The sequence below is a fragment of the Neospora caninum genome, chromosome XII (assembly GCF_000208865.1).
Source record: "Neospora caninum Liverpool complete genome, chromosome XII".
In the NCBI taxonomy this organism is placed as follows: Eukaryota; Apicomplexa; class Conoidasida; order Eucoccidiorida; family Sarcocystidae; genus Neospora; species Neospora caninum.
In genome coordinates, this window is record NC_018398.1 from 5,542,565 (window position 1) to 5,680,686 (window position 138,122).

At 53.9% G+C, this 138,122-nt stretch overlaps 19 protein-coding genes across 19 annotated transcripts in view; 10 read left to right on the forward strand and 9 right to left on the reverse strand.

Moving 5' to 3' along the window:
• NCLIV_067340 (hypothetical protein) overlaps positions 1-1,265 on the reverse strand; it is a gene marked incomplete at both ends in the record, with an annotated part of 5,046 nt that extends 3,781 nt beyond the window's left edge. Inside the window, one exon of the mRNA XM_003886285.1 lies at positions 1-1,265. This exon is cut by the window's left edge and continues 1,407 nt beyond it. Within this exon, the coding sequence (XP_003886334.1) occupies positions 1-1,265 (1,265 nt within the window).
• A 4,762-nt stretch (positions 1,266-6,027) lies between these two features.
• NCLIV_067350 (putative P-type Ca(2+)-ATPase) lies at positions 6,028-15,863 on the forward strand (the record flags this gene model as incomplete). Its single annotated transcript, XM_003886286.1, has 14 exons — positions 6,028-6,597; positions 7,670-7,946; positions 8,409-8,938; positions 9,418-9,765; positions 10,237-10,441; positions 10,852-11,105; positions 11,450-11,692; positions 11,972-12,243; positions 12,604-13,045; positions 13,304-13,501; positions 14,098-14,197; positions 14,503-14,807; positions 15,353-15,595; positions 15,825-15,863. The coding sequence occupies 14 exons, from the start codon at positions 6,028-6,030 to the stop codon at positions 15,861-15,863; spliced, it is 4,026 nt and encodes a 1,341-aa protein (XP_003886335.1).
• Positions 15,864-20,071: 4,208 nt separating this feature from the next.
• On the reverse strand, positions 20,072-29,927 carry NCLIV_067360 (the record flags this gene model as incomplete). Its single annotated transcript, XM_003886287.1, has 14 exons — positions 20,072-22,941; positions 23,233-23,658; positions 24,032-24,331; positions 24,933-24,987; positions 25,206-25,322; positions 25,710-25,929; positions 26,235-26,413; positions 26,728-26,850; positions 27,071-27,130; positions 27,373-27,552; positions 27,996-28,085; positions 28,497-28,891; positions 29,426-29,661; positions 29,911-29,927. 14 exons carry the CDS (start codon positions 29,925-29,927, stop codon positions 20,072-20,074), a joined length of 5,268 nt encoding a protein of 1,755 aa, XP_003886336.1.
• A 7,292-nt stretch (positions 29,928-37,219) lies between these two features.
• On the reverse strand, positions 37,220-38,863 carry NCLIV_067370 (hypothetical protein; the record flags this gene model as incomplete). Its single annotated transcript, XM_003886288.1, has 4 exons — positions 37,220-37,342; positions 37,898-38,019; positions 38,272-38,378; positions 38,841-38,863. The coding sequence occupies 4 exons, from the start codon at positions 38,861-38,863 to the stop codon at positions 37,220-37,222; spliced, it is 375 nt and encodes a 124-aa protein (XP_003886337.1).
• An 89-nt stretch (positions 38,864-38,952) lies between these two features.
• On the reverse strand, positions 38,953-42,524 carry NCLIV_067380 (conserved hypothetical protein; the record flags this gene model as incomplete). The annotated part of the gene is made up of 4 exons (XM_003886289.1): positions 38,953-39,021; positions 39,548-39,611; positions 39,959-41,432; positions 41,990-42,524. The coding sequence occupies 4 exons, from the start codon at positions 42,522-42,524 to the stop codon at positions 38,953-38,955; spliced, it is 2,142 nt and encodes a 713-aa protein (XP_003886338.1).
• Positions 42,525-44,610: 2,086 nt separating this feature from the next.
• Positions 44,611-45,187, forward strand: NCLIV_067390 (hypothetical protein; the record flags this gene model as incomplete). The annotated part of the gene is made up of 2 exons (XM_003886290.1): positions 44,611-45,069; positions 45,131-45,187. The coding sequence occupies 2 exons, from the start codon at positions 44,611-44,613 to the stop codon at positions 45,185-45,187; spliced, it is 516 nt and encodes a 171-aa protein (XP_003886339.1).
• An 8,265-nt stretch (positions 45,188-53,452) lies between these two features.
• NCLIV_067400 (conserved hypothetical protein) lies at positions 53,453-54,112 on the forward strand (the record flags this gene model as incomplete). The annotated part of the gene is made up of 1 exon (XM_003886291.1): positions 53,453-54,112. The coding sequence occupies one exon, from the start codon at positions 53,453-53,455 to the stop codon at positions 54,110-54,112; it is 660 nt and encodes a 219-aa protein (XP_003886340.1).
• A 557-nt stretch (positions 54,113-54,669) lies between these two features.
• On the forward strand, positions 54,670-59,071 carry NCLIV_067410 (conserved hypothetical protein; the record flags this gene model as incomplete). The annotated part of the gene is made up of 4 exons (XM_003886292.1): positions 54,670-55,053; positions 55,370-57,199; positions 57,658-58,646; positions 59,011-59,071. 4 exons carry the CDS (start codon positions 54,670-54,672, stop codon positions 59,069-59,071), a joined length of 3,264 nt encoding a protein of 1,087 aa, XP_003886341.1.
• Positions 59,072-61,497: 2,426 nt separating this feature from the next.
• Positions 61,498-62,463, reverse strand: NCLIV_067420 (hypothetical protein; the record flags this gene model as incomplete). Its single annotated transcript, XM_003886293.1, has 2 exons — positions 61,498-61,526; positions 62,397-62,463. The coding sequence occupies 2 exons, from the start codon at positions 62,461-62,463 to the stop codon at positions 61,498-61,500; spliced, it is 96 nt and encodes a 31-aa protein (XP_003886342.1).
• Positions 62,464-65,571: 3,108 nt separating this feature from the next.
• Positions 65,572-67,350, reverse strand: NCLIV_067430 (conserved hypothetical protein; the record flags this gene model as incomplete). Its single annotated transcript, XM_003886294.1, has 1 exon — positions 65,572-67,350. The coding sequence occupies one exon, from the start codon at positions 67,348-67,350 to the stop codon at positions 65,572-65,574; it is 1,779 nt and encodes a 592-aa protein (XP_003886343.1).
• A 4,100-nt stretch (positions 67,351-71,450) lies between these two features.
• On the forward strand, positions 71,451-72,130 carry NCLIV_067440 (conserved hypothetical protein; the record flags this gene model as incomplete). The annotated part of the gene is made up of 4 exons (XM_003886295.1): positions 71,451-71,543; positions 71,606-71,800; positions 71,853-71,920; positions 71,980-72,130. The coding sequence occupies 4 exons, from the start codon at positions 71,451-71,453 to the stop codon at positions 72,128-72,130; spliced, it is 507 nt and encodes a 168-aa protein (XP_003886344.1).
• Positions 72,131-73,039: 909 nt separating this feature from the next.
• Positions 73,040-84,611, reverse strand: NCLIV_067450 (hypothetical protein; the record flags this gene model as incomplete). Its single annotated transcript, XM_003886296.1, has 11 exons — positions 73,040-73,071; positions 73,461-73,548; positions 73,661-73,831; positions 74,159-74,617; positions 74,768-74,926; positions 75,740-75,982; positions 76,381-76,572; positions 76,935-76,995; positions 77,360-77,653; positions 78,333-81,028; positions 81,537-84,611. 11 exons carry the CDS (start codon positions 84,609-84,611, stop codon positions 73,040-73,042), a joined length of 7,470 nt encoding a protein of 2,489 aa, XP_003886345.1.
• Positions 84,612-86,544: 1,933 nt separating this feature from the next.
• On the reverse strand, positions 86,545-87,374 carry NCLIV_067460 (conserved hypothetical protein; the record flags this gene model as incomplete). Its single annotated transcript, XM_003886297.1, has 2 exons — positions 86,545-86,665; positions 87,100-87,374. 2 exons carry the CDS (start codon positions 87,372-87,374, stop codon positions 86,545-86,547), a joined length of 396 nt encoding a protein of 131 aa, XP_003886346.1.
• Positions 87,375-88,909: 1,535 nt separating this feature from the next.
• On the forward strand, positions 88,910-90,876 carry NCLIV_067470 (hypothetical protein; the record flags this gene model as incomplete). Its single annotated transcript, XM_003886298.1, has 4 exons — positions 88,910-89,036; positions 89,965-90,010; positions 90,254-90,422; positions 90,784-90,876. 4 exons carry the CDS (start codon positions 88,910-88,912, stop codon positions 90,874-90,876), a joined length of 435 nt encoding a protein of 144 aa, XP_003886347.1.
• A 1,398-nt stretch (positions 90,877-92,274) lies between these two features.
• NCLIV_067480 (putative UDP-N-acetyl-D-galactosamine:polypeptide N-acetylgalactosaminyltransferase T5) lies at positions 92,275-100,873 on the forward strand (the record flags this gene model as incomplete). Its single annotated transcript, XM_003886299.1, has 11 exons — positions 92,275-92,446; positions 95,649-95,905; positions 96,264-96,355; positions 96,522-96,771; positions 97,094-97,317; positions 97,535-97,675; positions 98,160-98,280; positions 98,798-98,950; positions 99,362-99,597; positions 99,992-100,199; positions 100,589-100,873. 11 exons carry the CDS (start codon positions 92,275-92,277, stop codon positions 100,871-100,873), a joined length of 2,139 nt encoding a protein of 712 aa, XP_003886348.1.
• A 6,754-nt stretch (positions 100,874-107,627) lies between these two features.
• Positions 107,628-110,351, forward strand: NCLIV_067490 (putative protein phosphatase 2C; the record flags this gene model as incomplete). Its single annotated transcript, XM_003886300.1, has 7 exons — positions 107,628-107,760; positions 108,089-108,187; positions 108,297-108,479; positions 108,788-108,972; positions 109,189-109,291; positions 109,590-109,817; positions 110,278-110,351. The coding sequence occupies 7 exons, from the start codon at positions 107,628-107,630 to the stop codon at positions 110,349-110,351; spliced, it is 1,005 nt and encodes a 334-aa protein (XP_003886349.1).
• Positions 110,352-114,507: 4,156 nt separating this feature from the next.
• Positions 114,508-126,214, forward strand: NCLIV_067500 (putative ftsJ-like methyltransferase domain-containing protein; the record flags this gene model as incomplete). The annotated part of the gene is made up of 16 exons (XM_003886301.1): positions 114,508-114,733; positions 114,960-115,189; positions 115,719-115,925; positions 116,309-116,488; positions 117,278-117,354; positions 118,195-118,290; positions 118,929-119,164; positions 119,266-119,343; positions 119,871-119,932; positions 120,402-120,756; positions 121,488-121,580; positions 121,917-122,530; positions 122,981-123,316; positions 123,789-124,180; positions 124,753-125,156; positions 125,877-126,214. The coding sequence occupies 16 exons, from the start codon at positions 114,508-114,510 to the stop codon at positions 126,212-126,214; spliced, it is 3,924 nt and encodes a 1,307-aa protein (XP_003886350.1).
• A 1,035-nt stretch (positions 126,215-127,249) lies between these two features.
• On the reverse strand, positions 127,250-132,421 carry NCLIV_067510 (conserved hypothetical protein; the record flags this gene model as incomplete). Its single annotated transcript, XM_003886302.1, has 9 exons — positions 127,250-127,305; positions 127,620-127,719; positions 128,210-128,291; positions 128,963-129,061; positions 129,435-129,487; positions 130,159-130,221; positions 130,740-130,871; positions 131,254-131,465; positions 132,349-132,421. The coding sequence occupies 9 exons, from the start codon at positions 132,419-132,421 to the stop codon at positions 127,250-127,252; spliced, it is 870 nt and encodes a 289-aa protein (XP_003886351.1).
• Positions 132,422-133,362: 941 nt separating this feature from the next.
• Positions 133,363-137,831, forward strand: NCLIV_067520 (Homology to unknown gene, related; the record flags this gene model as incomplete). The annotated part of the gene is made up of 7 exons (XM_003886303.1): positions 133,363-134,435; positions 134,768-134,947; positions 135,323-135,415; positions 135,822-135,930; positions 136,441-136,595; positions 137,092-137,257; positions 137,709-137,831. The coding sequence occupies 7 exons, from the start codon at positions 133,363-133,365 to the stop codon at positions 137,829-137,831; spliced, it is 1,899 nt and encodes a 632-aa protein (XP_003886352.1).
• Between the last annotated feature and the right edge of the window lie 291 nt (positions 137,832-138,122).

The following is a 138,122-nucleotide window of genomic DNA, read 5'->3' on the forward strand; positions in this document are numbered from 1 at the left end:
ACGCTCTTTTCACTCTTCGGAAAACTGACGAGGGGAGCGCGAGCTCGAAAAGGGTGGGGGAACTCCGCACGGCATGCGCTCTCCTCGGGCGGCAAAAAGTACACGCGCGCAGGCGTGCGCTCTCCGACAGAGAAGATGACCATGTCGCTGTCTCGCCTCTCTCCCCACTCAGAAGCACGTGAAGCACTCATCGAGAGAGCGGAAGAAGCTGACGGGGGAGCAGCTGGGAGGCCAGGCGTAGCGGAGGCAAAAGAGAAAGACCGAGAAGGATCTGACGAAAGAGACACGACGGGAGACGGAGAAGAGCGGTGGCCAAGTGCAGGCGACGCAGCATCATGCCACGCAGAGGAGCGGTCAGAAGTCGAAGAGGAGGAGGAAACGGGAGCGGAGAAAGGAGACGGAGGACAGGAGGAAGCAGGGACACGGCGAGAACGTAGTGGAGAGGCCCACGAGGAAACGGATTCGCTTGTTGCCAGAGAGGAGGAGGAACTGAGGTCATCTCTGCGACTGTCACCCCATCGAGACAGCATCGGGGCCCTACGCCTTGGCAGCGACTGGTCACGGCCTTGAGATGACGCTGGCATGTGGTACCACGCAAAATCTTTGTTGCCTCCGTCGATGTGGGGAGTTGTGGAGTCCGGAGACTTCTCGGATAGTTCTACACTGCAGCCATCCCGTTCAGGTTTTCCTCTGTTCCACGCATCACGGAACTCGAGCGTTTCTGGCCGTTCACTTGGCTGCTCTCGATCCGCTGCGTGCGCCGCATTTCCGTTTCTCTCGTACGCCCAAGTCACCTTCGGCGCTGTAGAAGAGCTGTCGTTCCAAGGCCACACATTCTCCTTTGCTGGAACAACTGCCGCAGCGCATGCTGTCGCACCGCACTGCTGGCGGAAGGAGGAAAAGAAATGCTCGGAGAAACGGAAACGATCTCCAGAAACTTTCGACGGGACAGAAAAAGATGAAGCACTCACAGAGCCTTCTGGAGTGCCCTCAGTACCCTGGTGGCCGTACAGTGGCGTTGCGGCCAAAGAATTGCTGGACGTGAAGCTCGGAGGCTGAAAACCGTCAATGCATCCTCGAATTTCATCCCCCTTCATGAACGCAGCAACTCCGCTTGCCCGGATATCCTGTGCAGTAGTAAAGGCCAGATTGGGGAGCAGCATCTTCTCCGGGGCAACTTTGACGAAGTGATTTTGAGTGGTTGCTTCCTGCTGAAGGGCCGGGCGGCAAGAAGCAGAGGCGAGGACGTGAGGGAGAGGATCCATTGACGCTTCACATAGACGAGGCAAATCAGGTTTCGGGGAAGGATGCAGCGGACAAGAGAAGGAAAAGGAACTCTCCTTAAAACAGCAAGAGGCGGGATGGAGATAGGGGCTGCCAAGCCACCACGCGAAAACTTTAAGAAGCAAAGTCTTGGTCGTAGAACAGAACACACATTGTTAGAACTAACCACTTGAATTTCTTCTGAGGAAGTTCCGAGTGCAAGGCAAAGAGCCGAGCCCCGCGGCTTAAGGCCGTCATCAGTAGCGCTGGAGAGCGGGGTGAAAACGTCCACACAATTTTGTCAATGCCGTACGTTCAGTCGTGGCATACTTTTCATCTTTGTGGAAAGGTACAAAACACAATACGGAGTAGCCTTTGGATTCCCATTTGCGAGCATTGGCTGTACATGCCAGGCCGACAAGCACAGACACCAAGCCTTTTTTGTGAAGCGCGCTATTACGAAGGCCCCACGGTTTCAATCCCTCAAAAATATGTGCATAGGAGAGAATTCACTGACCATAAGTCGGGCCGTGGAACAGGTAAGAAAAACGTGGCCACGAGCGCGGAAAACGCGACTCCACTTCTCGCGGCAAGCTGACTCGACAAAGCGACCTTGCAAGCGGTGTTTCGATACGGAGGAAAAACACAAACTCCATGAATACAGGGAATGGCAGCTAACTCTGTTACTTATGCCCCCCAAAACACAAACGCCCGGAGACGAGTTGATGAAGGCAAAAAACTGGCGTATCCGTCATGGAACGCGATACCGCGTATCTTGCTCTGCGGAAATGTGTCCGTAACGCGTACGCCGTCTGCACTTTCGAGTCCAGAAGCCTTTACACGTGTGCTTGCGAGCAGGTACTTACAACTTCCGGCTTACCGACCCTCTCGATCGTTCCAGATGTGGGAATACTCTTTCAGAGGACGACGCCAGCAGCACGCAAGATCCGGTCCTCGCCACAAGACAAACCGGATAACAGCAAGACAAAAAAAGGAGGCAGGCCACAACGATGGTCTTCGAACGCACAGTTCCAGCAGGACAGACTGAAGGACGTGTCAGCGAGGCGCGTCGGAGCATATCAATTCTTAAGAACCGTGCTTTTGCAATACGGGTACGGAATGGCATCCGTACAACCCTGTTCGGCGGTTGGTATAGGCCGCACAAGAGAATCGACTGAAATCGCTAGCGGAGGCGCCAAACGACTTCGCGTCTCAGCGTCTCGCGTCGCGACGGGAAACTCGATTTGCAGTCCCACATGAAACCTGACGGGGATAAAGAAAGTGACTATCCCGTTTGCATTCTTATCGCAAGACTCCACCCCTTTTTAATTTCCTGATGGAAAACAAAGCGGGCTTGGTTCTTCCTCTGTGCCTCGCTGCATTTCGAGTGTGTCTTGCCGCAACGCTCTGGCCCAGAGAGCCAAGCTGGTATTGTGTAACGCGCGCGACAGCATCGTCATGCCGCTTTTCCCGTTGAGAATTCGGAAGCGAAAAGGTGTCAGGGTGTTTCGCTTCACTTTTAGTTGCTCACTGCAGAGAATGTGGCAAATGAATGATTCCGGTCACTGGAAACAAGAGCTCCTCGTTTACAGACTACGCGCACAATGGCGGCGGAGAGCTATGGCGCCGTTGACAACTCCGGCCGTACTACAAGTTCCAAAGAATAGAAAAATATCCTCCTCTGTGTACAGATATAACACAATGCTTTGGAACAGCACACCAAGAAGTCTTTCCTGAAGGCATTCGCTCATTTCACTCATGGAGCACAACGCTGCGCAGTGTCAGCACTTTTCCACAGCTGCAACTTGGTCTCCTTTGCACAGACACCAGCACAGCCTCAGCTGCAACTTGGTCTCCTTTGCACAGACACCAGCACAGCCTCAGCTGCAACTTGGTCTCCTTTGCACAGACACCAGCACAGCCTCAGCTGCATCTCTCAGACGTATCACTGCTGTCTGATCTGCCTGCACGGCAAGTACACACGTTTGCTCCCCTTTTTCGTGTCAGCCTTTTGTCGGCTACACCATTCTGAGGACATGTGCAGCGAAGTGGTCGGCATGCAGGGGACGGAGGAATGGCTGGGGGAAATCGCGTCGAATACCAGGCGTGGTGACTACGCCATGACAGGTAGCAAATCCGAATGCACTTTGTCTATCTTGTGGTGACAAATGCTTACCCCTCTAGATGAACGAAACGCGACACCATCCGCGATTGGTGGTGCCATGCCAACAAGCATCCCATCAATGTTATCCGGACAAACTGGCACCTGAATGGAGACCGCCCAAGTGGATAACGGGATATGTGTACACAATAAAGCCATCCGTGGTGGATTCGGCGACAGCGAGAGTCCGGTCGTCACTTCTATATCTTTGTCTTGACCATACTAGGATGAATTCTCGCCTTTCTCCTGACTGTTGCCATCCTCACATTCAGCTATACTGCTGCTACACGCTCCTCAACACTGTTCCGATCACTGATGAATACGTCACCCCACTCTGTGGTACCGCAGCTCTTCTTTGGTTGTTCACAGACAACAACACAAGGACGCGGCGACAAAATGCGTCTCATTCCTCTGCATCCCTGCGTACTTTTGACGATGCCGAGTTTCTTCTCTGTTCTGGAGATGCCCTTTTTTCAATCTCCAAAGGAAAGACACAGGCCAGAGCCATTTCATTCCGCATCACTTCCTCGCGTCCAGCCCCCGCAACCTGTGGAGCCCGAACAGCCATCTTTGTAGCCTAGCTAGAGGAAGTGACGGCTCTATTGCAGGGAATCTTTAGCTGCATCACCGTCTCTTCGTTGAAGTGGACTCTTACATGGTAGGTCTCGCTTCGCTAATGAAAAGTTAGTACTACCAAGGCGCGTTCGTGTCAGCCACTGATTCACAAACTCTTTCCAGGGCTTACGTACGCAAACTCTTCTAGGGCTCCAGGTCCCGTGCAGTAACCCGCATGAATTCTTCCAAGGTCGTCTACTCTAACCGAACATTTGTACTGTAGAGATGCTTCGATGTTCAGTACCGCCAGGACACCCAAACGTGGTCACCCCGATAGTGAGACCAGCAGTCTACCGTCGGCGAGAAAATATATGACGTGACTCGAAATGTGTCCGGCGCCCTACTATCGTCAGTGAGGCAAGGGTGGTTGGCATGCGCTGTCGACGCCTACACGCATACTCTCTGCATGCCTTTCTGTATGCCATAATGAGGACGTGTGTGCTTGCCTTTTCCAAAGCGCCCTTCTGTCGATTGTCGACCTTCTATGGGTTTTGGAAAATCAACGAATTCTTTCGGATCTCCTTCGGCGTGTAAACATTCCTGTCCGTCAGTTTGGTAGCCGCCCTCGGCGTTGGCGGCCGCCATTCGGCGGCACTCGTGACTTTCAGCACGATGCCAACAGAGGGACTGAGGGACGTTTACGTAGGCGAACAGACTCTGTCTAGGAAATTGTTTCGCCTCTGGAACGGAATGCCACCGGGGATGCTCTAGCCCGGCTACACCGGATACCTACAAGCTTTCACCCCAACTTAGTTGCTTGCGGATTCACACGGAACGCGCGGAGCGGTAGCCACATTGAAGGACGCAGTTGAAGCCGCTGGTCAAACGAAAGCCTCCTTCAAAACAAAGTGAAATAGAAAAGGCCTCGCGGCATCACTTGCCGCCACCTCTTGCCCGTCGGCCGCAGTCCTCCGGGGCATCGCACCTCAGAAACCGGTTATCGCCCACCATCAGACCAGAAAACAAACACTTGAATCAGTCTTTCCTTTGCTCACCGAGTAGAAGGTCCGAACTTCAACAAGTGAGAGGAGGCAGACGACTGGAACACCACCACTCGGCATCCCAGAGTTGTATTTTGTTACGTATTCAAAGAGCTCTGGAAGGGAACCTGCGCAGGTCGCCGGCGGCGTTCCCGGGGCACATGCCGCGCTGCGAACGCTGTGTCTTTGGCTTTTGTGGCAGTCACACTGCTGTGGGCAGCGCATCTGTGCGGTGTCGGAGCGAGCAAAACAAAGTGCTTTCCCTGTGCGGCACAATAGACGGACCGATTGTGTGTTCGCTTCGGCTGCGTTGTCACTGTACGTGCGATTCTATCATGTTTCAAAACTACCTCTTGCAGAATGTGGGCACTGTAGCAAGGGCTATCGCAATACCGTGGTGGTCGGATTCTCTAATCATTCCTTGAACAGACAGCATCGCCTTGTGTCCAGCGTCTCCCGTTTTCCCAGCTACTATGTCTAAGGACTCTTGGTGCCTGGGCGCCTGCTGCTTTCGTGATTTTTGAACTTTCTACAAATTGTGGGAGTTGCTTCCGAGCCTCCCACACTTCAGGCAGAAATCGTATTGGGTGCTATCTCGACGGTGCTGGTACGCCGTTTTTCCACAGGTTGAGTTCTCCCCGGAAGCGTGGAATTACTTTACGAGAGCTTGACCCTGTCCGCTTTCTTTGTCCCGGCAAATCACTCTATAGTTAAGCGCTTTCGCTCAGCTCTGAAGCGCGGTTGTCGTCGTATCGTCGCGAAGTTCCCGTGTGAATGCAGTTAACTGCTCCCTCACGAGCGTCCACCGGGACCTGCCCTGGCCTTTCGCCTCTATTTTCCAGAAGCTGCTGTCGCGGACGAACGCGAAACCGTCGCGGTTTCTAGCTTTCGGTAGCCACTGGTACCCTCACTCCTAACACGCCAACGACGTAATCGAATCTCTGGCTTTGCACCGCTCCAAGCAATCCCAGCTTCGTTTCGCGGGCTGTCTGTACACCTGGGGCCAGGATGGCGGCCCCAGCACCGGACAACGATGTGCCGTCGTCGGCGGGACAAGATCCGACACCCACTGGTAGTGCAGCTGTGCCGGAAGTCTCCGCTGGCGGAAATGAACATTCTAAATCTGCCGATGGAGCGGTCCGGGAGGACACCCAGGCGGGAAGCGCGGTGGCGGAAGGGACGGCAGCTGGGCAAGATGGCGACTCTCCACACCGCGAGTTCCATCACCATCGGACTGTGAGTCGACGGTTGTCCAGTAAACGCGACTCCGCTTCGGCACCCAACGGGGCGGGACACATGCATTTGGGGAAGTCGATTTCTTCCGTGTCTCAGTGCCATCGAGAAGAGCACGCCCGACTGCTTCCGGTCGGCAGCAGTATGAGCTTGGCTCCAGGCATGGGCTATGAAAATGTGGAAACCGAGGTCATTGATCGCCTGAGTAAGAGCCATGTTAGCCTTAAGGAGCTGGTCGAGACGGCAAGAAAGACCGACCCCGAAGCGTTCAGGATGGCCGTCACTTTGACGGAACAATCCCACCCCACGAGCGGGAAAAATAGGTTCGCTTCACTTTCCATTGAGGTGAGCCATCGCACGATGACTGACGGGGCACGTATGTGTCATGGGCGGGAGACCCAGGGGGGAAAGAACACTTTTTCCAATGATGCTCTTTTCTGAAATTCGGCGGGCTAGGCCAACCCTTTAGAGTCACTGTGGCCAAAGCCCGCCATGTCGGATCGAACAGGGATCCGACGCGTGCTAACCGAGTCAGAAAACGTTTCCGCTCCGGCGGTAGTTCCTGTGAGAACCAAGTACCTTGCGTTAGACCAGTTCCCCGTCACGTGACGCGCGTGCCCCGTGGTTTGCCGCGGCGACGCAGTGTTCAGAGTATTCACCGCGTGAGGAAGGCGCCATGAGTAGCGATCAGAGAAGAAACTGGAGGAAAAAATTGCAAGAAACGCCCTTTCGATTGCAATAGATTGGCAGCCACGTTCCGTGTATCCAAAAACCAGGTATCATTGACCGTTTCGTGTCAGTATCCGTGTTACGAGACAACATGGACGTGTTGTTCCGTACACAGTATCTTTGCAAAGCTTTAAGGTTTCAAACTTGTGAATGCGTTCTTTGCATTTAAATGCTCCATTTTCGGAAGCGATTCAATATGCGAGCGTGATTTAGTTAAGGGATTACAAGATATATCAGAAGGCGTTCACCTCGGTGACGCCATTGAACAGAGCGGGATACAGCGTATCTGAAGCGACGAGTGCAGGCCAGGACAATCCGAAGACTGGGAATACTCGTGCGTGCCAAGGGCGACAGACCCCGGAACGCGGAGGACTGCACTGCTGTATGTACACACGACCATCGGGGCCTCGTCGGAGGAGTGCTTGAACTTTCCGCGTATCCCCGTTTAGGATATTTCCTCTCCTCTCCTTCGTGAAAACGTCCCGTGGGGCCAGGGGCTCTCCGAGGACGCTTGAGTCGGCGCACCAACCGGTGCATCGAGGCGAGAAGAGGGGTTGGCGGAGCGCCTAGTTTCCACTTTGGGTCTGTGCGAATGCATGCGTTGCCCGCCTCTTTTGCTGCCGTCGCTCAGCATCCAGTGGTTCCATCTGTCTGCGGGCCTCGCGTCTGCCGGGCTGCGTGTTCTCAGGAACTGGCCAAGGAATTCGGGTTGAAGGACTTGAACAACGGGCTAACCGAAGAGCAAGTGCAGGAGAACCGGCGGATTTACGGGCCCAACATCCTCGAGAAAGACAAGAGCGAACCGGTGTGGAAGATTTTCATCCAGCAGTTTCTGAGTCCGGTCGTCCTCCTCTTGCTCATCGCGTCCATTGCGTCGCTCGCCCTGCAGGAGTGGGTAGAAGGCGCCGCCATTCTCATCATTGTGACTCTGAACGCTTCTCTCGCCACGTACATGGAGAAATCAGGTTCGTCAACGCCGCGCTTCGATAGCGGCTCGTTTTAGGGGGTGTACGCGTTTACCGGCGCGGCTAGCCATGCTTGTGGCGTTTGCTCTTCTGCTTGAGGAGCGCGTTTTCCAGTCCCCGCACCAGTTCGTGGTCCGTGACGCTCCCGTCGTTCCACCTGCGTTTTGCTTTCGGAGCTCCCGTGCTGGTTGTTCCCCAATCCCCCCCTCCCCCACCCCCCGCGTCGAACGTTGCTTTGTTTTCCGTCTCTTACCAACGAAGTGCGCGTCGTGGCCGAGAGCGATTCGTTCTCGGGAGTCCCATTTTCAGAATCCTAGGTCCACGAACAGGAGAAAAAGATCTGCGGACTGCCCTCGGTTACCGTTCTTCTGTCTTCTCTAGGGGCCCCGTTTGGGGCCCGTCCCCACCATGACACTGCGCCGTTTACCGAGAGAACGGATGCGCCGTCTGTTTTGTGTTCAGCAAGCAACGCGCTCGCAAAGCTGGCGAGCATGGCGGCGCCAGGGTGCGTCGTGGTTCGCGAAGGGAAAGTCCAAACTGTGGGGGCGGTCGACGTGGTCCCCGGCGACGTCGTCGTGCTGGCCACAGGCAACAGCGTCGCGGCGGACATGCGGTGCATTGAGTCTGTGGAGCTGAAGACGAACGAAGCACTTCTCACGGGCGAGAGCGAGGACATTTCCAAGACGTTGCGCGCCAAAGACTACGACACGCCGTTTGCGACCAACCTGTGCTTTGCTTCGACAATCGTGACGAACGGAAGTGGACGGGGCCTCGTCTTCGCGACCGGAATGGAAACACAAGTTGGCCGCATTGCTCAGCAACTGAAGAAAGCGGGCGAAGGCTCGCGATTGACCCCGCTGCAGCGAGGCTTGAATCGCCTCGGAGGCATGATTGGGCTGATCGCCATTTGCGTCCTGATCGTCGTCGTCGTTGTCGCCATTCTGACCGGATACAAAGATCCTGCACACCCTGACGCCGACCCTGTCTTCACGGTGGGTTCGCGCTTCGTGACAAAAACGCGACTGGCGTGCGAAATCCGTCTGGGCGCTTGCTCCCCTCCGTCGCACAGCTAGCTCCGGTCTCCCTTGTCTCAAAAAATCCGACCTGCGAAGGGACAGAAACCCATCCCGTTCGGTCGGTCTCTGCAAAATAGACGTGCTGCGTTTGCACCTATGTACGGACAAAACCGGCACTGCATGCGCATGTCCTTTCTGGCCATGCCTGTGGGAAACGGGAGGGCCGGATTGGCGCCTTCGGGAACTTCTGAGCAGGCAAAGACCGTGCATGCGGGCCCGTCGGCCGCCTCATCGCTTTTCTGGGTTCTTCGGCTCTGTTCCCACGGCCCGGACACTCTCCACGAATGGCCTGTAGGTTCGCGGCTGGGCACCGGAGAGTTCGGGATCCTTCTGCGTTTCTCCACTTTCTCCACACCGTAGGCGGCGCGTTTCCCCCTGTCTCTTTGGTTTCGCAGATCGTCCTGGTCGCCGTCGGCTTTGCGGTCTCCTCGATTCCCGAAGGTTTGCCGATGGTGGTGACGATTTGCTTGTCGCTGGGCGCTCGAGACATGGTGAAGAGAAAGGCGAATGTGCGCAAACTCCCGGCTGTCGAGACACTGGGCTGCTGCTCCGTCATCTGCAGTGACAAGACAGGGACGCTGACCGAAGGCAAAATGACCGCCGTTCGGCTCGTCACTGTGTGCCGACAAGGGAAAGTTGTCAACGCCGACGGCTTCACCAAGAGTTTCGGATTTTACCCCACAAAGGGCTTTGACCCTAACGGGGGCATCTTCGACTTGAACAAGCTCGACGAGAAAACAAAGGTGAGGCTCCGAAAGAACTCGTGCGCTCCAAGACGCGCCCTTTCCTTATCTATAAATATGCAAAAACGTATATATATATATATATGCATATGCATGCGTGTATACGTGCATGCATGTATGTATGCCTTCTTATCTGTTTTGATCTGTATGCACGTCCGAAAAGGCGTGAGCGTCGCGAGGCGGGCGACTTGCCAGTCTCTTTTGAACTTTGCCTCTGCCTGTCGTGAAGGAGGAGTTTTGATTGGTGGGATGGCGCCGAGGTGTTTCGGGCGCACGGCGTTTTTGGGCCCAGACTGAGACTCTTGTCTGTTGCATGCTCCAGCTGCCTCTGCCGCATTCTTGTGTGTGTCGTTCACATGACTCGAGGACTGTAGAATAACTGAAGTTATAGCTGTTTAGCTCCCCCGCTAGGGTGTCCGGTTTGGTTTCCATCCGGGTGTCTCCGGCTCGTGTCTCTTGTTGTCCTTCCAGAACAACCTGATGATCCAGTACCGGGACGGCGCGTTCCAGGACTACGACGCGATCTGCCACAACTACGGCAACCCCGCGAACAAAGACCCGACAACGAAACTCGTGCGCTCGGTCATGCTCTCTGGCTACCTGAACTCGCACGCTACCACCCTCGAACGCGATCCGGACACGAACCGGTGGCTGGCCAAAGGCAACATGAGCGAGGGTGAGTTTCCTTTCTCGAACACCCCCCTCCCCTCCAAGAGATCAAGACAGCTAAAAAAACTGGTACCCCTCTGGAGCCGAGGGTTAGGGCGTCGGCATGCGACGCGCTGCAGTGCCGCACCTCTGCGTGTGCCTACTAGCAGTTGCGGCGAGGAAGCGCCTGCGCAAGGCACGGGGCGCGGGGGGTGGGCGAGGAGAGAGAGGGGGGACAAGGCACTGACTGTCGGGGAAACCGCGCGGGTTCCCTGGAAAGCCAGGGTGCGAAGCAGCCCACACACACACGCGGCCGCGCGGCCGCGCGACCCGGTCTCTCCTTGGCGTCTCCTTTGCGCTGTGAGTTTCCGCTTTCGCCTGGATCTCCCTGGTCAGGAGAGCGTAATCCGCGTCCGGCCTGTCTCTGCTGCGTTCCAGGCGCCATCGTCGTTGGTGCAGCCAAGGCCCGCTTCGGGTCTCCTCTCGCCGGGAAAAGCGAGCGCGCGGGAATGCACGACGCGAAACTGGACTACCCGCGCGTGGCAGACCTGGAGGTCCCCTTCAACTCGTCTCGAAAAATGATGATGACCGTCCACCAGTTGCCGTCTGCGAACTTCTTCGGCGACATTTGCTTGAACAGCGACGGAAACAAGTACACCCACTGCGCGATCGTCAAGGGTGCACCAGATAGGGTACGTCCCCCCCCGCCGCCTTTCTCCCGTGCGCGCATGCACAGCCCCCGGGGATCCGGTTCTGAGGAGACCGCCCCTGCGCAGTCTCTCCCTCGGCAGGCCATCCGCACTCATGCACTCTGGCCGTTCGCTCTTTTTCTGGGTTTCCGGTCCATCCGCGACTTGTTTCGCTGGCGATCGCCCGGCACGCGATCCGTGGGGCGCGTCTCGCGAGTGTGGGTGCCCACCCAAGAGATGCCTCGAAAGTCGCGCACCTCGTCGCGCACCCAGCGAGGGCTCGCGCGCGCGTGAATCTCGGCGCACAAAACAGACACGTTTCGTTGGGCGTCTCGTCTTCCTCGCAGGTTCTTCAGCACGTCCGGTACACCGTGAGGGAAGGGCTGTCCGGCCCCTCCGTGGATTGGGATACCCCGGTGACTCCTGAGGAGATCCAAAGCGTTGAGGCTGTGAATCTCGATCTCTCCCAGCAGGCGCTCCGCGTTCTCGCGCTCACGTTCCGGCCTCTCACTGACGCCGATGTGGCCGCTCTCAGGAAACAAGATGGCGCCGATCTGAGGCTGCGGTTCGCCCTCGGAGAAACCCGAGAGGTAAGGCAGAGACAAGCTGCCGGAGCGCGAGGCTGTGGGAAGGTAAAGCTTGTCACATGTGGGGGCGAAAAAGCGACGTGAACGGCTGTGCGGTGTTTTCCGCGCCGAGACGGGTGCCTAAGCGTGCGTGATGTCCGCCTGGAAGTCGTTTGCCTGCCATGAAGTCTCTCTGTTTTTTGCGAATTTCCCTTCGCTTTCCCTCCCCTCGGGTTTTCTCCCGGCCCCTGGTTCCTCACTCTCCGTCTCGGCGTGACACACTCTCTGCCCTGGCCTCCGTAGGAACTGTGTCTGCTTGGCGTGATCGGCTCAGTGGACCCGCCCCGCCCCGGTGTACGCGAAGCCATCGAACGCTGCGGAGAGGCAGGCATTCGCGTCATCATGATCACTGGGGACCAACGGCCGACTGCCGTCGCAATTGCCAAGGACATTGGACTGCTCACCTCGCACGACGACTCCGAACAGGCGAGCATCCAGTGCTCAGGACTACACATCGACGACGACCCCATGAACGAGCACCTCCCCGAAGCCCAACTCGATGAAATCATCGCCCGGTATGCAGATGTATATATATATATATATATATCTATTCTCGATATCGATGTTGGATCTGAATCAGCTGTTTCTCTCAACAGTCCGCAGTTTAATAATCTGAATAATGTCGCTTTGTAGATGCTCTGTGGAAAGGGTGGCACGAGAGAATCGAAGTGAGAGTTCTTTTCTCGGATCCGTGTCCCTCGAAAGAAGACGAGACGCAGACGGTTTCTCGGGTGTTTGTCGGCTAGCTCAGGCACAACTGATTGGGGGGGGCGGTTCGGCTCTCGGCTGTGGTCACGCCGGAAACCGATTCCCCGTGCGAAGTCATTAAGGAACCGGAAACGTCGCTTCTTTGTGGGGTCTGCATGCGCCTGCAGAGTGAAGGTCTTCTCGCGGGCGCAACCAGAAGACAAGATCGCAATTGTCGAGGCTTTGAAGCGCCAAGGCCACACTGTGGCGATGACGGGCGACGGCGTGAACGACGCACCCGCTCTGAAGGCGGCCGACATCGGCGTGGCGATGGGCATCGCCGGAACAGATGTCGCCAAGGGCGCCAGCGAAATGGTGCTGCTCGATGACAACTTCGTCACCATTGTCGCCGCAGTCGAAGAAGGCCGAAAGATCTACTCGAACATCCAGAAGTTTGTCTGCTTCCTGCTCGGAACAAACATCGGCGAAATCATCTACTTAACCATAGCGATCGCTGCGTCCATGCCGCTGCCGCTCGAAGCCCTCCAAGTCCTCTTCCTCAACCTCATGAGTGATGGATGCCCCGCCGTGGCGCTCGCCAAGGAACCTTCCGACGACGAAAACATGAAGGTGCGTACGGACCCAGTCAGACAAGGAAACATATATATATATATATATATATATATATATAAATGCACTTCCTCATGTGGTCGTGTCTATGGATGCCTGCATATATATATGCATATATATATGCATATATGTATATATATATATATATATATATATATATATATATATATGGCTATGTTGACGGTTGTCGCCCCCTCTTGCGTGTGTTTGGCTGGTGTCGTCCGTGATGCGCTTTCGTTTTTTTTGTGTGCGTCGCAGATTCCCCCGCGTCCTCGTAAGCAGCCGATCATGACTCGGGACTGGTGGCTGTACGGCAACCTCCCGCACACGGTTTTCGAGGCCGGCTGCGTTCTCATGTCTCTCGCGCTGGGTCTGTATCTCTGCACGGGTGTCGTCCAGTTGACCCCCCTGCACGACCAGTGCTCCTACTACACTGCGATAGACGTTTCCAACAACGTAAGCCACAACGTGGGAGTGCGGGAGCACCGAGATATCTTCCCTCAAAACATGCGGAGTGAAACCAGGGACACGGACGGCCTCTGTCTAAGAGCCGCGCTCGCTTCAGTCGTCGCGATGCCGCTGTTCCGTCGCCCGACGCTCCCGTTCGTCCCCAGTGGAGAGAACTTGATACATCCACTGAACATGACACACGCCTCTGCTTCGTTCCGGTGGCAGATACTTCTGATGTCGCCTCTCCCCTACGCGCGGTTGGACAAGGACACATCCACTCCACAGAACGCGTGCGTACAATCACATGTGAATATGCATCTGTAGACCTAGGTTTATATATATATATATATATATCGGAAGACAGAGGTTGACGGAAGGTAAGGATGGAGAAGAGGAGAGAGATGAGGAATCGCGACGCTTCTGTGAGAGATGATATTGGCACGTGATGCCGGGGAGGGACTCGTGTTTCTCCGCCTACATGCAGGGCGTTCTCTCGTCATTGCGAGCAGTCGACACGGCTCCCCAACTCGTGGTATTTGTCAGACAAGAACGCCTACTCTGTTATCTCTGCGCCTTCCTTTTCTGTTCCTGTCGTTTTACAGAAGGAAATTGACTACCGCTATTTCTGCCGGTCGTTCGAGTACCGAGTCACGCAGGATTACACTGGCTGGGTGACGCACATCGACTTCTGGAACCCTGAAAGTAAGAAAGGCATCTTTTCGCGGAGCAACTCGCATGTTGAAAGAGCGGCGTGAGTTTCAGAGTGGACATCACCTGAAAAGGCCAGGTCCACTGGACCGACCTTGCCTTTTCCGCTTTTCGTTGTCTACGGATGTCGCTTGATGCGCTCGGCAGAAACCTCACTCGAGCTCGGGGAAGAGCGTCGCGGAAGTCTGTCGCGGATCTCCCCAGACAGCGTGCCTCGCGTCTCGACCTTCCGCAGTCTTGCGTCCGCCCTGGAGAACGCATGATTGGCACCATTCTTCCGGGCGCGCGTTTGCGTGCAGCGCAAACGATGGAGCAAGTTCTCGGCGCGATCGCGGGAAAGCACCCAGATGTCACTGTCCGTACACCCGGGCTCGCGGAGTACATCACCGAGGCCATGTCCGACGGCTGTCCGTCAGATGTCGCCACAGATCCAAAGACAGGCTTCTGCATGCCCGCGGCCGGCACGACAGTCTCCTCGAGCTCGGAGACTCCCAAGGGGGCTGCGCCGAGGGACTATTTCGACGTCTCGGCGCGCGGCGCAAAGATGGGACGCACATGCTCCTTCATCACCGCCGTCTGGTGTGAAATGCTCAGAGCCTACACGGTAAGCCGGGACCAGGAAAGAGGGAGATGGGGAAAGGAAAGAGATGGCGGGATTGGAGCACACCGTCCGGGCGGAACAGAGAGTGGCTGTCGACTGTTTTGTCTGTCCACCTCGCACGCTTTCTTCCCGAGGTTTCGACACTCTCCCCGGCTCTGGGGACGGTGTACGACGAGTTGGAAACACTGCTGGATCGTGAATGGCCTTTTTCGGTTCCACGTTGTCGTGAGCTTCTCGTGGCCGTTAGGCGTCGGAAGACGCGACTTTTTTGCTGGTCGCAAACCGGCCGCGCTGTCCTTTCGTCCGTCTGGTCGAAGTGATTCCGCGCTTCCGGCTCCCGTGTCGAATGCACGTGTTTCTTCGTTTCGACTGCCACCGTGGCCGCGTAGTGTCCCGGGTGTATCGTCCGCGACGAGGCCGGGGCGGCTTCGGGAACGAGCCTTCTCGTGGCGTTCTGGCGGCCGTCTGCGTCGCCCCTGCTGGTTTTCTTTCGCTGCGCGCGCCCCCGTCCGCCACTCCCGGGGTCGGTTCTTTCCTCGGTCCCGCAGGTTCGCTCCTGGCACTGGTTCTTCCTGGTCTTCAACCGGAACCCGTGGATGCACCTGGCGTGCAGCATTTCCGCGACGCTCACCTCGCTGCTCACGATTGTCCCCGGCATCCAGAGCGCGTTCTCCACGTGTGCGCTGCCGTGGTACCTTTACCTCTTCGCCATCGGCTGCGGGTTCGTCAACCTCATCCTCGACGAGTTGATTCCCAAGCCGCTGTACCGCTGGAAGAACGCTCGGGAGACGGTGAGAAACAACACGGGAGCGCGGACTCCCAATCCGGAAACAAAGGGCGAGACAAAAGCGGCGATTCAAAGAGGTGACACCTGCGACCCAAACAGGGGAGAAGCTCGTGTTTCTCGCCCGCGCAAGCAAAGGATTTTGAACCTGTTTTACGGCGCGGGTCCAACCCCCCCCCCGCCCCTCCTTTACTCCCTGACGAAGCTTTTCCCTCGTTTTTGCGTGTTTTCAACAGAGAGCGGCTCTGGCTTCCAAAGCGTCGGCTGTCGCCTAAAGGAGGCGACCGAAGAAACGGGCGGCGTGAGCATCAACTCCTTCCAGGGCTCTCAGCTCTCCGCGAGGCTGGGCGGGCCAGCACCTGCAGGGAATTCACCTCGCTGCAGGCGCCAGCTCCCTCGGAGGCCGGTCTATGTGGACACGGAAATAGGTGAAGCTTTGAAGCCGCCTCAAGCGTTTGTGCATGCGCCTGCCACGCGCTCTCCCCCCCGCTCTTCTCTGTGTCGATGGCGACGCAGGCTGCGCGCGGCTGAGGGCCACGAAGGCCCACGAAAGCGCTCTTGGTGATTCCGTTCGCAGGTGCCTGACCTCCAGGGGTTTCGGAGGTGATAGAGAAAAGAAAAGAACGCAGAGGACGGACTGCGTGCATGGCCGGAATCCGCTTCGCAGGCTCTGCGCCTCTGAAGTCTGGGTCCCGTCGTTGACGTGCACGCAATCGAGAAAACCCCGAGTCTGGTGATGCAACTGGAGGAGAATGCGTTTCGATTGTGCGTAAGTGCATGTGTGGGTTGCCTGTGTATCTGCGAGGACGTCTTCCACGTCGGGTCTTTGCGGGTCAGGAAAAACGAGATCATGGAGGAAGAGAGATCGGAGGGGAGAAGGCGCGCCGAAGACGGGTTCTGCGCCCTCTTCCGAGCAACAAAACGTGGAGTCGGAGTTGCGGTCTTCTCCAGGGCGGCGCGTCTGTTTGGCCGTCGTGCTTGCCTCCACTCCCGAGCTCAAACTGCAAGTGGGAGGCTCGGGGACACGTGTGCCTGGTGTATGGACACCGCAGCCTGCGTCGGCGCTCGCGTGGTTTCAGTTGCTCACGCCGTTTCGTTTCGACCGCGACCGTGTGTGAATTCACGTCCCTGCGGAACTGCGCGTCTTGTCCGACGGGGGACCGACAAGGGATCTACGCGCTTCTCTTCGTCTTCGTTTTCAGTATCAGCGAAAACTCGTCCCTCCGAATGGTCTCTGCCCCCCCCCCCCCCCCCCAGAGCTGTCCCGCAGAATTTCGTCCCGTCGCCTCCTTTCACTGTCACACGTATTTTGTGGCCAGCATCGATGGTGCGCACAGCAGAAGCGGCGCTCGAAAAAGATGCATCTCTGCTGCTGCGTCTCCCGAGATCACCGGAGCGTCGGTTTGCGGACGGAGGCCGTAAAGGAGCGCAGCTGAAACAAGGCTCGAGGTTCATCTGGGTCCTGCGCGAAAAGGCGCCGGAGCGCTGGCGTCTCGTCGCGTGCGTCTGCTCAGCTGAAGGCTCTTGCATGTTCGCCGGGCGCCGAGGCACGCCCCGAAGAGGTACACGCAGCTCGGCATCCGGGAGGCGACGCTTCGGACTTCTCGCACCGCAGGACGCCGCGTTGGCATTTCTTCCGTGGAGGCTGGTGTCTCTTGAATGCCTCGGCTGTCTCGGTTTCTTCGAGGCGGGTTCCCCACGCAGAAAAACCGCACCCTCCTGCAAGAATACTCGCTGATCTGGTGACGAGCGGCCAAGAGTCCCAGCGAGCAAAAGGCGGGTCGGTGTTTTGTGGGGGAGTCGCGTTTTCTAGCTCCACCTGCAAGAAGAGAGAGTGCAACCCGAGAGACGGGGAGAGTGCATGCGGAGCTTAGAACGAGACGAAGCAGGGCGTGGGAAGCAAGACAGAAGCGTCCATCGTTGCAGAGGGGCGATCTGGGTCAAGTGAAAAGAAGGTGAAAAGAAGTGCGTCGCCTCCACGTCGTGTGGAGCGTCGCGCGAGGCTGACGTGGACGGAGAAAAGACGGAGAGAGAGCGGACTCTGGACTGAGAGTCGGCAGGTCTGGGTGTCGGGGGGGGGTGGGAGGGGGGGGGAGGGGAGTGAAGAGTTTCGTGGCTCCAGCTGTGGGAGTTGCGCAGGTCGTGGATTCTTTTTCAAACCTCAGCGTTGTCTCGTTCAGTTCTCTGTCTCCCTGCCACTGTTGTTAATCCACAGAACCATGTGTTCGCTGGTTGTGGACGGAGTCTCCGTTTGGTGCATAATGTGCAGACGTGCGAACACGTGCGTTGATGCGGGGATCCTGTCACGTGTACCCGTTTTTGTGGGCTTTGTGTCTTGCCTGTTCTCTCCGCGATGACTCTTCTCGCGGGTCGCGCGACACTTCGCGGCCATGCCCTCTCCTAGGCATTGCTCGTGCAGAATTGTGTTGATTGGCAGGGCCACGTGTGCAACTGAAACGTCGGCGCAGGCCGGTTTGTTCTGCGTTCGCCCGCACGCTCAGTCCGACTTTGGACTGAGCGTGGGGGGTGCGGAGGTCTGACTGTTGATGTGCCTTGTGAGAGTGCACGGTGGCTGCTGGGTGGGCCGTTTCCTCGACTCCCGACGCAACCTTGTTTGGACGCCGACCGCACTTCGCCGAGGCGCGTGTACGCCCCGGCGTTCTGCGAAGGGCACGGCGGGGGGAACGGCGGCGCGTTTTGCCACACACACCGCAGCAGAACCGCACGAGGTCGTCGCCGCGTTGCGCGCCATGCTGCCAAGTGCGCGCACTTTGGTCTTTTCGAGGCGCAGAACAGAAGGCTAGGAACGTCGCACTATCTCGCTTTGTCCCAGAACCCACGTCCAAAACCTTCCGTGCAAGCGTCCACGTACAAGTCAATTGTAGTCACCGCTTCCCGTGCAGGTCAGAGGCGGCAGCAACGCAGCCACTGCTGGCCGCGCGTGCCGAAACAAAGGTTCAACAAACACGCGTCGCCTCCCAGCGGCACCGCTCAGCGTCTGGCGACAGAAAATTTTGCAAACAACCCGTAGGCGACCCTCCGAAAACCGCCCTCTCCCCCGCACGTCTCGCGCATACAACATGCAGACATGACATACGAACCTCTCGGGCTGCTTGATCAAAATGGGGAACTACTTGCGTGCGATACGCGAAGCGAGGCGGCGCTGGCTGTTTACCCGTTTACGCCGTCGTTGCACTGGTCCTGTTCAGAACACAAGAGGGGACTTGCAGAGAGAATCTGCCGAACAGATTCCCACGGACTCGTATGACCCGCCGACTCGAAAAAAGCATCTCCACTCTGGCCCCACCTACCCCGCCGAGAAACCCACCTGAAGCTGCATGCATCTCTCTACTTACACACATACACCTATATATATATATATATATATATATATACCTATATACTTATAAATATACCTATATATATGCCTACATATATACCTATATATAGAGAGAGAGAGAGCGAGAGCAGTGATGAGAGAACGGCACCGTCAGTTGAGTTCCATCGGAGACGGATTCTTCTTCCGAGAAGACGCGGTGAGCGACTCTCAGCAGTTTGCGGTCCACGACGAAGAAAGAATCCGTTCTCTGCCTCTCGAGTTCGTGTGCCAGTGCCCGTCGCTTCCGGGTCTCGCCCGGTCAGGCACTGCGTAATGAGGATCAGACCGAAAGAGGTCACTGATAGAAGTTCACTTGAAGTCAAGGCGCAGCCTGCGGACCAAAGTTTTCCTGGGGTTTTTGCAGGCACACTGAGCAGACGGCGCGCCGGCCCACAGTCGCTTGCGGCTCCGAGACTCGGGACTCCCGTGCGGCAGAAGAGATATGACAAGCGCAAAGTACAAGAAAGACGTGGTACTCTCGGCCGAGCTAGAAAAAACTCGCACTGGGTTCTTTGACGACGGTGAACCACCCTCCACGTTTAGGAACTTTCAGGATCTCGCCACCAACAGACGACCTGCAAAAGAGCGAACTGTCCACGCAAGTCCAGCGAACCGAGAAGCAGAAACCCGGGCACTTCTAGTTGATTCTCCACCGGGGTCCGGCAACAGGCGCGAGAAAGCAAACGGGACACAGACGAGGATCCTGGCGCGGGCGGGCGGATCTCTGTCGACACATCTTTATGTGTCGACTTTCTCAGGGCTGCACTGCTGCTTGTTCACGTACACCGCCGCTCTGTTCCACGCAAGACTCCGTTTACCCTGTTTCTGGCCGAAAGGAGGTTAGTCCCACGTGTACACCTGAAGCCCGCAAAAAGTGCTTCCCACCGCGCTTTCTCCTCCTGCCGCCTGGGTGGTCACCCCCTCGTACGACTTTTTGAGCGACTCGATCGAAACCTTCCGTTTTTGGCTCTGTCTTTCGGCCGTCTCAGCCCTTCTCGCTGACGCGGCCTCGGCGTGCTGTCTCCTGCATCGCCGGTCCGCCTTTGTCCACCTCCCCCACGTGCACGCGCACACAGCTGTCTCCTCCCGCTCGACTCGCTCTCCTCACTGGAAGCCGCTCCGAGCTCTGTTCTGGCTTTCTCCCGCCTCCGTTCGCTCTTGCGCGAACGCGAAGTCCTCGCGGCCTCGGAAAAGGCCAGGCGCCATCGACGGCCGAGCCGCCGAGACGGGGAAGGCGCCGAGGGCTGCGGGGGGACTCTGAGGCAGGAAGTGGATCGCGCCTTCCGGACTGTCCCTTCTCAGCTCGGAGTCGCCGCCGGCTGAGAGCTCCGCGGAAGGACTCAAAACCGCGCGTCGGCCTGGCCTCTCGCCGCCTCGCTCTGCCGTTCGAGTCTCCTCTTCTTCGCCGCTGAAGACGCTCGGCTGACCGCCAGCCTGGGCAGGGGCGAAGCGCTCAGTCGCCGAAAAGGCCGGAAGCATCGAAGCTGGAGCTCGGGCGTCGGCACTCAACAGGGCACCGAGCGTCCGCGGGGCCCGTGGAGCTTCGCCCTCGAGGTCCAGAACGGAGTTCAACTCTGGCCAGAACATTTCGCGATCCAGAGACTCAGCGAACAAGGCAGGCGGCTGCCTCTCGCCGAGGTTATCGGGGACGCGCAGACTCGGCGCGGGCTGAGTCGCATCCACGAGCCGCTCGCCAGCAGAGGCACAGTCCGGTCCACTCTGCGCTGGAGCGGGCGGGAAGCCCGAAGGCAGCGAGAAAAAAGGGTTTTCGAAAAAGTCCGAGGCGGAGTACGTCGCTGCCGTCTCCGGGTTCTGCGTGCGAGTCGGGTAAGCGTGGATTCCGGAGACGAGAACGCTCGGGGCATTCTGGCCTTGAGACGCGGCTAGCGCAGGCTGGAGAGACGCGGAACACGGACCGAAGGCGGGGGTAGGCAGGCCGGCACGCGCGGGCGCCGGAGGGGCGAGGCCACAGCCTCCCGAAAGGCCGCCGCGACGTCCTTGGAGCTCTTCAGTCCGAAGTTGCCCATCCAGTTTCTGTCGCTGCAGCCGCTCGCGGTGAAGCTCTTCTTGCTCTTCTTCTTGGGAGTATGCGGGCCCGCCAGCGCCGGAAGCGACGGTCTCCTCTTCGCCCGGCTCCAGTCCCTCGCCCCGACTGCCTTCAGGCCCCGCGTGTGCCGCCCCAGCCGGCGCCAGGAAGGAGGCTCGCGAAGAAGGCGAACCCGGAAGGCTGGCCCCTGAGAAGGAGACACCGCCGGAAGGGACGGGCAGGGCGCCTGCGCGGCTCGAAGACAGAGACGCAGGCGGCGAGGCGTGCGGCCAAACGTCGTGTGACGGCGCAGACGCGCCTGGCGAAGGCGAAGCCGAGCAGGTCGTAGGGCTGGATCGGCCGAACTCGTCTTCTGGACTGGCCGCAGGCTGAGAAGCTCGCACGCTTGGACGCTCGAGTCTCTCCTGTTCATCCGCTGCTCTGGGGGCATGCAGAGAGAGGCCACCTAGATTAGGGCCCCGCGACTGAAGAGCCGGCGCGGGGCCGCCGGCTGAGGTGGGCGCCGGAGACAGAAAAGGAACGGCAGCGGCGTCCGCCACCGGCGGAGACGGCGCGGGGTCTGTGGACCGACGGCCTAGGACGCTGGCTCCGCGAGGCGCGGGAAAAGGCGAAAGTTGAGGGCGGTTTGTGGCCGCATTTTCTTGATCTGAAGCAGCTGGATCGGCTTGCGGAGACGCCCGAGGCGACGGACGCGCCTCGCCAAGACCGGTGGGTTGCGGAGAGCCGCCAAGAGTGTCCGAAGCCGACACACCGGAAAGAGACAACTGACTCGCCACAGCAGTTGATGAAGCGGGGCCCGACGCTTCAGCGTCTGCCTCCCTGTCTCCACCGCGGCCTGCTGGCGGGCGCCTTCCTTCTTCCCCCGACCGCTGCCGCAGTTTCCTGCCTTCGTCTCCTGTCCCGTTCGAGCGCGACAGAAAGAGCGGCGGAGGGACGACTGGGGCGCGTGCGCGCCGGACGCCCGCGACGGGGCGATCCGACGCGCTTCTCGGCCGCTTTCCGCCGTCTGCGTGGCCCTCGCGTTCGCCGTCTCGGCCCCGCCGAGAGGCGCGCGACGCCCCCGAGTCGCCCTCAGGAGGCGCGTCAGAGCCCCACCGCGAGGCCGCCGCATGCGCGGTCTCCCCCCTCGACGGCGGGAAAGACAGCCAGGGCAAATCTTTAGACTGCGCGTCTCGGCCCGTGTTTTCGCCTTCTGGGCTCCACGCGACCGGGAGGGGCGCCGCGCCTCCGGTCAAAGTGGCGGGAGACATGTCCGGCGGTGGCGAGGAAGAAGGCGCAGAGTAAGGGAACACGGGCGCAGAACCCGGAGAGCCGAGAGGCGGCTGCGGCGGCCTCGAGGCAGACAGAGTCTCGGTCTGGGAAGATGAGGGACAAGACGACGAGTCAGACAGAGAGGGAGGCGGGAGCTCGGTTTCGCTCGCCTGTTTGCGCGGGTCTGATGAGGCCTGTTGTTGCGAGTCTGAGCCTCCCTCCTGAGAGTCGGCGCCTTCGCCGTCTTCTCGCCAGGATCCCTCTTCTCCGTCACTCGAGTCCGACACCGAAATCGGGTTGTCCGCCGCCGCTCCGGCCAAAAGGGAGAAATGTGGTGAGGCGAGAGCGGTTTGCATAGGCCGAAGCGGGTCTGTGCGAGGACTCGTGGTGTCAGGACAGCCTGCGGCACAGTTCGGTAAGCCTTGGACGAGAGCGAAGCCAGGAAACTCCGTGCCGCCGGTTGCTGAGTCGTCACGAGAAGCTGCAGACTCGTCACGAGAAGCTGCAGACTGGTCACGAGAAGCTGCAGACTCGTCGCGAGAAGCTGCAGACTCGCCCCCTCCAGGAAACGCTGAGACCGCAGGCAACGCCCCGCTCGAGTCGCCGAGCGCCGCGGCCGTCGCGTTCGCTGACCCAGTGGCCGGCTCAGGCGGCGGGAACTCTTGCTTTTGCTTGACTGCAGAGGACGCGCAGAGACATCCACAGCCTCACGCGACATGAACAAAGAGACAAAGGCTCCAGAACACCCCCCCGAAACGAAGGACCCCGCCGCGCTTCCGGCGCTGCTCGTTGCGCCAGCGCCCCATCGGTTATTCGCGTTCGTTTTGAGTTGTTGACGGTCCGCAGGCAAGCGCACCCCCTCCCCCACCCCCCTCGTGTCCTGAAACTTTAGACTGTCTCAGTCCACGCGAACGCGCCTTCCTGCGGCACAAAGGCCCGCTCCCAACTTCAACAGAAAAACACTCACAGCAAAGAGGGCTCGGCCCGGGAGCCTGGCCGCCGTTCCGCTCGGGTTCTGGACTGCGACCTCCCGCGCCTCTCTTCCTTTCCTCGCCGTGGTTTTCTTTGTCTGCGCCCGCCTGCCCCGGTGAGTCGCCGTCGTCGTCCGAGGAAAGGACAACGAGGATCGCCTGTTCCTCGCGCCGCAGAGGCCCCGGCAGAGTCCGCGAGGGACTCTCGGAGTTCCCCGCCGAGCCTGGCCCAGACGATCCTTCAGACGACGGCTCCGGACTGGCCAGCGCGGCCGTACTGTCGCCCTTTGGAGACGGAGACGGCAGCGACAGATCGGGCGGCGCCGAGGGACACGACCCCGCCGGGTCGGCGAGCGGTGTCGGCGACGAAACTGGCGACACAACCACGCGACGAGAACGCTTCGCAGCCTGCGGCGGAAGGCCTGCTCAAGCGCGCGAAACGCACACACCGATCTCCGAAATAAGAAAGGAATCTGGGCGCGTTTCAAGCAGCCACAAGTGCCTCGCGGATCCCCTGCAACACAAACACTTGTATTGCCACACACACTCTGGTCTCAGTTACACATGCAACAATGAAGGACGCGCCTTACACACAAACAAGGTGTCGGTTGCAAGCAAAGCCAATGTGGGAACACTTCCCGTTATCGTTCAAAGGCAACATGCCCGCACACACATACACACGTGTAGATACACATCGAGGGAATCAAATATATACATATATACATATATATATATATGGAAAAAGAGAGTGAAGAAGATGCGTGTCACGGATCGGGTTTTCATGGCGCGACCTACCGTCGTCATCGTCGAGTCTTGAGCGTTCTCGGATTTTCGACGGAGTCAGCGGCGTAGCAGGCTTCTCCGGTGCCTCGCTCTCGCTCTGCGGGCTACCGTCCGACGCCAGGGAAGGCCCGCTAGCCTCGCTACTCGCCGGTGAGACGCTCGGAGTCTCCGCTCGTTGGGCGCCAACAGACCCCGGCCTGCCCTCGGGCGCGACTGCGGCCGGAAACGATGGAGCCGTGCAGGCGGGCGCCGCGCTGGCATCCCGCGTCGCATTTCCTGAAGCCTCCGCCTCGTCTTCGTCGGAGTCGCTCACTGACACGCAACAAGGAAAGCATTCGGGGAAGAGCGGTGAACAAAAAACGGGGAATCCACAAAGAAAACACCCTTCAGGAATACAAAATCCTCAAGGCACAATCCCCGGAGGAAGCGAAGCAGCAACGTCGACCAGAAAACGAGAGAAAACGAACGTGTTACCCTTGGCTTCTCCAATTTCAGCAGTCATCTTGGGAACCTAACGTAACGGTCCCTCTTTCGACACCGTTCTTACATATATATATATATATATATATATATATATACGTGTACATATGTATATATCTATATATATATATATATACATGTATATATGTATATATATATATATATATATATATACAATCATATGTAGGTGTGCATAGCAGTCGGTCGTTTGTACCTAAGGTAAGCGAATTGAAGTGAAGTCCACACATACCTTGGAGGAAACACACACATTCGCTATGCGTAAGAGTAAACTGACAGACACCACATATACCTATAAATATATATCGACTGGCGCTACAAACGGGGCGCGGTGTAACTGGAGGTAGACGGAGTCTGCGTGACGGGTGATTCTACCGTAGTTCGCGGTTGCCTGATTTTTTGAGAAGGAACTTACGCATTTCGACGACTTCAAAAGCTTTTTTTGCTGGGCCATCTTGAGAAGCCTTGAGCTGCATGCAGCAGTGGCACACGGGGAAAAAACGGCGGATGACGCCCAGCTGGAGCGAGAAGAGTTTCTGAGAAGAATAGCGTGGCAACTGTGACTTTTTCTACCAAAGTGGTGAGGGGGGAGGCGCCTTCGTCCAGGTAACACCGACATTGCTGTCCTTCACAAAGAACGCGAGAAAGTGGAGTCAGCCGTGAGGCTCGGTCAGAAACGAGAGCTTACCTCGCCTTCCGGAGAGCTCCCTCCTGCCTGGCCACCCGAGGCGAGTTGGCGTTGCTTCTCGGCTCGCTTGGACTCCTCCTTTAACTCGTCTTCCGTCACAACCCGGAAAGACGCGTCCTGCGAGACAAAGGAGTCGGAGACACAAAAGGGTCGTTCGCGAACCGTCGACACCTCGGAGAGCGCATGCAGCCACTGTGGAGCGAGACGAAGTCGGGGCCCGAGGCCGACTCGCGGCGAAGCAGGAGGCGCGCAGCTGAAGAGCCGGCAGACCTCTTTTACAGACCCGAGCGAGTTTCCTGTGCGTCTTTCTTGCCACAGGCGCAGACCTCCCTTGTTGCTGAACAAGCGCGGTTGGGAACGGCAGTTCGCCGGATGACTCGACCGACGTAGGTGTACACAGAAGCCATTTAAAACCAGCATAGGCCCGAGAGGAAACAGGCGGCGGGACGACAGAAAGAGACGAAGCGCGAGGCCGCGCCGCCTGGAGAACAGCTGCCTCCTCACCGCCTGGAGCTCGACGACGGTTGCGTCTTCGTCTGTGCCCGACAAGATTTTCTGGACGAAGCCGTCGATGACGAGCTCGTCGGGACGCACGTAGAGATGACACTCCGGGCATTTCCACCGCGTGTTGAAGGCCTTGGTGTTCTTCGTGACGAGGAGGTAGCCCGCCAAGTCGTAGCACTGTAGGTGCATGCACGCTCGGCCGCGACAGGGGACTTCGATCCTGGAAAAAACGCGACAAGCGGCGCGCGAAACGTGGACAAAAAGACGCAGCAAGCAAGAAACATGCCCCAGCCTTCTTGAGGAGACGGCGGAATCAGACGCGCACACACGTGGCAGGCCGTCAAAACCCCACAGCCTGGGGACGCGGGTCATCGAGAAAGGAGACACCAGCGGAGTCTGCTGATTCGCCTCTCGCTGCAGAACGGCAGTGCTGCGGGAGCTGCCAGAATACCTGCGTAGAGCTTGAACGCCCGATCCCCGCGTAAGGAGTTTTCGTCGCCTCCCCATTGGAGGAGAATGCCTCACCGCGTGAACGTCACTGGACAGAGCAGTTTGATGCGGCGAGTCACTTCCAGGCACATGACGTCGTCGTCATCGTCGGAATCGTCAGATTTGCCCGAGTTCCCAGTCCTGTTGTTGATAATGTCCAGCACGCGTTTTTCTGCCTCCGGCTCGTTCAGCTGGCCGCATTGCCAAACTTGCTTCTGCAGAGAAAACAGCCGATTCCTCAATCCACGAAAAACAAGTGGAACCGCCCCCAAACCATGCCGCGACAAAAAACTCCCCCCTCCCGCAGAGTGCGCGCCGACAGACACTTTCAGCCACTGAACGAACTACGCTTTGTGCACACACATGCCTGCATGCTCGTTTTGTGTACATTTATACACATTTTTTACATGCAAAAAAGTATATGCGCTTTAGAGCAATGCGACTGGACGCACATGCCTGCGTCGTTTCGGCTTGTTCACTTTTGCCTCTGCTCGTTGGCCTTTCGCGCGTTCAGTCGCTTTTTGCTCACCGAAAGGGAGTCTGGCGTCCTGGAGTCGCAGAGAAAGACGCCGATGTGGAACACCTGCGGCTCGTCGTAGTTCGTCCAGGTGAATTCGATTCGGTTCCGGCTGTTTTTCAGGTACTGCGTTATCTGCTCACATGCAACGCAAACGATGGCGTGCGAATCAAAAAAGCTTTGAAGCGCTCTGTCCTCCTCACAGTCCGAGTCCGCGCACGCGACGGGCTGAGCGCTAGACAGCATGCAGTGAGCGAGCCGGGAAAAAACCAAAACGTCTACCCTCAAGACGTCGCCCCCCGATCGCGCCAGAAAGAGCGCGCGTCGACTGTCCTCGGCGCGTTTCCGCACTTACTGGAATCGGCATATCTCTTCGCTTATGCTCCCAAGAAGGCGCTGCTACAGTCTCCTCGACCTGCAGAGAAAACGGCGAGAGGGGAAAGAAAACAAGAAACAGCGGGGCTCTCTCACTCACGGCGCCTGCGGGGGAGGCCATGGCGAACCACAGAAGTTCTACCGCAGAAGGGATAAGGCTGATTTTTTCTAGGACACCGCCTCGCCGAAGGAATCTTCTCCACTGCTCAGATTCACGCAGGCAAGACAACGTCTGGGGACGCCCACGCAAAGCGAGACGCTGGGAACCAAAGTGTCGCTTACTCTGCCGTTGACCACGATGTTCATGGTCTTGGGCCACGACTGGTACAGAGGATGGATGTCGACTTGCATGCATCGGACAATCACTTCCTTGCCTTCTGCTCGCCACTTGCGAAGCTGCTGCGTGTTCAGTTCCAAGACGTAGTGGCTCTGCTCCAGTCGCGAGTCCCAGAGGACTTCCGCCTGCGGGGGAGGCAACGGAGACACGGGAGACACCGAGACATACCGTTATCCGCCGAGCTCGCCACGAACGGGATTGGGGCGCCAGAGACAGCAGGAAACACAAAACAAACACGAAAACGGTCACTGCTTGCCGAAGAGCGAGAAAACAAGACCTCCGCACAGCCGACATGAGCTTGTGTGTAGGCAACGCATGCGGAAACGCACGACCCGCAAACGAGCTGCTGCCCGCACAGTCAAAAACGCCCTTTGGCAAACTACACGGACATGCATAAATGCGTGTGATAAAAACCCTGTCTGCGTCTACACGTGTGTATGCATGTGCAGATAAATTGGCATGGATTCAGGTTCGGTGTGTAAACAGCGTTTTGGGCTTCACGACGCCGTCCGCGCGCGCTTCGGTGTGTTTTAGGCCGCCCACGAAACTCCGGCGGGTCGACGCTTACAACCGGGAAGAAAGGATCGAGCCGCTTCATTCGGCACATCGAGCAAACGAAATCTTGCGTATTGTAATCTGCTGGGTAGCATCCTGCATGCTGCAAAACCGACGAGAGGCACAGCACGAGAAGGCCACACGCATGCGGCAGAGCCCTCCACCGCCGAGCGAACAAATTCCGGAGCACGCGCTGCGAAACCCAGACCCAGGAGTCTCTGGCGTGCAAAATGCACGGATCACTCTGCTCTACCCTTGATATCTACATATATATAGGCCTGCATTTGCCGATGTGTGTCAAAATCCACATGGATATATCTAAGGCTTCATCCGCGCCTTGTCGTTTCAAAGGTTTGCCTGTCACGTGCACGAGAACCGATTCGCCTACTGCGAACGCGCAAATCAAATAGCCGTATACACGTAAATCTATCCAGAGATGCAGACACGTTGCGCGTCGGCTGCGAGTCTCAAGACGTCCGGCCGACGGTTTCCGTGTTTCGTCTTCGAGGCGTACATTCCACGCGTTGCAGAGGATGCACTTCAGAGTCGGGGTATGGCCTTTGCGCGGGGCAGACCCGACCGTGCCTCGACACAGGCAACGCCCAAACATTTCATTTCCGGCGCTGGAGGCGACGCCTGCGTTCTGCGCGGCTTTTCCGGCTCCGAATCCGCCGCGATCCCCTGCATGCGGTCCCTCCGACGCTCCCTGGTTCCCGCCGTTCGCCAATGCGCCGCGCGACCTGGCGAGGGGCCCGAGACCGTCGCCCGCAAGCAGCGTCTGGTGGCGACTCGCGGCGTGGACAGCGTGGTAGGCAGAAGCGTGGTGCGGCGCAGCGGGGGGGTACAAATTCACCGCGGAATGCTGGTAGCCTTGCGAGGAGTACGGAGGAATGTACGCGTGCGCCGACGCTGCGACAAGCGATTCGAAGTGGAAGGAGGGAACCAGTCCAACGCGAAGCCGGGGAAAAGAGGGGAAAGGCGCGGAAAACGCGCAAAGAACACACAGACACACAGGTTCGAAGTCCCTTCACATGCCGTGTGTCCAGAAAACTCGCCCTACGGGAAACAACGCGCGCAGGCTCCGCAAGAAAGGGGAAAGACGGGAGAAACAGCGAGGCACTGCGCAGAGAACAACGACCGCGCTCCACGCCGCACGAAACGCAGCGCCTCCCCGCCAGCTCGTGATCAGGAACATGACATGTACAGAAAGATCTATGAATGTGACGGCAGAGAGGCACGAATCTGGGAACGGGCGTGTATACATGTAAGCCGCAGCTCAAAATGCGCGTTGCAAAGTGGAGCCGAAGTGTGTGGGGCCGCCGGCGGTTTCGTCCAATTGCGTATGACGCTGAGCATCCGGCGTCCGCATACACGCGGATGAGGACAACTTTTTTGAGGGAGTGAAGCGCGCGCTGAGTGGACTGCCGAGCACTGTCTCCTTACCGCTTCCTTGTCCGTGTGCAGACGGGGCCTGCATCGCATGCGGGGCGTGTGAGAATCTGGAAGCAGCGTGCGAGGTTCGCCCCGCGAAGCGACTGACTACTTGAGGGGGGATGCCGCCGTTCGAGCGCTGGTAGTCGTAGAGCGCCTGAACGAGGACTTGCTTGCGTCGGCCAGAGTGCGGGAGGCCCAGTTCCCGGCACATGCCCACCAGCTCGGCGCAGGTGTGCGCGTGAAGTCTGGGAAAAGCGCAGAAGCGCAGCGCCACACACACAGACCTGCGTTGGCGCTCCTCACACGACAGACCGTGGAGCGCACGCGACAGGCGAACCAGACTCCCGAGGCAGAGAGATGTGCCGTTAGGTCGAGGGAAGTTTCGTGTGACTCTGCACACGCCGCCAGGGACCCTGAGAGCCTGTTCGCGCTTCAAAGCGCATCTGCATCACTCCCCGAGCTTCCGCGTCACGTTTTTCCCCAGTTTGACTCACTGCTCAATCGACAACATTGTGGCGGCACTGGCGAGGGTGAGTGGAGAGCAGAGAGGCGCCGCCTTGCGAGTTTCCTTCCGCCGTTCGCTGCGCAAGCGAGAGAAAAGAACGGAATCCTCGTCCACCACAGGTCGAGCCCCAGCTCTGAACCGTCACATTGCAGATCTCCCGCGTCGTCCTCCCTGCGTTGTTCTTCCGCTGGACTGTTCCAGCGGGTGCGAGAAAGACGCGTTGCTGCGCAGAACGGCCCTCCAGGATCCGCCCCCTTATTCAAGGCATGCAAAGGCAAAGCGAGGACTCCGGACAGGTCAGCCGTACGGGAGCTCTCCGCCGTGCAAGGCCCCGAGGCAGAGCGCTTGACGCCTTCACTGGTGGCGAGAAGCTTGTGGAGAACAGTCCATTTTTCACTTTCACTCGCTCCACCTTTGGAGAAAAGTCAGCGGTGTGTATCCAGTGCGCTGCAGATCCACCGCCCGAAAAAACGGTGGGAATCCGCGGGAAACAAAGACGAGAGGAAAACGAAGAGAGCGAAGTACCGAAACAAGAGAGGACGACCGGAGAGAGGGAGAAACGAAACACGAAGACGCGTTCTCGGGGTCACCCTCGTAAGATGCGAAGGGGGATACTGAAAGGGAGGTCGGCCACGGGTGAGGTACACGACGACCGTCTGAAGGCGGGTTAACGGAAGACCCGGGAACGGAAACGAAAGTTCGAACTCTGGAGGTGACAGCAAAGAAGAAGCTGGGGGTAGCTGGAGAATAGAGGGAGGTGTCTTTCTGACGGAAACCCAGATACTCTGGGAAGAAAAGAAAGCGAGTCCCACCTCGGCCTTTGCGCTGCCTCGGGCCTTCAGCGCGCGGCGAAGACGACTGGGTACGGATGACAGAGAGAGGAGCCACAGCCGCTGTGAGAAGAGGCGAAAGGCGCAAGACCAGATCTGCGCCGGCTTCTTTTTCCCAAATTCCTGACGTTGCTGTTTCCCCTCCGCTAAACGTCCCCGCTTGAAGGACGAGGCAAGGCTGCCACGTTTGCGCTGGAACCACCAGTTTCTCGGCCCGCTGGTGTGCCTCCGGACAGGACAGGAGGAAAGAAACCATTTAACACTTGCGGGATGGGCCATGAGAAGCTGACACAAGAGGTCGGGAAAAGCGAAAAACCTCGCGGCAGAGACAACGGGCCTCACTGTTTCTTTTTCTGCATTCTGGCACCGGACATCTCGATTCTCCACAACGCTGTGAAAGACCGAACACAAGTCGCCCGCCTGACAGCACACTTCGACTCCCGTCGCCAACGAAAGAACACATTTTCCTGCTAGCCACAGGCTGTTTTCCATATACACCACTCTTACTGTTCCACGGCTGTTCGGGGCACGTTTCGCAAAAGTTGCTGGAGGCATGGGACGAAGAATGAGAAAATCCACAGCTGGGGGGACGATCGGACGGTCCAGAGCGGCCGTTCACGCTTTTCTGCATGCGCGCTCCGGCGAGAGAGTTGCAGCCACGTCCGTCTCGTTCCGGTAAAAACGGATGGCTCTGGGAATTGCCAAAAGAAGAAAAGGGGTTTCTCTCTCCTCACGGAAAACTTTCGTTCGAGACTTTCACGAACGCGAAAGTGGGCGCTGTCCAATCTCGGCAAGCAAATGTCGGCCGGCGGCTTAGACCTCACGCGTGTCTTCTCACGCCGCCTGTCGCTCGATCTGTGCCGCCCATCTGTGCTTGTTTGCCTTTGCTTCGAATCCCGAATCAGATAAAAACGCTCCTTTTGCTCTTCTTAGACCGACCCACTCCACGTTTCCACTTTCGAAACAGCTGTCGATGGCGCTCTCTCGCTGCGGGGCCTCTCTGCGAGGAACCCCTGTGGAGCTCGCCGTTGAAAGCTTTTCTTCCCCGGGCAAGCTTCTTGGAGTCCCGCGTGCACGTCTCTCGTCTGTGCGCGCTTCACAGAACCCTCACGCGTCTGCTGAGCAACCTCTGTGGGACTCTCGAACGCTGCCAAGCCTCCGCCTTGCAGGTAGCCGCGCAGTTCGTCCCTGCCCCGAGGCGCCTGCGGCGCCAACTGCTCTCGGGCGTCACCGCTCCGCCTTTTTTCCTTCGCCTGGCTGCCGTACTTTCTCTTCATCTTCTCCATCGATTGCATCTCCCTGCGCGCACGCTTCTTTCTGGCATTCGCCTGTCGGTCCGTCTTCTGTCCTAGACACGAACTCCCCGTCAACATCCCCCTCCTCGTGCGGGTCTCTTTCTTCTCTTTCACCCGTTTCTCTGTCTGATCCTTTCCCGCTCTGTGGATCCTTCGAACGGAGAGAGAGTGGGTGGATGTTGCCTGACCCCGGAAAACAGCGTTTGTTTTTCTGGCGCTCGCCTTCCGAGGCCGTTCCGCGGATGTGTTTGCAGAAACCGAGGGCGTGGGGGGGAGGCTATCTGGAAAGAGGCGTGGATTTGAAGCTGGAGCCGCAAGGCGAAGGACATTTTCGCGGCGCGTTGCTCACATCACGACGGAAGCAAACGCTCCCGTCACCTGTCGTCCCGTCCGCTTCCAGCGTACATACAGCCTGCGCGGTTCCACTGCGAGCGCCAGGGGTTGAGCTAGCGAAAGAAAGCGGCAGCTGTGACCGGGAAGAAGACGCAGAGAGCAGAGAAATCACCTCGTGGTGGAGATCGGGAGAAATAGGGACGCGAGAACCCTCTGTGGGTGGGCGCGAGGCAGGGGGGAATTGTCTCGAGTGTTCCGATAGGAAACGAAAGATCTTGAATGGGACAGAGTACATTCGCAGGAAGAGCTCACATAGAGGGCGGATTAAGAGAGGCAGTCAAGCACCGGCTTACAAGCGGTGAGGAGGCAGAGGAGCACGGAGGTAGAGTGGGAAAACACGCCCGCGGTGAAGATTAGTCGACGGACACGGGTTGTTGTCGCTAAAGCGCTTGTGGACGTGGAAGCTATGAAAGGCGCATACGCCTTCAACTGCGGACTGGCCAGCTGCTCGGTCACGTGTGTGAAGCGTCGGATGGCGGGTCTGGTTTCGTTAAACGACAAAGAGGAGTAGACTGCCACACTCGGACTTTCCGTGAATGTTACACTCACGAGTAGTGATGCGCAGCCCCTCTTCAGTTTGCAAAGTGCCGTTTCGGTTTCCTTTCAAGGTGCTGGTTTCAACAGACAGAGACTCCCCGGTCGTCGAACTGTTTTTGTTTTAAATCTGTCCTACCTCTCCGTACGCTTGCTCCGTCACACGGATAGAAACTCTCCATTTCTTCTTCTTTGTTCGCCATCTACAACTGGAAAGACGGTAGAACAGTTATGAGAGCCACAAATCGCGTCGTGCTGCATTTGCCAGAGCAGCTGTTCACAGAAAAGGGCAACTCGGATATCGTTGAGGAGGCGTTTTTTCTCGCAGCAAAAAGCCGGTGTAGAAAAGCTGTTTTGTTCTTTTGCGTGACCACGAGTGTTTGGAGAGACTGTGTTTGAGAAAGACAATTCTTTTTAACTTAAGTATCCTGCAACATCCAGGTGAAGTCCCACCAACGGATGCGCTGCACACAAAAAAGGACACACCATGCTTTTTCTTGAGAAGCTTCGCGTGTCTGTATCGCGAGCAGCCAGCAAGCGTCTGTCGTACTCCGGCGCGCTCATCACGTGCGGGAAGTATTCCGTCGCGGCAAAGACGTGCGTCGTCGTCCACTGGATGAGCAGGCGCCTACCTCACGAAACAAAAGCCCACACTCGTGCCACGCTACGTTGCCGCAGGTGTTCACCAGTTTTTGCTCAGCTGAGTGTCGCTGGCCGGAAGAAACGCGTTCACACGGTGCCGCTGCAGTTGGGGGCAGCGTTCAGAAGTAAACAGCATTTTCTAGAACGGACACACGCTTTAGGCCACGTCTGAGTTGCCTGCTAAATGCGCAGTGTGTCACGTCACGGCGATCCAGTTCCTACCAGCATCTACAGTGCGGCAGGCGTCGCTGCTTTGTTGCGTCTCTGGGCGCCACTGGTCTACAAGCACAGCACTGTTCTAGCGCATCGTTAGCTTTCCGGACCGCGCGTGGCGACGTCTCTCCGCAGCCTTGTTTTCCATCGATATCGTTCCACCGACATCGACTCTCCTGTGTTCCTCTGGGTGCCCTCTCTTCTGGGCAGACTAAGTGCTGGAAGAGCTGTGTTTGTCTCCAGCCGCACTTGTGGGCAACAAACTAAAATGTCTACTGTTTTCTGTGTACTGTAGACGACGCCTCCGAAGTCTCTCCGCAGCGAGGCAGTCCACTTCCAGATTCAGAGGAGGAGAGTTCCACTTTTTTGCGGCAGCGAAGCGCCTTCCTCAGGGAAGGCGAACGTGCCGCGCAAGAACATTGTGCGCAGGGAGGATGCGGCAGAAAACCTGGTTTTTTCCTGCCTTTCAAAAGCTGAAAGCCTCCGTAAAAAAAAAACGTTCCTGGTTCCATCCAGGTGCTCACACCAGGCACTTCCTATTCCTCCGCGGTCTAACCGTCCTACAGAGGGCCTTTGTTTTGACCCGCGCCGATCCACACAACAGAGGAACTGAGGAAATGTGGAATGCGACTGCATGCAGCAAGTCAATACAGCTCCTTCCTTACTTCATTTCAAGAGGGGACAGACGAAACGCACATGAAAAATTTACACGTGGTTCACGGTGACTATCTGCAGCAGACCCGTGAGCGCACTCAGCGCTCTATAGCTACAGGCTACGGCTACACATTTGCACGTACAGTTCATACTTGCTGGCATGCTGGCACCAGTGGCAGTCGAACCCCATATCAGGCATCAAGAAACGCCAGATAAAGGAAGGTTAAGCCACACTAAAAACGTCGGATTGTACGGCAGGAAGAGTTGAGAGACAACGCCGAAAAAAAACCTTTCTCGAAGCGCCCTGGAAACGGGAACGTTCCTGGCCCCGCCCCGCCCCCCCATTTTCTGAAGCAACGTTACAGCTCAGAGTGATGCGACGCGTCGGAAAGAGGCGAAGAGGACGGCGACGCAAGTGAAGCGAAGAAATTCGCGCATCCCAGCAGGATTATCACCAACAGGAGAATCGGCTGTACGGAAGCGCACAAACGGAAAGCAAAGGAGTCTTAGTGAGACAGAGAACGCCTCGAGACGACAGAAAGACACTCCGCACTCGATGATCGGGATCGTGCTTCACCAGCCTCGCCGAAAAAACGTGGAACAAAAGGTCCTTCACACACATCTACTCATGCTTACAGCAGAACACGTGCACATTTTTTTTCTCTCTAGATCTATTTATAGACGTTTTCCTATTCGCGCGCAAGCGTCAGTGCCTATAGAAGACTAAACCTAGGCGTCGTATAAATACACTTTTCACTCTATATCCTGTGGCGGATACAAGCACGTACACTGGGTGTTGCAGCAGAAGCTACGGGTGAGCATCAAAACGGAAGCGGGGGAAACCATTCGTGCGCAAAAATCAGCATATTTCCAGCAGCTTGGTTTTCACCCACTGGCAGCCGACTCCTCTCGTCGACTCCGCAGGCCCCGAATCTCTCCCGTCTACCGTCGGCACCAGACGAGGCAGTAGCGCCAAGTATAAGAACAAACGAAAGCACAAACAGACGAGAGAGAAACCGCGACAAGAAGGCCGATTACACGGAAATTGGTGAATCCAGCAATGCGGCCTTAAAGAAAGAGAAGAGAGGCAGAAGTGACGACACAAGGAAGCGTTCTGCGTTTACCAGAACAATGAAGACAATGATTGTGGTGGATTCCAGGAACCCGACATCCTCGCCCATGCTACCTGCGGCACAGAAAAGACAAGAAAAGTCGTGGAATAGTGGGCCTTGAGGCACGCGACCGCCGGCGCGCCCGAGAGAACCGCAGCCCCCCCTGGTTTTTTAGGACAGACCGAGCTACAGAGAACAACACAGCATAGTCGGGCTTCTATGGACATGTCCACCTTCCGTAGACCAACAGAGATCGAGAGCGAGAAAACCTGATGATACGAGACAGAGGCGCTTGCAACCCCCAGGAGCGAGGGGCGTTGCGTCGCAAGAGCGAAAAGTCTACGCATCCCTATCTACTCTCGGGGCAGTCTGCTCAACACAAAACTCGATTGTGGAGCACAAAGTGTTCGGCAAAGCGATGCACGCGCCAGTGTTCGAAACACGTTCACACGTGCGCATATATAAAGACATGTATCTGCATGCAGACACACGTGTGCACGTACACCGCGAAAGCCCTTACCGAGAGAGCGTTTGAATGTTTTGGCGGCAGCGCTGTCTGGATGGGCCTTGATGAATTCTGCGTACGCAGCGATGACTTCCTTTTCCTTTCCAACCTCGCAGAGAGGCAATCCGCAAGTCGCATGCAGAGAGACGCTGTCTGGCGACGACTCACAGCAGAGCTTGAAATGTTCCAGAGCGCGCTGCAGCCAGCAAAGAGAAGCGAGAGATTGCGGATGCAGCAGAAACGCTACTGGAGTGCACCAGCGAAACGCGATACACGTGCGAGGAGCCCAGACAACCTGACAAGAAAACGCCGCACGTCATTTTTGACAGGGTGATACATTGGCCTCGACGAGCCCCGCACGCATGCCTACGCGTGTGCGCGGGAAGGTCTGTAGAGTAAGCAGCGGGTGGACGCGAGGCCTTTCGACAGGTCTTCGCTAAAAGCGCAAACGTGGCACAAGCACTGCTTTGGCGACGAGGCTTCACGCAAAACGGGCGGCGTACCCAAATGCACAGCCCGCCCCTTTCACAAGCTCCCAGAGCATGCACACTGTGTCGTGGGGGAGCGCAGAGCCACGTAGACAGCGATGGAGCTCCGCTCTGCGCGGGGAGGGGAAACGGGAAGACAGAAGCCAAAGCGGGAAGCTAGGAAAAAAGCGAGAACGTGGCGAGGGACCTACCGCAGGTTGATTCGTTTTGCAGAGGAGTTCGCAGATGTGCATGTGAGCTAGTTCATCCTCGGGATTGATTTTAAGAACGCGTTCAAGGAAATGGAGCGCCTTCTCGTGATCGCTCTTTTGCAGCGCCACTTGCCCTACCCAGCCAAACAACCGGACCCCACAGCACGCGAGCAGTCAGCATTTTGTGTCTTTTGCAAACGCATTTCGCTTCCCTCTCCGTGATATTTCGCTTTCGGCGACCCGCCCCCCCCCCACCCCACCCACCCCCTGAATGTCCTTTGCGTCCTCAGGCTTTTGCCTTCTCACAGCGCGTCTCTTTCCAGAGATTTATTTTTAAAATGCAAGAATTTATTTAACATCGGAAACGCCTGGTCGAGTGTTACAGGATCCACGCCGGGCCCCGAGGCCGATCGCTCGCGCGGGACGGCGCTCCGTGGCATTCTACTTCTCAGGCGCGGCCGACTCACCCAGATTGTTCAAGATGTGTGTATCGTCGGGATTCTCTTCCAACAGGGCATGAAGGATTTCCTCAGATCGGTCCCACTCCTCGCGGTACACGTAGACCTGCGCACCGGAAAGTGCAGTTCACACAGAACGAGAGACGCGATGCAAGGGAACGCGGGAAACCGCATCCGAGAGAAGAATCGACAGCCACAGACGAGGCAGGGACATAACCACGCGCGCTACACCGCCCGACACGCCCACGGAGATGTAGACACACAGAGGTATAAACTTCTGAAGCGAGGCTGTCATCCGGATACACAAACTGCGAGTCGATGCAATCGACTGTTTGCGAAAGAAACCGAGGGAAAGAAGCAAGCGAGATGTGGAGAGACTCGAACACCGGGAGGGGTGGACAGGCCACGCATGCACATATGCATGCGACGCTTTTCCGGCCATCGAGAGAAGAGGGACGACGAGAACCTAGGAGAGCCGCGAGGGGGAACGAGTCGTTTCGTAACAACTTGAACTGAAACGGCACGCGGCGAAGGAAGGTGGCAAGAAGAGAGAAGAGAAGACGCGAAGGAAGACAGGGTTCAAGAACATCAAAGCGTAGACACGGGGAAGCGACAACTCAACGTTGGCCACGGCAACGCATGAGCGGTCTCATAATCTCACCTGCGAGAGATGAAGCTTCGCGAGGATATTATTCTCGTCGATGTCGAGACATTTCTGGAGCATGGCGACACAGCGCTCTGTGCCCTCCCTCAACCTCCGGAGTCTCTCTTCTTCACTCGGCACTGCGGGGAGGCAGGCAAAGACAAAGCCATGCGGAGCAGAGTGTGCACCCCGTTTGGAGGCTCGCGTCCGGGCCTGACTCTCTGGCCTGGTGCGCGTCTCTCTTGAAAGAGAGACCGAGCGCTGGACTGCTGGGCCTGCACTCTCTGGCAAGTCAGCAGACTGAAGAGAAAAACAGAGACGAGAGGATCAAAGACGACGTGAGCTCCTCGCGTTTTATACGGAACAAACTGAACAGCGCCTCTCTCGCTTACAGACAGGTTCCTCGCTGCTCTCTTCGATCGCGCGCAGTCGGCCTTCCTCCGCCTCCGCGAACTCATCCATGAGAAGCATCGCCAAAACGCTCAAAGACGTTGCGTCTCTGAAAAGAAGGCGCACACCTGGGAGGGGGGCTGGCGGCTTCAAAGCGCCAGCAACCGAGCGCGAGACAGACGGCCTTGATGCCGAGGAAAACGTCACAAGTCCTCAAGGAACGACGCAGGGAGAGGAACCGGAACAGCCGCAAGATACCCGAAGACCAACCGATGATGCCACGGCACTCTGCTCCTTGTGCGTCGGTCTCCTGTCCCCTCGAAACGCGCGGCGGGCGAACAGGCGAGCAAGAGGTACCAGCCACGAAGCACGCGCACAGGCGACTCCTGCGTGTCGTCGTGACGAATATCTACCGAGGGGAAGCGAACGGTCAGTGCTGGACAGATCGAACAGCCACGTCTTCTTTGTACGAACAACCCGGGAATCTAGACTCACAGTACGCTGCTTAGGTAGCGCTTTATCTACGACGCCGTTTGCTCATTAGCCTCGACATTCGCAACTGCGGTCTCACTGGCTACCAGAGCTCGCTGCCATCTCGAAGACACGGGCCCGGATGCGAAAGCGCCACACAGTTACCGAGACATGCACGCCAGAGACACGAAGCACAGAGAAAACCGCACGGACTAAACGTGCCTGTCGTTCAGTTTGATCGCCTGCTCAAAGGCTGCCGTGGCTTCTTTCATTGCCTCCATCTGCAAAAAACCACCCAAGCAAAAAGGGGCCGAGCTATCTGTGTCCACGAAAGAGCGCCTGTTTGCGACGCAACACTTCTTGGGCAATCCGCAGTGGACGCAAAAACAATTCAAGAGGATCCATGCCCTTGACCGAGAGAAAAACACCCGAGCTCATCACCGCTGCTTCGGACTGGACCTACGCACAAATCCGTTTACAGACTGCAGACAGTTATACTCATAGAGACAGACACATGACGACGCACACCTATTTGTATACAAGAACACCGGTTTTTTGGATTGGCAAACAACGCAGTGTTTCGGCAGTTCAGCAGCAACAAAACGAAGCTTAAACCCCCCGCCACTGACTGAAGCAGAGGTCGACACGATGCCTGCATGCGTTCCTACGCACGCAACCGCTACATATGGGCAGTGTAATTGCTGAGACCCTGGCCTTCCAGTGGAGAGCACTCTCCGCCGGCGCCTTTCATCAGAGGGACACGATTGGGCAAGCCAAAATGCAGCAAACTGCAACGGAAAGTCGAACCTCGTAGTAGGCGAGACCAAGATTGGTGAAAAGCTGGGCGTCCTCCGGGCAGATGTCGATGCACCTGCCAAGAGGCACCACACACAAAACACAGCCACGGGTCTTTAGAAGGCGCCGCATAAGCCGCTCACGCGCAGCTTTGAAGACGGGAGAAAGCAGAGGCTGCATGAGGCACAGCATAGTTTTTCTTTGGAGACTGACGCTTTTAGATTCCCCGCCGTTTGTGCCTTTGGGGTATGGAGGCATCCACTCTTCATTTGAACGGCAGACTCAACAGGCATGACCATTTGGAGACCACCGGAGAAGCTGCTTGAAACTGTGAGAGTTGAGAAAACCTGGTCGGCCGCTGAACGAAAAAATCAGCTTGCCTGATCAGACCAACGAATCGCGACTTTTTCTCCTGCGTCTCACCTCCAATAATGCCGAACGGCATCAGGAAAATTCTCCGCCTCGAACCAGAGATGCCCAAGAAGTTTCTCCAGCTGTAAGTACACCGGAGGCCCCCAGTCCTCGAGGATATCTTTTGCTCTTCGGTTAATTTGGGAGCGACGGTCTAGAATGACATTATACAGCTTCTGGATCGGCGCTGCCTTTCCAATGCGCCAATCCAGTTGTTCCTCCGTTGACTCGCCTTCTGTGTCGACTCTGCCATCTTGTTCTCGTCCACTTTGCTTATTTCTATTGCTGGACAAGGTGTCCGGGATCGTTTCTTCCTTAGACTTTGTTGTTCCTGCCTCGGCGCGTTCAGTTTCCTTCTCGTTTTCCTTGCGTTCGTCTCTGGTGGAAAGCTCCTTGTTGTCCTCGTTGTTCTCTCCACTTTCGCGCGAAGCCCGCTCTTCTCTGGAGTGACCACCGGCCTCTTGACCCTCGCGCGCTCGAACTGCTCCATCCTCTTGACCGTGTTCTGGTGCGTTCAACTGCTTGTCTGCGCGCGCGTCCGCCCCACCACATTCTCTGTCCAAAGATCCAGTGTCGTGTTGAACAGAGTCCTGTGGGCGGCCCTCCATCTTCGGTCTCTTGGGAGCATGTGCGTGGAGAAACTCACTCACAAGTTTAATGGCGTCATCGACTCGACCTGCTCGAAACTTGAGAACGCCTAACTGATAAACAGCCTCTTCGTTTTTGGGGTTGACCGCCAACTCGTCCTCGTATCTCTTTGTTTCCCGAGAGATATCATCCTGTGCAAGAATGCCCTCGTGCTCCGGAAGCGCCTCTCCAATTTTTCCCGCCGTGCCCATCTCCGGCGATGAGGGACCGGGCAGTGTCGAGCCGTCCGAATGCGAAAACGGAGAGACACCGCCAAGAGGTGCGCGAGTGACGCCCGTTTTCTGAGCCTCTCGGCAAAGACTGTCAGCATGCTCACCAGGAACGGACTGCGCGCTGGCTGCCTCGCCATCGGCAACTGCAGCGTCGTGGGTGGAGACGAGTGGGCGCGTTAGGCGCGGAAGCGGGCTATCTAACTCCTGGAGAGGAAGAACTTGGCACGAGGAACCCGGAGAGCTCGTCACCCCATCGACAGGTTTGAGACAGGAATCTGGAGACTGTTGCAGCTCCAGAGAGAGGGGATCAGGAACGTATGGAGGTGGTTCACTCACAGAGGTTGCGACCTGCGGAGACGCCGAAAGCGCGGAAGAGCTCGCGGACCTTAACGGGGCGATAAGGCACGTGTCTTGGAACAAGGCCCGGTTCAGAGAAGGCGAAAACGCTACGATCCTCGGAAGACTATCCGCGGTGGAGTTCAGATGACGAGAAATAGGGACGCGACGTCGCGAACCAGAAGCCCATGCGGAGGCTCGGAAATTCCTTTGCCACGAAGTGTTCACGGAGCGACGGTGGAGAGAGAGGTTGAGATGAGAAGCGAACGGTCCAGAGGGCGAAGCGGATTCTGAAACAGCAAACGCAACAGCAGCAGTCCCCAAGAAATCAAAAGAAACGTGTTAAGGCGGCACAAACAGATGCATTCTCGTACCAATACAAAAGAGCGCTTCCCTTGCAGAAGCGGCAGCGAGCGCTCGCCCCCACAGCGTGGTCGGTAAACGGGTAACGAGGCATGTCTGTACCGATGAAAGTTGAATGCAAGGAAGCAAACACGCGCGTGCCCTATTGTACAAGTGTGCATCTATATGTGTCTAGCGTTGTTGCACGGCGTGCTTTCTCCACGGAAGAATGATGCTTCTGTCTGTACGCTGAATGCCATGGCGGCCACAAGAGACCTGAGAATGACGCAGCACCACCATACCGCGTCTGTACTGTGACGTGAGTCCACAGTACCTGGCCACAGCACAGAAGACGGCAGTAGGACTCACGCTGGGACTCACACAATTGTTCCTGGTGCAATGGCTGTCGGCAGTGTATTTCGTGAAAGCTCAAGCAGTGAGGAAAGGAATGAGCCAGTAGTTGCAAAACCAGAAAAAATTTCCGGCACTCCTCTGCAGTCCTTACCGGGCAGTGGGCAGGCCGTGCGTCTCCTTAGAATGTGGGTACCCACGGGGTCACCAGACGAAATGCCGAGCTTTGGCGGGCGGCGGATTGTGACGCCATCTGGCATGAGCAAGGAACCTACAACTGGTTCCGCAAACATGGGAGTAGAATCCGTCTTCTTCCCTTCTGTGGACGGACTGTAACTTGAAGGCAACTGACCAAAGATGCCTTGCGTGGTGTTGCTTCTGCCCAGCTGCGGTGTGGGTGCTGAACGAGTCGAGGAAGGAGTTCCTCTATGCGCTGAAAAAGATATGGATGCGCCATCGTGCCTGCGATGTGCGTCACTGCCCAAAAGAGAGAACGCAACACTTGGGCGATCGTCCAACGACGAGACGCACGGAGAGATGTCCGGCGGCTGAAGCTTGATGCTGAGCTGCTGCTGGGGCTCAGAGTTGCTAGCAGGTGAGCAACCCGCGGTGGGAGACTCTTTGCAGAGCTGACGAGGCGCATGCCGCCCCGAAGAGGGGACCGTCGGCTGTTCAATTTTACTAGCCATTTGAACTAAGAGTAACACACGCCACCACGAAACGAAAACGAACCATTCCACTGCGACACACGCAGTTCCAGCGAGGAGTCGCTTGCTCCGGGATCCTACGCCTAACCGCAGAATAAGACACCGTGCCCGACAAACGGAAATTCACAATAGCAACCTCACGTGCAATGGATGACCACGAAAAAAAGACTTGCTCGTGGAAAACATGGCGACGACCACCGCCCTGTCTTTATAAACTGTTGTCTTGCTTCAGGCTGGTAGCCGAGCGGTGGCTAGTGCCCAGTGTGATCGATGTTGCTTGACTTCATAATTGTACGCAGTTGGTGCACGTAAAATTACTGTCTTTAGTTCACTCCACAGTGATGACCCGCTCAAAGCTGGCAGGCCACGTGTGCATGGACACTTGCAAGATACCTGACACGAATATCCTCCGAAGTTGATGAGTTGCTTGGCTTCACCGGGGGGCTCCAACTCACAGGGCAGTTCTTCAGGAGACCGCTGGAATACTCAAAAGGTTAATGTTTGTCTAAGACAGGTGCTCGTCAAGCTTTGTAAACACCACTGCGCGCAAACAGCCACACGGAGCTGCACCCCAAAGTTGGCGAAGATGCATGCCTCTACTAGCAGCTGCATGCGCCCTCCCGAGAGTGCATGTCTGGCTTTCCTGTTGTCTCTCGTGCTCTGGCTTGAAGTCCCGCAGGGAACAGGGACCTTCCGGTGTCCTGCCGTTGCAGAAGGGTTTTGCTGAAAGTGAATAGCCCGACAAGTGGAAAACCCTGATAGGTAGAGTCTAGCTGCTTGATGGTTGATGCGCATTCTATCGTCGTGCCGAGATCGAGTGCTCACCGCAGCAATGTGCGTCAGTGTGTGGGCTGGTGGTCGGAGCGACAGCACGCCTGTGTCTCTGAAGGCAACAGCATAGCTCGCGCACAAAAATCTGAATCTGATTCCGCTTCAACGAGAAAAAACAGCGCATTGTCCACTGCAACTTCCGATTTTTGCGAATGATGGCAGACCTTTTCGGCGGATGGCTCAGGAAGTGACTTCTCCGCCGTTATAGATGTCATGACACATCATTTTCCACACGGGCCAGCCGATTCTATACCAAACTCACATGGTCGGTGAGCAAAGTAAAACCTGGTGCCAATGAGTGTGGAGATGAGTGGCACTCTGGCTAAGCCCAGGTGTCTTTGTACTTGGAACTAAGCAATCGAACACCTCACTGTTGGTCTGTATGTACACCGCCTGCAACTGTCGGAGACAATACACCCGATGGGCATCGTTTGAGACTGGTGATGCACAGTTTCTCGGGGTAAACGGTGAAACCCTCTAGGAGCACGTTGCAGGATTTCAATGACAAGGATATTTCGGGTCGCTTTCGCGGCCTTCTCTGTACTGGCGACGCTCGCCAGTGCACATTTTGAGTTCGAAAATGTGCGTTCGCATCACGCGCAAAGCTTGGTCGGTGTTCTTATTTTGTTTCGTTTGAATGGCAAATGATTCGCATATTTTGTTGGGTTAGGTTGCTGGAACAGGCTCTCTCGTTGCTGGTGTTGGCCGTCGTCCTGGTAGGAGAGCAGTGGCACTCTGTCAAATAAACTGACTACTAACGCCCTTCACCGCAGGAGGCAGACGAGTATGGGAAGCGGAGGCAAATGCGGAGCAAAAACTACTAGAGAAGGTGTACTCAAATATGCTCTAAATGGTACTCCACAAATGAAACCCCTGTTCGCCAGGAACTCGGCAAGATGACAGCTCTTGCCAGGGAGTTGCAGATGGTGTTGAACACTGCCCAGTGGTCACCGCCAGAGTGGCACGGAATCAACTTAGGCAAGGCTTATTAGAAACCAACCATCTCCATGAATTACCATTCTCTCTGTTTTAGGCCTAGTCATGAAAAACCAGCGAGATTTCGAAGTAGGGACGAACTCGCAGAGCTGTTCAACAGGCCCACAATTCAGCTTCCAACGAACCTCCCAGAAAGCGCTTAAAGACATTCAAGAAGCCGCTGCTGAGGAAAGGAGGCGAATAATTAGAGACGTGGCAGCAAGCAACGTCGCCGGTAAGCTGGGTCCTGCGGTGCCTGAGCATGGTAGCACGCACAAGAACTGGCACAGACTGTCCGGAATGCCGCGCTGTTCCTCCGCCTGAAGTGGTCGGCACTTCAGCAGAGGAAGCTCCGGACGCAGAGGTTCCCCAAGAAGAGGTTCGTCCTGAAGAAGTTGTGCCTTCTGTCCCAGAGGAGGCGAGCGAAGAGGAAACGCCGGAGCAGACGCCTGCTCCTGGCGAGGAAGGCCCTCCTGAAGAAGTTGAGCCCTCAATCCCACAGGATGAAGAGACAAAAGAAGCGCGAGCACAGACGCCTGCTTCTAACAAGCCGCCGCCCCTGTCACCTCCACAGGAGGTTCCCCCAGCCACTGCCGAAGAGGCCCCTGAAGAAACTTCTACTCCGGAAGAGGAGGCGCCACTGCCTCAGCCACAGCCTAAAGTTCCTGGTGCTTCGCCAATTGAGGGACCAGTAACTCCCGAACTCACTCCACGAGAGAAGGTGTGTTCTGAGCCACTATATCGGTTCTCAGCAAAAAGATTTGGACTTGTGTTATGTGCAGGAAATCCTCAAGCAAAAGGCGGAGGCGGCAGAAAAGTTCAAGCAGAACCCGTGGTGAGTGGACACCTGTGTAAGCTTCATCTACCCGGATGCAAAAACACACTATCAGGCTATGGTTCTACCTGCTCGTTATCCTTCCCGCTGCCACGACGGTGATTCTTCTATCCCTTGCAATGTTCATGTGAAAAGCATTGGTGCTAAGTATCCAAGAGGGCAACGGTGATCGTTGATGAACAATGTTGGCCTATGGTTGAGAATACACCAACGCATCAATTCCTGCAACTCTCCGTGGCTAAAACACTGCACGTATAAATCTGCCTTGTAGAAGCTCCTTGCCGCGTTCTTCAACATGTGGGAAAGAAAAAACCGTAAATATACAGCCGAAAGAGGACTCACATGTCACAAACCCGTGCTTGCAGACAAAACGCATGCTTGCACCGCTCCTGCTGGCTTCGCAGGGGCAGGAGACGCTGTAAGACCGTTAAGCCGAAAGGGTCCTCTTTATGCCTTTCGTGTCGTTTTCACACCACACTGCTTCAGTTTCCAGCCTTTGCTGCACGGGGCACTTGATATGAAAGGATTTTACCAGCTAGAACCTGCGTTTGCGACTCATATCACAATGTCACTATCGCCTCCGAACAAGAAACGATGGCAAAGTCAACGTCAGATCTTCAGAAGCCCCACTGCTTTTCTGGGATGTAGTGGACACTAAGGCATGCTTGTGTACCAAGCTCCTATTCGCAGACAGGGGCTATTCAGGAACAACGAGCGTGTGGCAGAACAATAGACAGCGCATTCGGTCAGCGAACGTCGCATCAGGCGGGTCAAGCAGGCAGCTTTCGATTGCTAGCTCGCTGTTATTACAACATTTGTAAGTCAGGCAAAGTGGTTAGGCATCCGCTTCAGCCGGAAGTCTTTTTGACGACACGCGGTTTCCAAAAATTCTCGGATGGTTGCCTCATCCGCCCTGAGAGGTTGTGGTTTCCGTTCAATAATCTCGGGAGATCCGGATAGTGCGTCATCTGTTGTGATTGCTGGCGGTAAAGATCTTTCTGAATAACATCCTGTAGCCGCAGGGCTGCCCAGAACCACAACCGTGCTTTCTGCTGCTTTCCGCGGAAGGCCTAGACCAAGAGGTGCGCGATTTTGGGATGGGGCAGTATTCGAAAAGACCTCCGCGCCTAACACGACAGGCGGTACATTGTTGTCTGACGCACGGCTATTTTGTTGCAGGGAATGGTCTAGCGGTAACATGCTGCGGGCAAAATCAGTGGAACCTCTCCCTGATGGTGGAAGAAGTTGGAATGCAGGTAAGCGCTCCATAAGTCCGTCGTTGACGCAGTTGCCTGCCATAGGTGAGATAGGCCGATGCCAGAGCTGTGGAGTTGAACATGAGCTCGTCCGCACAGGATCTGAGCTGCTGGCGCCCTTGCGTTCGCGGGCAAGATTGCAGTGCCCTGGTAACTGTCTGTCGCCAGCAGAACCGCGGCAAGTCTGTGTGCCACGTGTTGCAGCAATGAGCTTCAGTAGTACTTCCCTGGCAAGCAAAATGGCGGTAGCATCGATGGTTTGATTCCCTTCGGGCATTGTTGTCTCCCCGGCACCACTTTGGCTGTCGGAAATTCTCCTTGAATACCGCAGTTGTCCGTCTGCATGACTGTCATATGCTCTCTCGTCAGGATCCCATCCATCTTCTTTCTCGCTCTGGTTCTCCATTTTTAATCGGAGGCCGGTGATTTGATCGAGAAGCGCCGAAAAGGCAGAGGGGTGACGACATTGTTGGTCTTGTAGGGGACATTGATATCGGAAGGACTCCGTGCAGGTTGCCGTCGTCGGATGGAACTGTTTTTGTTCTGTAGGGACGACAGGACGTGCGGCCCCTGGGTAAAACGGGGGCGCGAAGGCGTTTAGGGTGGATGCATGTTTTACGTATGTGAGGCGCCTAGGAACGCAAATGGCGTTTCCACCATAACACTCCGGTAAAAACGCCTCGCGAGTTCTCTCCGTGCTCAATTTTTGTTGTGTGCTGTGCAGCATGAACTGTGAAGTTTCTTCTGCTAGGTCAGGAGGACTTTGGCTCTTCCACTGGCCCACCGAATCAGCCGTAGTGGCACGTTGTCCACGGTTACGGCGACGAGAATCGGGTCTTGTTCCGTGCGCGAAGCTGGTATCCCACTCCTTTTGCTGTATCGCTGAAGCGAAGGGGAAAGACCCGCGTTCTGGCTGTCGCGCCAAGCAAGCCTGACAGTCGCCGTTGCAGTCGAAGAGACCTCCCCTATCTGGAACGCTCGGTGGTGCTTCTGACAAAGGTAGCAGTGCTGATTGATTGGAAACTGGCCTCGCCGAACTGTGCAGAGTCGAGCGGTGTTGGGCATCTCCTGAAGCAGCGTGCTTGGTGGCCGTAGTTGAGTTTTGGAGCAGCGCTTCAAGGTTGTCTTTGTGACATGTTTCGCCAGTTGGTTGGGCGTCGTCTGCACACGGAGCAATGGGACATCAAGGAAAGGAAAAGACTCAAACGAACAGCGGCAAGGGCACTCGAAGGCGGCAAGGCATATGCCCTTGGAAGAGCATGTCGGATCTGCCACAACACCTACTTTGTGCAACGCTGGACGGCTGTGGTGTGTCCTCTTTTTGAGTCAAACAGTCAGCTGTGGCGTCTCGCCGTCTTTCAGGTTCATTCGCCGCTAGTTTTGCCTGCCAACTCGGAACGCTGACGTAAGACCGAGCTTGGAGGGGAGCTTGAGTCGAGCTCTCTAGAGTTACGTTTCGTAATTCGTCAGTCAACGGACGTGAGACTGTATTCCCCGGGTTCTCGAACACAGTTCCGCGGGATGGTCGATCATTGGGATCGGCACTCCCCGAAGGGAGCAGAGGAAACGCAGGTATGCTCAGTTCCTCTCCCGGTGCGCCAGATGTCAAAGTACCACACGAAGTGCCAGCGACGGGATCAGGCACGTCAGTCGTTGTGTTGTCCAGAACCCTCGATCTACTGTTCTGCTCCCTGGTAAGGGAACCCTCTCTGATTACGTGGTTGGCCGAGCCGGATATTAGTTTTACATCATATGCTCGGCACTCCTTAATGCTCGAGCCTTCGGGTCCCTCAGGCAGCTTGGATCCATAAGTTTCTCTAGCACTGATAGGAATCGTGGACGGACTCCCGGATGGCCCTGTTGGTTGAGCACAGAACTCATGGTGGCCAACTGCCTGCTGCCACTCTTCTCGAAACGTCCTCTCCGGTGATGCTGTTCTTGAACAGAGATCCTCTGTGTGTGGAGCGTTCTCCGCTTCCAGAGTCGTCAGGACCGAAGCAGATCTACCGTGCACCGGCGAAAATTGTTGCGGATCCTGTGGAGCAGTCGTGTATGGCTGTCCGCCCAATGCAGTATAGCCACAACTCAGCAGTGATGGTGAAGAACTTATCAACGGAGAGGCTTTACGAGGAGAAAGATCAGGCCTCTTGCGGAGGTCGTCTTCTCCGTGAGCGAACCTGCAACACAGCGCGCATCGTCAGTGTGGTACATTTCTTAGTTTTCTCTGGGAGTGGCTCGAATGGTATTTCTTGCTAGATCGCCTACGCGAATTATCAGCCCTTACCTACACTTGCTCCCATTGAGGCACAGTTTGGGATTTCTACTCCAAAAAATACATAGCGATGTCTTAAGAGTCTGTTTGTCAGTTGACGGCTGGAGTTCAGTAGCGCAGTGAGCGTATCCACACTTTGGATCTGTGCACGTCTGCCCGTTGACAACCTTTGTACACCACTTCGTTCGCTGAAGGTTTGGCGCCACTCGGAGTTCTTCCTGCACACACAACTCTCATCATCATACAGTTTTTGCTGCAAAAAGCCTGAGCAACCTTCCCGAGCAGGATGAAGTTGATTTCTAAATCCAATGCGACTTGCCACTCACCAGAGCATGGGCATAGCCACAGTCGAGGCCCGCCGAGCATCTGCCGCCACCCCGCCTGTTTTGCATGAAGGGACAAAGCTTGGTCTTATAAAATTTGGTTGTCCGAAGATCTGTAGCATGGATTGGCCTTCCCGCTCGTCTCGTTGCTGCGAGCTGGAGCAGCTTTCGAGAAGGGGGAAGGAAATTTGTGCTGTCTCCTGTGATCGACATATGCGTCAGCGGCTCTTGCCGTTCGCTTAATCAAAACAACGGGTTTGCCCACTCACAGAAGAGACTCTACACTCGCATGTTTGGAATAGGGAAACCCGTGCACGGGGGCAACCGGTTTCGTTCCAGGCTGAGATCACGCTCAAATTGACATGAGCAGCAGCAACGAGCTTAATGTAGTTGCATCTATACAACAGCTGAGTGAACGCGTAGGAACGAGGAAACTACAGAATAGAGTCGAGCTGCGGCAACTGAGGTCTTTTTATCCGGACGGATGCAAGAATGAAAAGTAGATGAGACTAACATCGCCCAGAAAGGGCGCACCCTACACGGGTAAGTCACAATAATTAGCTCGTTGTCCGCTGCTCACGAATTTAAAATCAATGGAGTCATGGTCGAATCCTTTTCGAAGTCTGCTTCTCTCTTCGATGGCCTCAAAGTGACGAAGAGAAACACATGTGTCGAGAGTCTTCATAATGCACGAAGCCTAACATCAACACCGAATCAGATTGCTTCGCTCACTGCAGACAATTGTGGGTTCGGGAATTCCGGCAGGTGTTTACGCTGAACTTGACTGAGTGGAAAAATAAACTGCCCAGCCAGAAGTCACTTTTCGACAATATTTCGTGGCGCAGTTTTGGAGCCTTGAAACCGTGGGCTGTGTTTTCAGTCAATCGAGTTCATCACTGACACAGGTCAGCGGCACGGGGAGGCTGGTGAAACTACCAGGAAAAGACTCACACAATGCGAATGGAGATTGGATGTTTTCGGCAAATCACAGTCACGAAGGTAGAGAAGGCCCATAATGGCGGCTCCTCTTTTGAGAATGAATTCCCGCTTCAACAAAAAAAGAGCCTACGTGCTGTTTGCCGGAAGGCCCAAGCAGCTTGTGTTAAGAGCCAAAGCTAGGCGTTGTGGAGTTGGGAGCATGCTCCGTAAGAACCTGCAACTGACACTCCCTGCGACAAGACGGACTCACTCCACTAGGCGGTTCGAAACCAAATATGTTGGATGATATGTGCACTGATCCCTCCCCGCCGACGTAACATCTCCGTTGTGTAAAGTAAGTCTATTCAAAGTGGTGTGCGCTTCCTTCCTATTCTTGTTTGGGACCCGCAGAACTCGTCGTCAAGGAGGCACACTCCCCGGATATTGAGCAAACCATATCTGCCTGTTTTACTCGTTTTGAGTGTCGGCCGTCGGTGTGTGAGGTCTAGACGCATTCACATGAGTGAATGACTTTTTGGTACGGAGCGGATGTTCACCCTAGTGGCACTTTCCTTCCTAGCGCTAATTCTTAATCGAAAAATACATTTGCGTCTACTAGAGCAGTTTTGCGAACGTCCCAGTGAAAACTAGTGCGGAGATGCTGGCGTGGTAACAAGGTTTTTCGGGCAGAGAACCTGCTCCAGAGTTCTGCCGAGCGGTGAAACAACAGCCAAACTACTGTTGTACACTCTTTGCACTTGCCGGTAAAGTTACAAAGGCGTCTTCCAGCGAGGACAGATCCTTGTGCCGCGCTTCCCTGGTCGGACCCTGACAAAATACACGCTTCTGCATCTCTCCGAAACGGTGGTTCATTTTATATTGGTGAGGCATCACAACGGGTCCCAGTTTACGTACGCCGTACGGAACGCCTCTGCTTCCTCGTCCAATGTAAAGCCATTGCTGCTCTTTTCCTTGAAACCGTCGAGCAGACTATGGGACTCATCTTTTCACCGGGATTCAGAACAAGGGACGGTCGCACGTGAAGCTGAAGGCACTACACCGGATCCGAAGTCACTATCCGCCTCTTCTTTTTTAGCTAGTTGTCATGCCACGTGGTCTATCCTTGACAGGAAACGTTCTGTCACTACTCCAGACAGCTATCACAGGACTTTGTTCGCACAGAAGCTAACTTTTGATGCTAGTAACTCGGACATCCAAAGCCTGACAGACCGTGTTTTTTCCAGCCTGGCCCTCTATGGGGGCCAGGGGTATGTGCTTCCTGAAGATTTTTCGGTTCCTCTCGTTCATGCGTCATGATTTGTCACAATGGTTGTGTTTGGGCTGTAATGCATTTTCCGTCATCTCAGGACAACATTCGGGCGTTCTTGTCTTAGGTATCTTTTGAAATGCCACTGGCTTTTGCCCGTAGTTGCTTCTATCGGCTTACCTAGCGGTCTCAAACACTAGTCGTGCCACAGCATTTGTCTTCCAGTATCGAGCGCGGGCGTGCTCGCCGTCTAGTGGATACCATAGGAGACTTCGTGAGGGAAGATAAACCGATATTGCCTTGGATGCCAGGCAGATCTGTGTTCACAGAGGGTGTCAGCAGACGCAGTAGGACTCGCGGAGTAAAGTTCAAAATGGCTGGACTATACTATCAGCCGTCTTGAACGGATGACGGTTTGCCTTCGCTTCCGTTTCTGACTTAACTTGCGTCTGTCCGACGGAATTGCTAAGGTTGCTGGCCCTTGCTGTAGCTCCGTGTGCATTGTAGAATGCCAGCGATTGAGCAGATCACAACAGCGTTGTCACCTAAAGGCTACGTGGACTCGACCTGCCGTGTAATTTAACATGTACCGGTTAAATGAGAAAGGCCTGACGTCGCGCTGAGAAGGGAGCTACTTCAGGTGAAGTTGAGTACGTAAAAATGATGGAGAGTCCGGCGCGGTCGTCTGCAGCACCACGCTGTGAACTGGCTCCCCTTGCATGCACTCACCATGCTGGCGAAAGCAGCACTGCACAAGTCAGAAAAAAGTGCCTTATAGACCACAAAACAATTCTTACCAGATGATCGGAAGAAGAATTGTTTGCTTGCATAAGAAGCATACGGAGGGGGGTAGTTGCCTTTTCTCCGAAGAAAATTTCTCCAGTTTTCAGCAGGAGGACAGCCTTGCTAGCACCCTCCCGCGAAAGCAGAAGGGTCCCAAGGCCTCTCGACGAGCGATCCACAGCCAGCCAGCTCCCGCTGCATCGAAGTTCGGGTTTTCGGCCGTTGCCGATTTTTTCGGTTTCGATGCGGTGGCTCTGCTGACAAAAACGTGCTGCGCCACGTCTCTTCAGGGCAAAATAGCGTTCCAGTACTTTTTCCAGAAGCTCCGTGTGGTGGTTTTTCAGAGTGTTTCGCAGGCTGTGACCTCTTGTTGAAGTGGGGGGCAGGTGTTTTACCGTGCCTGCCTCCCTCTTGCATGAACCCACACCCTCCCCTGGGTTTCTGTTCGATACACCGTGCGCATCTTGGGACAGTCTGAGTCTTTACTGTTCTTATCGTAGTCCCTTTGAAATCTTTCTAAACAGGCGGGCTCGGTCCAACAACTATGCACGCCAAGATGTCCGCACACCCGCAAAATCGGCAATAACTCGGGGAAATATTTCGTAAACATCGGGGGCATTGTCTAGACCAAGAGAAAACATGTGTTTGCTGTGAAAACACCGAAACTAGGCGGAAATGTGGTAGCTACAGAGTTGCGTGGAGAGCTCGTCATAAAGAAACCTGTCACAGGCCGCTACGCGAGCACTTTTCAGAGCCTGGCATTTTCTCGCGTCGTCTAACGGCCTCTTTACCATTCAAATCCGCGTGCTGCGCCTCTTTGACTACGTTTTTTTCTGTTGTGAGAGTCCTGACGTATGTACGAGCTCATATTTCATCTGACGTTACAGGGTCTGCTTTATCAATCATCGCGGGGTATCGCGTGCTGACTCTTTCTTCCTAGTCGCTGGCGGGACCCAGTGTTACGATATTGCCGCTTGGTGTTTATATCACAGCGAATCGTGTCTACATTATACAGTGAACAGGAACACACTTCGTAAGTGAGGTATTGCGAGGTATAAATGCCTCTTATTCGAGGCTGGGTTGAAACGTGAAAGCCCTGCAAACTAGAGCGCCGTTTTGATCGACCGAGTCCAGTGGTTTTCGAGATTCGTGCATCACATCTTGAGGCGGAGCACAACTTTGTCGAGGTTGGTGGATGTCAAATGTGTCGTTGGAACGACTCTGAAGAGTACTGCAGGAAATGATGCCTCACTTGTGCCACACTATTTTCTCACGGCGGGCGACTGTGTCGCTACCCATTTGTTACATGTTTTAAAAGCAGGATCTGGTGTAACTATGAGGGACATCTTTTTCGTCTAACAGACCGGTTCTGGAAGACGTCCAATTTTTATCGTCAGGCTGTTGGGATTAATGGTTTCTTCTGGCGTCTGAACAGTTCGTCTCTGCAATCATGGACGCTCTACTCCAGGGATTCCACCGTTCTCCAAAGGAGGACGTTTCGACTCCGTCTTCCTCTAGTCACTGCACTTCTTCTGTTTCAGCGCGCGAGTTTGAGCAATTTGACTCGCCATTAACGGACGCAGAACTGGCGTGCGAACTATCAGTTGTCACTCGCGCACTGAGGAAGCCCGTTAACAGCAGCTACTGCTGCAAAGATTTCAGCGGCTCTCTTGTTTTCATCCCTAAAGATACCGGAGGCTCCGTGGTCCTCGATGCAACGAGCAGTGTGGGCAGCAAGAGCCCATGCGCGTCAGATATCGGACCCTTCAGTTGTGAGAGCTCAAGACGCCCGTCTGCCGATGTTTTGGCTGATGATGTTGACAAGCAAAGACGTTGGAGCGAGCGAGTGCAAGCAGGCGCTTATTCTTTTCGCGATGATGAGCGAGGCAGTGTGGCTGACGGGACAGGCTTTTTACCCTCGTCTGCTGAGGTCCCGCCTCCTCTGGAGAGCTATATTCCATGTCTCTTTTACAGATGGCCGTCTTCGAACAAGCTTCTTATACACATACACAGCCTTGATGAAGACTTAGGAGCGACCGCTCCCATGCTAAGAACCTTGCACAGGCGTCTCCGCCTCAATGTTCTTGCAATGGAGTTCCCAGGTGGGTAGTGCATCTGAACGGATCCCCGGATCGAATACATGTTTGCCCAATTGAACCCTTCTTGAAATGCATCTGAGGCGTCGAGGGACCACGTCGCGTGGCCATTGCATGGGCGATCGAAATCATGTGTCAAGTTTTGCAGCAGACAGATAGTGGGGCGATGTGTGCCAAGAGGAGGAAGCGGGGTGGGGGGGGGGGGGGTGGTTCGAGGGGTGTAAACCCGGACACTACTTCGTTCCGAAGCAGCCTTCCTATACCCGTCGTTGATTTCTTACACGTTGCATTTATGCTTTTTTTCCTGTGGTGCGTAGAAGTTGTAGATCAACGGATGGCTTTCTGCATGTGGTGAGACTGGTGAATGGAGAAGCATGTGACATGTTCGTGCAGCGATGGCAGCGGCAGAGGCCACTGTGTAAATGTGTTCTTCCTCCGCCGTGTGTGCTGAAAGTCCACCCTGCATTATACTGAGTCGAAGGAAGAGGCTGATGTAGCTGTCATTTCCTTTCTTACAGGCTATGGCATTATGCGCCGCGAAGAAAGCTTTGTGCCGTCTCCCTCGGAGCCCATGAAGGAATTCGCCGATAGAAGCAGTTCATTCTCTCTTCTGTCATCTTTCTTTCCAACCGTCGGCAGGAACTCCGATGCCGATGCTGCGTTACACGATCCGGAGCGCCAGCGGGCGCCTAGAGAGTCAGTCGCCCTTGAAGCTTCTGGCGAATGGGAGACTGGAGGCAAAAGACATCCCCCGGAAGACTCACAGGCTGTACAGGGATATGAGAGTGACGAAGACAAGTCACCGGTTTCAACTGCTGCTCTCGAGGCGAGTGAAAAGGGGAAACTCCTTGCCAACCTTCGCGCGCTTCTTTCCTTTGTCCTCGACAAACTCCGTGTACCTCCGCAGCACGTCTTTTTCTCAGCTAACAAACTGGCCGCAGGACCTGTCATCGAGGTGAGCGCAGATGGGAAGCGCCGCAAGTCATACAGCGTCTCTTCCCGGCGTGTGGAGTAGTTGTGGCCGTAGCGTGGCTGCTCGACCTCGCCTTTTGCTTCACCGGGGACTGTCGATAGAGAGTCATACCGTGAAACCTCTTATTGCTGCTTGAGGTATGTGCCGCATAAGTCTCTTTACACCTCTCAGCGGGACTGTTTTGCAGATAGTCGTGGAGGGGAAAAGCCGCTGTAATCAAGTCGACACGTTGAAATCCAGAATGGAACAAGGCTCACCCACACAGCTGTCTACGGTTTTTCTGTTTTTCGATATTCAGCTGTGCAGTTTCGCTGATCTTTTTTTCAATGGAAATAATTCCTTCGGAGGACTAATTCTCATTGAACCTCTACTCGTCCCAGACCTCGGCCAGCGTAATGGAGCTAGATCGAGCGATCGTTTGCAGCTATGCGCGAGGCTTTCTTTGCCGGTCAGACTAACTTTCGGTTCTGACGAAGGTGATGAAGCGGAAAAAGGATCGCCGCCGTTTGCTGCTGAGAGCTACACACTGAGCGCAAGGACAGGGGATAGCAGCGGGATGCCCTCTCCAACGGCGTGTAGCGTTGCACCCGGTGGGGATCGCCCGCCAACCTCGAGTGGGGCACAATGCTTCAAGGACACACTTGACGCCTCAAAGGTAGCTGACACACTTGGTTCGCAGCACGAACGGCCAAAGGCGCCAGGGGATTGCCACGATGGGGAGACGCCGGCCGCGGATAACCGTGGTTGCAGCCAGGTGACTCGGAAGGCTTTTCCAGAGCGACCCGAAGACCCTAGGTTTCTCCGCCGGGCAAGCTGCAGTGACAGCAGCATGAGCACAATTAGTCACAAGGCAGGAAGGCTGACGAGGGCAGACTGCGGAAAGCTTCTGGGCGTTGTCCGTTCTGTCTGCAACAGTGACGCATGCGCAGCAGGGAAACAGGAGAACGCAGGAGAGTACTCTGGAACAGAGCGTGAAGGTGCCTTATCACCCGTTCTTGGGCGTTCTGATGAACAGTTGGTGGCGCCTGGAGCGGAACCGAGTGCTTCGGAGATTCCGGAGTCCAGTCATGGATTACAGTCAAGTGGGCGCGTCGAGCACCTGCACTCTCCGATCGATCCCGAGATTCGATTCGAGTCAGGGACGACATCTACTGCATCTTTTTCCCAGAGCGAATCTTGCTCAGATACCAACCCAGTTCTTGAGGGGAGCTGTCAAAGCGAGAGTAGGTCAGCTTCGTTTGAAAATCGGCAGGGTGAGAGTGGGTTGTCGGCACAGACAAACGACGCTCACTCTTCTCTCCCCACTGAACCACATATGCACTCAGATATACAGAAGGAATCCTTACTGCCCCATGCATCGGATAGTCAGGGTGGGATGTTTACGAGGGACCAAAACGCTGCTGAGACTGACCCGCGCAGCCCATGTTTCCGGCTTAGAGAACCCCGAAACAATCAAGTCTCGACTGGGAGCACTCGCGGCTCTGTCAGGGGAAACACTGGAGTATCGGTGGAACAAGTGATGCTGACAGGTGGGCAGGCGACGCGCCTGGGACAGTTTCTCGCAGGGAGGCCTGAAGAAAATGGTGCACTGTCTGCTCCGGAGCGAACCGTCACTGCTAGGGCCGCCGAGAAGACGGGAAGGCCTGCAGCACTGCTTTGCCTGGAGCCGACCACAGCAGAGTCGGGTGCCCCTCCTCGGAGTCCAGGCTACGGTGAGGGAATTGTCGAAGGCATTGGAAGACGCGATGTCTCTGACACTCTGCGACGGGAGAGTGACTTTGACCTCACGCAAGAGAGTTCCGTGATTGATTCCATGACGGACTCGAGTCAGGATGAACAGGAACAAGATGAAGATGGAACATTTCTTTCGCTCGTTCGGAAAAGTTTCGATGGCACGTGGTCAGCTCCCAGGGAGGAGGCCTGGGATAATGGACGACAGGAGGTTCCTTTCTTCAGCCAATTCAAGCAGTTCTTTCCAAGTGGCTTCGTAGATGATTTGACGGAGCCCGAGGAGGGAGGACGCACTGCAGCGATTGCACAGGCGGCTCGGGAGGAGAGCAGAAGATTGAGCCTCGCGAAAGACAAGAAAATTGCTCAGGAGCTGCCGGCGGCTTTCGGCATAAAGAAAGTGAGCGATCAATGGGAACTTCGTGCGCTTACTATATACGCTTGCGGCCATCACATTGGCATAAAATCTTTCCAGCTTGCGTCATGTATCGTTACTCAGCACGCTTTCATACGAATTTGTGGGCCTTCATCAGTCGCAATTTTCGAAGGCGCTACCGAAGTAAGTGCTGTGTAGCTCCCTCTTGGGCTTCTGGAGCGTGACAGGTTGAGGAAAGGTCTACCTCTTGCAACCAGTGATTGACCGGCTTACAGCCCGTAACTTGTTCTTCTCGGACACACTGTGGAGTGTCCGGGCGGATGAAAAATGGTGCCACGTCCGTATTTCGTGCCGACCAAGCGTCTGTGGACCAGGTGACGTAGGTGTAACTTCTGGATTATGCATTTCTGACTTTAGTAATGGGATATTACCCTGTTGCGTGATCGTCACATGTTTCTGACTGGTACGTTTCCCTGCCTCAGGCTGCTGCACATATTCGTGAAGTGTCATGTCCTCTGCTTCTCCTGAGGCGGGACTTGTTTCTCCATCTAAAGCCGCACATGCTTAGGAGAGGGGAGGCCGATACGTCCGATGCATCATCCGTCATGGCTGGCGAAGAAGACGACGGCAACTTATCGGATGGCGTTTTTTCCGACACTACGAGTCAGTCGCAATCCGAGACCGAAGAAGAGGACTGCCACGTCTTTACCAAGGAGGTATTGAGTGATGCGAGCGAGAGTTCTGTCGACAGTACAACAGTGGAAGTGGTAGAGAAGCCACTCAACATTGAATCCCGAGGTAACCCGGTGAATGCTTTCGGTGGGCGACCTCGTCATCAAAGGCAACAGATAGGTGCGGTGCAAGGGCAAGCAACGAAGGAGCGCTTCATCTCCCGTCGGCACACTGAGAAGCATTTAGAGAGTAAAGATTGGGCAACACAGCGAAGTGAAGGTCGCAGGGAGGAGAGGGCAGAACGGAGAGAAGCACGGCGGCGTGCTGAGGCCTACGTGAAATCCGTCGGCCCTCGAGATAGAAAGGCACTTAAACAGGAGGAGGCGAGTGCCGATCGGATTATTAAGCTGCTGTCGAACTGGGCAGTGTCAGCAGACAAAGCGACAGTGGCGTTCCGTTTCTATGACACGGGATTTTACAAGACGTTGAGCCGGTTCATTAACGAAACCCCAAGCCATATTTCCCGTCCCGGCATGGCCGGAAAAAATAAGCGGAATAGCCTCACGCCCGCATCGGCAGCAGCGCTATTCGCCAGACGAGCAGAGCAGCATCTGAGGGCAAAGTGGCGGGGTCGGGACGGCCGTCGCCGGTGCCACGGAGAACGTGCCGACCAGCTGGAGGGAATCTGTATCCCACTTCATATGTTCGAAGTGCCTCCCGCATACCGGCAGAATGAAGTGATGCGCAAGAACTCCCACGAGAGCACGGACTCTACACAGGGAGATTCCTGGATAGACAAGTAAAAAAAGTGTCCCGAATTTTGGCCGTTTGACGTATTCTTTTGAGTACCAGGAAATAGCAGTTATAGCTACGATAATTCCGATGATTCCTATTGGCGCACGCTACAACTGAACAGCACCCCGGGAGTCGCTCCCGACACATTCACTTCCAGATGGGCGACGTAAAGCCGTATTGCTGAAAACCTGAAAGGGCGTTGCATCTCCTTGTATTTCTCGTACCGGCGGAACACTAGAAGACCACTGGGCATCGACTGGGCTTGCCTCGATACGCGCGCTATATGTACAGTGTTTGCCACGTAGAGAGAGGGCGTCACGATGTTTCACCGGCGTGTTGTTGTTGGTTTGTGCACTACGTGTCTACAGGGCAATATCTGCATATACTTCCTACTTTGATTTCTTCGGATCAAACTCAGGGACCCATTGACCGGTTTGACTCCTCGGAATAGGAGGTTTACAAGGAATTTCGGTGGCTGCAGGTGGTGGATAGACGCGAGGATATCGTTCGGCAAGCGGATCGCCGCAATTTCAGGGCTCTAGAGAAGAACGGTCATGCAGTCGAGCTGCACAGTGTTTAAGATAGGCTTGGCCATTGGTGAGGCAAGTTGGAGGCCACGAAGGGAAGCAGTCTGTGGTTACAGTGAGCACGGACACTGGTGCATGGATGCCGACAGTTTTTAATCGGCGCAGGAAGCGCTGCGATTCGTGCAAGAGACACTAGATGCCCGGATTGGCATGGGCATGTACGTGGGAAACATGCGACAGTTTCACGTGCAGTTGGTTGCGTGAAGTGGAGGTCTGCTATGTCGTAAACTGTCGACCCCCCCGATACGCATATGAAACATGCAAATTCCCTTCTGAAGTCATGTGCCTCAAATGTGTTACGGCAGATTGTTAAGGACGTCCACGATCGTACCCTACGTCGTTTCATGGTGGCGTTGGCCGCATCGCTATCGGCTGAATGTGTCACAACGGGTTTACAAACAAAAACATCCTGTCCCGGAAGTTAGTTATTTCAGCTAGGATACCGTTAGGTCTCACAAAAAATTTGCAGATGTAGAGTGCAAAGCGACCACACCACGCAGTGCGGTGGCATCACTTTTCTTTGGGGGTTTGCGCTTTTTGTCACGTGCAAGGATCCCAACCCAGCAGAGGGGTAATCATCAGGGAAACTTTACGCAATCAGAGGCCACTGTTACATACACCACGGTCCGATCGTATGCATATACTTGTGTATTGACAGGTGTGTCTACATGCTGGCATGAGCATGCAGTCGTGGCTTTAAAGGATTGGAGTGGTCGAGAAACACAAGTCACGAATGCCGCACCGAACAGGGATCCTGAACGAAAAGCTATGCAAGCACAACCATAGTGACGGCAAAAGCTGTAACCGGGGTGTATGTTACAACAGCCACGATGTCGAACGTGACGATCCGTCTCCCGCAGCTGGATTTTTCCTCACGTAAATGTCAGTCTTTCTAGTTTTGGGTCTGCTGCATTTCAGGCCTTTGATCGGTAGCTTCCTTCGTGTCAAGTATAGAGAAGTTGAAGAGACTGGGCAAATGGTCCAACCATGTCATCATTGTACTTCGAACCCGTCGGATGGATCGACAAACCTGCGCAGCTGTTCGTGTAGGTGACAACACTGTGGGCATGATCTGCCTTAGAGTTTACGTGGGCAACAGGCTGAGTAATTGTTTCTTGACTGTTTCTTCTCTTCTGCATTATGAGCCTTTCGTTCTCTGCAAGCGACTTCAGTTCGTAGAAGGACAAGCCAACGATGCCGCTGGTGGCCCTGCACTCAGTGTTAATACTGTTTCGAGTACAGGAAACGACGCAGCGAAGGGTCCCTGGACTGCCTGTTCACTGATTCCATCGCCGCGGGCGTGCATGGTGTTCATCATGTGCCCACAAGTGACGCCAATCGCCCGGCAACTCCTTATTCTGAATATCACGCAACTGGCAGTCAACCAAGAGTCTTAGCGTTGGCGCTGGGGCATAAGCAGAAAAGGTGACAACAGACAAGTAGAGTGTTTCAACAAGGTCCGGTAAGCACTTGTGACTCTAAGCAACGTATATGCTGTCTGCGACTTCCGTACACATATACAATGTATATATATGACATCCAACTGCAGATCGTCTAGAGGGAATTCCCTGTGACGACGGTTGGAACACCAGCTTGACAGCGCTCGCACCATCAGCTGACCCTTGCACGTTTCTATGGAGATAAGTTGATGCGCAAACCCTGAACACCGGGGAAAGCAGCCTCTGTCCACGTCTCAAAGACTGCGCTATAAACATGCAGTCCGCGTCAGATGGCACTTCCCGCTCATTATCAGGAGCCGGCGTGACGCGTAGATGCTTGCAAGCAAAAATGTGTAGTTTTCGTTATTGCTCGTGCCTGTGCCGACGACACAGTTCCGAATAATCTTTTTCTACCACTGGAATGATAAAAGCAGTACTGCCCCGATCGTGTCGTCAAAAAAATTATGCGCACCTCGATCACGACACCTAATCGCGTGACCTTGCAGGAGACAGGCGCCATGCCATGTTAACCAATCAGAAACGCTTTTGACAACTGTAGTCGGGGGAATCCCATTGTCTGTGCGACGCCATCTCTGAGGCTACAGTTGTCCTGGTCCTCGAACGACCGCTCTTGTGTCCGGTGCTCACACGGCACGCTAACTGCCTGCCCATGTTCTATCTCTTTGGTTATCGGAGACATCACATTGCTGACGGTTTGTGAGTTTCCGCCTCCAACAGAAGCAACCTTGCTGCAGCTGTTACTCAAATCCACGAGCGAACGGCCGACCATCTTAACAGTTTGTTGACCTCATGTCCCGGGTCGCCCGTATCAGGCCCGTCCGGGAAACATCACAATGGCTGAAATAATACATCACATCAACACACATGGTCAGCGTGCAACTTCACGCATTTATAACTGCTCTGAAGGAGAGAGTGCTATGAATTGGGGGCTTTCATTCAAAAGCATATCCTGGAAATCTCTGCATTCTTCTGAGAGAGCCTACAGATCTGAATCTCTGTGATTGCCAACTCCAGACCAAAATACATGGAGGCGAATTACTTAACATCAGCTACGCAAGTGCACCATAGAAACGAGAAAGCGCTGAAAGCACCAGACATGTTCGCGATGATGGCTCCGTAGCCTATTTGAGAAACTCATTACGCCCGCAACCATTCGTCACCGGGTCGCGGAGTGAATCTCGACGGAAAAATAGTAACACGGATTAATTTACTCAGTTTCTGAACGTAATCATTCTACAAGACACAAACCCGTGGATATATATATATATATATATATACATACATACTGAGGGGTGGAATGTCACCTCGACGGGATTTATTTCGTCTAATTTAGAGAACTTCACGGGAACACAATCCTCGCGTCTCCTGTTAAATGTTATGAATCAATCTCCAGTTTCCCCAACTAGATTGTATATATACGTATATGTACTGGCCTGCCATAACAGACAATGTAGATTTCAACTGTTAAGGGTACCAACAGAAGTGACAGAAGGCAAGGTGATGGAAAGGGTCCACTTCCTTTCAACGCTGACGCACAATGGCAAAAAGGGCAAACCCTGCTCATTACTCGGTATTTCGACCAATGGATGAAACGACAAAGCGCTGCATCAGAACGCCACGATCCTCCCTACGCACGCTGCAAACGCTCAGGAGGCTACAAAAAGAACTGGACACCGACAAAAATGCATGTTCCGCTCCTTTTCTTACCTACGGCGAGAATACACGCAATTGCCGTTGCGACACCAAGGGCACACGATATCAGCTCTTCGAACATGTTGACAACGCCTTAGCCTGCTCGTACAGCGGGAATTTCCGTCTGATGAGCCAGCTCTACGTCTCTTCCAAGACGCGGAAGAGTAACGCGAAAAACGGAAGAGAAAGACGCACACCAATGACGGAAGCCCGCTCGAAAACTAGGGAGGCTAGGGGTAAGGAGGGATATCTATGGTATAATTGTGGGTGACCACGGAAGTAGAACTTGTTGCCACGAAAGACATGGCAGAAATTCACAGAAAAGTCACCATCCCAACCGGTTCCCCGACATGTTCAAGAATGCGATGAATAAATACAGACAACTTAAGTAAAAGTAAAGAAAATGCTCTGCATGTGTCTCTACATGATATCTTCCGTGTCACGGCTAGCGAAGAATATTTTAATCCTCCTCACCCTAGCCGAAACAAGCGTGGATCGGTTTAGCCGGCCCCCCATCAACGAGCCGGCGACAGACAACCGATAGTGGTACGTCGCTGGCAACTCTACCAAAGTCCAATGGTTAGGTCACGGTGCTCTTCATCTTTTTGGCATACCCTTCATACGTTATGGGCATCTCCCGCATATCCCCGTACTCCAAAGACACCGATTGGACAACTGGTGGGCGGAAGGTACTGTCCGCGATTTCCAACGTAAAGTAGAAAATGCCATTCCACAGAGTCGGTGGTGCCGTTGTCAAATTTCCATCGACCAATACTAAAAGCGATGTACGGTAACTCTAAACTCAGGTGTTTTTAGTAGATTGCCCCTTCCGTCCATTAATTTAGAGAGTTTTCAACCACAGCATGCTGTGACAGGTTCAGTAATCGCCCTAATGCGGCACACGGAACCCGTCAAAAACTAACGGCCTGCACAAAAAAGACAAGCATTGGCTCGTTCGCGTAGAGGGAGTACGAGGTGCGAAGACCTCTGCTTTTCATCTAATTTTTTGATGTTGAACGTTCCTAAAGTCACGTCGGGCCTTTCCTTTCATTGGGCACTCTCATTTTATTCGCTAGTCGAATATAGAACAACTTGACGGGGCATGTTGTCCATACAGTAACCGCTACAGAGCAGCTGTCTGCCGACGACATAAACGGATTACAGGCGCGAGCGAGCACATTGCGTTTGACATATACATCATAGATTTAGGCGCTCTGTCTCAGGCAAGTTGTTGCGTTAATTTTTATGTTATGAACAGAAGCGTTCTTCCGGCATTATATACATAGTAATGTTCCATTCTTCATGCCTCTGAATGCACGATCCTGCGTGTCGTTGTTAGCTTTGAGAAAAACGTTGTCTCAGTAAACTCAGAATCAAAACCTCAGGAAACACTGGTGAGCCTCGCAGCTGGTAGTGCTTCAAGCCAATGTTTCGCTGGCCGTAATATAGTGATTTCTGAACGAATACGCAGATATATATGAATTAGTATATTGCTATGAAAGAATACGTACACAATCGTACATCTACGTTCTTTCGGGTGATGACTAGATGCCATTTTATGCGTTTTAGCAGGTGATAGTTTACCACTCCTTCCTAAAATAACATCTAAGAGTAGTTACTCCTAAAACCCAACTAGCTTCAATCTCAGTTTAGACGGAGCAGCTCCATATCGCTCAGGAGGCGTCGCGTATATTTCATGTTGTAAGTAAAAGAATATTGTCCCGTGTGTAAGCAGCTGCCTTTGTTGTCCTTTTAGTAGTAGCCTTTGCCGTCGCTGGAGAATTGCGGATGTGATGATGATACAAGCTGGTGGGGAACCTTCTTGTTAAGCCGCTTGCCTTACAAGTCTCAATAAATTCTAGCATCGCAACGCTTTCTGCGGGAGCGCCGTTGTTGTCTGGGACAACGGCGGGTGTTTGTGAGGCCCTAAGCTCTTGCGACTTAACAAAAGGTTCTAATAAAGAGAGTACGTTTTGCAATGCAATTGGAGTAATGAAAACCACATAACGTGTGCCAGTTCACTGAACCACATCACATTCCCGTGGCTTTCACTCGAAGATTATACTGGACCGCTGATTACCGTGTCGATAGTTGTATCTGAGTATAATCACTCGCTGTTTTTTCCACTTCTCGCTTTTGCCGAGCTTCCTTTAGATATAAAAGCATTCCACATAGGACTACAAATGCATGATTCCATGAATACATGATCATGCATCAGGAATGCGGAAAGGAGGACGGCTCACCAAAGACGTTCACCACCCAAACGCGCAGCATGCGTTTCGTTTTAGAAAAGCGTAAACGCGTTTCATAGAAAAAAATCAAAGTCTCCAGTATCATTTAATTCCCACGTTGTGTTCTCAACGCCTAGTGACTGCCTGATTACTACCCGCGAAGTGGGTTACCCACTTGGCAGAAAATTTGTCAGCATCGAGGAGGCTTTCGCCAGGTCTCACAGCTTCAGAAAGAACACCTTGCCAGCACGTTTCTCTTTGACAGGCTACGTGCGAATACCTGCCACTGTGTGCCTCAGCGCTGAGGAGATGCGGTAGATAATATATATATATATATATATATATAATCCATGGTGGTCCATTAATGAGACTTCTCTTGACAAGACTGTTTGACAAATTGGCCAGCGCTGGCCACATATTTCGCCAAAACGGGGAAAAAGAAAACGTCCTTTTCTTTAGATGATCTCGGCTGGAAGAGAGAAGAGGCAGGCGCTGTATCACCCACAAGCATATCGATTTCCGCCAATCGTAGCACCGTCAAGGCGACGGAGGTGGACTCTCCGTGAGACGGCCGGATGCCGTGCACAGTCAATACCCTGGATAATTTACTACATATATATATCCTGGTAAATGAATGATCCAAATTCGTATGCAAAAGTCTTCCAGTCAGTGAAAGCCATTTCGTACACCTCTATTTTTATTGCTGCGTGTGTGGCGTTTCCGGGGCCACTGGACTTAAAGGCTTCTGCCAGTTGCTGGTGAGAGCCAGAGGCGGAAAACAGGTAAATCTTTCCACGTGTTTGTGAAGAAGCCTCAGATTCCTTGCTCTTCTTGTTAGAGCCTTCTTCAATCCGTCACCGGCTGAGACAACACGTTTATGTGTAAGTCGTCAAGTCGCTGGGTGAAAGCTCCGCGAGGGGGCTACAACCAATCGCGAAACTGTGGAAATCCACGTATTATCAGCAGATTGACGGGCTGCCGGGAACTCGTGCCTTTTCTTCTTCCTGTGCACCAGAGGACAACACATCTGGAGGTGCTTGGATTGCCGCTCGTGTCGACAGTATCGTCAGCGCGGGAGACTCAGTATTCGCGTGTTGCTGTTGTAGGCGTTGCTTTTGACGGTGCTGTATGCAGGCAAGAAGCTCTCGAAGCTGTTGCAGTTTCATCCAAGCTGTCACATTTGCATCAGGGTCGTCAGAGCCCACATGCTCACACTGGTTGTGACTATGGTGGTGTACATCTCCGATTTCATTCCTGGTCTTCCGCAGAAAACCAGGCCCAACACCAACCAGATTCGTATTGGGTTCAATACGGACCTGTTGGGAGGCTTCAACCACGTGGCCCGAAAAATCAATGCGGGTGCCCACGTGATTCTCGAGAGCGTCAGTGTTTTGTGGGTGCTCCATTTGTTTCGCTTTCCTTCCGGAGGACAGAGATTCCTTCACCACATTCCTCTCGTGTTGGGAGTAACCCGTCTGGAGAGAAAAATGCAAGAATTCTGATCCCGCACATATCTCGTTAATCAGAGGAGCGTCTTCACATTCTTCGCCATCTAGCCTTTCAGATGGTATAGGGGATGAGGACAGAGTGTCAAAAACACCCGGTGACTGCATGCGTGACCGGAGACGGAAAGCGTCTTTCTCCTTATCAGCTTTGTCGAAAGCAAATAAGAGATCCGTGGGTGCTCCGCTCTTCAGATGTTGACCTGACAATCTACATTCTCGGTCGCCTTGTGCAGAGGCCGAGGCAGCCCCGTCAGGGATGTGCACATGGGCTAAACTTGTACTGGACAGCGTCGCAGGGGACGAGATTCCTTGCGTGTCGCCTGTATCCCCCGGGACGGCGTCAAATCCTTCGTCACGTTGTCGGTGATTCCGCTGATGAAACGCCTCGTAAGCAGCTTCCACATTCGGACCTCCTTGTTCAGAACATATGATTGCGACTGCTGACGGATGCAGAGATCCCCAGTATCGACTTCCCCTCACTAGGTCACCATTCTGTGCAGCGCGAGGACGGTGTGCGCCGAGTCTCCTCGGAACACAGGCGTCATCACTGGTCCTGGGCTGCAGATGTTTGTCCGTCGAGGACTGGGAGCACCTAGAGCTTTCTTTCTCGCTGTTGCTGGTTTCCCCTTCCTTCACTGGTTGTAAAACGGGCAAATTTTGCATGGACGGTGACTCCTCCCCGTTCAGCTGGTGTCCGGACGGCCGATGTGCCGGGCCATTATGAAAGTGACAGCTTTTTGCTGAGAAAGGGGAACTATCCGGCTGAAGAAGAGCAGGCGAAACGGAGCCTAATACAGATTCATGGGCTTCAGATGCTGGAGACGGCAACTTGGATGGAACAAAACCATCTGAAACCCTGATGCCACCTCTCACCTGTCTAGGCCCTTCTAGTCTTTTCGCTGCACTGACGCTATCGTGTGGATGAGAGGCCTCCACGAGGATGCAGTCTTTCAGAATTGAGTCTGGGACTCGCGCAGCCGGTGACTGAAGAAATTGAGCCTGCCGCCTTGTTGAAAGCTCTTCAGCAAAACCCGGCTTTTTCCTGCCACGACAGCAATCAGGAACATCTGTCGGCCTATCTCCGGATATGCGGGTGCCTGCCGTTCCTCCGGCTGCTCGCGGGGAGGAAGTAATACCTTGGAGGATCTGGTTCGCGCTACATTTCTGGGCGCTGCTGGTGGGAGAATGGTGAGGACACGAGCGAGTGAGATTATGACGAGTAGCGTGGTGCATCAAGTCCGTGCGTTCGATGGCCGCAGTTGAGCAGTTGGTTACCAGGGAGGTGTGAGTCGAAGGGACACCTGTGACAGGGTAACCAGTAAAACTGGCGGAGGCTCGACAATGTGAAGAGGAGAGTATGGTACTACATGTCGGGCAAACAGTTTCTGAGTTTGTTGCGGAGGCTCTCCCCAGCAGCTTATTTGTCCGTTGCGTGCTGTGGTGGACGCAGAGTAACTTCGTCAACATGTGCAGGAGGTAAAGAACGAGACATATGTTCAGGGAAAGCGTCGCGACAAGGCAACACCGAGATACGGTAGGTACATCCATGGCGACGGGCAAGTGGCGGTGCGCTTCAGCGTACGCAGCAGCTGCGGCATCGGGGTAGAACAGGCTCTTCGTCCATGCTGCTGCCGCGCATAGGAACAAAAACGACACTCGAATCAACCGCAACGCCAGCTGCGCGATATTCGACCTGACGTAACCACAGGACAGCAGCCAGTTGGAGTACTCCATGTGTGAGGCACCTGTCGAAACCACGCTGGCTCCTATTCTCCCTTCATATGAATGAAACCAGACGAGAGGACAACAATATCTTCGCCCAAGTTTTTTAAAAAGAAGGAATGTATTGGCTATGAAGCAGTTTTGCCGTCACAGCACAGAATCCACGGACCGGACGCGAGAGAATAACCAAGAATCCTACAGGGCAAGACATCGTTTCCGTCCATGTGTGGGCGTGGCTGTATCAAAACTACGTTTGTTCGGTGAGTATACATACTTTCGATTACAGTGACCCACACATGTGGCAAGCCGGAAGCTATGCCGGCTGCTCTTGTCAACAACTTGATTGCACCATCGACACCGCTTATAAAATGCGGCCAGTCTAACGTGCGGCAGCGACATGTCTTCCTCTTTGTTAGTGTGGACACCGAATCCGGCGGATTTCATCTGCCCTTTCTCGGAGTCGTGGTGCCGTTGTGTTCCGCGTTTCGGACAATCCGATGAATCGAGGATTTGCTGATCAAAAGGTGATTCCTGGCGGAAATCAACTTCCATATCTTCACCGCGGTGGTCCTTCCATCCAGCAGTCGCCTGCCAAGAAGGTGAGAGACTAAGCTGCTGAACAGTAGCTGTTGAAGGGGGCTGTTCTCGCGAGTCCAGGTCGTGCTTTTCTCTCACCTCCTCCTGTTTGGCGCGAGCGACTTCAGAAGTGACAGCGGAAATACGCTCCAGAGGCGTCAGCCCGGATGGTTCCCTGGTATCGTTCACTTTACATATGCTTGCGTCTGTGACCATGGATCTTTTCTCCTGTCCACGTCTGGCGGGGTCAACAACTATCTGCGAGGCCTCACCACCAGGCTTTTTCTTTTCCCCCTTTTGACTGTGAACAACTGGAGACTGCGTCGTTGAGTGACTTGTAGAGAGTGGTCGTTCAGCCGAGTGGGCAAAGTGGTTGCTCAGTGGCTCTGACTTTCTCCAAGGCTTCCAACCACGCTGTGCTGGCTTATCAAAGACGAGCAGCGGGCAAAATGCAACGGCCAAGCTCCCGCTGCGGGTATCGAGCAACTTATGTGGGCGTGGCTCTTCACCAGCAATAGACACTCGGATAGCCCGGATCCTATCCGTTGCCAGCGCGATCGCAACACAGGAAGCATATGCTTCTGCAACTAGTAGCAGGCATATGGTGGCAACGGTAATGACCTGCAACAGCACATGCAGACGGCACTGGATGCAAAGGAGGACCACCGACGCATGCTACAGTGGACCACAGAACTGCCTGCTTGGCCCGGACATGACCAGAATTAGTCGCTGAGAGAAACCTTGTGTACTTCAGCTTGACTCTTTGGTGTGACGCACTGCCAGATGGACCTACCGGACAGTCTCGACGTACCACTGCTGCCCATGCGGCGTCGTCGTTTCCCAGCGTGACTCACCCCGGCTACTTGGCTGAACAGTAGCAAAACCCCGAGACCGAAAAGCGACAGGTTCACACCGGTTGCCAGTAGGAAGAGTGTGGCCATCACTGTAGATCGGCACACAGGGGATGATCTCCAGGTTGTGTCCAGACTTTGACGGGCACACGTTCTGAGCATCTCATCAATGGATTCGTTGTCGGCGTTGGAGAAGTGCCGGTGAAGTGCTGTTGCCAAGTCGCGGGAGCCGCTAGCATCGTATATCACGGATTTTGTCGATCTTGGCTCTCTGTGGGGTGGGCAACACTGAGGACATTCAGAGTGTTCTTGGCGACTTGTCGGTGAGGGGATGTGGACAAACTTGCTAGAGGTTTTCTCCACATGTACCATCATGCACACATTCAAGTCTGCAGGAGTCGTCTCCAAATGTTGATGATCGTGCGGCTTCGCCACGGTTTTTTCTGGTGTTTCTGGTCGACAATTCACAGTGGCCTCTCTCCGTGGTCCGAATAGGTAGGTGTTCAGAACACTACCGTCTTCCAAAGGACGACGGGAAACAGGTGTCCCATGCCATGATTGCGTTCCACTTTCAGCTCGACGCTTTTGGGTAGCAACAGAGGGATCTCTCTGATGGCCATCTTCCAAACAAGAGGCTCGCATCGAAATGGGCGCCAGGTACGCGTCGTGGCAGTTGATTGAGCGGGTGGATTCAGTCTCGCGAATTCTCGTCATTGACACTACGAGCGGCGGTAGGTGAATCGCGTAGAAGGCGAGCGGATGCACACGGCAGGCCCACAGGGATAGTGGAGATCGCTTGCTGGTGCTAGAAAAACAGCAGCCTCCTCTTTTAAACAAGAAGGTCGAAAGATTGTCGACAGCGCAAAGACCGCTGCTGCTACAGCATAATCAATCACGCACGCCTGAATCCATAGACGATGCTGAGGCGCGGAAACTTTCCTCTTAGTAGCTTGCACTTCGCTGCTGCCAGTTGATCAGTTACTCAGGTAATGCAAAGGACCAAACAATTTGATAGCCAGCTCGATGCGCATGAATTTATGTATCTGCAGTTCTTCCAGAGCCATATCTGAATGCCGGACTGCGAGGAGAAATGAACTTGGGATGTGTCGCTGCCACTGCTTCGCAAGTCCTCGTAGAGTGCGCATGCATATGGCCGACTAAGGACCACGGTAGATCGAGGAAAAGAACTTAAACAACATGTCTGCGGCTACGTGGCATCGATCAGGTCCAGAGAGAAGGTGCACCTCGGTAGGGACCACAGCCTTCCCTCGTTGGCGGAGAAGCATTGCACACTTACAACGCTCCGCATCGATGGAGAATCACCAAAACGATGCAAAAACGCATGGGGTTGAAGAGGGGAGGAAGCTGTCTGGCACTGACAAAACCGCGGATTAGTTTGTGGACGGTTCGAGTTGCCAGAACTGACAGTCTCTAGCAAGCCCCTTATTTGAGCTCGCACTGCGCTCGGGGGCCGTGGTACTACTGGCGAGTGAGGTTCATGTCAGTTACTGCCGTTCCAACACTCTCGGAAAGAACAATACAGAATCGGATGGTGAAGAATCCACCCAACTGGCAAAGGGGAGCATAAAAAGTAAAGGCGAAAACATGGGACAGGCTACACTAGTGATCTATCAAGTGGATGCAGGTCTCTCGATGTGCGTGCTTCTCTGTGATCGCATCCTAAGTAGCTTTGTGGTAGGATGACAACGCCACGAAAGTTTCACGACGAGGAGCCAATAGTCTCCCCTATCAATCAACCGCTAATAGGTGGCAGGCTGTTGTCTGCCATGAAACGGCTATGTATTTCGTTTGTTCGTGGCTAACGCCCAAACAAGCCGAGAGCGTTCGCTGGAGAATACCGCGCAGCGAAGCTGCTTCTGGGAAGGTAGAAAAAGAAAAAGAGGATTTCTCATGGAAACGTCGAAGAAAGGGTTTAGGGACAGAGGAACTTTGTTTCGCTTAGGTCTATAACATATGGTTCGACATAGGACATTTCATTTCCTCGGCGAAGTCCTACCTGGTGTATGTACGTTGCGCTATTTCGAAAAGCGTGTCTCGGACTTTGCTATACGCCCTGTTTAGCGACGGCACATCGGCCAGTTGCTGAACCGAATATCTGAGTTACCGCGACTGTCCAGAGTTAACTGACCAGTCTATGAGCCAGAAGATTTAAATCGGGGAACTATGGCTACCATGGGAACCGTCGGCTGCCAGTGGGGACCAATCAGTGAGAAGCTCGAAGCGTTATCATCCCAAGGAGAGGATATGCGGGAGAAGGTAAGAGGTTAAACAAGCAGAATACAGCGTGGCCCTTTTAGTCGTGTCCCCTGTTGATTTAGCTGCAGCTTTTGAGAACGAGCAATAAAAAATTGGAGGAACGAGTGAAAGAACTCAGCAACAGAAAACTCTCCCTTCAACAGTTACTCTCCCGTTTAGATGCAGATGCAGGACGGAAGGCCGCTGAGAGTGAACTTCAAGCGGAAAAAACTAGTGGCACTCGGGAACGGCTGCAAAAAGCTTTGAGCCGCAAGCGGGTATTCTTAACATTTAAGGAACCTGACCGGCATTAGCTCAATGAAACTTTAGGATCTAGTCTTCGCAAATACATGGATGAAAGCGGGTCTCACTTGCGCATCCCTTCATCATATCACGAAGTAAGCTTCTGATAGAGCTGCCCGTGTCTCAATGCAACATATTTAAGGCGTGGCTGCAGCCTGCGAAGGGGGGTTGATGCATTGATATCGACGATGGCCTCCAAAGATGGGTTTCTCTCTGCCACTTTGGGTGGGTCGCTAGCGGGACGACAGCGATCCACCACAGCCATGAAAGAGCTCGAGAACGGGCAAATGCGTAAGTGCTACTAGTCCCGCAAGTGCCATTGCTGGTGAAACTCACACACAGTTTAGTAATGTCTAGCTGTCTAGCGGCTCTTGCGAAGGAAAAGAGCATGATGCCGGTAAACCTATTTGGCGCCTTCAACTGCGGAATGTAACGCAAAGTTTATGTTTATTGCAGCCCGCTCGATTGACCCTTGAGGAGAAACAAACTCTTCTCAAGGTGATCGTGTCTGATTTGAATTGTCTTTCGCCTGATGAAAGGGTAAGCCTTGCAAAACCGAAACAGAATGCAGGAGCTAACTCACGAGGAAATCAGAAGCTCCTTCTGGCATTCAGAAGATGCGTCTTATTGAAAGTGTATGCCCTTCACGGCGGAACGGCTACAGCGCTCAGTGGCGAAAACGATCTAAGAAGGCTGATAAAAGAAGTGACGCAAGATGCAAGGGCCGGTTTTCAAACCGCCACGGCGGAGCTGGACGACCTGCATTCCGACGCTAGGCCTGCTGAAAACTCCATTTCCGGAATCTGTGCTGATCCATCTTAGAGAGATGCGCTCCAGGATACACAGTGCCTCGGTACAACGCCGCTAAACTCGGTGATACAAAAGGGCCGTCGCTCAGAGTCCTAACATAGGGTGCTAGCCAAGTAATCTGATATCCCCCAGCAGCCGCAGCTTTGTCAGACCGCAGTTGTTGGAACTCAACACGTTTAAGCAGATAAAGAAAGAATTTCTTTTCCTGTCCCGAACTCTCATTGTTTTTATTTGAATCTTCCAATCTGCAACGCTAAAGTTCCCGTACACGGGTACAGCAACCCCCAAGGGTCCGTCACCCGTCCCACCCGCACAAACACACATACCGCGTCGGTCGCTCTGTGCTCACATGCGTTTTGCGGCCTTCAGTGTGTGTGTCAGGTCATGCCTCACTGCTTGCCTATCTAGTCACTAAAGTGCTCATCGGCCATCAACGCTGCGAGACCAGTACAATGCTTGAAGCAGACGTCAGACAGGGAAAGACCGAACTGACGGTGACACTGTGAGGCGTCGTTAAAGGACAGACCCATGATGTGTACTTATGCGACAGAAGCCACCATCCATATTGCCTCCAGAACAGAAGTCATGCAGACTGTAAGTAGCGTCGGGAAGCGAGAAAATCGGGAGGAAGTCGTTGGCTTCTTTCGAAAACGTGGATTGTATCACGTTCCTGGAAGTCATCGAATTCGGAGTCGAAAATGATGGCCCCTAGGCGACCTGATGGGAGAAAAAGGACAAGTCAACGGAAAGGATGTCGAAGTGACACCTGGAAACAGAGGAGTCCTTGTCATGTAAAGTGGTGCCTGCACTATACCCTGGACTTACTGCCTTTTTGCAATGTAGTGACGTCCTGCCGATTTTTCTGCATGGACTTGATTTGAAGATGTTCCGCCAGAAGACAGTCATCCCTCATCTGTATGAACAGAGAAACCACGAACACAGAGGAACGTCGTTAACAGACCTGCGTCCGAGCTGTAACCGAGCAGACATGTGCATGCAAGCGTCCCTGACACGCAGTGCCGTACCACAGAATAAAAGTGTTGAACAGAAGGGGTTCCGTCCTTGACGTCGACGCCAACGACCGTTTGAATACCACCTTTGCTCCGCTTGAGCGTGAATGTAGCGACGCGAGAAACAACCATGCGTCCGACTTGGTTGTAGACGAACTCCGAGCCGAAATGGTACTCGTAGAGGGCCTAAAGGAACATAGCAATCGATACGCACTACGAAGTCAGAGGATATGGCGGAGAACCAACTAATGGCCACGCATTTGGACACTATAGCAAGCCTGTGGTCTGGAAACCGTGTAACCGTTGACCAGCGACATACCTCGATGTCTTCAAACAGACGATATATGATATTTTGATTCCTCACTGGTACACCTTTTTCGTGTATAACCTGCAGCAGAGTTTCACGCACACAATCAGCGGAAATTTCATGCACGATTCGGCACTGGTCTCCATGTGAAAACATATTCAGCTGTCGATGGTACAGCCGCGACTATCTAATACATTGCAGCGTACCTGATCGATGTTGTCCAAGACAGACACGCCAAATCCGAGAACAAAAGAATTGGTTAACGCCGCTTTGTTCACATCGGAGAGACTGATGGGTCCCACGCCGCAGTGCAGCACGCATAGCGGCAGCCAGCGGGAGGCAAGCACGCGTTCGCTCTCTTGTAGTGCTTCAGTTGACTGCTCCACCGACTCTTCTTCCTCTGTCAGCTCGACTGCTCTTCTCTGGTCTGCCAGCGCCCGCAGCCTCTCACTGGCTGCGCCCTTCAAGGCACCCTTAACCGCATCGGGCAGGCGTTCCGCCGCTTTCACGGTCTCGTTGTGTGTATCGATCCACTGCAGGATGGCCTCCAAGCTGCCCTGGTCGGCTGCTTTGACGACTAAACCAATTTGTGGTATCCCTTGGACAACGGTATGCCTGGTGGTGATCAAGCCTTCTGCGTCGTCTTCTGACTCTTCATCGTCGGCCTGCGCCAGCACGGAAACGTGAGAAAGACTGGTATGATCGGCCGCTGCGGCGAAACCGAATGACGGTGACGATCCTTGTGGCAGTAGGCTTTTGTCTGTGTGCTTCGAGTGACTCTCTACTCCCACTCTGTTCTACGAACAGCCACTCACCAGTTCATCCACGAATTTGATGTCATGGACAGCTTGTTTGTATTTTAGCAGTTTTCTTTGTCTTCGTCTCAGGGTCGAGGCCGTTTTGAGTGCCAGGTCCTCAACCGCAACTTTTGTGGCCTGCGCAGTGCTTGCCGCCGCGCGGCGCAGCTGTCGCCGCTAAACACGCGCAGTCACACGGGATGGTAACAGAAAAAGCTACGGATATTCAAAAGAAAAACCGAGACACGTCACTGGGATGGGAGTGGTTCCACAGCGGTGGCAGTCCGACCGGCTGTCTATTCCTGACCCTTGTTGCTGGCCAAATAAAGATGCAGGGGAAAAGGTATGCATCAGACCTCCCCATGGAGAAACCGTCGACTGTTTTGCAGTAACAGCAAACAAACCGGTTCTGGAAGAGAATCCCGGTCTTGATTATTCACATCATGCATAGCGCTTTACCTCAGCGCTTTGAGATGCTTACGAGCCACCCAACAAGGAGTGATCCCATGTGCCCCACACCATGCCCTCCCGTCTTGGCGGGGAAAATGCATCCAAACAGTTCTAAACCGCTGTGTGGATCGTAGAATACCGGCCAAAGGTGACAGGCGAATAGTGTCACCAGCGCTGGCGTTCTTATTCTTCTTCCTTTCGGTCATCGATGACAGCAAACCACCGAAACCTTCCGTTTCTGTTTTCGTATGTAGGGGGTGAGAAAATTGTGTTTCCAAATGAACGAGGCATGTGTCAGTATTCAACTCAGATCCAATATGCTTTTAAGATTTACGTATAAAAGGTGAGCCGATCGGAATAAACTAGTCTAAAACGCCGACGGCGAACCGCCCCGTGCACCCGCGTTAGAAGGGATTGTCGGGTAACTCTGCAATTCGTAAGGCACGAGAAAAGATAATCAAATTCCACCGCACGTCTCTGACACGACCCATCTGTGTCACCACTCACGTGGAGGCACTCCAGTTTCTGCGACTGCCTTACCAAGTCAAGTCTCTCCGCCATGGCAGCTAGTTTGGCCGCCTGCTGTGCGTTAGCCGCTTGCACGAGCGCCTGTCCAGCGGAGGCCTGCAAGTCTCCAAGGCCTGTCACATCCACTGCCTCGTTGGGCCCGGCCATTTTGAGCTCCACGTGTTCACCACTTCGCCAAATTTTCTTGATTCTCCCTGAGTTGCGACCGATAACTACCCATTTGCCAGGTTCCAACCAGCCACTCCTGACAATGACCTGCGCGCATTCGTACACTCAGTTTCACTACCCACTCATATAGTCATCTATATCGTATCTCCAGACGTCGAGATGCACGCAAACCTGACGAAAATCCCCAACAGCGTGGCGTTCGTAAAGTGTCCATCCATCTCGCCACGCATCTCTGCACGTCTTTACAAGAACAACTCCTTCGCAAACCCGCACACCGGTACTCATGCGCAAGTCTGTGCAGATGTGTCCACGCGTATGCACGTAGGCCTGCGCATGCATGTACTCTATAGTAACCCCGCATGTAAGCCGGTGGCCCTGCGAATCAGAAATGCCGCCATCTGCACAATCACGGTATGAACAAAGGGTTGACGAAAACGTCTGGAAAGAGGCGCAACCGCAAACGCGCTCGTGAATCGACAACGCACCTGGATGAATCGCCCCTTTTGTTTATCCACGCGCGACTCGAGAACGTAGCCCCTTGCGGCCCGCGCGTGTGCGCCGCTGGCGTCCGACGGAGGCCCCGGACCATACAAATGAGGCATGTCCTCTTGGAGGAGGCTCAGAGCTGCTTCCAGCTGGTCCAAGCCTTCTCCCGTCTTGGCGCTGATCGGGATGAACTGCAGAGAAGTCGCTCAGACGGACAACACGGGTCATAAAACTGGAGACGCGACCCCAGAGAAGCGGAGGAAAGGCAGGTACATGGAGAGATGACAAACACAGAGAAAGAAAAGACATCATCATCCGCAAACTGGTGCAGAGATGTTCCCGACCGGTGCCAACTTGACAGAGACACAATCTCTAGGGAGAATACAAGGCACCTCAGCACTGCATCCGGGGAGACTGAAGGACTCGTGACAAAAAGACAACCAAAACGAGAGAATTCTCCACCAAGAACTCGAGCCCCTATTGAAAAACATGCTCCAGTTCCACGCGCGGCGACGGTGTCGCCAGATCGCATAACCTCAGTCGGTTGGCTCACCGGAACGTCTCCTCCAGCATCGTCGCTGATGACACCGAGGTCGGCAAACTGCTTCTTCACTCTGTGTGGGAGCAGCACAAGAACACAGGAAGACGCGCGCTTTGGCTACGCCCCGGCTCACGTGGTGTGGTTTTTTGGTCACAAACCGGACATTCTCTCTCTCAACAGCTGCGTGGTCTGAGGGGACGAAGACTGCTGTCCGAGAACTAATGGCGCCGCTCTTCTCTGTTCACAAGCTGCCAACCGAGGGGGAACATGGGGAAAACTGCGAGCAGGACTGCGTGAGTTTTTTTGGCGCATGCAAACGCTGATGTAGGCCTGTTGAGTTTGTTGGGGTGTCCACGCATCCACACGCTGGCATGTCTACCACACCCCCAGCGGCTGACGCATTTAAAGGAATCTGAACTCTTTTCCCACAGTCTCACCTCGCAATGTCAGCGCCAGGCTTGTCGACTTTATTCAGCGCTGCAATCCAAGGCGTGCCGGACTTGCGAATAATGTCTAGACACTCGAGAGTCTGTGCCTTCACGCCCTCGTCCGCTGCTACGACGAGAACACACAGATCCGTGGCTGCGGCCCCGCGCTTGCGCATAGAAGCAAACGCCGCGTGCCCCGGGGTATCAATGAAGGTCAGTTTCTGTCTCTGAGAGGGGAGAACGAGACTGCCTGAAGACACCGCTTGGGTAATGCCTCCAGCTTCAGATTCTGCTACATGGGAACTGAAGACGGCAAAAAAGAGAAAGATACGCACATCTACGCACATGAGCAAAAGTACAAAAGAAGTAACTTTTCCTCGTACACGGAACGCCGCACGCGACGTGTTTGGAGAGCCTCTAGGAACCACACACGTGACAAAAACTCTGCGTCCTCAAAATCTATGAGTTTCAGTCCCTTACGCGAGACGGAGGCCCAGGGAGATGCAGCTAGTGGGAGCTTTCGGCTTCTCGCTGGCTCATGCATGCAACTGCGCCGTCATGTAACCGCGGGGCCGACGGCACGCGGATGAAGGCTGGAGATTTTGGTGCCGCGACGTCGCATAGCAAACAGGACCAGGCCTTTGTGAGAAGCACACCCTGAGGAGCTTTGCGCTCCACGTTCTCGAGCAGTCACTCAAAGGAGACGAAACGGCAAAAGTGTGAGATGTCGAAGAGGCGCCCGGGAAAAAAGGCAACCTAGTGGACGCAGTTGGCGGGGCACACACTCGGTGTTGTCGATTCACGAGATATTTGAGGAAAGGCCTATGAGGGCAGCAGCAGATTACGCCGCACAGAAACGACCCACCCGAGAAAGGACTTGAACGTCTTCTGTCCACTTCGACAGGCCTCCGTTTTCAAGTGACGAGCACACCGGGGAACGCGAGTCTTGATCCTTGCTCTCTCGCATTTCCGTTTCCCTCACCTTCGGAGCTTGTCGAGAAGTGTTGTCTTCCCGTGGTCGACGTGGCCAAGAACCGCCACGACAGCAGGAGCGCGATAGTCGCCGCGATCTTCACTGGGCACCCCTCGAGTTAGGCGGAGACAACTGAGCTTCCCAACTTCATCGCTGAGGAACTCTGCTTCGTCTTCATCCAGGCGAGTGCTCGACGTCACACTGCCTCGCCCCGGCGTGCCCTCGAGCAGCAGTGTAGCTACATTCAAAAGGTCGCTTTCCGGCACCTTCAGATGCCGCGCCAAGGAGCCAACAGTCAGATCCTTTACGTGGAGAGTCTCCCGCTCGTCTTCTTTCCGAGGCTGCTCCGCTCCGTGTTTCTTCTTGCTTTCCGCCTTCTTGGCGCGCATTTGCTTCTCGACGAAGCCCAAAACGGAACCGCCGACGATCGCGCCTGACGATGCGTCGCCGAGCCACGCCTCGGGTGGACCCTCGAAACGCGAGTCCACATTCGAGCCCAGAAAAGAAGAGGCAGGCGGAGGGACTTGCTCATTCGTTGACGCGACAAACGCTTTGACGTCTTCCAGGCGCCGCTCTTCTTGTTGGCGTTGGATCGACTGAAGCAACGCTGCGGTAGTGTCGAGCTTCCTCTCGGTCGAACTCGTTTCCTTCGCTACAGTCTTCTCCGCCTTCGCTTCGTGCGAGCGCGCCGCACATTCCTGGACAGGAGGTTCTCGCTTCGGAGCGAGCGGCTCGTTGCTCTTGATCTCCTTCGGCGCGGGCACCTTCTTCATCCTTTCGCTTCTCGCCCTTCCCGGGCGCGCCGGCCGGGGCGTGACAGGCCTGTGTGGATCCCACAGGCAAATCGAGGAGCCGTCGTCCAAAGTGCACGTGTTCTCGCGTTTCAGCGCGTGCATGACAAAGTTGAGCGTCACAATGTCTTGGCGCAGGCCGCCGAGGAACCGAGGCACGCTAAAGAACGCCTGGACTTCGACGGGTTCGATGTGGCCAGGCAGCAGAATCGGCGGCAACCGACCGAGCACCTGACCATGTGTCAACAGAGCGTCCAGCCGCGTCGCCGGGTCGCGCAGGGAAGGAGGCAAGTCGCCCTCTGGCGAAGAAGCCGGCTCGGCAGACCCTTGCGCAGGCTCTGAGTCGCGCGGTTCGAGCGACGCTCCGCGCCCCGCCGGACGTTGCGCTGTCTCCCGGACTGTCGGTGCGCTTCCGCGTTCGCCGCGCTCGTTCGGCTCCTCGGGCGTCGTCCGGTCGCCGGAGCTCGGCGTGTTCTGCCTGTCGTGAGGCAGGTTGTCGCATGCGTTCGCGTCGCACTCCAGGAGGCCCCGGGCGTCCTTGACAATCGCGAGACAGCGGCTCTTCCCGAACCGGGAGTCTTCCGCAAAGAACCGAATCATGCCGCTCGCCGCCGAGAAGACTTGTTCCCAACTGGTCAGCACCGGTCGGACCTGGCTCACGACCCTGTTGACTGAGGCAGGCGCCACGCGCAAGTCGGCGTTCAGACTCGTCAGAAGCAGTCCCAGCGCTCCCTGGCACTCTTCGACCGCACTCAGCCCTCGGCCCCCTCGATAAAACTTGGTCACCTCCTTGACTGCGTGGATTTCTCCGTACAAGAAGGTCAGCCAGCGAAGGTCCGGGGCTCGCGGATCCCACCGCGGGCCAGGCGACGGAAAGCCAAGGATCCGCGGCGCTGGTGCGAAAGGCGGAACGGCGTCCGGGAAGGGGACGGCTCGGGGGCTCACACCGCGGCCCGCTGCCCCGGGAAACTGCCTCCCTGCGCCGCGTTCGCCTTCGCCAGGATGGAACGCGCTTCCCGGGCGGGCGAACCCGGGGACGGGAACCGCTCGGCCTCGGGGATCCAGGGCTGCGCCCCATGCGCTGGCGGCTCCAGGTGAAACTGGGTTTGGAAACGGAGCGTACGGGCCCCACGCACTGGGGGACGGCGTAGGGACAGGTTCCGCGACTGCCGTCGGGAAGGCGACATTCCGCCACACGTGGCTGTCTCGCTCAAAAGACGGAAACGTTTCCGGCGGGTCCATCTGGCCGAGGAGCTTCGCAAGGACGCCCTCAGCGCGCTCCCGGGGATCTCCGTGAGAACACTCCCGCTCCCCCGGGCGACTCACCGGTGTCTCCTGGCTCGCCAGAGGAAGCCGTTGCCCAAAGTGCTGGCTTCGAACCTCCTGGGAAAAGGGGAGGCTCGAACGCATGCGGTTACGGGGATCCGCCACGCGTGCCCGGAAAGCCGCTTCTTCCTGGAGAAACTCCGCCTTTGCTGCTTCGGCACGCGCCGTGGCTGCCGAGGCGGCGTCTCTCGCAGCCGCCGCCTTCAGGCTGGCTTCCGCGAGAGTCGCGGGCGGAGACAGACCACCAGGCGGCGACGCGGTCGAGGGCGACGTGGCGTCTCTGTTGAGTGCACCGGGTACTGGCGCCGCCGTGTCCTCGAGAGCAGGGGGAAGAAACCCGCTCGGACTCGACTGCGGGCTTGGAGACAGGGCCCCCGCGGAGGCGTCCGCACGACCGGTCCGGTGCGGAGTAGAGGCGGAAAGCGACCGAACCTCCCCGCGAACAGAAAGGGTCAGAGCCGCGGCTGCAGCCGTGGCGGCGGCCTGCCGGGCGTGCGCCGCTTCTTGCCAAGCAGCAGAGGCTGCGGCGTGGAGGGCCGCGAGCCGCTCCTGGGCGGCAGCTAGGCAGGGCGGGAGGGGCGAAGCAGCCTGGGAAGAGAAAAGCCGCACATCGTGCCGCAGGGTACGCCTAGACCGCCACATCGTAACTGGGGAGAGACACGGACCTAGAGCCACTCCGACGGCCAGTGGACGACCCAGCTGAGACTTGAAACGGGCGAAGGAGAGGAGACAAAAACGAGAAAGAGAGGAGACAAAAACGAGAAAGAGAGGAGACAAAAACGAGAAGGCATACGCAGGGTGAGTGGCAAAGACGGACAGCCAAAGTCAAAAGGACATTTTCAGACGGAGGAGACAAGAGCGGCATCTTCCCACTCCACGGGAGAGCTCGACGAAACGCGCCAGCCACGCGAGAAATATCGGGGGTGGGTCGTCTGCCTTCTCCTGGTGACCTAAGCGTAGGTGTCGCCTGGAGGTTCCTACGAGCCACGCTAAACGCATGCAGGCCCCCGATGCAGGTGCGCGGTCGCTTTACGTAGGAAGCAGACTGTCTCCAGTTTCCCACGCTTGCACAGCTGATCTATTCGAGGGTTCTTACAGCTTGGCCGGATGCGTCTCCGAGCGCGTGTCTGCGCCTGTCTTCCCAGGAGCCTGCTGGCCCAGAAAGCGCGTGGCGCATCCACTCGTCGAGAGGCGGCAACGGCGACGAGAGGGCCTCGGCGAGCCCGGACTTAGACGATTCGGGAAAGGTGACCGACTCCGAGTTCAGCCGAAGCGCGCCGGGCAAAAGCATCCCTTGTTCTCCGTTGATCGCGTTTTGGTCGTCCTTTGTCGTCCTCTGTCCGTCGTTCTCTGTGACGCGTCGCTCTCTCTGGTTGGTGCGAGATGCACGAAACAGTTCGGCTTCGCCTTCAGCCCTTTCGCCTGCCTTCGCCTCCTCAGACGCCTTCACAGGCGTCGCCGCCACCTCCTGGCCCTCCGCCGAGATGGCATTGAAAGAGGGAACGGCTGTCGAAAAGTCTCGCCCTTTCTCAGGCGAAACTTCACATTCCCTTCCTTCCTCCGTCTCTTTGACCGTCTCCGTTGCACCAGCCGGCGGCTCGGTGTACCCCGCTCCTTCGCATTCGTCCCTCCCACGACCCCCCGAGAGACGCCCCGCATCTGGCGGCAAACGCGCCTCTGTCTTCCGGACATCATCCCCTTCCTTCCGTGTGCTCGTTAGCGCATCCCCTTCTCTCGTTGACGCATCCCCTTCTCTCGTTTGCGCATCCAATTCTCTCGTTTGCGCATCCCCTTCTTTCGTTTGCGCATCCCCTTCTTTCGTTTGCGCATCCCCTTCTTTCGTTTGCGCATCCCCTTCTTTCGTTTGCGCATCCCCTTCTTTCGTTTGCGCATCCCCTTCTCTCGTTTGCGCATCCCCTTCTTTCGTTCGCGCCTCCTCTCCCGACGCCAGCGACACATCCCGGGTCCCCAGCGCCGTCTCGCCTTCTGTCACAATGGCACTCTCGGCGCCATCTTCCTCAAGGGCGTGTTCCGCCATTCTTCTCTTGCCCGCATCGGCTCCACGGGCGACCAGGCTCTCCGCCTCGAGTTCTCTCACGCGGTCGAGGCCGAGACGCAGCTCAGCGTCCCCGCCTTCTCCTTGCCGCAGGAGTCGCGAACGAATCTCACGGAAGGTGCGGGTGGGCGGCCTCGCCGACTGCTGCAAAGTTCGCGCTGCTCGGAGCGCCGCTGCGCGCTCCGCCGCCTCGGCGCGCCGCTCCGCGGCTCGGCTGGCCTCCTCCAGCATGCGGACGACTGCCTGGGCCTCGGCAGGTCGTCCCCGGTCCCTCGCGGAAGCGTCGCCCCGACCGTCTCCGCGACGAGCCGGCGCCAGGGCCCGAAACCTAGTCTGAAACAGACGCGCGAGGAACGCGCGAAGCGGAGCGAAAGAAAAAAAGGAGAAAAACCATAGGGGCGGAAGCGCGAGGAAGCGCAGGCGAGACAGCCCACCAGAAGCGGCTGAGGACCGCGTCGAGAGAGAGGCGTTCACCGCGCTAGAAGACGAAGAAGTGGACCCAGTCGCCGTCTCCTGAGCCTCGCGAGATGAGCTGGCCGACGGCGCGGAAGACGTTAGAGACGAAGGAGAAGTGAAAGAGTTGGAGGGCGAGAGAGAAGTCTTAACGGAGGAATGGGGTAAGGGACGGGGAGAGGCTTCTCCCCCAGATGGCGACGATGCAGATTCAGAGATCAAAGGCTGTTCTCTTGAGGTCAAAGGCGTCGGCTGGCGAGAGAAGAAAGCAAGACACGCGTGCCATTTTCCCACGAGGCGTTCTCGAAGTCTTGTGACACAAAATGCGGCGACTGGATTTCTCGGTTTCTCTCCCGCCGCGTTTCCGGCCTCAGTTTCTCTGGTCTCTTCTGCGCATTCTTTATCGTCTGTCTTCCTGCTGTCTGTCTCTTTCACTCCTTTGATCGTCTTGCGTCCATTGCCCCCGCCAGCCCCTCGTAGCGCCACCTTTTCGAAAACAAACTTTGCATGCGTTCCCCCGTGGTCCCCGCCCGCGGAGACACTCCGCTCCTGAGTAGGTCTCTGCTCCAGCTGTTTCCCAGCAGCGCGCGGAGGATCCTCACTGGCGGCTGGCCACGACAGCCTGGCCGCAAGGTGCTGCGTGGTTCGTTCTCTCTCTTGCAAACGCCACTCCCACTCTGCGTGTGAAGAGACAATCCGGCGCCCTCGAATAGGGAGAACAGGAGATCGAGAAGAGGAGACACTGGGGCGAGGGGAAGGGGTCAGGGTCAGCGAGGACGACCGGTCCGGTTTCCCCCTTCTCTCGGCGGTCCGAGACGCTCCGGCATCAGCCGGGGCTAGCGCCGCTTGCGCAGACAGCCTCTCGGGCCCTCCGCGAATGCGTGAAGACGGAAAGGAGACAGGAGACGACGGCGAAGTGGGCGAAATGGACGAAGCGGCAGAAGAGGAAGACGAGGGAGACGGAGGTCGAGACGCCCGGTAGGACGGTCGTGTGACGGGTCCAACCGCCACCGCAGCGACAGCCGCAGCTGCGGCGGTTCGCGCGTCTCGAGTATAAGCTGGTTTCCAAGACGGGCGGGTACCGAGAGCCTCTGGGAACAGGGGCTGAGGAGGGGCGTCCGGGGGGGAACAGGAGGAGAAGGAAAAGAGGGCAGAAGAGGGAACGGACGGAGAGGAAGAGGAAGCGGGCGACAGAAAAAGGCGGGAACACGGATCGGACTGCCGATCTCCAGCGCCAGGAGGAGAGCCCGAGGAGGTGGAGAAGGGGGAAGACGAGACATTGGAGAAAGGCGGAGAGAGGTGAACGCGAGAGGAAAGACAGCTGGGATAAACGCATTTATCAGACCGCGCATGCAAACGTACAGGGGAAACACGACCTGTACACTGAGAATACAGCCGCGGAGGAACCCGCGCGTTCCTCGAGTACGATTCAGACGAGAAACGAAACGAAGGGAGGCCAGAGGAAGAGACAGAAGAGAGAGAAGAAAGAGACAAGAGAGAGGAAAGAGACAAGAGAGAAGAAGGAGACGAGAGAGGGGGGAGGCGGGAAAAGGTGAGACAGGGGGGAGCAGAAGCATGTGTCTCTCTTCCGCGTTGAAGGCGAGGGTGAGCTGAAGCCGCTCGCCTGAGAAGGCGCCAGCGCGGACGGCGTCCCGGCCACATCTTGGTGGGTTTGTGTGGAACGGAGCGAAATGTGTCCCGGAGGGCGATTCATCTCAATCTTGTCTCTTCAACTAGGAAAAAGAAAAACGCAAAAGAGACGAAAGGAAAAGGGAAAAAGAGAAAGGACGCGAGAGAAGGGGGGCTGTAGTCGACGCCGCTCTCGCGCATGTGCATCGAGCATTTCCTGGGCCACTCTTGGGAGGCGGGGGAGGCTGCCGCCTCAGGACTCGCCAGCTCTCAGACACAATTAACGAAAAAGTGGAGAGGAGAAGGAACTTCTTTCTCTCGCCGGAGCTCATCGCCTTCCTCGAGGAGAGGAACAGTGGCGCATGCATGCAATCGATTTCTGCGGATGTGCACATGCAGTGCCAAATAGCAGAGCGGGGCCTCGCGATGCTAGAGCAAGGAAAGGTGACCATTCTCGCCTCGAGTCTCCATCGAGCACGCATGCACAGATCATTTCTTTCCCTTCCCTCCCCCATCTTTTCACCAACATGTGGAAAGAGAGAACTGGTGCTTCTTCCCAGAGGACGCGCAGAGAGAAAAACTCTGCGGCTCCTCCTCTGAAATTCTTCCACAATAGCGAGTCATAACATCGTCGAAACAAGCAAGCGACCAACCTGCACACACGACTATATATATATATATATATATATAGGAATACCCTATACACGTTAACAGCAATCAGAGGCGGTCTCGCGTCCTCTGTACTGTGGTTCACAAAGGCCTTATCATTCTTACAGTTCCTTTGAACGAGGGCTAGCGATGTTCGCCTGCGTGTGGGGCTTCGACCGTGGGCCGGCTTCGCACAAATGCGTCAACCAAGACGGCGGTGAGGCCTTTTGTCTGCGCTAAGAGACATCGGCATGCAGCATTTTCCTAAACTGGACTTTTTGTGTGTCAGTACGGCTCGGTGCACCACAGAGCCAGAAAAGACTCTCCCCCAGTATGCAACTACTTTCTTTCGACGAGGTAACGCGAGCATGTTTTCTAGGAGCGATTCCCTTTTCGAAAATGTCAAATGCGTTTTCTGGAAGACGCGGCGCATGCTCTGCCTGCATCGAAGGGCAAACGCATCTCAACAAGAGCGGACCGCATGCGTCCTTCCTCGTCGGCGTATTCCAATGTGCATACCGGCACTTGTCTTTCGGTTTATTTTCTGTCCTAGACCGAACTACATATCTATGCACACTTGGACGCGTGGGTGCTGTTGCTAAGACTCGCTCTATCCGGTGGAGGCGAGAGTCCGTGTGATCTTTGGTCGATCGGCGCGAACTAGACTTCCACTGCGTGTCGTTTCGAGTGCCTCGACACTGCGGCGACAGCGGAGTGGAGAGGACCAGATCTCTGTAAAAGTACCGGGTTTCCACATTTTCTCCACAGGCTGGTGACGCACTCGCGCCCTGCATGCGGGACAAGAGGCAGCTCTTTCAGACCCGCACGCTGGGGTTTGTCCTGGCGCCTGAAAAAGAATTTTGCTTTTTTTCCTCAGACGACACCTGAGTGTCCATGGAAAACCTGTGCGCCCACGCAGCGACCTTGCTCAGTCAGGACACCAAAACGGAACAGCTCAGCCGCTTCAACGGTCAGTCGACCTGCGCGGAGCCCGCACGTGCGAATAAAAAAAACCCACCCGCATAGACATGCCTGGACACGCAGCAGTCGACGCATCTGCATATCGGTGTGCAGGCGCTGGTGTAGCTTTTGAGTTCTCTGTACGTTTTGAGACTTTCGAGGGACGTGGCACGAGACACGCAGATTTCGTCACGCTGGGTCCAGTCCTGCCAGGAAGCGCTCGTGGGGACCTGAAGCAGAGAGACTCGTGCGCACATGCGCACACGAGTGAAGCGCCGAGACGAGGCGTAGAGCCTCGTAGAGCGTCGCGCACACACGGGTGCGGTGGACACCCTCGGACTCGACCAGAAAAAGCGTCTCAGGTTCTCTCGGCCTTCTTGATCATCGACGCAAGCACATCTCGGCAAACCGAGTCGACTTGCTCCAGGTTAAGGCCCCCCAGGCGCCGGGTGTGAATGCCTTTGAAGGCCGAAACAACTCTAAGAGACAAAAGGAAAGGCCAGAGACGTAGCAGTTGCTTTTGTGAGAACGGCTTCACAGACAGAAGGAACGCCTACGAGGGAGAAAAACGAGGGAAAACGCAAAAGAGAGCGAAAAAAAAGAACGACACCACACCGGGAATCCCTCCGCCGCCCACACGCGACCCTATGAAGAGCACCTGTTTTCCCCTCTCTCCTCATTTACACGTATAGACCCAAATACATGTCTACTTCTATGACAGCTTCACTTTCAGCAGAAACATGACCATCTATCTGTCTTCATGTATATATACATACATATATATACATATATACATATATATAGTCAAATTTGCGCAAGTGAGAAAACGAATCTGTAGACGTATCTGCTTCTATCACTGTGCCGTTCTTTCTCTCCATATTCATAGACACGCATGCATGAAGGAGGAACTTACGGCACTGAGAGGTCGTCTCCACAGGTTTCGGTGGCGTGATCTTCGAGTTTCGCCCAGAAGCAATCCGCCTCTTCGAGTTCATTTCGAAGATCGGCGACAACTCGCCTGCGCGTGGCGGGCTCCTCCAGCTTTGCAACGACGTCTACAATCGAGGCATTCCCTTCCTTTTCGGAAACGCTTCCTTCGGGAACTGGGGGATTTCTGTCTCCGCTCGAAGCGGAGGAAGAAGAGACGGAGGAGGGGAGTGCTGATCTGGCGTCGTTTGGCAGCTCCATGGTTGCACAAGGAACCAGGGTCGACATAAGGGAGAAAAGAGGAAAGAGTGAAAATAAGAGGAAAGAATGAAAATAGAGGAAAAGAATGAAAATGTAAGAGAATGAAAGTAAAAGAAAAGACTGAAAAGATAAGAGAACGAATATAAGCGAATGAAAGTAGGAGAGCAAAGAGGGAGAGGAAAACGTGATGATTCAGGGAGAGCGTGGGAGAAAAGGCAGGGGAGTTTGTCTCGGTCAGTGAACTGAGAGTGCACTCGAAGAGACACCGGATGGCAGGAAGGTGGCGAGACGATCGTTCTTTTTTCCTGATGAAAGGTGAAGGCAAAAAAACGGGTACGGAGAATAAAGAAACGAGGGAGAAAAAAGGGCGAAGATGAGCAAATCTGTGCAGATATTGTACGTCGATGATTGCTGTGTCTGGGGTGTGCAAGATGCCCTCAAGATACACCTGGCGCTACCGGTGTCTATTCCAGTGTCTCCCTTCAGGTGGAGACGCAGAGGCGGTCAGACGAGAAACAGGAACAAGGAAACGAAGAGAAACAGGAACGAGGGAACGAAGAGAAACAGGAATGAGGGAACGAAGAGAAAAAGGACGGAAAGGACAGAGGAGACGTAGAGGCGGACGATCCCGACGGCAGGCAGCCAGTGGATTTTTGTGTGTCGAAGCCTCAACGGGGGAAATCTTCCCAGCATGTGTGCAGTTATAAAAGGGCATTGAAGGCGAGGCTCCGCACTGGCCAGAGAAAATGGGAAGGACTGACAAGCAACCAATCGTAGATTTCTCTCCTTGTGCGCGCGACCTGCGAGCACGCGAACCAGGACACCCAGGCGCATTCCGCTGCCGAAGGTATGCGTGTCCGGTGGAGGAGTCGGGAAAGACTGTGATGGAATCGGTGCGTTTTCCCTTTTTCAGAAACGCGTCCGCGATCTGTAACGTTCTTCTCCGATGGTCCACTCCATTCCCGGGGGAGAGAGAGATGCCTCGGTTCTTCCGATGTTTCACGCGTTTTTGATTTGCGACAGCAGCGTGCGTCGCGCATGCATGCCAGCCCGCGGAGGTATTTTTGCGCAAAAAATCGTTCCGGCTTCTCGAATTGCTGCGAGAGCTCTCTGCACTCTGGGGTGCCATCTTTCTTTTTACCTCGGCGCTCATTTTCCTTTAGTGAGTATCGCCAGAGTTTGAGCTTTTTTACAACTTGTTGCGTGTGGCCCGTTCGCGGACTCGGCTACGACGTTTCAGAAATTCCTCTCTCCGCATTGCGGGACATCGCCTCGGTGGGTTGTGCTTTTTTCTCCCTTCTGTGGCACAGTTCAGGTTTTTCTTCGCGTCTGCAGGTTTTCTGTAGAAAGTCCTTTTTCCCGATCGCAGACACGGAGAGCGCCGGCGACGGAAGTCCGGTTCCGCATTCCTTTCGACGGCGCTCGTCTCTAGTTCCCACGCGAGTGCCTTTCGAGGCTCGGCTGGCAGTCGTGCCTTGGCGAAAGAGATTGTCGCTCGCCTCCGCCTTCTTTTCCCCACTTTCTCGCCACTCAACATGTCTTTCCAGGACTGGACTCCCGTGTGCTGGAACAAGACTGGCCAGCGCCAGAAGGGCGTGAGCAAAGACCAGGAGATCAACCAGGCTCGCAGACGAGGCGAGGAGCTGGAGACAGAAAAGAAGTGTAGGTTTCGGAACGGGCCGAGAAAAACAGCCGCCACCTTTCGAAAGAAGAGGAGCGCAGCTCAGTCGAGGCGTGTAGACAGAAAAATTATTCTAATAAAACCTATAAAAAGGCAATATAAAAAGTAATACAAAGAATCGTTTAAACGAGCGTTTTTTGCGAGGAGCCCGCGTCACTGGGGAGAACGGTTGCCGAGAAGAATGCAAAACTTCAGCAACAGAAGGGCCCCGTCTAGGCGGGGAGACGCGGGAAGAAACGAGTTTCTCTGCGTTTTCCGAGTCCGTGTTAACCCACTCGGCGAGACGCACTCATTGCTTGAGTAAAGAAACACTCACGGCAGCTTTACACAAGGCAGAATAAGATTCCTGCGAACTGAAAAGCGCGGAAAGAAAGGCGTTGAAGGGACCGATCTTCGTTAAAGCCGTCGTGGTGTTCAAGTGGTGCTGGCGAAGCTTCTCACGGAAGCGTGCGGGAGAGTCCTCTCAGTCTAAATATAACAGGAAAGATGCAGAAATCACTCGGCCCGTGTTGTGCGGCTGCATTGGAAGTCTCGTAATTATGTGTCGCTGTAGAGAAATCCAGGCGATGTATGCTGTTAGAGCGACGCGAGAGCGAATTCAGAGATAAGTTCCGAGGGCACCGTTGACGGCCTTTGTAGAAGGCGGCTCCTGTACACCTTGCATGGTCAAGTGATGTCGAGCACATCTTCTGTCAGCTGACATCCTGAGGAGCACTGTTGGAATCAAATAAGCGCCGCAGTGTGCCGTGTAGAGGTCTCAAAAGATGCGTTCCTCAAGAATAATGCCGGACCGTTTCATCCCGTGAGAGCAACAGGATCGCTCCAGCGACTCCTGCGCGGCGGTTTCACGTGTTTTTTTTTTTTTTCGATTTTGCCGTTTGTCCCCTCTTGTGATGGTTTTCCCCTCAGTTCTTGGTGGCCAGAACAAAGCAACAAAGGCAGGCCTGTGCCCCAAGTAAGTCATCCTTTGTTGGAGAGAAGGAAGGATCTTAATGTCGATCCGGTCTTCGTTCTTCTTCTTTGAAGAGCCACATGCGGACACAAATCACCCGCACATGCTTACACAGATTTATATATATATATGTTTGTTTTATATATACATATTTATGAATGTTTATGAATGCGGCATACAAATGTGAGGGCGCATCTGCCGGGAGGATTTTGCTTGTTTGTTTTTATTTTTTGCTCCGCTGTTCAGCGCCCGGAAGATTGAGGAGGATACAGGTGACTATCATGTCGAGCGCGTCTCCGCTGATTTCTCGCGTGCTCTCCAGCAAGCGAGACAGGCGAAGAAAATGACGCAGGCGCAGCTAGCTCAGGCCATCAACGAGAAGCCTTCCGTCGTCAACGATTACGAAAACGGCAGAGTACGTCTTTCGGAACTTGGTAGCGGGAAGAAGGAGGTATTCACCAAAGCATGTAGATAGATAGACGGTGTTCTGGTCCAGAAAACGGCACTAGTCCTCTCTGATTGCATGCCTTCGTCTGTATATTTCAAGACAAGGCTGCGCTAGACTGCGGCCGTTTCGAAATGACAGACGGGTTACACACCCATTTGGATGCGTCTAAATGGGTGCATGGACATAAATAGAAATTCACGTGTTGACTTGTGAACAAGGAAAAGTGCGAAGGAGATTAATACGTAGGTTTTGGTTCTACACCGGAAGTTCTGGCATGGAAGACAGGCGAGAGATGTGTTTGTCTACTTGTCTACGTTCGACTTCTCAGGCGATTCCAAATGGAGCGGTAGTTCAAAAGTTGAACAGGGCTCTTGGCGTGAGCCTTCCGAAGGCTAAGGAGAAGAGAAAGCCCGTAGCGTAGACGTGAAGGCATGGCGGCGGGTTGTGCCGTAGAGAGGAGACAAAGAATCTGGGGGAGACTCGTTTTTTTAGGTGTCTTTCTGTGTGCTGCCGCCTCGACGGCGGAGGACAACACTCTTTTTTCCGGCGAAGCTGCGGTCCATCTGCAAATAGACACGGGCTCTTTGGGGGACCATTGGTTTCGCCGTTTCCGTTCACTTCGCACTCAGCCGTCTAAAACACTTCCGAACGGATTCAATGGTAGCCATTTGTGCGCGTGCTAGAACGACAAGGCTACGCGTCCGCAGAGAGATCCTTGCGCATAGTGAAAGGGAACCTATTGGTTCGACTTCTGTCCGACTTCCCCTGGCGGGGGGTTTTCTGGCTCCATGGTGTGTAAAGCCGAATTCTGTGGCGTGTTTGTTCGCGGGAGCCATCAAAGACCTCATCTGTGGCGAAACCGTTTACCTCTCGGCAACAACACGTCCTGAACAACATGCGTACCTTCATATACGTACGCGCAGATTGGTAATGCAGAGACATTCGGTGATCGAGCGTGATAGACGCTGGAAATCTCAAGTTGACGGCACCGATAAGCGCCTTTCGGGATCATGGGAGCAGGTGCCAAAGGGTAGTAGAAAATACGAACTTCACGTGCTGCCTGCCATGTCGCGGGGAGATGGTTCCCAACCCGTCCGATTTTTGCTTGAGTCAATATATGTCGCTCGTTTGCGGACGGAGAAGCTACAGCAACTTAGAATTTTGCTCAGGAACCGGAGAAAGGTGTATGTGGCGGTATGTCTCCGATCGCTGGTCAGTGCCGCATTCTGTCGTAGACTCTCTCAGGCTAGAAAGCGATGTCGATCTGCGTCATCCGTGGTCAGAGAATCTTGTTTGCAGCTGAAGAGGCACAGAAAACATGGACGGCGGAGCATCTCTCAGATCTCGTTAGTTTGTCCTCATGGCCGTGCGACCTGACTTTGTCACGGTCTTTGTGGTTCTGGCCCGAAAGCTCGCTAGTTTGGAGTTTTAAAATTGTCCATCTCGGCTCAGAATATGAAGTGCCTTTTTCCAAGTCCTTCCAGTGTCACTATTCGAACCGGTTATTGGTCTTCCTTCATATGCCAATCATCGTTTTGCCATCTCAAAAGAAAATAATTGAGTCGCATTGGGCACCAAGTCAACACTTTTGGAGTCCTTCAAAGGGGCTGGCCCACAAGCGACCTCAGCCCCACACTTCATCGAGGTTCGTTTTCCGACGATATTCGTTGTGAAGAAAAGCAAGTCCCAGCGATTCCCCTTCTAGGAAGGTGGTTTGTCGAAACTGCCGTCGTTGGAGCTGTCAGCGAATACTGCTCCCGTGATTGTCCGGCCTTCCCGTCCTCACCTTACTTGATAGAACATGAGACACGGAGACAAAATGGACCCAGCATCAAAGGAGAAAGCGCTTGAAAAAAGGACGGCACGGCATGACGCCATTCGCGTAGAAAACATTAGAAAGGAGAGACACTATGCAAAGGAATGGTTCAAACGATGGGGATTCCTTGCTCAAGGAGAGCAGCCAGAAAATGCGCTCCAAGCCTTCTGTCAAGGTGAGGCACAGATCACTGCGGTGTTCTTCCTAGCTCCCAATTAAACTACATATTAAAATGACCGCATGTAAACTAGCCTTAAACACACCGCTCGTCACGTAACAAAAAGGGAAGCATCCAGCGGCCCCAACAAAAGCCTGAATTCTCCCCATCAATGACGGAACCTCTTGTGAACGCAATGTTCAATGTCCGGATGATAATAGTTCGGAGAGCACGCACTTTACTTTTAATCCAAGACATGCCCTTCTCAAACGTGTGAGATATTTTTGGTTGTGCCTTCGTTTCAGGGCGTTCCTATGAGGACACCAAGAACCAGCTTTCTGTAAGTGTTGCGCCGTATGAGCAGCATAACTCCTGGCGTTTGCCATAGGAGCGGTAATAAGTATATCCGTTCCGTACTACCGTACAGAAATTGGAGCTTCTGACGCACTAGAGGAGTCAGTATTTAACCACCTAATGGCTACTCTACGGGGAGTTTCTGACATAGCAGAATATATCTACGAGTGGCCTCAAGCATATGCTGGCACAAAGCAAACAACAACCGCAGCGGCACAGTGGTGTTCGGTCACGAGCAACTCCGGTGAGCATCAGGAGCTGCGTATTCGATTTGTTGCGCATGAGCTTCCAGAAAATCATGAAAGATGGAGTCACATACAACGCCGAGAAGTGTTTTCACGACCCCAATCAGTGGTACAGAGACATGAAAGACATAGGCCCACAGAACAAATACCTGCAGCCGGCAACGGCAAGCCAAGAAATCGGTTGGAGGTACGCCACGAGAGTCCCTTACATCGTGCTGGACCAGAGAAGTGGGTTTAGTCACTGCTGTCTGCGAGAAACTGGAGACCGCACATGGTGGATACTACACAAAAGCTGCGTTGGGATGCCTTGTTCATCAGCTGGCAGCATCCTGCATGTGTATTGGGGTACCGTATTCAGGAGCAATGAATCAGTCGAGAAGTTTGGCGTGAATCACTACGGATACAAGAAGAAGACGGCTGATATTCAGCCAGCGAGACGCAAGAACACACATCCGAATGCATCGGGACCCTGACATTGGCACCGTCCTAGTGCTAACAGCACGTATACAAACTACGGTATCAGTTTGAGAGCAAAGGTTTTTTCCCGTTTAATTTTCTGTTTTTTATAATTCGTTTATTCTTAAGCTAATCAATCGCCAGTCTTTATATCGCAAACCTCAATAGCACAGCGACGTTGATGCGTGAAGGCGTTCTTGTTCTGCCAAGTGTGAACCGACTTCCTCTTTAAAAGTAGCACTGGTGGAAATTTCCGGACGAGCTGGGATTTGTGGAAGTCATCTGACGTGTCGTTATCACCTGTTTTTGTTCGGGCCGCTGGAAAGAAAGCCCCATAAGTTGATTGCCGCGACCGAACGGGGAATCGGATTCTGGCAAACAAAAGAAAAACACCGAAGCTGTGTAACGTCATTCCCAGTACTGGTGAAGTGGCCATTGCCCTGTGAATGCGGAAGAGCTCATTGAGTTGGCAGAAACGTGGTGAATCGTCAAAAGAGTAGTCATAACCTCCAGAAGAAATCATACACGCACTTGCTCTTAGTTACGCTAAGCCTTTTCAGAAAACTATATTGGAACTTCAAAAACCGGCCGTCTGGTTCCGGTGCATGCGTTATAGACGGCGGCCTTTGGAGACCGGAGCGTGTACGAACAAGGAAACCACACTGGTCAGCACCATTTGAGTAGCTGACACCTGTTCTCGATTCGTCTGGCCTCATGCAAAATAAAACTAATATTCATTTAAATGTGGTACCAACTGCATTCCTGCTCACCCGTTCCCAGCGGCTACGTCGCAGAGCGGCTCCGCAAAGAAAGGGCTGGTCGGGGGTTACGCAGGGTTCTCGACGACTGTGCAAACGTGCTTCGTAGAAATGTTTTCTCACCGACATGCATGTAAGCATATATGCACCGTCACCGTTCTGAGAGTGGTCCCAGGGTGTGCCCAGTCGTGGTGGTCCGGAATATATTGAATTGCTCTCATCGTAGTGAAGCCATTTCTGAGTTCGTGCATGAGCACCTAAATACATGAAACTTGTGGATCTATTCATATAGCCACAAATCGGGCGCTGCTGCCAGAATGAAACCACCACAACACCGCCATTCGGCGAATCCGGCGTTCCGGAATGACAGGAATCCTGCGTCTCTCTTTTCCCGCGCGAATTCGCAGGATGTGCACAACCAATACGGCCCTCTACATCTTCAGGGAGACGGGAGTGCGCTGGGAACCAAAGCAGATGCACGGTCACTCACCGGGTTAGAGGTACATTCTTCCTCCGGCCTCGAAAGTGTCTTCTTATGGAGTCGAAGCAGTCCTGGGCACTTGTCCCAGTCTTCTCCGTCTGGTTCCTGTGCGCGCATTTGTAAAGGTCTGAGTTATTGTTTAAGATACTTCCTCGTTATCGTCTTCGCTCTCTGGCTCCTGTTTCAGATACTGGCTGTGCGGAAGATTTTTTCTCCCCATACGATCCACCGTTCCGCACAAGAAAAGGAAACGCGGGAAACAACAGGCTCTGGTGCAGTTTACCCGATATTGAGATCAGAGAATGCACTGCGGCTTCAACGTATGAGTATATCTCGCCACATGCATTGCTTCTGACCAAACAGCAACCAAGTTAGGTCGCCCTGAGATCCAAGTTCTATTGTGTTAGCAGAGCATATTTAAGATGATAACTATTGTGGAAATAGAGACAACTGGACACCATGTATTAATATAACAAAGATAATCAGGGTAATCTGGGATAGCGTATATTTGAAAAACCAACAGTTGTATACAAGCTGTACGGAACATCATGATATTCACTTTGGTAGTCTCCTTCCTGATGTTAGTCTGTACGGAATACACGGATCGGACTCTTGTTGGCCCCAGCCAGTTCAGCAGGCCTTTTTATGGAACAGATTTGTGGAATTTATTAGCACCTGCGTATTTGGAGGGGCTGGAGAGTGAGACACTGCCACGGCGCGGCGAGGCATTACCCTCATGACCTTGGCTTGTTTGGAGTGGTGGAATTTGAGATCTTGCGATGTCACCAGTAGCTGTGGGAAGCATCGGACTGACAGCAAAAACTTAGATGCACATGTTACATTTGGTCGACCAGCGTTTCGATATGTGGACAAAATGCAACAATCCTCTCGGTCATTGAAGCTTGCGTTGTTCTGGGGTTCTGCAGGTTATCATGAGTTCGTCAGAGATTTTCGCATAGACGAGGTTCTTGAAACAGAGTACGGCCAACGCCGTAAAGCACAGCGTTACGTTGGTAGCAAATTATATCAAAACCTTACACCAGGATCACGCGGTTGGTTGAATTCCCTCGCTGTATTCGATAAACAAGAGCCACATCGGCTCCATGGCCTTCTTGGAACCGCTCGAGATGGATCGCCTTTGTGGACTGGGTTTCCGCTGCCGCCCCCACTGTGGAGCCCTCAAGTATGAACGGCGCCAGCACGCGGATGGCTTTGTATTTCTGTAGTTAACCTGCAGCGTGATTCCAGCATATGCCATACACAAAACATAAATGTGCATCAACTCCGGTACATAAATACATAAGGACTTATCGGCCCTGGGAGAGGCATCTGCATGTGCGTTTTTGGTCTCTCAGCTTGTTATTGATTGGAGCATCCGACTGCGTAGACTGCAGTCTCAGAGACATATCTGAGAGAAGAGACATATCTGAGCGACTGGAAGTCGGGCCGTACGGGTTCCGCGGGCGTATCCTAAAGGGAAGGTCCATCCAGCCTCTGAATCTGCTCCGAGGCAAGTTGCTCTGTAACTCCTTTTTTTTCAGGTTGACAGAGAAGCAGAACTCAAAGAGGGAGGAGGATTTTATCGGCTGTTGTCGAACGCACTGCCGCTCGACCGAAAAGCGCCGGACAGCAGGTAGGGAAGAAACCGTATGCGACAAAGAAGATACAACGGCAAGTATAATCGGACGCGTCAGCAACCCAGCTAACAAGCGTCTACAGAAGACTGAACGTATTTGCAGTGAGCCAGATACACTGGCTGGTCTTGTTTCTGGGATGATTGCCTGTGTGGGCTCTCGCAGAGACCTCGTGTGCCGCTCTATCTCGTACAACCTTCAGAAATTGAGCGATACTCTTGATGTTTCCATCGTCATCGCCTTCTACAATGAGCCAGTGTCTACGCTTCTAAGGACGGTACACTCCATTCTGAATTTCACGCCTCCTCCTCTCGTTCGGGAAGTCATTTTGGTGAATGATTGCTCCGACGACATCGCCCTTCTTCCGGGGGGATTCCTTGACCAATATACGCCATACCTGCCCAAGACGTCTGTTGTAAGCTCCCTACCAAACGGTTACCGAAGACGACATATTCATAAAACTCAGACAAATGGGAAAACATGTCACACCGTTTATAACGGTTGTTGTGCATGTGCAAAAACGTATCCCGACACCCTACGTACGCGCGTAGACAGACCGACTGTTGAAAAATATTCAAATGTACAGAGAAAATGCAAATATCTACGTGCGTACTAGGTGACCCGGCATCCACACGATGCATACCATCTGTTTGCGTGCTACCATCCTCTCTTGTTCGTGGATAATTGCGGGAAGCACATGTCGTTTGGGGGCAGTGTGCGCGCTTCGTCTGCTGTAGGTGCATTTGGATGAGAGGAGTGGGGTTGTCGCTGCGAGGCTCGCGGGCATTCAAGCAGCGTCTTCTCCTGCCATAGTGCTTCTGGACAGCCACGTCGAAGTGAATGTGGGCTGGCTAGAGCCGCAGCTCCAGCGTCTTTGGGGATCACCCGAATCAATTGTGTTTCCACAAATCGACAGCATCCTTCCGACGGATTTTTCATTTAGCAACAAAAGTGGAATCGGGTGAGAGAAAAGACCACGAGATTTGTACTTCACACTTTCGGAGTTGACAGAATCACTTAGTTCGTAGCAAACGGAAGGATGTACAGGCTTCTATATCGTCACTTTGAATTCGGTGATGCCGCGGCTTGTTTATTTTGAAGAGAGATGCTGTTATCTACTCGACGCTAGATAAAAGTAGGCTTCGAGTTGCTTTTCCTGCTCCGTGCAATGGCAACAGGTGCTGGCTTTCGTTCAACTGGGATGTTCAAGAAAGACCAACTCTCACTGGTACCGTTTCCTCGCCGGACGCTATCATGTCCCCTGTTCATGCTGGAGGCCTTCTCGCTTTCAGAAAAGACTTGTTCCTCAGGATAGGAGGGTAGGTCTATTTGCCTGTATCCCCTAATCTCTCTGTGGATTTCCTTATAAATACAGGGGGAGACATCGTGAAGGGAAACTGCTTATACCTGTTTTTCCCTAAAGACATACGGAAAACCTGGTTCCCTGATCAGTCGTTGGTTATTAACGAGGGCATATGCATCCGTTGTGCCGTATTATCTGCCTAGTGCCCAGACAGGATGCTACACAGTACCAGCTCAGGCTTCCAAAGCATCAATTGTTGACTGCATTGAAGGGAATTAGCCAATATGCAACGTTCGCTGCGCTGCTTGTTCCTCAGTACCGCAGAGACAGGCAGACGCCTGCTCGATACGAGATATGCGGTCCACTTTTGTGGTGTTGACTGTAGACCCGAAAATGAACCCAGGGGCACTCATATACACACAAACAAAGGAACCAACATAGCCAGGCCTTTTCAAGTGATCCGCCATACCCTGAATGCACTGCGCTACTGGATGACACAGATATGACAAAGGCTTCACCTTCTGGGGCGCCGAGAATGTGGAACTTAGCTTTCGAACGTGGATGTGCGGAGGCCGTTTGGAATGCACGCCATGCGCCCGCGTGTATCACCTGTTCAGAGAGGTGAGCGCCCTCAGAGTGGTACTGCACGGTTGATGTAGCTCACGAACACCATACGTTCAAAAGAAGGATACGACCTAATCTGTACTCATGCATAGAGATGCCTGAGATGCTGAATGGAAACGCGACGACGGAGGAAGACAACAAATATGCAGGATTCAGCTTCAGCGCCGAACGGCGGTTCCCTTGATCCCCGTGCTTCTCCATTGGAGATGCTACCTCGACACTTTTTCCGTGGACATTTTGTCCAACCTTCATTGTAGTTGCCGTTGCAACGGCGATCTATTCTTCAAGAGAGGAGTTTGTACTGGCACTTGAGAAACAGACACGACACCTCCGACAGTTGTTACAGCGGATGCGATGTCGACGTGAGATAGGTTTTGATGAAATACAGACCATCGACCACCCTGCCGTGCCAAACAACCTATCGTTCTACGTATTGCAGTACTTGCTCACGACTATTGAAAACCGTCCCTGTTAGAGTATCTCTCTCATATGTGATGTGAAAATGTGCGCTAAGGGAGGAGTTGGATACGAGACTCCGCCTGAGGCACTGTGGAGAAATCGGATGCGGACTGCACGGCTTTGGATGGATGATTATTACGAATTGGCTGCTGCTCACAATCCTTACCATCTGGATCATAAATCGGTGACGATTGGCAATGTGGAAGAGGTGCGTTAATCAGGAGGTGGCGGGAAAGGTACACTCCCCGTTCACCTCTGCTTTTTTGAACAGGAAAATGAAACACACTAGTCTGCGTACGCTAAAATCAGAGGCCGGGACAGCCCACAAAACGGATTTTCGGAAAAAAGGATTATCTGTGTTGCCTTGTCCCCCATCTTCAGTTACATGCCGGCCGTGGCTTTGTTCATTCTGGAGATTTATTCTTCCCTTTTCTTCCAGAGGTTAAGGAGTGACAATGTCGCTGGCACACGCGGGCTGCCAGGGCCTTGAAGAATAGCCTCAAATGCCGTTTGTTTGCTCGTGTTTACGTTTGATTCGTCCTCGACAAGTGTGTGCGGAAATCCGTTAGGCAAGGCTCTCGATGTCCTCAGTTTGGCCTCCCTCCTGCCCTAAATGCAGATGGAGGCGCTAAAGAAAAGATTAAACTGCAAGGGCTTTCAGTGGTTCCTGAACGAAGTCGACCCGAAGCACGAGTTTCGGCACCTCCGAGAAACAATCCTAGGTTTGGGCCACATAAAGAGCGAACACAGGAGAGATCTTTGCCTCGATGTGATGAACAACCCAGCAAAAGGAAATTCAATTGGGCTCTTCTACTGTCACGGTCTCCTGGGGAACCAGGGCTTCATTTTAACACAGTAAGAGCGAGGCAGAAGCGCGGGCAACAGCAAGAAGCATCCGCTGCCAGATGGCCCTTTCAGGTCCAACTAACGACAGCCTAATCCTGGTCCTCCGATATAACCCCCATAGTCTTTGACTTCTTGCCGGTGGATCTATGAACAGCCAGGCATATTTCAATTGCACAAGACCGTGTGCAAAAAACTACAGCATATATTTGTAGAAAGAGGAATAGGCATGTGTACTCGTAGCAGCCGGCTCAGGGGCTCCACTTCGGGACTTGACCAGGCGCCACGCGACAGGTAACGGAGACTTCTGTGACATATTAAAAGCAGCTTCGACTGTTTTGGCCCACCAGTGCAAGCACCGGCTGCTTGACAGTTCACTACGCACCCTGAGTCGTATTCTTTGCAGAAATCCAGGTCAGGTGCGCCTCCTTCTCACTGAGAAGGAATCCCACGAGAAACTGTGTCTGACGCCCCGAGCAACAATGGAAACGTGCGACTCAACTTTAGAGACTGCTCAGTATGAGTTCGACTTCGATACTGGAACGATCAGATGGACCGGAGATGATGAATGGAGAGACACCTGTATGCAGGTTGTGCCCGCGAGTGGCAATGAGGTCAGCAACAGGCGGCTGTCTCCGCGTTCAAAGACAGAACGGCAGGCAGTATGAAAATACGTGCGAGCACAACTGTAGGGACTGCTGCATGTCTGCTTATATGCGCTGGTGCATCCTAGAAATATGCGCAGATGCATCGCTGTTGTATAAGTATGTGAACATGTGTTGACCATGTTGTGTACTAACGAAGCATCCTCGGGTTTTGGGAGGCATATGCAAAAGACTGTTGAGGCCATTTCTAGGTTTCGTCAGGGTTACGGCAGTAGACTGTCTCTACCAACAGCAGTACCATCTGAGGGAGACGTGTCGTGATTCGAAACGAAGACCATGTCAATCGGCAGGAAAGATCTGCATGTGTCCTCTTTTCTGCAACTTGTTGCTGAATGCAGCTGCCGTGGGTTAAATGGCAACCCTGCGACAAAGCGAACCCCAATCAGAAGTGGTCCTGGCCGCCGTTCCCTTCGTCCAGATATTTGCCTGCGGAAGAGAAACGCCGGCGAGGCTTACAAGATGAACCGAAAACCATGGACTCACCGCGCGTGCTACTAAGAAGCAAACGCGTTTCCTCGCTGTGTGTCGACGCTCTTTCGCATCCTGATCACGGCACCCGACTCGGAGTTACCGCCTGCCAGTCTGCGGGATCTGGAACCCAGCGGTTCGTTATAATGGGGTAGGCTTCCAGCACAAGACAAATGCTTGACATAGGTTCTCTCTTCAGACGGTTCTCTCCCCTTTCCCCCCGTTAGTCGCGCCTTCCAGTTGTTTGGAGCAAGGCTTGAGGCGCCGAGGTTATTGTCCTTTCAGGCGTAGGAGCGCATTTGACATTTCTTCGGACAGCAACATATGCAAAAAATCGTCTGGTTCTTTCACTTGTGGTGTATCCGCGATAGGAAGACAGAAACACCATCACACCTTGTCGGCTACTCCAGTAGTCATGGTCAGACGCTTTTTTTTTCATCTGATCTCATGAGAGGGATTTTGCCTTTCCTCTCATGGGATTCTCCCTCTCTGCCTCCCCCTCTTCCTTTCATCTGTCATTCTCTCGTTCTCCTCGCCCTCAGGAAGTCGGTTGCTTCCTCCTAGGCTGTAGGATTTGTAAAGTACACTGGAGACCATGTGACCTGCCAATTGCCTTCCGCAACAGAAACACCGGCCAAATTCTGCTAGACGAAAGGACGGTTAGTGGTGGCACTCTTTGCCTCGGCTATCCAGATCGCGTTTTCTTGTGTGAAGACGAGAAACGATCACGGAAGATCAACGTGGAAAGTCGCCAGAATGGCCAGGTGGTTTGGGCAGAGGGGGGGGAAGCCAGTGGAGCCAAATCATGCTTGACACTTGTCGGTTCCGACAAGGGGCTTTCCAGTTCTTTTCAGGTACGTGATGCCAAAGAAGAGCTGTGGGAATGAAGGAAAGAGAATTTGGGATATAGAGCTTGAGCAAGGACACAGAGAGAGAGGTGGAAGTAATTGAAGCCGGAAGACCGAGGGGAATCGTGGGAGACAGACGAGAGACGGACGCTACGGAAAAGCAGGAAAAATGCGGCGCCCGGATTTCTTCAAGAGTTGAACTTTTGGGAAAAAATGTTCTCCAGGAGACGAACACACAACAGAGTCATTTACTGCTAATGCGAGTCACGGTGATAGGGAAATCCTAAGTTCATACACAGCAGGTGACGTTCTCTGTAGTTTGCTGCTCTATGGAATTGTTTTATCCCTTTTTGTCAGCCCAGCATTCGCTTCCAGCCTTGCACCCCGACCGTTGCCGATGCCAGCCAGCTCTGGATTGTGGAGGAGATATAAACCTCTCCTCGACGTGATGTCTATAAAAAGTAGGCTTGTTCTATCTTTGGAACAAATATGGGAGGCAACCTGCATGACACAGCGACATGGCATCAGTCATCACCGCCTGTTCTTGAATTTGAGTCTTTCAGTGGCAAGACACGAATCCTCCGCGCCAGCACTACACGGTGCTAGCTGCGCCAACCGTGTTCGCAAGGTTGACAAAGAGCCACAAATGGGGCGTCCTGGTTACCCGCAGAATCTAAGAATGGAGGCAATTGGATTCAGTGGCGATGAGATCAACGGGAAAATTTCCTGGCGACTGTAAATCACTAATTTTTTCCACCGAAACGGCGGCTGTCTTATTCACTTCAGGATGGCGGTGCTTCCTGTCGCACGTGTGACCGGCCGCAGGTCGAAGCATGACGTTGGAACTGGTTCTGGCGGCGGCGCTTTCTGTATCTTGCTTTTGCTGCTGGTCGGTTTAGTCGAAATTTACCACTCCGAAGTACAGGCACTGCGCGGGGTACCGAACCAACAGACTGAAGTTTCCGCAAGTATCTGTACACCTGACGAGAACGGAGCAAGTACTTGTACCTGCACCGACAGCAAAACTGTTCTCAGGGATGTCCAACCTGAACCCGCTACAGACGCTTTGAAAACTGCTGTATTGAAGTTTTCTGGCTCAACGAACTCGTTGAAGCTTACGTGCGACCATGGGCAAATTCCCTCCGCAACAAACAATTCTGACAAAGTATGTCCAACGAGTGTGGATCTGGTCAATTGCACAGGTGATAAGACACCCCCCGATAACTCAGTCAGTATTGCAAGTTTTCTTGTGGGGGACGGCAAGGAATCAATCAAATGGGTGAAAAGCTCAGGTGAGGACGGCAACTCGCATACACTGACTATTCCTGGTGCCAACCTCCCTCTGTCGCCAAAAGAATTTGCCGTGGGTTGCCTGGACGGGACAAAAAAGGCAGTGTGTAAGGTAACAGTTAAGCTCGAAAAGCTCTCGACGACAACCGATAACACCGTTGAGTGCGCATATGGACCTGACAGTGGCGAGAACCGCCAGCAAGTGACGTTATCTCCAACACAAAACAGCTTGACTCTTATCTGTGGTGAAGGCGCTGCCGTCCAGCCGACAGACTACAAAACCACATTTTGCTCTACCGGGGACGCGAGCGACACCTGCTCTGAAACTTACGAGAGCATCTTTCCACATTATGAAAAGAGCTGGTGGACAGAGCCAGCATCGCCGAATTCAACAGTGAAGCTAGAGATTCCGGCCGACGACTTCCCTGAGGATGAGAAGAAGATCGTAGTAGGATGCAAGTATACCGTATCGTCTGATAAAAAAGGTCAATCGACTGCGACTCAGTCTTTTTCCTGCAACGTTGACGTAACTATCACGGCGAACCCAATGACGCCAACGTCAGGCGCCAATCTCTCATCTCCCTGGTGCTCTGTAGCTCCAGGAGTTCTGGCGCTGATTGCTGGTTTTTACTTCTTGTAGCAGACAAGGCAACAATGCAGACTGTGTGTGAAGGAAGCATTTGGTGTGTTGTAAAGAATAAAAACAGCGGAGCTAAAATGATTGACTGCAGGCTACGGAGGGTTTGCGTATGTCGTGTCCCAGCGGCTGCTGAAGGGATCCGCAGCAAGCGTCAACGTAGCAAGCACGTCGTTTTTTGCCAACGCACACGGGCAGCCTCCATGCTCCCAACATCGGCTCTCCGATTTGGTTCCAGGCATCGGCGTCCACAAAATACACCACTTTACGGTTCTCTTGTGATTGATGGACGTTGTAATTATAAACAGTTGCCCTCAACTCCACTGGCTCATATGTTTTCTGTTGCTATGGTTCTTGAATTCTCCGCTGGTAGTGCGCGCCTGCAACCCTAATCGGTTCCATGTTCTCCCGGGGAACCTGGAACGAACGAATTTTGTTGTTTTCCTTTAATCGTCGTGACGCCCTTGTGCCCCACATCGCGTGCCGACCCGGCACTCCAGAGTCAAACCTATGGGTTCGGGCTGTGTGACAGCTTATCTCGCATCCCTATCTTTGCGGGTCCTGACCGTCCTGGGCAAGAATTTCGGTAGGAGACGCTTTTGCGAATGACTCAGATAGAGAGGGTCTCCGTGAGAAGATCAATGGCTAGTCTAGGGACTGGCGCAACGAAATCTGACACACAGTGTGTGCCTGTTTGATGACTATTCTATCCTTTTGTGAGGGTTTAGCAGAACTGCATTAGACGTTCCTGTGGAAACAAACTTTTCAGTGACTAAGAGATTTTGAGGCTTGTTGGAGATGCTGGGGATTACCTCACAGCTGTCCAGTGAGATACGTACGCAATTAAGAAAGTGAGATAAAGCTCACTACCAATAGGTGTCGCGTAGAAGAGACCCCAATGGCCGACAGCACTGCATACAAGACGGAACGAAGTCCCTTTTCTGCTGATGCCAGGAACAGCGAAGTAACGAAGGATTACTGATTTATACCCGGAAACCAAGGTAACGCAAAGACGACAGCTGTTCCCCATCGATCCTTTGCTGTGTCTGTAACTGCCGTGTTGCATGCGTCATATACACGCTTCTCACGCAAGATGATATCGCCTTTGTTGGCCATATTATTGCTGTGGTTTTTCTACTTCTCTAATCTCCAAGCTAACCTACTAATTCTTGCCGCTACTCCGTGTCATCGTTTGGCCGCTGCTTTCGACGCGAATACTACGCCATACAATTCCTGACTTTTCAACCGCTACTCTCCCTCAAATGTTGAAGACTACTGCTTCGACTGAGGTATGTAGCACAACACAAAAGTGTGGAGACATGTATTGTTTGGCTGAGACTAGCTCGCCGTAAGTCGCCCGACAGATATGGTAACCGGAGAGAGTGCGAGTTTTCGCCAGCATGTCGTCTGGAAAGTAAGTACACTTGTAGTCCCAACTCTCCCTGTGTAGATCGCGCAACTCGGGTATCGAAAAAGAAAGAACGGCAGCTCCATCAGTTTGCTTCCCGGAGCACAAGCCAGACTTCCGGCGACATAAAACAACACGTCTCCTCCCTTTTCGCTCACTGGAGAATGAAAAACGACTGAAATAATGATTCTATCGCCAGAATAAACAGAACGCCCGTGTTGAGTCGCAGTCTGTGCATCACGGTCCGGGCACTCGAAATAAAAGTCCGTTCTTTGGCTGTTCCGTCTCGGTCTCTTTTTGTTTTTGCCACCTTTGTTGCGCCGCTGTCCAGATCTGGGACCTTGCGGGATATGGCATCTCAGTTGTCCTAGCTGAACACCGATTGCTTTCTCCCAGTGTCTTACGGTTGCAGGTTCGCAGCTTCCGAAAAGGGTAACAGTCTGGAGAAAACAGTACCCCGTACTCCAGAGGAAGTGAATGAACCACGCCTTAGCATCGACGCACCCACCAGCGACATGCCGGCACCATGGCCCCTGCAGCATGAAACTCTTCACGTGTCGGTTTCTTGGCGTTTGAAGCAATGATTAGGGGTGTCCGCAAGCGAACACGTCGTTCCCCGAACGCATACATGCTGTCTCCTTTTGCAGGGGAGCACACCAGTTGCTGGACCCTGCAATGCAATCCGTTGGCTGCATGTTCCTTATAAAAGGCAACGCGTCGCAGAGTAAATAAAACTATGACACGCACGCACCAGGTTGACCAGGCACGAGGCCGTCCCCCACCCATTTTCGTTTGACAAGTCCACCGCATTGGCTCACAGCAGCTGTCCCGTCTCTATAGGAGGCCCGTGGTGTCTGTCACCGTGTGTCTTGTTAATCTGTCTGTGCGACGACTAGCGGTTGACCAGGTAGTCGAAATATGAAAAACTGCGCGGTAATATGAATATACTGCATAAAGATTGTAGCTGTAGCTGTTTTTCTTGCCTGGGCATGGAAGCGTGTAACCACAGTTTTACTAGTGTTACCGACAGTGGCATTTATCACGTACCCACACTTTCCCCGCTTTGTGGGGGTCGACGACTAGCTTCACTGAGTTCGCGACTATTTTGTTCTTCCCGGTGGGCTGACATCGCGTGAGCTGTGTATGCCTCTCGTAATCCCGCACTGGAGGTCAAAATGAGAGTCAACTTTTTGGCAAAAGTAGCAGTTGCGGCCATTTTCGTGGCGAACAAAGAAACCGCAGGGGTCGCGGCCATTTTGGTAAGCTTCAGGAAACGGTGTCGAACTGGGTAAGGACGCCGTCGTTCATGTCTAATCGACATTTCGTCTGCCGCCCCCTGGCAGGAGGCCAGCACTGCTGATGCCAGCAACCCCAGAAAGAGCCCCAAGATCGGCCACAGCAGTTAGTATCTGAAGGCACGCGAAGCCTACCTAGAGCGTTCATGTAATTTGCTAACGGCGCGAACGGGAAGGATTTTGTTTTGCCTCTCCCCAGTTGTGGAAATGGCGTCGGGGGGAGTTTGTTGGTTTCCTACCTTGGAATCTCGGGTTTTCAAACCGCGGCTTCATCATATGACATTGTAGGGAAACAAACGAGGTCGCCATTCGTATACGGCTGTCCTGTTACGGAATGCCGCGAATCCCACTTTCGGAAGTGCTACTGTGAACCATGTTGTCGGTGGCTGTGAAAAATATGCACTCTACAGAGAAGATTGTAAGTATGGCCGCAGCTAACCCCTGAAGATCAATTGCCCACGAGAGTGTTTTGACGGGTCTGTTGCCCTTCCGCGGCTGCACTATCTTTTTGGATTGGGTATAGACGAGAATCTAGCACACAGCGAGTACAGCTCATTGGCTGCTGTGAGACTGCGTATTAGGGACACCATATTGATGCTTTTCCCCAGGACCCAGAGACGTTAGCTGCAGCGAAACTGAGCGTAGTGTGGAGATGGCGATGCGAGCCACGTTTTGCATCATCGGAGAGGCATTCATGCAATACAACACTGTTCCAACACGTGCCACTCCGAGAACAGTCCAGCGTGAGGGTGGAAGCTGGATGCCAACCGGAGAAATTTTTCACGTCGTCCGTTCTGCGATTATGGATTCGGAGTGTATGCTGAAAACGGATGAATGTAAAGCTGTTTAATCCGGCGTGAAGCAACCGGAACCTGCAGCTACTGTCGTGAATAACTACTGATGTTGCAAGAACCCTGTGCTTGTTTTTCCCTCTCATCCCTATGATCCCAGGTTGTGGCTCAATGACCGCTGTTTCATCTCCATTCCTCTGTCTTCCAGAAAAGATGTCCTCGGCGCCGGACCTCCCCCCCCAGGTCCCGGGGTCGAACGGTGGAAACACCACTCCGTCTATCTGGAACCAGCTGGAGGTCAAGAAAGGGAACATTTGACAATGAAGGCTGAGGAATGGCATCTGGATATCGGCGCAGTCTCCATGCGAGGGAAGCGACCCACTGATGAAGATGCAAGTCAACCTTCTCAGAATGACGACCCCTCTGATGACCGACCTGCTGGCATCCACCATCCTTTAGCGAGACCCGGCGACACACCAGCAAGACGATTCTGCCATGCAAATAATATCTAACTACTCTTTTACACTCCCGTGGAACGCCATAGGACTTTTTGCTTGTTACCTGTGGCCCACTACCGCGCGCTCCCATACACATTCGGGATACAATCCTCCTGTTTACGTCCAAAATGCATTATTTCTGTATGGCAATTCAGGCGCTGGTGGTGGATATGGCAATCTATTCCCACCCAAACGTCCGTATACAAGCGCTGTTCGATGGTCATGGCGGGCCGCACGTTGCCCACTACGCTGCGAATCACCTTCAATCTCTTTTCGGTAACGGCTGACTGCCGACATGCCCATCTCTCAACCCTGCCGGTCAAGGGAACATCATGGGACTGCAACACGGTGGATACACCAAATGAATATGACCAGCTTGCAGTGAACAGCACCAGCGCGCCAAAATTACATGCTTCTTTTCTGCTGGCCCATTCTAGTGAACTACCCGAAGAAGCTCCGAGACACAACACGCAGTGTTAAGTCGGTGTGCTGTGAATTGACCAGAAATACTCTTCTTACATTCTTACCCCTCCAACACTGTAGTTTTCGCCTTCTAAAAAACTTCGGGATGTGCGCATCACTGTGTGCTTTGGGTCTCGCGCAGCGAAGCATAGGAGCTTGTCTCGACAAACCATCGAGAAGATCTGCAATGATTTGGATGAGGAGCTCAAGATGTATAAAATAATACATAGCGGCTCAACAGGTGAGTCTGGTGGAAGAAAGACCGTAGGTTGCCTTGGAGATTTACGGGCTTGCCACCTTTCAAGCATTTTCACTATCACTTTTATTCCTGCCCTCTTCTGTCGTCACAGGTGTAATAGTTGTAATTGAGAAGGTGGAGAAGCCGGAACAGGTCACCGTTCGTGGAAGACAAATTGTGGGGGACCCGGCAATCACACCTCTCAAAGAGGAATATGGACAAGAGGCGTCACCAGCTGCACAGATAACGCTGGGATCGCCTGATGCTCCATTTCGCCTTTACGTTATAAACGTTGGTGAGTCTGAAAAGTATTCTGCAGTGGAATCCGCATGTGTGTTCTGCGTCCACTTCCGATACTATGTGAACTTTTCTGACACCATTATACCAGACATAGGCAACCTGATGCACGTGTGCAGGCGGTGCGTCAAGGGACATATCACAATAACTGACACGAAGAATTCCCCCTTCCCTTATGTACATCTACGGTGCTCACCCCTGCGTGAAGAAGAATAGTCGACAGTTGCGTCATAGTTTCACATCTATAGACGCGCAAAGGCAACTGTATCCTATACACGCATGCTGTCCGCGTTGATGTGAACGCAGGAGACAGCCGGGCGATGCTGCTCGGTGGGAATGACTACTATGAGATGACAAAGGATCACAAACCCGATGATCCCGAAGAAAAGAGCCGCATTGAGCGAGCTGGGGGGTTTGTAACCGATGAGACCGCAAGATCGGTCGCTCGAGTCAACGGACTTTTAGCTGTCAGCAGATCATTCGGCGACTTCGTAAGTTACCATCGTTGCAACACATGTTATGCAGCGAATCCGCATGGAATCAATCTACCTTTTGGCGATGCATGAGGTGACCTGGATGCCCGCAGAAGAATCTCACAGCCGGACGAACTCATTCTACAAAGGGCTATTTCACCCCGAGAATTCGACCAATCACGCTCCTGTGTATGTTGGTTTGAACATGGGTTGCGTATGTGCCTTGATGTGCAGCTTTTAAAGGAGCCAGGGTCCGGTGACACACCAGTGATCTCCAAGCCAGATATCCGGTATTTCTTCGCTACCTACGGTGATTTACTGCTCCTCTTTTGTGACGGTAAGGTGAACCATTTTACAGGCTGGTAGTGCATGTTGCGCCCCTAGTCTTTTTCAAATTCATGGGCCGAGTGGCTTATACACCGACGACACACACACGATAGGTTATTCGTTGACCAGCACCAACGATCTGCGTCACACATCCACAGACCTACGTGATCAGATGCGGATAGCTGATGAGACGACTCTCCTCTGATTCACAAAATATGGCCAGCCGAGACTTGTGATGCAGACGAGCAATCCCCCATGCAATGCCCGGTTTCATTTCTCATAAACTTGCGGTATCCTTCTGTGTGCAGGCGTGACGGAGCCGGCTGAAATGAGCTGGGCTCATGTGGCGGCATTCGCGCGGGAGACTTTCTCACAAACGAATGACGTAGTTAAGACTGCAACGTTTCTTGCCGACAAGGCTTACGCGGCAGGTTCTTTCGACAATATCAGCACAATAGTTACCTCACTCCGTCAGGAGCCCGCAGCGGTTCCTGTCGCAACCCTTCAAGCCCACGTTTGGACCAGAGACAAGCTGAGTAGGTTTTACCGTCTGTCATTCGTACATGGAGAGGCGAACTCTCTATAGTGCCAACTGTGACAAGAGCCCTCCATTTATTCATCATTTTGTTTAGAGCAACAAAGAACCTACGAAATGTAGTCAATTTGGGAATCGGAACCGCTGCTGTCTTCTGATAAGCACGAAACCATTTGGTGAAGTTGCACAACAAACTCAAGACATTTATCAGCACTTTGGTGTAGCCGTTACTTGCCTGTTTCTTTCGCTATCTATTTGCTACACCAGAGTACCTTCTTCGCATAACATAGCTTTCCGGTCCGTTCGTCCCAGCTACAGAGTTCCTCATCCCGTCGATGGCCACTTTATACAGTGCGTACACCAGCGATCGACTGTCGTGTTGCGGGTGGCAATCGACAGCTTCTTAGAGTCTTTGCGTGTGACCGACCTGCCAGCTGCGACTACCTGTGATGCGTTTGCAGTAACTACACTAAGCGAAGATTGGACGCATCGACTTGAGACGGCAAAAAGTAACTTTTTCTTGCCCCTATTTTAAGCAGTTTATACGTACATGTGACAAAAACCCAGTGAATACTGTCGCGTGTTTAGCAACCGGAAGTTCCTTGTTCCGAGCTAGAATTCGAATCGCTTTTTAACGCATTCACGACGAATCTATGGAGACGCCCAGGTAGGATCTGATAGTACGAACGCATTGAGTGGCTTATGCATTGGGCATCAGCAGTACGCCTGTATCCAAATGAGCCGGAACACTACATGCGAATGCCGGTGAATGCCGGACTTCATATGCATCACAGTTCGGTGTTCCATCCTTGTTTGTCGAGGGCTCTCCAGATTACGGCGACTCACGTACAAAAAGGAGGGAGAACGGGCGCCAGGTGCAGCCTTTGTAAGTGGGGTCGATAGCATCATATCTCTTTTGGTGTATCCGGTAACGCGTTGCCTTTTGTTTATCCTTCGCGTTTTCGAGAACTGTGTGACCGTGGATGTCCAGGCTTTGTTAAAAAATCTTCGAGGGCCCTAAGTGTGGAGATGTAGAGACAGAATGCTTTCGATTACATTACTTAACGCCCGTAGTGCCGGCACATCCCCCTGAGTTACTGTGTCGAGAAGCCCCACCGTGGTAATACCAGTTGACGCACAGCAGTCTGAGCCAGCCATCCACATCAGGGAACTCGAAGAGAATGCGCAGACACACGACCGTGGAGCCAGTGACCTGACTATCCATTGTACTGGCGATCCGTTAACACTCGTGGCTGTAGTTTCTAGGGGTTCGCCGTCGCGATCAGGCGGCCACTTCAGTGTTGATAGCACGACGTAAGCTTGGCCGCAGGTATGTTCTGCTCATCTGTAGTTTCCCTTTTGAAATTTGACAGGTTCACAGTGCTGAGCATAAAGCGAGACGGTCGAAACTGGAATGAAGCGGGTATTCGCCACCTCATTCGCCGCGTGACGCTTCGGCAACGTTTTACGTAGCACTTCCTCAGGGAATGAGGTTCCCGAGGACACGATGTATTCCAACCCCCCCTCGCTCTTTACATCCTTCTCTGTGTTCCCTCCTGCCTCCGTCCTTCGCTTTCTCTCACCGACTAGGAAGATTGAGGCGCCACAGCCTCAGCCAGAACGTGACAGTCCCAGTTCCTTGAAAGCACATACCCTGATACGCTGCAGCGGGCTTAAACTGTGAAACCAACAACTGGCGTTGACGTGTTTGCGTTCCTGAAGAAAGACGGACTGCATACACATAGTAGCGCTACTGGCCGAACACAGTCTTGCCAAAAAGCCAGGAGCAAAGTTCACGCGTGGGTTTTGGTTTCAGACTCTTTTCACCAGAGACAGGAGAAAAAACGTGCGAGTTCGCCAGTTGGTCAGGACTAAGGTGTGCATGCAACACAGAGCAACATCGATCTGCATGCTCTCGTGCGCGTTCCGTGCGAAAAGAGTTCGACAATGCCTTTGTCGTCTTCTGCACTCTAATGAAACAGCGATTTTATTCGGATTTCCGCTTTCAAAGAGTCCCCTAGAAAATTAGGTCCATCTCAGTTTGTTTCCATTCTCGCGACGCCACCAGCGACTGCCCCGCCGGTGGTTTACTCACGCCTCAAAAAGCAGGGCCCTCCAGCCTCCCACCTGGAGCTCCGAATTTCTGTCGCAGTATCGACGTCCCTGCTCTCGAAAACTGATGATTTTTTCTCTTCCAGAGACGCAGCAGCATGACCTTTTCGTGGGGTAAAACTCCTCCCGGTGTATACCCGACTTCTCTGCCTTTCACTTTTCTTCCGCTGCATATCCTCACGCTGATTTGCCACAAAAGATCTGTCGTATTGAATCGCTTGTCTTGCGGGCCCTCCGAATTCAAGGGGGGAAAAAGTTCCTGGTTTTCTTGACTGGTATCTGCTGATGTTCAGGCCGGCACTCAGAAAGAGGGATGTGTCGATTTGAAATAGTCGGCAAGATGGCAGCGTTGACCGCTAGGAGAGCGTCTTAGAACGCCAGATACAAGCCTGGAAACCACGCCGGCCGTGCGGCGAGTTGGTTTGCCGCGTGCCTCTTTCTGGGTGGAACGACAAGACAGCCGGCTTTCCCCGTTCCTCAGGATAGGGTGGCTGAAGGCCATTTGTCGGAACGCGGACTGCCTTCTGATTTCACAACCGAAATCCCGGACTGCCCCGCGCCCGTCCCCCTCCTGGGACGCGAGACAGAACGAGTGCTGGCCGTTGACCAGCCGCCATTGTTTTGAGGCAGTTTCTCCTTCTTCTCCTCTTGACTCTCTCTCTTTCCGCGTGTCAAACTGCCAGCAACCCCACATCTCTTCGCCGTTTCTTGTCCTCGGATACCTGTAGCTTCGCCCTCTCCCCTGCGTCCTCACCGTTTCCCGCGGTACTCCGCTTCCCCTGTTCGTCGCGCACCGTCTCCTCTCTCCTCTATCTCTCAAAAGACGCTTCTCGCTCACGGCATATTCTTCCTGGCATCTCTGTTCTCCCTTTCGTCTCCTTTTCCTCCCGCGACATCTCCTGTCTCCGTCTCCAGAATCTCCGTCTCCATCCCTTCAGTTCTGTGCGCTGGCTGTCTTCTCTCGTCGTCTCTCTCCGAAAATGGTGAACACAGGCGGGCCGCCCGCGTCTGCGGGGCATCGAGCTCCGTCCTCTGGACTCGTCACACATACAGCTTTGCCGGAAATTCGTCTCGAACGCTTCTACTGCTTTCAGTCGAGCCTCCAGCGGCTCCAGTATGCCGGCTCTCAGCTTCCACCATCTGCCTCGCCCTGTCGAAACTGCGAGAAGAAGAGAGTGAAATGCATATGTGAAAGCGTTGCCACTCAAGTGGGCCAGTGAGTGAAGAATCCTCGACGTTCTTTCGGATGTTTATTTTCCACCATTCTCATGAAGAACGTGTCTTACCAACGCTTGCCGCATCGTTGAAGACATGCCAATGACCAGACGTTTTCGCTCTGTCTATCTGGCTTTTGCTTGTCATTACCGTTTCCAGCTGGCCTTCTCAAGAGTACTTGTTTACTCCTGTGTCGCCACTCAGTGTGTGCCTCACCTGGATCCTCGATGCGCCGAACCGGGCTTTCTCCGGCGTTGCTTCTTCTTCTTCTTCTTCTTCTTCTTCTTCTTCTTCTTCTCTCGCCTTTGACTTTCTGTGTCTTTTTCTCTTCAACCTTGTTACACTCGTCGACGCCCGCTGTCTCGCGCCTGCGCTGTCTGTTGTGTTCCGTGCAGGGCGCCAGCCTTCTCTTTGCCAGAAGCCGAAAAGATTCGGGCGGAACTCGACGAGGTTCGGCAGCGTCTGAGCTCCATTGAAATCGGAGAGTGGAAGCGCCACACGAACGCCACTGATGTGATGAAGCGAGTCCTCCCCACCATTCGAGAAAAGGTGAGAGGCGGGAGCGCGGGAAGGGAGCGGGGAACGGGACGCCACGCCCGAAGGAGAGAAAGCTGGAGAGACAGGCAAGCTGAGAGGAGGGAGGCGCAAACCGACATCGAATAGGGGCGGTGGAACAAGTGAGAGAGAAGGACAGGAGGAAGTAGAGCGGAAAGAAGACAAAGCTGCAGCGAAGAAAAAATAGTGCACCGGGCGCAAGACGGCGCCAATGCAGAGGTACAGAGAGAGATGGGGAGAACGTGGAGAGGAAAGGAGATACCACAACAAACAGGAGGAGAGAATATGGAAAGAATAGGCGCAGATAGAAACGGAAGGGAGACGAATCAGAGGAATCAGGTGTAGGAACGAGGTGGAGACAGAGAGACGGAAGGACACGGCGAGAGAGAGGGAAATGAAACAGAAACACAACCAAGCCAGGACACATACGAAAACATCATGAACGCAGAGACGCGAGGCGAATACAACGACTACAGCTGATTTGACTGCGAGAAGACCAGCGCAAATGGATTGGCGCCTGGGCTGCGCTGTGACTCGACATGCTGTCTCTCCACTTCGTTTTTTCTGGTGTCCGTGTTCTCATCTCTCCCGTCTTCTCGCGGCTGGCAAACTGGAGCCCAGATACGTCCCTGCGCATGTTGGATTGCTGCCGCCCTGGTTCTGCCCACCGGCGCTACGAAGTCTCTGCTCTGCTCTCTGTCCTCAATCTCTCTTTTGTAACGATCGCGGCTCTCCATGAGCGATCGTCTGTTTCCTGTTCCTCGTGTTTTGATGCCTTGTGGACTGTCGCGCTTTAGGTGAAGGACAGCATGGGGTTTGCGCCTGAATTGGTGATCAATTCCTGGGCGAAACTATACGAGATTCTCGCACAGACTCCGGCCCTGCCGCCACTCCGCGGCTGCCTCGCGTCGCAGAGTTTTCTCGACTCGCACGGCGGCCGGTCTCCGGCAGGCCCGAGCATCAAGAGTGTGCATCTCTGTGAATGCCCGGGCGGTTTCATTGCTGCGACAAATCATTTCATCAAAACCAAAACAAGTACGTCTGTGTCTCTGTGGTCTCGCTGCCTGTCGCCCCCTTCTGTGCTGTTGTCGGAGCTCTTTTCTTGCACACTCTTTCCTGGGACGTTTTAGCGGCTGCTGCCTTGAGTCAGCTGCGCGGAGGACGTCATCGGACAGGCGACGCACGGGTGTCTCTCGCGTGCTCCACGGCGGCTCACTTTTTCGCGGACATGCGTCTCATCCTTTTCCCTTCTCTGTTGCAGAAGGCGCCCTCGGCCACGTGTGGCGCGCCGTCTCGCTTTCGCCGTACCACGAAGGAGGCAATCCTTCTGAGCTGCTCGACGACGACGTGCTGTACAGACACACCGAGGACCTTTGGCTCACGGGCTACGACGAGACCGGGGACATTGTGAAGAGGCGAAACATCGAATTCATTTGGAATCACACATCCAGGGAGCCGAGAACCCGAGAAAACCCCACGCCGTTCGGCCTGGTAGGTCTACGGCGTTTTCACCAGCTCAAAAAAACAGATCTGCCGCCCCGTCACGGATGTGCCGGATTGCAGATACGCTGCGTTGGAATCAGCCAAAACACACCACGCAAACCGACACTCGCGTAGCTTCATCGGTACGCAATGTACTGTTACATAGACACCCTGGTAGCTACCTGTCTACAGCTATGTATGTAAGGCGTTCACTGAAAAAGGTGAAAGTGGCGAGGCTTCGAGTTTGTTGTTCCCATCTGAATTGGTGTGTTTCTGTGGGTGCGTTCGCATGCAGTGCTAGCAAGAAGCGCGTGGCAAAATGCCGTCTGTCTCGGTTTTTTTGGCCGACCGAGATGCAGTGCTGGTCTCCTCAGATCCAGTTTTTGCAGGTCGCCACGTGAGGGAAAACAGCGACTGACTGTCGTGTCTGTTTTTCGCGATTCCCAAAAAAACCCATGATGTCTTCATGGCCTGCCTGAACTCACGGTGGGGGCGAGTGCATGCCGAGTTTCGAAGACTGTTTTCTTCTCTTCTCTAGGCGGACCTCGTCACAGCCGACGGATCCTTCGACGTACAGTTCGCGCCGCACCTGCAAGAGGAGCTGACGGCGCCTCTTGTTTTCGCCGAGGTCGTTTGCATGCTCGGCCTCTTGAACATAAAAGGCACTGGCATCGTCAAGATGTACGGCCTTCTCTCCCACCAGTCGATCTCGATTCTCGCCATCTTAAGCATGTGCTTCAACCATGTAGGAAGGCGAAACAAAGGCCAACTTCTATAGCTTTCTTCGTCGAACGAGCTCTGCATCGATCTATCTCTATCTCTACTTATACAAATATATATGCCTATCCATGTATACATATCTCCGCATATATATCCGTGTCGCTCTATTCCTCAACGTACACATATATGTCTATATTTGCGTTGATGGCTAAATGCGTATGAGCCCCTATGTCGAATCGTCGCTTTGCCTACTTTTGTGTAGGGGTATATACGCTCGGGGAATAGAGCGCAAGCGGCGGAGTGAGAACGGATGAGATTTAGGGCATTTCTGATATGGGCCCCGCGTTCGCGCTCACCGGTTTTGTTTCTTGTCTCCGCTGGATTGTCCCTGTTTTTATCTGCGATCAGGTGGTTTTGGCGAAACCCTCCATGAGCCGCCCCGGGAATTCTGAGCTCTACGCTGTCTGCCTGGAGTTTGTCGGCATTCGCTCTTCCTTTCTGTCTGTTCTCTCACGTCTTGTCGACTCGGCCCACGACGTTCTCGGAAAGCAAGGAAAAACTCTCATTCCCAAACACTGGATTCCCGAGGTACTCTCGCCCGTTTTTTGCTCTGGCGTGTTCTAGCCCCCCGGCTGCTCTACACATGCCAAACCTACACATTTCTTTCTCGATCTGTGCATCTCTCTACCTGGAGACAACGTTCTATGAGTGTGTGCGTGTGTAGGCTTGTCTCTGTGTCTCTATCGAGTCATCTACCTATCTGTATCTATTCATCTCTCTATCTACCTATGTATGGCTCCTTATATCTATTTATCTATCTGTCTCTACCTATCTATAGGTATCTGCCTATCAGTAGCTGTCTATCTCTCTCTATATATGTCTATAGCTGTGTATGTGTCGGTGTCTATCGATATTTTCGGTATCTGTATATGTGTACGTATATGCCAGTGTATATCTGGATGCATCTGTCGATGTCGTTTCCGGTGTCTGTCGCTGTCTGGAACTTATCTCGGTTTTGGGAACGGTAGCTAGCAATGGGGTACTGAGACACTAGGCCGACAGACAAATGAGGCGACAAGTTCACAGCCGGATGTGGCCAACCACGTATCTACATCCACATCTGTTGCTCTCTCTATGCATATATGTATATGCATATCTATCTATCTATCTATCTATCTATCTATCTATCTATCTATCTATCTATCTATCTATCTATACGTGCTGATACACAGCCTATTTTCGACGGCGCGCATCGACATAGAGAGGCAGAGGGACGACAACGAGAGGTGGATCTCTCGTTTGTCCTTTTTCGTGGTGTCTTTTTTCCTGTATGCTTGCGCATGCGTTTTCACCAGTTTCATTTCTTCGACTTCGTAGGAATTTCTTCAAGAGTGCGTAGAAGCTGCCAGGTTCTTCGCCTCGCACCAGATTCAGCAGATCGACCGAAATCTGTCGTAGGTCTTCGACCGAAACCAAAAGGAAGCAAGGACTGAGAGAGGAAGGAAATTGGGAAAGATGAAACAAGAGCGCGCGCGGCAGGTCGATGGCCGTCGTCGAATCAGACGAAGCCCGCGAAACAGCAAAGACGTTCATGTGTCTCCTTTTTGCCACCGGGTTGAGTGTCTCTTTCTCGACTCTTTCGTCCACCGGCTCCACGCAGCCATTCCCTCTCTTTCTCGGTGTTCGGTTCTTCGCCTACGCGTCGCGGTCCTCCGTTCCTGTGGCGACGTTTCCTTCTTTTTCCCTGATGCTTCCGATTAGGCTCCCCCCTCAGAAACCGCTGCGCGCCTTGTCGCGCCAGCTTTCTCATCTTTCTCCCGATATTTGTCTCTTATCTCGGCTTTCCCACTTCTCCTTCCGGCAAATGTCCAGGCTCTTTCGGCGCCTGGACCATGGGGCGCTCCAGGCATGCTTCCAAAGGCAGAGGGAGAAGGCGGCAGATTTCATTCGTCGGCACCAAATCGAGTACGCCGAACGGGCACGAAACGGAAGGCGGGGAATCAAGGGCCTCAAAAGAGAGGACGGAAAAGGTCGTTGGGAACCGTGCATACAACACCGTCGGCCTTGTCTTGGCGCGTCTTTTGCTCCAACGCGTTTTGTCCTGCGTCTGCCGCCAGCGCCTGAGGGTGGAGCTAAACCTCTCCTGCGCGGTACGCGCGATGCTTCCTTTTCTGGTGCCTTTCGCGGTCTTCTTCGCCCACCCGTCCTTCGTGCTTTGTCAGGGTGCCTGTTCTTCTTTGATGCCACCTTCCCACTCTCTGTCTCGCGAGCTGTCTCGCGCTTGCTCTGCCTAGGCCGATAAACTTTCAAGACCGCATTGTCAAGGACGTTCACTTCATGACGGACTGGGCGAGGAATCCGTTCACCAACTCGACCAGGAGAGCCACGAGGTGAGCTCCGTTTCGTTGCCAGTAGCCACGTCGTCGTGTTTCCCACCTTTCTGTGTGTGTGCGTGTTGCGCAAAATCGCCACAACTGCATGCGTTTTTCCCGTCGCCCCTCGAGCGGGGCAGTGCTCAGACGGGGAACTGCCAGAGCGCAGAGAGGACAGCGGGAGGCGCCACTGACTCTGAGCGGTTGCGCCTGTGTAGAAAACAAATTGGGTTTCGTGTTTCCTGCTCGGCAAAACGCTTGTGAAACACAACTCTTAACCGAGGTCTCCGTTTTTTGCCTGTGAGATTCAACTCGATGTCCCAAACATACGTGCGTATATTGTTCCGTAGTTAATCATTCTCATGTACATATGCGTTTGGATATATCTATTTAGCTATATATTTCTATACCTATATCTACATCAAAACCTATATGTATATATGTCTATGTATGGATGCTTGTTCATTCTTCTCTCCCTTCCCTGGATACTCCTTTCTCAGCAATTTGCATCAATACATACATACATACATACCTACATACATACGAATAAATGCACATGTGGATATCTCTGTGCATATGTTTGAGTATATGTAAATGCGTTCCGAAGAATACGAGTATGCTGCTTGTTTTTTCTCCATTCGTTTTCCCCTCCGCAGACGAAGAGTGCAGGGCACGCTGCAAGACCGCCAGCGATGCCATGACCTCTTTGAGGCGCTGCACGCAGCTCGACAGCTCCAGTGGGAGACAGCGGCTCGGCTTATAGACGAGGAAGATGGACGAGGGGCCAGAGGCAGGGCAGCAGCAGGGAGACGGATCCCTTTCGTCAAGCCTGAAGCGGCAGTGCGCGCGGTGTGCGCGTTTGTGGAGGCGCAGCGGAAGCAGGCCGAAGACGGTGAGGGCGAAGCCGCGGGTGGAGTCGGAGGCGGCGGAGTGTCGCTTTTCGCAAATCTCGAGGTTAACACGTTTTGTTTCTTTCTCCATTTGTGCCTGCAGGGAGCGGGCAAAGTTCAGCTCTCGCTGTGAAGGAGACAGAGTCTCTCGCTCAGTACCTGGAGCTGTTGCCGCGATCGGGTGAGCTGCGCGAGAAACAGGTGAAGGGATGAGCGGGGAGAAAGCAAGAGATGGCCACTGGGGACGCGCAGGCGCAACATCGGAAGTTGCCAGAGCGCGAATCAGCTGCTGCGGAGAACGCTCAAGCGAAGGAGAAAAGGGAAGCCGGGCATAGAGCGCCTGGAGTGGAAGGAGACGAACCAGTGGAAAGAGAGAAGGGAGGAGCAAGAACCCAAGAGCGAGAGAAGGAGAGGCCGACGCAGACAAAAGAGAAGAAGCAAGCCGGAGAGACTGAGGGTGGGACGCGGCGTGCAAAACCGACTGCACGCGAGAAGGAACACAGGCAGCAGAAAGGAGACGGAAAAGAGAGAGAAGAGCCGCGAGGTGAAGCCACGCGAGAGGCAGGAAGGGGGGCGCGCCACTTGAAAATTTTTTTGAGGGGCAACAGAATCCGACGGAAAGGAAATCGAGAAAGGAAAAGGAACGAAAGACGGTTCCAACCAACGGATAAGACCCCACCAGGCTCCGTGCTCGAGTTTTTTCTTCAGGCGGCCGGATCGACCACGAGGATCACGAGTCACCGGAGGCTTACGATCCGACCGGTCCAGGGGTATGCCGGAAAGAACCGCAAATCTTCCAAGATGCACACACACATGCATATATTTATATATATATATATATATATATGTATAGTTGTGTATATTGTTGTGGCTACACAAAACATATACTCACGCCGGTATCTGCATGCGGCTACCCAGCGCATGTGGACGAAGGCATCTGCACTCTCCGTGGCTTTTGCCGATGCAGCTGCACGCACAAGTGTATACCGACGGCTTCAGCCACCTGAAACCTGCTGAAGAACAAAAAGAAGAACTAAACACGTCACATCTCCTACGTGTCACGCTTTCTCCGTCCCTCCCCATCTACACCTCCATGCTTGGATATCTATCTATATCTATCTATCTACCTTTCTGTCTGTCTCTCGGTGTCTATCTGTATCCATATATGCGATCTCTGTTGATGTTGGATGCATGCGTGTCGAGATTCGAGCCTCGGTTCGTGCTGCGGTGTAACTACAGGGGGCCCCATCGAAGCGCCTGCCGTTTTGGCTGAATCTTTTCGGGCTGCACATGAAGCCTCGTCGGACTGCGGCTTCACGGCAACCCGCGAGCCACTCGGGAGGCGGCGCGGGAGCGCCCGGCGACCTTCTCTCGTTCTTCGCGGGCATTTCTGGACAGAGCCACGCCGCGGAAGAAGACGCCTCAGCAGACGCCGCCGGCGCGGGAAATCACCTCGAAGAAGAACAAGACGAAAAAGAGCGCGAAGAAGAAAAGGAACAGCGAGAGCGGTGGACGAAGGAGTTAGGAGAAGGCCTGCAGCGAAAGGACTACCTCAGGCCAAAGAGTCGATGGATCACACCAGCTCTTGCCATACGTAAGCTGTGCGCACCCAGATAAACCCACTTTCGCCGTCAGATACATCCTCATATTTCTGTAGAAACATGTATATATGTATATTATAAGTATATATAATATATATATATATATATATTATATATTATAAGTATATATATATATATATATATTATAAGCATATATATTATAAGTATATATATATATATATATATATTATAAGTATATATATATATATAAGTATATATATATATATATATATATATATAAGTATATATATATATATATATATATAAGTATATATATATATATATATATATATATATAAGTATATATATTATAAATATATATATATATATATTTATATGGAGCAGAAGGGTGGGAGTGTGGGAGGTGCAGCAGTGCAGATTTCTGTGGAGAGGTTGCGCTGTGGAAGGGCGCATGCATCAAAACAGCGCTAGGTAAACGCAGCGATGGCGAGAAGAGGGTAAAAGATAGGACACTGTCTCGAGTTGACACACGTCGGACAGGTGGAGCGCCTGTGTCGATTTCCTCAGTGGCGACTGCATGGGAGGATGCTCCCGTCTTCGATGTGGAGATGGCAAGGCCAGTTGCGTGCGCCTGCGTCGGCTGTTGGCCTGACGCGCCGGAGACGCCTTTCGGACAAAGCGCTTTTTGCTTCGTGGGCGTTCCGCGCGCCTTCGGTTTCTGAAACCTCTCCGCTTACCCGTGTCTCCCTTCGCTGCTTGCCAGGGCCCTTCGCTGTCCGTCTTTCCCGGTTCGCGGACGACCAGCTCATGGCGTTGTTGATGGAGAAGCGGACCCGACTCCCCTTTGTCCTGCCGTGTGAGTGATCATCGTTCTTCTTTTGGAAAAAACGGTCCCGTTTGCGGTCGGTGTGTGTTTCGCGCGGTGCTCGGCGTCGCCGTCTCTGTCTCTGGCTGCGCTCGTGGCAACCTCCAGCGTCCTCGCCCAGCTGTCTCTCCGTCTTCTCCCTCCGGGGCTGTGTCGTTGAGGGATGCGCTGGCTGTTCGCCCCTCCGTCTCCTCCGCACTCCCGCTGCCTTCCCTTGCCCATTTCCGTCCCGGACTCTTTCCGTACGTCGCTCGGGACGCGTCTCTTCTCTCCCCTTTATCCCTCCTTTCTGGAACATTTCCTCCTCTTTTGCTCTGCTGCTGTCAGATCTTCCGTCGGATTACTTGGTCTCCGAGGGCGACCGTTCTTCCTCTTTCGCTGCGGCTGCGCCCGTCTCGCTTCCCTCGAGTTTCACAGTCGACCTTGCCCTCGCGCTCCTGTGTCTCTGCCCCGCGTCGCCAGTCGCCTCTCGCTCACCGGACTCCACTCCGCGGGAAGGCGCACCCGGGCGAGGTCTGCAGAAGCTCCAAGCGTGGAGAGACAGCCTGGCACGCCGGTACCCCTCAGGCTACCTGGAATTATCTTCACAGGGGACAGAGGGTTGTACAGACGGCGAGGCTGGGGAGGCGCGCGCGGAGGGCGAGCCACCGGAACGCGGCGTGCTGCCGGACCTCGTTCGCCGAGCGCAAATCCCCCTGTCCGGGGCGGTCCTCGTCAACGGAGTCTCAGCCTGTGAGGAAGACGAACGAAACGCTCTCGGCGACGGCTGCGGCGTTTCTCGCCTCCCGCCGTTCTTCGACATCCCCGACTGGGAAGACGAACAAGCGAGGAGACAGAGAGAAAGCGAGGCAAACGCGAAAACACGCGAACGAGAGGGCCCAGGGCGTCTCGATCTCCTGAACGAGTTCGAAAGAGGAACCAAGAGTGCGGAACTGATTCAGGTGCGTTCGGTTCAAGGCGTCCTTTCCGCAGCCGGCTGCCTTCTGGCCTCCATGGCGTCACTTTCCTTGGCGGTTTTCGGGTGCCTTTTGCGGTCTCTGCTTTCTGGTCGCCGTCGATCGTCTCGGCTTTCGCGCTGCTTCTTTTCCGCGTCCCCGCAGGTTCATAAGACTGAAGTCCCCCACATACAAATGCACGCCGAAGCAGATTTCAATATACCTACATTTCCAAGTGTACTGAGAGTCGTATATATATATATATATATATATATATATATCTGTAGGTGCACATGTATATGTATATATATATATGTATATATATGTATATGTATATGTATATATATATATATATATATATATATATTGATATGGTCTGTGCGAAATGCAAAGGGGGGAGATGTGGGCTTTCTCTCGTATCCGGTTTTTTTTGTTTTTCTCCTCTTTCCTGTTCAGAAATTTACGTCGAGGTGCCTGACTGTTCGCGGTGGCGGCGACGGAAGAAGACCGTGCGCTGCTGGCCTCGTCTACGCTGACATCACTGGTTTAGAGCGAACGGACTGTCAACGCGCCCCTCAGACACAGATTTCTTTTCCTGTCTCCCCGGCTGTCTCTGCTTCATCTCCTGCTTCCTTTTCTTTCGAGTGGCGTGAGGAGGACGTGGCCGACCAAGCATTCGCCGAGCTCGCAGAAGCGGAAATGAGGAGCGGCGTCCTCCTCGTTGGCCAGCTGCTCGAAGTGGGGAAATCCTCTTCTTCTGACTCGTCCACCTTTGGATATCTGTATCTCTCTGTGCACGTCCTAGCTATCCATTTCTCGCCATATCCATCTATATCCATATCTCTCCATCCATCTATCTTCATCTGTGCATTTGTCTCTGTATTTGTATGCAAATCTGTATCTGCTTCGTACGTCATTTGTATAGACATGTATGTGTCGTTTACGTGGTTCATATCTATGTGTACATGTATTGTCTGTGAAGCGATGCTGAACGCATGTGTCTTTCGCCGGGACGCCGTTCTTCCGGCCTTTGAGAGGTTTCGTCTCGAGGCCTGCCGCAAAACAGAGACGGCTCCTCCGGGTCCCACTGCGCAGAGACAGCGAGACAGAGACGCCAGCTCCGGATGCGTTGCCATCGTCGAAGGCCGTGCACGCAGTCGCTTTCGACCGGCGCATGCATGCGAGCGCATGCGATTCTTCACACGCATCGTGCTGCGGCGCACAGGACGATGTGTTTCCCTTGTGTCCTCTTTCTTGGTTGCAGGCTCTGACCGTCCTGGAGTCGAACGGCGACTTCATTCTTCGCATGCACTCCGCGTACATGCGGTTCACAGCCAGTATTGTCCTGCTGCTTGCCGGCGCCTTCTCGAACGCAGCCTTCTTTGCACCCGCCTCGCTGGCCGTGTGGCGAAACCAGCGCTTCTTTCTCGGCTACGCCTTGCGGCCCATCGAAGCCGCAGAGACAAAGAAGATTCTCGGCACCGTCTGGGACAGGCTCGTGGACACGCGAGCGAAAACCAAGCGCGAGGAAGAAGGAAGAAAGACACTCGAGGGCCCCGCGGGAGGGAACTCCAGGGAGAAGAACCAAGACGAATCCATCTGGACGATTTCTCAATGTCTGCCCGCCAAGCTCTTCACGGGCCTTGTCCCTTCCACGTATGTGATAAAAGGAGAGGTTCTCAACGAAAATCAGAGCGACAAAAAGGAACACACAACCGAGGCAACCGCCAGTATGCGCCGTCGCAAAAAGAAACCTACATGTCAATCTGAATACGCACCGATTTCTTCCTACTAGCGAATATGTGCTCTTTTCCCTACCATATATATATATATATATATGTCGCGTGTCACGTATTTCCAACGAAACCTCCGTTTTTCACATTAGGCAAACGAAGAGACTACACCTCTACGTAACTTTTGACCTCCTACCATGTGTGCCTCTCGATCATCCTCCTTGTCTACCTCACTGTTGTTCTCTCACTGCATATATATATATATATATATATATTCATGTATATTTATATATGACTTTTCTTTTCCGTCCCCTCCCTTTGCCTCATTGTCGCGCTTACGCGTCACCTTTCCTCGTCTTCTCGCCGCTTGCTCTTTGTGTCCTGTGCGAGGTCTCCGTCTCTGCTTCCTTTGCTGATTCGCTTCGCGTCTCGCGCTCTTTTTCACCCGTGGTGTCTTTTTCTGTGTGTGCTGATTTGCGCCCCGGTGTCTCTCAGCTGGCTCTGCCGCTGGAACGACTTTTTCCTGCGGGCGCAGATTCGCGACGTGGACCGTCGACTCGCGCTGCTGGCCGCCGCGCGGCGCCGCCTGCTGGATGCTGGCGACTGCTCGTCTGCAAAACTTGCGTCTTCGGAACGCGCGAGCGCGGGTGTCTGTGCGACGTCGGCCGAGGCAGAGCGCATGCACAAGAAGCCGCGGTATGGGGGCGAGGCCCCGTGCATGCAGGAGACGTGCTGGAACGCCGCAACGGCAGATACTGAGACGAAGGCCGCGGAGCAGCGCGGCGGCAGTCCGGCAGGAGTCTCAACAGAGGAGGACGTTGCCGGTGCGCTTTTGCTACAGCCGCGAAGCAAACGGGAAAAGGTTGTTGCGCGTTTCCTGGAAAGACTCGGAGTCGCCGGTAAGGGGAACACCTGGAGATCGTGTGACGCTTCTTGTTCAAGAGACTTGTCGAAAACGGCCCCAGCGAAAGAGCCGCACACGATGCGTTTAAATCCGGAGCGCCGAGTACATGTGTTTTGGTAGCATTTGACAGTCTCAGGTGTGAGACTGGACACTGTGATCAGAGATTTGAGTTTTCTCTTCGTCGCACACGTGCTCGGGGCAGAAGACGAATCGTCGGTAGGGACGCCGGTCGAGTTGGAGGCGACCGTCTCACACCTGTGGGGGAAGGAATCCAGGGGGCGAGAGAGGCAGGACTTCGACCAAGTGCCGAAAGACTACGCTTTGCTACCACAAGAGAGAACAAGAGTCACGTGAAATTCAGAGGCAGCTCAGAGTTTCAACATGCGCACCGAGAGGTCAACTCGTAGTACGGGTGTGAAGAAAAATCGGCGGGCCTTCTCCAAAATGTGCTGTGAAGAAGCACGCGTTCGCCTAACAGGAGAGGGAGTCCGAGAGAGAGAAACTCAGCGATCGAGGCGAGGGGATGTTCGCGATCTGCACAGCCTACAGCGTGTTGTGCGTGACATGGAGACAACCCTCGATGCCTAACGTCCCGTTCGTGGTGTTTTTTGGCGTTTTCGTTCTTCTGCCTGTGTCGTCTGTGCGTCACCCCCTCGCTAGTTCCGCCCCCCGGTATCCCTCGATCTCGCGTCCTCTCTCTTTGTCTCTTTTGCAGATTTTCTGCTCCCCGAGGCTTCGCCCTTCCGGCAGTGCCGCTCTGGTTCGGGCGCCTCGAAGAAAAAAGCGGGCCGGAAGGCAGAAGATCGGAGCGACGAAGGCAAGAAGAAAGAAGACAAGAGCGAGGAAGACAAGGACGGGGACGGCGCGCGTGAAGAAGAGAAAGCGAAGCCTTCTGCGGTGCCGTGGGAGTCGCTCTTGACGGAGGCTGCACAAAGCAGCGACCGCGTGTGGGGAAATGTGAAGTTTCTTTCGCTCCAAGCAATCTGTCGAGCCGCCGTCGGGGACGGCGTCCAACGCGACAACGAGGAGGTTTTCTGGCGGGGCAGCGTGTAGAGACGCTGGACGAGGGGATGCAGGGAGACCCAAGAGAGGGGAAGATAGCAGAACGCCGAAGACACAAAGGACGGGAACTCGACAGGTGAATGAAGCGTTACGGCGCGGTTTCGGCACACGGTTTTTCGCGAGGAACGAATCCACGTTGTTTCCGCCATGTCAGGCCAGCGCCACGTTGATAACTTTTCTCGAAACACAATGAAGCAGAAAACCCAACTTCCCCATCTAGAGAGAAGGGGCAAGGCAGTTTTTGAGCAAGCAGCCGTCGCTTGGGGCAGTACGTTGGAAAACCTGAAAGCTCCGGAGACTTTTTCGCGACTCTGTTGTCTTCGTTCTTTATCTTTTTCCTAGTTCCACTTTCTTTGTCTTCTTCCTGATTCTTCTTCCTCTTCGTTTCCCGGGCGCAGCGCTCGCTCGCCCTTTCGGATCGGCGCGTGACGAGCCACCGACGAGGGACGGAGCAATTCGCTGTGGCCTTACGATTCGTATGCACACGTAACTATACCCACACCTACAAGCCTGCACATCTTTATATACATATATACATATGTATATATAGATAGATATAGATATTTAGTTGAGAGACAAGAACCTTGGTATGTATGCCCGACACTGAGTGCTGCGTCGCTGTATGCGAGGTCTTGTGTGAGAGGTTGTCTGATGAGCAAAACAGAGTACCAATCGGTGTTTATATATATATATATATACAGATATACGTACATATTTGTATGTATGAGTATAGACATGTTGATGAAGTTAGTTGGGGGGTTGGTTGCAGTGATTATAAGGCGGGTTGTCAAGGTCACAGCAGTATGAGATCGGGGGAGAGAAAGCAACGATGAGACAACGGAGACAAGTGTGTTTGAAAAAAGATAAAACATGTTTTCAAGAGAGAATCTAGGAACATATTCGAGACGAACACCGGAGGCACGAAGGCAGCCAAAAAATAACACGTTTTTCGAGAAGGGAACCGAAGCGAGACAGGAAGGCAGATTGAAAAAGAAAGGCGAGAAAAGAACGCGACCGACAGCCGGTCTACTGGATGCACGCTCTTCGCACAATGCCCTCCACATTGTTGTGGGAGCTGTAACCTGAAACAAGAACCAAAACGTAGAAACGCATGCATGCACCTGTTATGCATGTGCGTACATGCCCCGTCTCTCCATTTGTGTCTGCTGATATATATATATATATATATATATATATGCCAAGGGCGGCTGATGCTGAAGCAAAGAACACCACCACAGAAACCGAAAGATAGAACAGTATACACATGCGCCAAAGCGAGGTGTACCTGCTGAGGTTTGCATGTCCGTAGGAATCTCCTGGTACATAGATAATTACTATTTTACCTATCCACATAGGCAGATGAACGGGAGAGCCGAGATGTGGCGTCTGCGCGTACCTGTTCCACCGGGGACGAGCGGAATGATGTCCTGTTTCGTGATGATTTTGTCACCGTAGAAGCCTCCCTTTTTGTTCAGGACGTACTTTTCGATGCATTCCTGAGAATGAACCGGAAAGATGAGAGGGAGGGGTCAGGAGGAAACAAATCAGAAACAAGTCCAACATTTTCCTGCTGAGTAGCAAGAGAAAAAAGAGGAACAGAGGACTTTATCGAAATTCCGACATGCTTTGCTTCCCTCCTTCCCTCGATCTATCACACCGAGCCGTCCCTCTGCTTGTGTGTCGCTCTCTGCAGATACGTAACTCTCGCTGTGGATATCCTATCTCTTTCTGTCTCCTGGGATATCCATATCTGTATGCCTTTCTCGCGTTCGAACTCGCACTCTTTCGCACAGTACGCCTGGTGGCCGGAAGGCGTTTTGAGCGTCACGCGTCGTTTTTTTCGCGGCGGTCGCTCCACAATTCGAGTTCTTTTCCTTTCCAAGGTGCGTCTTGACTGCCTGCGTTCAAGCCGGGGTTTGCGTAACTCTGACACAGCGGCGAGAGAGCGTTTTTCCGATTTGGAAAAGGCCGCTATACGCTGCTCACCATGAGGATGACATCTCCCGTGGGAATGACGGCAGCCGCCTTCTGGTTTGTGATTGCTCGTTTCGAGATCTTACATGACCATCTGCGTGAGAAACGAGCGAAGATACGGTGGCGAGGAAAAAAGAGGAAGGAAAGAAGGGTAGAAGAGGGAAAAAGCCAGAGCGGAGGGTGAAAGAAAACCGAGAAAAAGACAAAGGGCTACAGGACAAGCCGGCGAACTGTGAGAGGAAGGAGAAAACGGAGGAGGCCCGAACACACAATTTGAAGAAGACGAAAAAAAGCGGGTTACACGAAAGAAAAAAGAGTGAACAAGAAAGGTGAAGGACGAGAAGCACTGCAGGCGAAGCAGGAATTGTTGAACAGGAGAACAAAGGAAAGGGCTCGAAACTCCTGGAAGCAGACTACGCCAGCATAAAGAAGGCGACGCGAACGTGAGAAATCGAAGAACGGAGAAAAAAAGACGAGAATGAGAGACTGCGGAAACCACGCCCCAAGAAAAGTCTCCACACCCAGGCGGATCACAGGAAAACCCGACACTAGACGCGGGCAACGGCCGAGGGCAAAAAGTGGAAAGAAAAGGTAGAGTGAAGACTAACATAGGAAGAGGAAAAAGAGCGAGAAGAAAAGATCGAACGGAGCAAGAAGAAGAGAGAGACCAAGAGCGAGACGAAGAGAGAGAAGAAGGGAAATCACAGGAAGGAGAACAAGAGGGAGAAAGCGAAAGTGCAAGAGGAGGAAGGCCTTTTGTCTTACCTGTTGAACTCTGTATCTTTTTCATCGAGCAACTCGGGTTTCAAGTACACGAGCTGCTTCAGCTTCAGCGGCTTCCTCGTGATCGGGCACTCGAGTGAGCTGAAAAAAATCGACAGGAGCCTGGTCTCACGATCGGTCCAGCGCCGAGAAGAAAGACTTCTCGAAAGGTAGAAATCGACGCAGACGTCAGGCAAACACAGGAGGAAGGAAAACGCGCCGGACGAAGGACAGCGTACACAGCACCGACAGGAGAGACAGAAAAAAAGGTAGAGGAGGAAACGACGGAACGCGAGAGGTCCAAGACCTTGGAGGAAAGAACGGAAAGGCGCGAAAGGAATTAAACGGACACAACGGGTCATACGGAAAGAAAACAACGGAGGCGAGAAGCAACGAGTGGAGAAGCCGCAGAAACGAAGGAGCCGAGGACAGATGGACGAAGCAACGGATCCGCTTGTCCGAGGCACCCGCTCACCGCTTAGGAGGTTTCACCTCGCCAGCAGGAGCCGACGGGGTGTTTTCCACAACCTGAGACAAAGAGCAAACCACAGAAGGACAGACGCGACGACAGGGAAAGAAATCATGAGGACGCTTGAGAGGAAGAACAAGGGTGAGACAGCGGCCAGAAAGATCATCAGGCAGCACCACGCATAGAGGACAAAGGACGGATGATAACGCGAAGAAAGGACGAGCGAGGAGGCAAGCAGTGCACGCAAGGAGGAGGATGAAAACGAACAAACAACCCTCCTGTCTCTTCACTCTCGGAGATGCACATGTCTTCGGCAGCATTCATATACATATGTATACAAATAAATTGATGTACATGCATCTGCAAGCGGAGAAGAGCGCCAAAGACACACACGCAGTATTAGTTGACACAAAAAACATCTACACACAGAGGTAAATACATATATATATATATATATATATATATATGCATGCTTGTCCATAATTACACGCGCGCATATGACAAACGCTATAGATCTATTGATTGCGTTGTGATCATGAATCGCTGAAGTTGCTTTCCCATATGCGGAATGGAAGTTGGGACAACTCTAGGAGCACGGGTACTCGTCACATCTCTGCATGCATAACGCACCATATGACTCCACTTGCATGTGTCATGTAAACATTTGAAGACACAGAAAAAACCATGAAAATGGGTTCATTTGGAAACTCTCGTCTCGCTCGTCTCTTACCCAAAAGCTCTTGGCGCGCGCTGTGGCCTTGCCGCCTGCGCCGATGAGAAGATGCTGATTTTTCTGAAAGAGCAACAAACGAGAGAAAAGAAATCGCATTCACACAACTTCATCGTCGTGCCCTTCTCTCCATACACCACAACAGCATAAAAATTGATTTGGGAGGTGCCCAAAGATTGCCTCGAGAGGAGACAGATGTGACGAAGTATCTACAAATGCATATATATATATATATATATACAATCCGGTAGAAAGCAACGCACCGACACAGATATCTCCACCCACGCCCTCATTGCTGCGTCTGTGTTCACGAACACAACCTTTCACAGATTCCTACATACATACATACATACATACATACATACATACATACATACATATATACAAACATACATATATATATATATATATATATATATCGGCGAATGCACTGAGGCGAATACGTGTGCGGTAGACAGACACACTGGAGGTGGGCATGAGCGATCAGCTGACGGAAAACGGGGAACTTCCTGCACAGCAGCGGCGAGCACACGATGGGATTCGGAGAAGTTTCCGTATTGATATTCCAGCTCTGGCCTTACCTTTGGGGCTGCCTGGAGCTCAGCAACCGTCGGTTTCCGCTGGTTTGCGTAGTAGGACGCGATTTTGCTTTCTTCCTCAAGGAATTTGTTTTTCTCTGCGCTCTCTTCCTCTAACTTCTTCGCCGCTTCGGCCTGAGGAGGAAACGCGGAGGAAAGGGAGGTACAGAAGCGCGCGGGCGGAAATGGCCGAAACAGAGGAAACGCGAGAAATTAAAACACACTGCAAAGCTCCAAGCCCAAGACAGCAGGTTTTTTCACAGGGAAAAACGCCATCTGCCCAGACGCGAGCGACGCGCAAGAAGCCGGTAGACGACTAAAATAGGGCTAATTCAAAAACGAGGGAGTGCGAATGAGAGACACAGAGAGAAAGAGAGAAAGAGAGGAAGAGAGGGAGACTGTGTGCTTGCGAGTCCAACTTGCTCTTGCCTGGGCAGACCCTCGAGACGCCTCACTGGCCCTGAACACGGGACGTTTACGGGGGCTGAAGGAATTTGAGGGCGGCTCACGTTCCTACCTCTTTCTTTGCGTTTTCCTGTGCCTCCCACTCCTTAAGCTCTCTCGACATTTTCTTCTTCTGATCCTCGAAGTTCAGAAACAAACACTGCTTGCAGTAGACCAAGCCCTGGGGTGTACAGACAGGCGACAGCGCCGTCCGATTGCACAACCAACACGCCTCGAAGCGACGCAGGGCGTTCGTGTCCAAACGCTCGCGCTGGGTTCCCACATCTGCGGTAGAAGAGTTTTCAACAAACTGACAAGATCGTCCGAATTGTCCAAGCGGGAATGGCCAAGAGGAGAAGGAAGAAAACAACCTTGGGCTCTCTGAATATATATATATATATATATATATGTATATATTTGAGGGGTACGCGCGAGGATGGCACTGAACGAGGGGGGGTACGAGGAGAAGAGAAGGAAGGAAAGGCTAAAATTGATGAGTCATTAAAAGGAACGTCTTGGCACTCTGAAAAAGTCGAACTCAAACGAAAGAGAACCGACGATTGGAAAAGATTCCGAGGCTTTCCAGGTTCACCAGAGGCTTATATGGGCGCAGAAGATGACCGCGACACAGTCGCGTCCAGAAGATTAGGGAGAACGAGGGAAAATATGAAGGCGAGAATCCGAAACCGGGCGAGAAGAGCAAGTGGAAAGGGAGAAGTGAGAAGGGGTAACTGAAGAGGGAAGGACAGAAAGGGGAAGGCCGGAAGGGGGGAGGGCCGGAAAAGAGCGCAGAAGGCCATGCATGCGGCAGGCGAGCCGAGGTCGACGAAATGTGCACAGAGGAGGCGAGGACGAGGCTTAGAGTAGTAGAGAGAAAGAATGGCAGCAGAAAAAGGGAGAAGAACGAGAAGGCGAGAAGGAGAGAGGGAGAACAAGAGGCAAGGAAGGCAAGAAGGGCAGTCGAGGAACGACAAAGACGGAAGCAAAGCGGGTCTTGTAGAACGGAGAATGAGAGAGAAAAGGGAGGGAGAAAAAGATGACGAGCGGGAGGCTTCAGCCACGAATCGCATCGGTTGCAGACACCGTGCGTTTCGGCGCTAACCGGCAAGGGAAGAAGAGAAAAAGGCGAAAATGCTAAAAAGAAAAGAGTTCTCCGCTGGAAACCTACCTTTTATTTTTTGCCTCTCATGGTAAGAGTAGAAGGCCGCACTGGTGGCGTTCTTGCTGTGGCGAGTTGGCATGCTTCAAAAAAGCGGAAAAGTTTCAAGGGCAACCGAAAAAACAAGAGACCGAATCGGGAAATCGCATAGAAGAGAGCGCGAAGGACAGAAGAAGCCGCGGGGGAAATAGTCGCTGACGGGAGAAAAGACAGGAAAGTAAGTCCAGAGAAGAAGCCAGGAAGAGCTACTCGAGGGGAGAGGTGTCCAGGGAGAAGCGAGACAGACCGGGACCGAAGGAAAAGAAGGAAGACAAGAAGGGCGGGAAAAGAAGTGAGAATCAACGAAAAAAGGGGGAAGGGGAGAGCGCAAACGAGTGGTAAGGAGATTAGAAGAAATGGAGAGAGACGGGCGAACGCCCTGTGGCGAAGACACAGTCTCGCGAACGAGAACAGAGCGAAAGAAGCACGAGAAGAAGACTGAAGGAAACAGACGCTTTCTCCCTGCTTTCTCAAGGGTTTCCGGCCTTGTTGACCTGGAATGGCAGCGCGCAGAATGACGATCACCTTTTAGAAAAGAGGAGAAAGAACTGAGAGAAAGAAGCACGGAAAGTGAGTGTCAGCTGAGAGCATGCGGCGACTCAAAAATAAGGAAAAGGCGGGGCATGCAAGAACCCAGGAGCCAACGCGACGCCGACCGACAAGGTCACCCCCGTGGACGAGAGAGGCAAAAACCACACCTGAGACCGTTCAAAACTCCGAAGCATCTTCTTCTCCTCCGAACCCTGAGGGAAATCCGGTTTGAAAAGGGCGAGCTAGGGAGAAAGAGGGACAGGGCCGTGTTTGGTTTCTTTCCTCTCCTTCCCGCGTGCCTGCCGGGCTTTTGACTCGGCGTGTGTCCAGCCTTGTAGCTAGTCTTCATCGCGTCTTTGTCTTCATCCTTTCCTTCCTTCCTTCCAGTCTTGTCAGCCTTCTTTAATCCTTCTTTCTCCATCGGTATCCTTGTCCTCTTTCCCGTCCTTCCTCATGGGCTTCTTCTCCATCTTTGCTCCTGCCGATCGAAAGGCGGGGCTGCTGTCTCCTTCCTCCTCTCCTTCCTCATCCTCTTCTTCCTCCTCACCCTTTTCTTCCTCTTCTTCCTCCTCATCCGTTTCTGTCTTTTCTTCTTCCTCCTCCTCCTCTTCTACCTCCTCATCCTCCTCTTCCTCCTCATCCGCCTCTTCCTCTCCGTCTTCTTCGTCCGCTTCGGGCGTTTCTTCCCTTCAAGACTGTGCGTGTTTTTCTCGTTTCCTCCATGACAAGCGCGTGATTCAAGAGCAGGTTTTCCTCGAACGTCACATCGACGCGTACCACCTCGTCGCCTGTCTGTTGGAGCATTATCCTCCCCACTTGATTCAGAACGACGCCGACCTCGTCGAAATTCTCTACCGCTTCTCCCTCACCGACACCGCCTACAAACTCCTCGAGCAAAAGGCCTGCGCCGAAAACCTGAGAGAAAAACCCAAACACTTTTCTAACCTCGTCCAAAAACTCTCCTTTTGCCCCTCGTCTTTTTCGTCAGTCTCCTCGTCCTCTCTCCTGTCCTTCTCTTCTGCCGACTCTCGCGTCCTCCGTGGCGGAGAGGAGAGTCCCCAGGCGCAGCCAGGTCGACGCGAAGGAGAGAAGGAAGAGAATGGAGACACAAAAACAGGCCACCGCCTCTACTGTGGGGAGACGCACGGCTCACCCTCGCTCCCGTGTCGATCGGCAGACTGCGGCTTGCGGCAGTTCTGCGAACGAGGCCAAGCCGGAGAATGCAGTTGCATGCAACTGGTCAGCGGACGGTCGGTGCCGCGAGGCCAGGAGACACAGAGCGAAGAAGGGGAGGCATCCTCCCGCCTACCAGGCGCCAAAAAGGCCCAGACTGCCGCAGAAGACCAGAGAGAAAACGAGGGAGGAGACCAGCGGGACGAGGAGAGAAAGCAGAGCGCTGGAACGGGGAAGGAAGAGGACGAGGCGCTTCGTGTAGATCGGTTCCGTGTGCTGCCGGGTTCCCTTCTCGAGACGGTGCTGAAGCAGCCGCTCCATCCTCTCGTCACTGGCCGTCGGCCGAATGCGTGGTGAGGCGCGCGCCTGAGGAACGGCAGAAAGCGCAGAGCGAGGCGAGGTTGGCAAAAAAGGATAGCGAAACGCGACGCGAGCAGTGCACACGCGCGGGGCTGAAGCAGCCCAAGACCGGTCGGGGGTTGCCAGAAGGCGCGAAATCGGCGAAAGGCAGGGCGGGGCGAAGATCGCCGCCTTCTCCCCTTCCTGCTGTCTCGGGTTGCTGTGGTACTCACATCAGGTCTAGCCCCCCTTTCCGCCACTGCGTGTCTCCGTTCTATTCGTCGCCGTCGCCTCCAGTCTCCGCGTTCGCGGTGCACTTAACGACCCGCGCTTTTCTCCCTTTCAGGCACAGCGCGGTGGCTGCGGACGACATGCGGGTGTACGTGCGGAACTACGAAGACAATCGTGAGCTGCTCACTTTCCGCATCGAGGGCGACGTCGAGGCTCCGCTCGAGGCGATTCTCTCTGTGCTGAACGAAGTCGATCTTTTCAAGAACTGGGTGCCGTACTTTTCGCGGCCGTTCAAGTAAGTGCCGAGGGCGAGGCGCACCCACGAGACTTGGCACGGAAGAGACTCAGGCAGTCTCGTTCCTGATGCTAATTCGCACAGAATCCAGGGCGATTCATGTTGGCGGTGTCCCGCGACGTTCGCCGCGCGCGTTGTGTCCCTCTTAGAGGTTCGGTCCTTTCCCCTCCTGCTGGGGCTGGAACACGATTCCGAGAGGCCTCCCGGGCCGAGCTGACTCTACGAAAAGGACAGCAATTGAACAAAACGGGAGAAAAGGGAGACACGAGGGGTGTTTCTTGTCCGGGTCTTGTGAACGCTGGCATTTCCTCGATTTTGAAATCTCTCTGTGAGATCTCGGACGTGACAAAAACGGGAAACGGTCTGTCTTCGCAGGCTCGGACTCCGCGAGGTCGTCTCCACCTCATTGGGGCGCGTCGACCAGATCGTGCAGTTCCACGTCGACTTCCCCTGGCCCCTGTCTAACAGGTGCGTTGCTTCCTCGTGTGTCGCTTGCGCTGCGCTCTTTCTCCCCAGAGCTGTCTCTCTCTGCCTCAGAGTCTCTCTCGTTGTCGCAGTCCACCTCTTCCTCTATTCATTTATTTCTGTTCATCCCTATCTAGCTCCTCAGCGGGTGTGCGCGCGCTCCGTTCTCGTCTTGCTTGTACGGTGCTCCTCCCTTTTTCGGGTTTCGCAGTTTTCGTCTCCTGGTTTGTGAGTGTAACTTGAGATATCCCCTGTGGGATACTCAGTTTTCTCTCGTGCATTGGAATGCATGCATACAGAGACCCAAGGGGGGATCGACAGCTCCGAGACACAGGCCTCTCGTGCACGCGTTTGTCTATCTTGTTCGTTCCTGTTTTCGCGCCGTTCGCATCCGTTTTTTTCACTTCAGAGATGCTCTCTTCGAAGTCTGGGCAGTCGATGATTTCGAGCGAAATTCCCAAATCGCGGTGAAGATGACGACTCTCGACCACGAATCCCCAAGTCCCCGACATCGGGTTGTAAGTGTTGCTGGGAGCTGGGACGCGAAACCGAAACAACAGCACGTCCGCCTTTTTTTGTTATTCTACTGTTTTCGTTTGCTCTCCTGGACCTATCGCTTTGGTTCTCTAGGCGTCTCTTGCATCCTCTTCTTCCAATGCCCTCTCTTTCCCTTGGCTCTTTTTTTTGCATCTCATCGTCTATCCCCCTTTGCTCTCGTTTGCTCTCGAGTGTCTCCCCGTCTTCACTTCTCCTCGCCTCATCCCTCTCAGGGCTCTCTTCATCCTTCTTCTTCGCGCTGCGTCTCTCTGTCGGAGTCTGTTGTCTTCCGCCCCGTCTCGATTTCTTTCATCCCCCGAGCTGTCTCGCTGCTGCGCTTGCGTTCTCCAGATGGAGCAGCAGAAGTTGGGCGCCCTGATGCACCTAAAAAAACGAACGTTTCGACGTTTCCTAAAAGCGCCGCTTTCGTCTGGTGTCTCTTAAAATGGCCGTTTTTTCTGTTGTTTCCCCGATTTCCTCTTCGTTTTTAGCCGGTCCCAAAACCCGCCAAGGACGTCGAGCGGATGTGCGTGGATGGGAACCTCGTGATCGTCCCGCGAGGCAGCAACGCCTCTTTTCTTCGCCTCCTGTGGCATACGAACTGCCGCATGCATGTCCCCCTGAAAATGGTGGATTTCGTCTCCAGGTACGAAAGGAGATACCGAGGGTTGGTTCTGCTACCGCAGACAGATACGCGATCGGGGAAAATTGGAAAGACCGGAGACCGACGAAGAAAACACCACCGGGGAATGGTGATTTCTGTGGGTCAACTTGCACTTTCAACAACCAGCCAAAGCTGTTTTCCCGGGTGTCTCCCAAGCGTGTGTACGCAGAATTGTGCACACGCATGTGTATCGACACATGTCCATGTATATGTGTGTAGATACCCACTGACAACGCCCACATATGCATGCATGAGCATACTTACAGTCTTCAACGCCGTCGACCTAGATAAGCAGTTGTGCACAGATGCGTGTGTATGTGCCTGCTTGGGTAGTGGGTCCATGTAAGAGAGAAAAACAGCATGGGAAAGAGAAGCTCCACGAGGGAGGCGAGCAAATCGATTTCCCGGTTTCCTCAGCAGTTGCTGTCTGTGCCTCGTGCGCTTCGGGATGCAGCATCTTTGCACGGGGGGCTTTCAGCGCTTTCCAGAGTGCATGCAAAGCAGCCATGACCGGCGAGCACGAGGCGAGGCGAGCCAAAAACAGATTTCTGTACGGTTTCATTGAAGCTCGACTAAGTGAAGTTGGTCTCAGCGAGTGCGGCACCGCAAAGCTTCCGGCTGGACCGGAGGTGTCGGGCGCTCAGGTAAGGAAATTCTCGGCAGAGCCTCTGCTGCGACTCGCACCGAAATCCAAGCACGCGGAGGCAGGGTGAGGCGAGCAAAAATTTTCATGCGCAACGTTTTTCGCACGGCAGACCGGCTTCATCTATGGACGTACGGAGGCACAACTGTGGCGTGAGCGGTCGAACGCATGCGGCATTCCTCATCAGTCGATACTCAAATAGAGAAATAGATGGTTAGATGCACCATCGCCACATGTATATACCTATATGTATATGCTTATTGACGTATCTTTATGTGCGTGCACAGCTGCGACGCACATATGTATATCTATTTCTGTATCTACATATATGTATATATATATATATATATATTCATACGTGTGTATAAAAACCAGTGGGGGCTTTGTCGTTTATTTTGCCTCGACTGGCGCGCGCTGTCGGCAGTCGTCTTGTTTTTTGTTTCGAAACCCAGACTGCAGATACAGACGTCCACGGAGACGCGTCTGCCAAGCTAGACGAGGAGGATGATGAGTTCTTCGACGCAATAGAAGGCGACGACAGTGGCTGTGCGGCACACAGCGCGGACTGCGAGTGACACAGAGGGATGTAGAGCCTGTCTAGGGTATCTGAATCCACGTGTTACGGGCCGTCCTCTCAGTCCACAGGTCTTCACATCGAGGGGGTCCAGAATCGTCGCGCCTAGATGCGTACATGTACCTCGGAATGATACCCGCCTCCTCCAATCGTTTCTCACGGGTTGGAGCACGCAAGAACTCGACAAGGAAGGAATTCATTAAAACGTATACATCTAGATGTATATATCTTCACATGTACACAGTGGATTGCCTATCTGCATCCCGCACGTGCCAGTTGACGCGGCTCAGGT